The following is a 144,179-nucleotide window of genomic DNA, read 5'->3' as shown; positions in this document are numbered from 1 at the left end:
AAAAGGCAATACTATAAGTTCACAAAACCTACATATAAACAGACAGGAAAACTAATATTTAAGAGGTAGTTTTACACATTAAAATAGTTCAATTCAGTGAATACTACCTTGTTTTTTATTTCTAGATTCTAAAGATGTAAGCAGCTGCCAGAAAGCTTAAATAACGCAAAGTATACAGTAGATTATATAGCAGTTAGTGGGACTGATGAGTCTTTCCAGGCTAAACCTTACTAAACAAGGTGAATGCCACTGGGGTGTGTACCTCCTTTGGATAACCCATAGAACTTCAAGTAAGGAAGAATATCCTCCCCTAGGCTTAAGGGTATACCACTACCCAATCCCCCCGCGCCAAGGACATCATAAGCACCTCACTCTGTCCCATTCAATCCAGGAATTTTAAGACATCATTCATCAAAGAAATAAAAAATTCATTCTTCCCATTAAAAAAACCCATAAACAACAACCCTGAATACTAGCAGTTTATGATACAATCCATAGTAGAGTGTTTAAATTACCCCTCTAAATATCATCTGCTTCATATTATCTACATTTAAAATTCTTCCTTCAGAATCAATGTTCTTAGTCCATTCTTCTAGTGATACTGGCTCTCTCCTTTGGACAACAGGTCTTTCTCCCAAATCAATCTAAAATAAGAAGATAAGCAACAACAAGTAAATCTTTAACCAGTGAAATGAAATCAAGGTATATAGAAACTAAATCTAAAATACTATTTTTTAGACATGAGTTCTAATACCCCTACTGAACACACAACTGGGTTACAAATTCAGAGACAGGAAATCCCACAGACTAAAAACATTTGTTGGCCAGGTGCGGTGGCTCACGCCTGTAATCCCAGCACTTCAGGAGGCAGAGGTGAGAGGATCGCTCGAGGCCAGGGATTCCAGACCAGCCTGAGCAACATAGCGAGACCCCATCTCAAAGACAAAATAAAAACATTTGTTACTTTTGGGAAAAAAAAAAAGGTTCTTTGCTGTTTTGGGTTCAATTACATAAGTACAGAACATTCAACATGTAAATTCTATCAGAAACCTTCAAAATGTTATTCGTGTGGTCCATACCCCCGGGATATGGACCCCTACCAGCCCATGGCCTGTTAGGAACTGGGCCACACAGGAGAGGTGAGCTGTGGGCAAGTAAGCAAAGCTTCATCTGTATTTACAGTTGCTCCCCATCGCTTGCATCACCGCCTGAGCTCTGCCTGTCAGATCAGCAGTGGCATTAGATCCTCACAGAAGCGTGAACCCTACTGTAAACTGCGCATGGGACGGATCTAGGTTATGTGCTCCTTATGAGAATCTAAGGTCTGATGATCTGAGGTGCAGCTGAGGTGGTGATGCTAGCGCTGGGGAGCGAGCAGCTGCAAATACAGATTATCATTAACAGAGAGGTTTGACTGCACAATAAATGTAATGCTCTTGAATCATGCCAAAACCACTCCCCTCATTCCCTGGCCTGGTCTGTGGAAAAATCGTCTTCCATGAAACCGGTCCCTGATGCCAAAAAGGTTGGGGACCATGACTATATTATTTAAAACGAAAGAATATATAATTATTCCATTAATCATGTTAAAATTAGCTTTTCTTTCAAACTAAAGTTTGCAATTCTCAGAATTGATTCATGACCATTAGGTCCACTTGGCATTTTCTTTTTTTTTTTTTTTTTTTACAGCTTTTAATTCAATTAACAGATATTTGTAATTTAAAAATATTAGGTTATTAAATGTGAAATGTCCAATTTCCTTAAGTCTAAGTTTGACAGTTGATATCTCTGACATTTCACTTTGACACTTCCAGTTTTATTTTTATTGTGAAGGTATTCAATACAACCTCAGTCTTTCAAACACGTTTGGTTTGTGATTATCTTTCAAATGTTTTTTAGAGCAATTTTTGTGAAACCATTCAAAAATTCTTATTATTTTTCAAATAGGAGTACCACTGAGGAACCTATGCAGCATAGACAGCTCAAAATATCAACAAAGTGTTTGGGAAAGCTGTGGCTAATGAACGCACAGTACGTCAATGGTTTGAGAAATTCTGTGTGGTGATTTTATTCTTGAAAATGAGCCACATGGGCCACCTGAGACTAAGGTGGATAATGACGAGCTGAAAGCTGTAGTGAAAGTGAATACATCTCAACCTGCACATGAATTAGCAGCAAGGGTTTGACGTTACTATTCCAACATTATTGGACCATTTGAAAGAAATCAGCAAGGTAAAGAAGCTAGACAGATGGGATCCACATGAATTAAACCAGCATCAGAAGAGAAATCATCTCAAAGCTTGCCTTTCTTTGCTGTCACAACATTAAAGGTGAACCGTTTCTACACTGTATTGTTATGTGTGATGAAAAATGGATGCTCTTTAACAATCACAAGCATTTGGCGCAATGGTTGGATAAAGATGAAGTGCCAAAACATGGTCCAAAACCACATATTCATCAAAAAAAGCTAATGGTGTCTGTTTGGTGGTCCAGCACTGGCATTATCCACTATAGCTTCATGAAACTTGGTCAACTGATTACAGCGGATGTCTAGTGCAACCAACTGGATGAAACGATGAAGATGCTTGCGATTAAGCAGCTGAGATTCCTCAACAGGGACAGGACAATCCTACTGCAAGAAAATACTCAACCACATTTTGCACAAACATCGCTGGCTCAAACTACGGAAGCTGGACTTGGAAACTCTCCGTCATCTACCATATTCACCAGACCTCGCTTCAACTGACTATCACTTCTTCCAGGCTTCAGACCACTTCTTGCAAGGAAAAATATTCAATTCTCAACAAGCTGTGGAAAATACCTTTAGCCATTTCACTGCCACTTGCTCTCTAGGCTTCTTTGCTGCTGGCATAAACAAACTACCGTTAAGGTGGCAAAACTATGTTGACAATATAGGTGCATACTTTGATTAATTATACTGTTTCTTGTTTGAGATATAATAAACTACACTTTTGATTCAAAACTGGACATTTCATATTTAACAATCTAATACCATTTGCAAGATAAACCCTTTACAATTCAGATATTTATGATTTTCTAACTATGTGCATGCCTAGAACTGTAGCAAATTCAAAAGTCTTGTTGAGCACACATAAAGATTTGCCACAATTCAAAGCCAAAACCCATCTCATTTAAAAATGTAAAGATTCATATGAGAATGAAAGCCCTGAAGTACTATCCTGACTAGCTACCGCTAATACCTACTGAGCAAACACACAAAGGAGAAACAGAACTGAGGGGCAATAGGCAAGGCTCACTCTTAACTCATTGCTATGTGCTAACTAAAACAAACAACCTGTTCATTATTATTAAAAGGTTAATCAAAGAAAAGAAATGCAAGATTAATAGAGAAAATGTAAGGTGGAGAACAAATCAAGAATCTGGTGGCAGGACAAGCATTAATTGTTAGATATACCAGCCAGCAAAGTTATAAGAATGGATTATGGGAAAGAAGCAGACAGCACCAAAATTCAATTTCCATACTGGTCAGTACACATCCTCCTGTTAAAACGTGAGAGCTGTATTAATATAAATCTCCACTCACTCTTGTGATGACTTCAAATCCTGGTTCTTCTTGTTGATTTATCTTCAGACCTGGAATAGCATCACTAAGAAAATCTGCCATTTCTGAAGGTGGTCGTTGATGTGTAGAGGAATCACTGCCTCTCAAACTATCAAAAATGTAGTTTGTGACTTTGGAAAATCCTACCATAGTTGCGGTATAAGGATCCTTTTTAATTTTCTATGTAGTAGGAAGAAAAATATTAGCATTATTAATTCAAATAAAGAATAAAAATACTTCATCACAGTAAATAAAGCAAAGTTTTTTAAAGGGGGAAAATCAGAACTAAAACAGAGTGTTCTAAGATTATCTTAAAATTTTATTTTCTTTCTTGGAAGAAAAATTTAAATTTTCTAAGCCAACCTTTTCATTTGGTTAAAACAGCATAATTAATGGCAAGTTAATGCTACTGATTGAATTGTAGATAAGCAAATGATTTGCAGGCTTCATTCAATCTGCATACATCCGAAATATATGCAGTGCTTACTTTCCAGTGGTGAATGGCCCACAACAGCTTTCTTCTGTCTAGCAGTCCTGCCTTCACAAAAAAAAAATATTTCTTGAAGTGTGCTCTACCACACTAGTCTAACACAAAATATCTGATGGCTAAATTTAAAAGCTCACAATATTTAAATATTGGCTGACATTTTAATCTAATTATATGAATAGTAAATCATGCTGACAAGAATAATTTGTTCTGAAACAGTGCTGTCCTTGTAAACAGCAAAAGGTTTTTCTACTGACACATCCTAGGGTTACTTCTGAAGCCCAAACTGCTTGCTCATATTTAGCAAAAACATTTATTTATTAAATAATTGATTGTTTTGACAATCAGAAAAACTGTCCCCTCATTTTCTATTTTAAATAGTTTTTAACTCTTTTTCTTCCTAAAAAGTTCCCTCTTTACTCTGTTAATCTCTACATCTTTAAAACCAAGAAGAGAGGAGCTGGGACGAATAAAGAAATGAATAAACTATCTCAGTTTACATAGTATTCTAAGTGAAAATAAACAAATTTTATTTTTGCCTGTGTTATGTGCACATTTTTAGCCAAATACAAGAACATACTCAAATACTTTTGGGGGAATTAGATTATCATGACCCCAAAACAACCTACTTAAATGAAAAGTAAAATATTTAAATCATATTTTTGCCTGAACTCATCATTAATTCAAAGTGGCTTATCCTATGACCCTTGGCCTAATCAATGCAATCTATGATAATAAAAATCTACTGATGTCCAATTTCAGTACAACAAAGGGAAAAATTGCCTTAAGAGAATAACTAAGAACCAAAGAAGCTTCTGAGTCTTGCAAATAATATGAACATATTATTTCTACAAAATTACAAATAATAATTCCATAAAAATTACACACACACACACACACACACACACACGCCTCATTCTGTGTATTCTGAGAAGATAAGAGGTAGGGAATATATAAAATGGAGTTATATTAACAGATTATTACAAGATAGATTTAAGAAACATACTTGTATTAAACCATATGCAGGCTCATCAAGAAGATTTTCAAATGACTGTGAAAGACTCTTATTCTGACAATTCACAAGAAGTGTTCTTTTATCCTGTGAAGATCTGTAATTAAAAAAGGAAATTTTTAGAAAATACTAGCACACTGCATCAATTACTACCTAAATAATTACTAATGCACAGTTCATTTTTTATACCAAAAAAAATTTTCATGTGCAGTTCTAGAACAGTTCTCCATGAATACAATATTAGCAAATATTTAGTAACTTCTTTAAATGACCTTCAAAACTGCACTACATGAAACATAAAATCGATACTAAGTAAATTTTATATAACAAATATAAAACAAATAAAGTATATTTTTATCCCAGATAAAGCCAAGAGGAGTAAATTGTAATGAACCCAAATTCTTGACCAGAATTACAATAGAAAAGCCTCACAATGTATCTGACTTTATATCATAAAAAGTAAAAGAAAGCCAAAACACACTTTAGGATTCATCAGTATGTAATATGTACAATACAGAAAAATATGTCTTATTTTGAAATGGTTTCCAACACCATTTCATAGCTTGGTAATACTGTAAAATAAGATGTTAAAAATATAAGATAAAATATATTAGTTATTTGGTAAAGATCATCAGTCATGCTAACCATAATTACAAAAACACACATCTGAACATATTTAACAAGATTATGAGGTACATGTCAGATAATAGTGTATTTTTAGTTCTTGCTTATTAAGCTCTGGAACCAAGTCTGTCTCCACATTTCTTAATAACTACAGAATAAATAAAATGTTTTCTATATAGACATCTAATTTCAAATAATCAGATGTATTATCCAGTCTTTTTCTATTCAGTAAGTTTTATGATTTAGGAAGTCAGTTGTAATAAATCTACAACTTTTCTATGTTTAAAATAAAAATCAAATGTGTTATTTTGCTGCTATATACCTCTAGTTTATTATAATGTTTGAGATAAGATCTTTAATAACAGTTATCTCTTCTCAATTCTAACAAAACAGGATACAACAGTAACACTAGAGGGGATATGAAATCCGAAACAGATCTCATTCTGACACAGTCAGAAACAGCACTCGATCTACGATGACAATAGTAGCTAATAAGCCCCTTGGCTTTTTAAAAGGAGCTGAGGTTGAGTCATTTGATGAAGGAAAAATATGTTTTAAAACATTCACTTTTCATTAAACACATTTTTCTGAACATTTTGAGGGGTCATATTTAATATGAAGACCTACAGATTCTCTCACAAGATATTTTTGAAATGATAGGTCAACTTTTAAATGTAGAATAAGAAAAGTAGCTAATACAGGAATAAATTTTTTTTCCTAGCACAGTGCTACTGGCACTGTGACTATTAGTTTGTTTCTAATAATAAATTAAGTCAAATTATTTCTTTAAAATCCAAATAAAAATGATGACGGATGTCAAAATACTGCCTGTTCATGTAGAAGGGGAGTCAATATGCAATCTTTAGTTATCTGGGCTCAGATAATTCTATGACTTCATATCTAAAACAGTGGCCATTAAACAGGAGCTGGAAAGAAGAAATGACTGCCTTACCAACGAGCAAGCACAAATACGTTTCTTAAAAGGAAATATTTCATTCTTTTAAACTAATACTCTCTGATGGGGCTGGGGAAGGTCTACTAAGAGAAGAATACGAAGAAATTTAGAACCTGACTGCCCCAAAGGAAATCAATAAAACATTAAAAAAAAAAAAAAAAAGGTACATCAGTCAAGGGACAAGTAGGCAATTGTTACGCAATTGCAGAATTCACTAAAAGGAAGACTGACATTCCAGAATATTATTACAATCTTTCCATCAGTCATGTTACCAAATTGATTTAATCTATAAATATGTATTCTGGGAAACTCATCTCTCATGCCAACGTTATTCAAAACTTTCAAACTCATTGCAACAGTAAGGTGAACTTTTAATGATGCTAACATCAGCCATTCTATTAGAACCTACTACACAGTTTAAAAACTGTGGTCTAATATCACAATTATAGAAGCATATCTCCTGAAAATTCTGAAGTCATTCCCAGGCTTTGGGGTGCACCTCTCCTAAAGACCTCCAGAATAAATTCAGAAATTATAAATTGAACAATGTTTGTGCACTGAGATGTAGCAATAACTATTTTATGTTGCTACTGAGAACGACCAATATGTAAAGTTAAAGAAGTAAATAAAATAGTATTGCAATGGATAATAATAAAAAATGTGAATAAAAAAGTAGGTTAATGTTTACAATATCAAAATTTTACATCTAAACCTTAATCATTTAAATAGTTGGTGCTGTGCGATGATGTAACCAATCTGGCTTTTCAGGAGAATACTTTACTTCTTGGATAGCTATATATTAATGTAAAAATGGTCCAATATACAAAATAATTTAATGGAATCAACAGGCCTCATTCTAAGCCTAGCAACCAACTTCATTCAGAAAGGTAAGAAAAAGGTACTTGTAGCACATTCTTTCATCCAAATGAATATCATGTTTTAAATGACAAATGAAAGAACATTTACAAACATCAATGAATATGACGATTTGTTTTCCTGGTAGATAACAATACCCCCTGAGAACTACTAAGCCTCAAGTAAGTGGCCTATTGTGCACTTTTTAGATCTGGTTGGTGAGATTGAAAGATGTTACTATGCTTGACTGGTCTAGCCGAGCCTCTTCCTGGCTCTTGTACAACTACCCAATGCCTAGATCGCTGGCTATCTTTGCTCATTCATATAATAAGACCCTGCTCCTATAAGAGGAAGGTCTGCTCTTTAGGAAGGAAAACTTAATTTGTTACGGGACATATTAAAAACACAATACGGCAACAGATACAAGCCATGTTCTTCAATTTAGCTTAATCAAAATAAAACGATAGCAGGTCTAATTCTCCTGGTTTTGAACTCAGAAGAAGACATCTTTGACCACAGGCATATGACTCTGGAAACACCTTGCTTAGGATAACTGTCCCTCCAGGGACAGGAAATGAAACCCCCATAGTTGACACCTTCATAGAATTAAAAAATTGGGGATAATATTTGAAAACTTCCATTTCTTTGAACTTTAACTTAGAAATTTGGGAATTCCATTCACTTGGATCATAACAAACAAGAACAAGGGCCTTTAAAATTCTCCTTAAGAATTTGATAGTGGGAGATGACTTACACAAATTGGAAACTTTTTTTATACTAAAGTATCTTTATTCTACTACTTGGACTCATTATATAATCTATGGTGAGCTATACGGCGCAATTTAATTGGGCATAATTTGTGACAAATAAAAAATAGGGAGCACTTATTTTCAGCCTAGAGTAAAGGGGCCTTGCACATTCTTATGCATTTCAGACCATTCATGGGCCAAAAGCAAACTGCCCCCCACCCAGTGTCACAGGAGAATACACAAAGAAGAAGTGACTGATACTAGGGGAGTAGCTCTTGAAGTAGTCACTTCAGAAGAACTGCCACACCCTGGTTGACCATAAACTTAGGGACTAAGCTCAATGAGAAGAGAACAAAGCGTAGGAAGGTCAGTCTCCTCTGCTAGCTTTTTAGATCATTAAAGATTGCAATTAATCATTTACATTCACATCTAGTCCAACTTTACCCTTCCCTTAGTTGATTTCATTCTCTCCCAGAATTTCAATTACCACTGCACATGAAAAACTTTCAGATTATCCTTTTATATGCTCCTATAGTGCCATATGTCTTACTCAGAGCACATACTACAGTGAAATTTTATATTTATTTAATTGATGCTTGTCTCTCCCACAAATACTACAAAAGCTCATGAAGGCAGGTGCCATGTTTTATGATTGCTGCATCTTTCCAGCATCTAGCACTGCTGCATCTAAGACATAGTAGGCCTTCAAAAAAAAGAAAAAATTTTTTTTGAATGAAAAAAAAAAATGGAGGGAGGAACATCATTCCCAGGGGTTCATGTTTCCAAATGGAAATAAGCACTTCTCCTAAAGAACTCTTCTTCCCACTGGCGTATGTGCTGAGACAGGGAGAGAGTAAAGTGCATGTCTGGCATAACTCCTTCTAGGCTCTCTCTTTCTCTTGGATCTGCTTGCCAATAGGGAAAGCACTTTCATTCTGCTCTCATTCACATCCTATGTGGCCTGCTCACACTAGAGAGGCTTGTGGTTATCCAGCACCAACAATAACTGGGTGAGTTTAAAACAAATTTGGGATAAATTATTATGATGTCGCATGTCTAAGCCTCACTAATGATGGTATTTTTATTACCATCTCTGATTCTTATGCTTATTTCTCATTTGTTTATAAATTCAGAAAAGGAAACAAGGTTGTACTTACTCCCTCATGAAAACACCAGGAACACACATTCAAGGTACACATACCCCTCTAGCTGCTTAACATCCAGGATAGAAAACTCTATCTCCTGAGCTAAAACCTGTCTCCTAATTTCAGTTTGGAGTCATATAAAACACAACCCACAACTTATTTTTCACAATAACTTTTTCAAAGTTATTTGTCAAATTGATAATTATCATGCCATTTATTCATTCAACTAGTATTTACTGTGCATCTCTTAAGTACCAGGCACTGTGGCTAGGAACTAGGAAGAAAATGGAGCAAGATATCTGTCCTTACAAAGTTTACATTCTAGAGTAAAACACAAAAGATGTACACAGACAAAATTATTTTATGCTAAGTGCCATGAAGGAAGCAAACAAGGCAATGAGATAGGGAGAAGGAATGGAGGTAGGAACCTAGATGGAAGAGGGGTCATCCTGGAAAGCTTCTCTTAGGAAATGACATTAAACTGAGACCTCAGGGATCAGAAAAGGAGGAGAATAACCCAGGCAAAAGAAACAGTATGAGTAAAGGACCTTAAGACAAGAAAGAGCTTGCGGGGTTTTAGGAACTGAAAGAAAATCATGTGACTAGAATCCAAAAGAGAATAGCATGAGATGAGGTTTAAGAGATAAACAGCTAAAACAGGGCAGGACCTTGTTGACCAGAGTAAGAAGTGTGGGTTTTATTTAATGCTGCACTGAAATGCCTACTCTTTAAGGTAAACTCCCATATCCTTCAAATATTTTTCATAAGACCATTTTGATCCCTATCTTACATTGGTTATCTCTTCAACACAGTATAGTTAGTCCAGCACATTTAAAATGCAGTGTTTAAAATCTAAGCCCACCTCTTCAAAGTATGATCTTATCAGTAAAGAGGGGCTACCACCACCCACATCCTAGATACTAGCCTTTAATCAACAAACTCTCAGATCAAATGAGTTCTTCTGGGAGTTACTGATACTGAGCTTATACTAGGGTGCTAAAACCCTTAGTAGTCTTTAATGCCTACTACTAGAAAGCCATAACTTTCTGTTCTAATCATGACACTGCCTCTCCTGGAATCTACTTAACCCTCTCAGTGGTAGCCTATTCATGGGTTCTCACTTCAAGATCCAAGATCCACACACCACCAACCGGGTCTGACTTTCTTGCACTTACTGGTACTGAACAGCATGTGTAATGCCAGCCAGAAGTGATCAGCACAGTAAGGGAGGACCTCATGCCAGAAAATACATAGTCAAAATCTTTCAATTTGTGGATCACTCCTAGCCTTATACAACCTAAACTTAGGCGAGATGTTAAATTCGCCTATAAAGTGAGGACACCATTAATGAAGTTAACAATCATCCCTGCAGTTACCCTAAGCCAAAAACCTCAACTTCTCCCTTCTCACCTCCACATAACCAATCACAAAATCTAATCCTAAGTACTTTTCCAATACTTCTAATCTTTCCTGTCACTCTCCTCGTTCAGGCCACCTTAATCTTATCTGGATGACTGGAACAACCTGATAACAGGACTTATAAGATCCTTTATGCTCTGGCCTTTATTCAGCTCTTTGGTCTCATCTTTAACTTTAGTACCCTCCCCTCCCGATAATATGCAGACCCACAATACTGAACTACTTTGTCCTGTGATTACATTATGTTTGTGCTCATCCTTCCATCTAAATATCTTCCCTCCCTTTCAAGCTAATGTTCACTCATTTTTCAGGTCTCAACTTAGATACTACTTTTTCCAGAAAGTCTTCCTTCAATCCCCCAGTCTGAATTAGGTACTCCTCCTCCCTTCCTGGGAGCTCCCAAAGCACTTTGTACTTCTTCCACCTTCTTTCTTTCTTTTTTTTTTTTTTTTGAGACAGAGTCGCTCACTCTGTTCCCGGGCTAGAGTGCCACAGCGTCAGCCTCGCTCACAGCAACCTCAAACTCCTGGGCTCAAGCAATCCTTCTGCCTCAGCCTCCCGAGTAGCTTGGATTACAGGCATGCGCCTATGCCTGGCTAATTTTTTCTATATATATATTTTTAGTTGTTCAGCTAATTTCTTTCTATTTTTAGTAGAGACGGGGTCTCACTCTTGCCCAGGCTCGTCTTGAACTTCTAAGCGCAAACAATCCACCTGCCTCGGCCTCCCAGAGTGCTAAGATTACATGCATGAGCCACCGCGCCCCGGCCCTTCCATCTTATTTCTTAAATTTTAATTGCTATTCACCTGTCAACATCCTTCACAAGATCATAAGTTCTCAGAGATCTGGGAACACGCCTGTTTTGTTCACTGCTGAATATCAAGTAATTAGTACAGTGCTTGAGATGTAACAGATACTCAAAAAATATTTGCTAAGACTAAGAATGAATATGTACAGATGTGCATAGGTAAATAAATTTACAACAAGATTTTTGGAAAGTGAGAAGGCGCTGTCTTCTAACTCAGAAATAATTTTATAAACAACTTAGACTTGCCTGACTTAAAGTTGCAACATTACAAATAAAACTGTACTTTTAACAGAAAATACATAATAAAGGGTAAATTAGGTAAATATATAATCCATAAATTAATATTAATGCATCATTCATTTAAATGTATAAAAAATACTGGACTACTCTTTTATTTATAACAGTTATAAGATGTTAAGTCTCAGATTCAAATTACTAAAATGGCAAAATTTTATTCAGTCACTGATCCAAAGTAGTCAATATCCCAGAAAAAACAAAGCTGCTCATGCCCTCATATGCACATGGGTCACTGATGCCCAATGACAAGTAAAAATAGTTTGTCTTGGGATTAATACAACAATCCAATTTCAATTAAGTAGAAAATAATTTGATACTTACTCACACAATACCACATATTTTTCAAGAGAGTCAATCAGTAGTTTGCTATCTCCTTGGTGAAAGTGCAGAGCAGGGAGAACGACGTCATCCTTTAGACAGAATACCAAATACGACCAGCCCATACCCTCTTTATTTTGCTTGATTGATTTCAGGTCTGTCAAACTGAACAGGAATGACCATTTGCTTTTCCCATTTCTATGACTTGGAGCATCTTAAAAACAAGAAAGTGGGGCAAAATATTTTTGTTCACCTTTTTAAAAGGTACTGACTCTTCATGACTGCCTAACAGAAATTTGTTGAACCCAGGGAATCATTACAGCACTCATATTACTAGGGCTTCCACCTATATTAGAAATGGTAACATCCATTTTCTTAAAAAGAATGATTTTTAAAATAATTATCCTATTGCATATAAATTTTAAAAATGTTATCCCTATGTGTAAAATATATGCTTTGCCCAAAAAGTGACCATGGCTTTGGAAGAAGCAGGCAGGGTAGGTTCACATTGTAGCACTACCATCTTGTCAAATGAATGATCTGGGACAAATAATTGACTCTCTGAGCTTCATTTACTTCATCTGTAAAATGGAGATAATTATACTTACCTCCCAACGTTATTCTAAGAATTAAGAGAAAATACTTGCCAAGTAACTAGCATAAGCCAAGTATATAGCAAATGCTTCATAAATGTTAATCTTTGATACTCCTTTCAAGTAAGAATAGCATAATTCTCTTGGAGAGTCATTTTTTAAAAAACTACTTCTTCACTTTTGTAATTGTTTTTAGGCGATTACATTGATAATGAAGGTAAACATACTAACATAAAAAATAACACCACGTGAATATGCAGACATTTTATTTGCAAAAGACCAAAGAACAGTGGGGAATTGAGGACGAAAAGATAACTAAGTTGCGAATATTTCAAAGACAACGTATACATTCAATCTTCTTGCTAAATTAACATTCCATTAAATTAGGACCTCAATTCAAAACATAATTATATAAAATACAGCATTTTCTAAGTTTGTGGCCTGTTTATAGAAGCTAAAATCCTAGGTTTGTCAACATTATCATAATTGCTATCAAAAAACTTAAAGATTAACTATTTTTTAAAAATTAAAAGAAAAATGTTATCTTTCTTCTCACTAATGACACTAATACTTATAATTCGCTGCTAATCTAAAATGCCACTTTAACAATTTAACTCAGATATAAGCACTTCATGTCTCTGAATTTTTTAAAAAAAAAACCTTTTTCTCTAATGATATTTCTTTTTTTTTTTTGAGACAGAGTCTTGCTTTGTTGCCCGGGCTAGAGTGAGTGCCGTGGCGTCAGCCTAGCTCACAGCAACCTCAAACTCCTGGGCTTAAGCGATCCTACTGCCTCAGCCTCCCGAGTAGCTGGGACTACAGGCATGCGCCACCATGCCCGGCTAATTTTTTTTTCTATATATATTTTAGTTGTCCATATAATTTCTTTCTATTTTTAGTAGAGACGGGGTCTCGCTCTTGCTCAAGCTGGTCTCGAACTCCTGACCTCAAGTGATCTACCCGCCTCGGCCTCCTAGAGTGCTAGGATTACAGGCGTGAGCCACCGCACCCGGCCTCTAATGACATTTCTTAAGAAGTGTTATACTATCCTGTTACTCAAGCCCTTTATTAATTCCATCCCATACTATCAATTCCACAAAGATAAACTACATAGAAGAGAGTTGCTTACAAGACTTAATCAAATGATAGATTTATCAGTGTTGAACTACATGTATATCACCTTTCTACATAGTTAGGAACATACAGCTCCATAATCTCCAACAAGATTTCCTAAACTGCAACACAGAAATCTATAGCTTAGAGAAACCTCTCTCTGCAAGGAATGCAGGCACCATCAATGTTTCATGGACACTTTAACAAGTATCATCTGAAGAAGTCCAGAAAAGCTAAAGTAACTTATCTATATACAATGACCTGCCTAACTTCCACACCAGTTTAGATGGTGAATTCATATGTAAGGCAGGTACTAAATTAAGTACCGTGTATACTTGACTACTCTGCATAATGTTTCACCGGTATTTATATTATAGAGCTTATAACACCACTATAAATTGATATCAAAGTGAGAACAAGTCTAGAATTCCAAGTCATCCATGAATCATTTAAATGTCAATGTACTTGGACTACACAGAAAGGATATATACTATTAGCTTATCTGCAAAGATCAAATATATTTTCAAAGAAAAACAGCAATGAAAAACTAGATATAGACAATTTTTAAAATTAAATTTTTCAAATGCACAGAGTTCCTAATCTAAATTAATGCATGAAAATAATGGAGAATAGAGAATATTAAATACTACATGTAGGCTATTATGGGTTAGGAATTTGTGTACATTCAAGAATAAAGATTTTACATTGTTTTTCCCTTATTAATGGAAGAGAAATATTAACATGCAAAAGAAAATGCTTCATATTTCCTCACTTAAAGCCTCTGACAAAGATGAGAAAAATATTACAAGTCAATTCTGCAAGTCCCTCCACTAGACTATATGCTTAATTAGAACAGGCAATTTATTTTGTTCACAGCTATATCTCTTCAGTGCTAGAAAAGTAGTTAGCATATAGTAGTAGGTATTCAAATATGTGAATAAATGAATTAACCTAGCACTAAGTCAACATAAAAATAATCTGCAAATTGTTTTGTTGCCAACTACTAGCCAGAAAGAATTAGTTACAAAGGAAAATTAACAGAAGTCAGTCAAGAGTTAATTCAAATTTTTCTTCTTTCTACTTAAGGGTAAAGAAAATTAATTAGTTCTAATGAACTTATAACTACATCACCAAAAAGATGTAAAAAGTATCTCCAACACACTGACATGAGAACATTGAATATAATAAGTATAATTAGTAAGTCTCCATACGTCTTGAATAGAATTAACATCAAGGACATCATATTCTATTTGGATAGGTTTCCAGAATATGATGGCAGTCTGTTGTTTTTGGAAGAAATATTTCTAAAACATTGAAACTGGTATATAAAAATAAAGGATTCAGCAACAGAAGGTCTTAATGAAATATAAAGTTAAATGCTTTAAAGAAATATAAAGTTAAGTAAGTCTTTGATAGTCAATTTTTTAAAGGTTTGTCCCAAGCTTCCTTTGTGCCTCACAAAAAAGAAAAAAGGACAAAGTAAAAAATGTGAAGGCTAAAAGAAGAGAAAAATAAATGACAGTTTTTCTTTGAAAAAAAATTTTAAAATATGAAAGAATGTTTCATAATGGCATAAATTTGAAGCCTTTGAATTTCTAAGCTTGAGAGTTCAAGTTTTCTACTATGACCATACATTCAAATCACCTGAAGACCTTCTGGAAAACATAAATGCCTGGGCTCCATCTCCAAAGTGTGATTTTTGGTATTTTGTTTAAAAACCTAACCTACCCAGTGGGCAGCCAAGGCTTAGAACCACTCATCTAAAGAGATCTTTATTGTCAGATTATGCTTTTCTCATCCATGTAATGCTTCATCTTTTATGAAATTCTGAAAACTCATTCCTTTGCTCATTCCTGTAGCCTGTCATCTTTAAGAATTTAACATTAAGCAACAAACAACAAAAAATATCAATTCACATAAACCAGTCCTGAAGATCTTGTCTGGAGAAGTCAAATCACCTCACATACCACATATACTAAAATCCTGTGGTTTCATCTTTCCTTGATATTTTGCATTCTGGTTCTGGTAAGAACCTTCCCTTTCAGTAGAAAGGGAATGCCTTAAAAAAAAAAAAAAATACAAAAAATACAAAGACACCGATTCGTGAGCTGATTGTTTCCAAAAGCTTGTGAATTATTATTTACTTCTCAATTGTCACTCTTTCCAAAAAATGATAAAATACGAAGTATAACTATTATATATGGGAATGATTCCCCAGGCCACACATGAAAATTAATTTTACTTATTAACAATGCTATACATAAATGTAGCAATACATGCTCCTGTAAGTTTTGCCTTTTTGTACACGGGTAATTCCTAAATTCAGGGCAAAATCATTGAGAGAGAAAATATCCTTTCATTATAGGACAAAGGAATCAAAGAAAAAAAAGACATTTTATCTCTATACAAGTATTCAATAATTTAAAAATAGATTACAAATAGGCTAGCCACATCATAGATGGGATAGCTAGATCATATACAGGGTAGTATATGTGTTCTATGGGATATGAGCTATAACTCTTACATGAACTAGCATATACAATAATGTCAGGTTGTTATCTTGGCTTAAGGGATACATTCTGGTAAATGCGTTGCTATGAGAAAATAACAGTGTACTTAGACAAACCTAGATGGTATAGCCTACTACACACCTAGGCTATAGGGTATAGTCTATTGCTTGTTGGCTACAAATTCGTATAGCGCTTTACTGTGCTGAGTATCTCAGGCAACTGTAACACAATGCTAAATATTTGTGTATCCAAACATAGAAATGGTAACTGCACTATACTATGATGCTACAACAACTACAAAGTCACGAGGCGATAGGAATTTTTCAGCTCCATTACGATCTTATAGGACCACTGTCGTATATGCAGTCCATCATTGACTGAAACGTCATTATGCAGTACATGACTGTATATACAGAAAGGGGAACAGTCACTGAACGTATATAAAGAGGAGACTGCAATGAGCCATGAAGATCCCAGTAAACACTGAAACTAGAGTGGCACAGTTTAGTAGTATACTCCATCTCCCCCAGTACTTTAGGATGAAATAATGTGATTTCTTAAATTCTACTAGATTAAGAAAAATGTGCATGAAAGACAGCCAAACAATTTTTTTAAGAGGTGGAGTCACTATGTTGTCCAGGCTGAACTCAAACTCCTGGACTCAAGGGATGCTCCAGCCTCAGCCTTCTGAGTAAACTGGAACTACAGATGACCAGCTTAAAACAATTTTTAAAGTATTTCTATTTTATGCCATTAATAAATACAATATAGGACAAGTATTTTTAAATGCTTTTTTGAAGCAACGACAAAAAGAGAGATGAAAAAGGAATATAACTAAAATATGAGAGTTACACGTATTAATCAATGTACCAAATATCCTTCTTCCAACTGTGGAGCATTAAAGAATTTTCTTTGCACTTTTGTTTATTAGTATATTATATCATAGCAAATCAATTTAAGATTTCAAAAGATTTAATTCATACCTCCACTGGTATGTGGTTTCTTTTTAAATGAAACTGTATTAACCATGTCCCACTCTGCTTCGTAACTGTTCAGATGTTCCGATCCTCGAAGAGCTCTTTCTTTTGGGGCCTGGGTCCATTCTACAACTGAACTGGAGTCCTAAAATAATTATAACATATGAAATATTTAAAGTCTAACACTAGAATTTAATTTCAATACATAACATCTTCTCAGCTTCTATTTAAATTAGGTATGTAGGTTGTGGAAGACATCACTGGTGGGAAAACCGAACACTATTTCCTATCCTTTTCTCCCTTGATCATTTTTACCAAGAAAAGCAAGAAAAGCTTGCCCAGATTCCCTTGCAGTTAGGGTTGCCAATGAAATATAAGAAGTCAACTCAGAGCTTCTGGAAATGCTTTTGCTTTCATGATAAAAGTCACATCTCTTTTCACCTTTTTTCCTGCTTTTAATGTAGCCATGATGCCTAAAAATATGGCAGCCATCTTATGATCACAGAGAAAAAGCAAGAGAACCATTGCCAAAAGCTTCCCAACCTTCAGACTTGTAGTTATTTGAGGAAAACAGCCAATGGTGGCTATTTACTTAAACCACTATTGGTTGAGTATTTTCTTACCGACTACCAAAATTAGCTAAAAGCCACTGGGCATGGTGGCTCACGCCTGTAATCCCAGTACTTTGGGAGGCTGAGGCAGGAAGATTGTTTGAGCCCAGGAGTTTGAGGCTGCAGTGAGCTATGATCATGCCACTGCACTCCAGCCTGGACAACAGAGTGAGACCCTGTCTCTATTTAAAAAAAAAAAAAAAAAAAAAACTTAGAAGCAATACATCTATTGTATAGTTTTACAAAACTTTCAATTTTAAAAGAGAATAAAGGCAAAAGCCTACAATACAGTATTAATAATTTTGCTAAATCAAGAAGTTTAATTTCTATACAATAAAGACACCATACGTAAGTTAAAGATAAGCAAGACTTGGAGAAAATGTTTCTAAAATACATAACAGACAAAAGAAAGACATCCAAACTACCAAACAACTCCTACCAATTTATTTAGAAATAGACAAACATAAAAACAGAAAAATACGCAAATGGTATGAGTAGGCAAGTCAAAGAAGAAATATAAAGTGAAAACCAGAAAGATGGCCAACTTCAGTAACGAAAAAAAGCAAGTTAAGATTTCTATTGTTTTTGCCCCATTCAATTAAACAAAGATAATACCAAATCTGGAAGACAGTATGAGGATATAAACTATCTCACAATGCTGATGACAGTGCTCATTACTACTGACTCCAGGAGGGCAATTTAGCCACATTTACTAAAATTCAAAATACACACGTGTTTACAGCAACTTTTGCTTTCATCATCTACCCTAGAGAAAAACTCACACATGTACACAAAAAGATACATATAAAAATTTTCATTGCAGCATTGTTTGTAAAATAGCTAAAAACTGGAAATATCCTAATATGTATCAATGGAAGAATAAGTAAATAAACTAATGGGTAGCTATGAAATACTAGGCAGTAATTTAAAGACTGATATATGTTAAAATTTTTATATAACAAATACAACAAAAAAGTTACAAAACAATATGTGCAGTACAACAATTAAAGGCATCATATGCAATCAGAAACACACAGAGGAAAACTAAGCCTTCCTGCACATATAAAACACACAGATAAAGGTCTGGAAAGATACATACTCTAAAACAAGGACAGGTGAAGGGAAAAGGTTCTGGTCAAGTAGGACTACAACTTCACATTATTTGAATTTTTGCAAAAGAATGTATTCATGTACTTCTACTGTAATGTTTTTTAAAAAGAAAGGAAAATTAGTAGGAACAGGAAGGTACTTAATATTTTAAAAGCACAGGAAAAATTAAGAAATAAGAAATGGAAACAGACTGAAAAATAAGGGTGAAAAGTGAAGGAATGAAATTATAAAGTGGAGTTTTTTTTCTTCCAGGTCCTTCCTTAAATGTCATTTCTCGGGGCAGCCCTCTTCATTTGCCCAATTTTTCAAAAAGCAACCCTCACCACCATCCCTACCATCAGCAGTAAGGAAAGCTAAAAAGCATCTACAGAACCACTCCACCTTCCCCACCTCCCTCCAACCTCCATCTTCCCTACTCTACCACACAAACAGGCCCAGAACTGGTAGGTCATGTCAGTTAAGTAGGGAAATTGTGATAAAGGTCAAGCTGAAAACAGGCCAACTAACAAAAGTCTAGAAGGCTGGAATTTTATTAATTAGAGAAGGTAAAACAAAATATCTTCTGAGCACACTGAGCAAAGGAATAATATATTGAAAACAGGAAAATTAAATGAAAGTCCATCTATATAATGAAGTTAACAAGATTCCAGCTCTTTTCCTTCACTCAGCTGCCAAGAACACTGGTATCCAAGCTTACCCTTTCCAGGATGGAATCTGCAAATTCTTCTCAAATCCGACTAGTCCCAAAACACTCGCATTTTGACATTAGGGATTCCCCAGGGAACAGCATAGCCACATACCCTAAGTAGAGTCTCATTATTTCTAGGCCTATTCATACCTATAGACAGTATAATCACTTTTGTGCAACTGCTGATAAATTTGTTAAATATAAGCACTACACTACAAAAATCACCAAACATCAAAGACAAGCATCTATACTAAAGACAGTGTCCAAATGAAACAAAAGAGGAAAAAGCAGGCCACTTAGAGCAAACAGACTACATAGAGAGATGAAAACATCTAAAAGGGTACCCTTAAACTCCTCAGACGTAAGAAAAGATATTACAACACAAAGAACAGAATGTTATCTCTTTTTAAAAGGGGAAGGGAGAACTCAGAATAAGAAAGATGTCTTAGAAATTTTAAACAGAGCAAAAATGAAAAAGGCAATAGAAGATTGGAAGAAAAAGTTGAAAAAATTTCCTAGAAATTAGTACCAAAAAAAACAAAACTAGAAAATAGGAAAGAAAAGAATAAAAAATTTCTAGAAATTCTAAAGAGTTCCAGAAAGAAAGAAAACAGAAAATGGAGAGGAAGAAATCATCATTAAAATAATTCAATAATATTTCCCAGAACTAAAAGACATTATTCAATATTAAAAAGAGCCCATCAAGTACCCAGCACAATGGATAAAAAAAAAAAAGACCACAAAGGCACATTACCAAAACATACAGAACACTAGAAACAAAGAGGCAGTCACAAAAGCTTCTAGAGAGGTAACAAACATAAAAAAGATTGGGAATTAGAACATATTAGACTTAACATCAATAAAGGAAACTAAACAAACCTAGGGCAAAACTTCAAAACAAAATCTCTGGGAAAATTTACTTTTAAACTATTATATAATTCTTTGCCAGTCAGGCTTAGGCCTACAAAACTAAAAGAAAAAGATTTTCTTGTTCTAGGAAGCAAAGGAATAAACCAAACCAGAGGTTGGCACAGTATATAGGAAACAGGGATTAAAATATGGGAAAGGGGGGAAAACCCCACCCAGGAGAATTGCTGCACAGCAAACCAAGAGAGCAATCATTCCAGAATAAGCTTGTGAGAAGGCTCTGGGAGAAATATTTCTAAGACAATGGAACACAAGATTATCTATTCGTTTAAATATTTTGAGAAGAAATATAGACAACAGAGTAAGAGTTTTAAGGTGATTTAAAGATAATAAAATAGAGCTAAATTCCCAACACCTTCCATGGTAAGAAGTCATTACAATACTTACTTTGGAAAAAAATAGTAGCATTAGAATAATGTTATTTAGACATAGACCTGTAACTAACAAAAGAAACAGCTACAAGGTTTTTTTGTTTGTTTTTGTTTTTTTTTTTTTTTTTTTTTTTGAGACAGGGTCTTGCTCTGTTGCCCAGACTAGAGTGCTATAGCATCAGCCTAGCTCACAGCAACCTCAAACTCCTGGGCTCAAGCAATCCTCCTGCCTCGGCCTCCTCAGTAGCTGGGACTACAGACACGTGCCACCACACCTAGCTAACTTGTTTTTTTACTATTTTTAGTTGCCTGGCTAATTTTTTTTATATTTTTAGTGGAGACGGGGTCTCATTCTTGCTCAGGCTGGTCTTGAACTCCTGGCCTTTTAATGAAAAATCTTTCATTAAAAACAAAGAGAAAATATTGAACAGAGACATATGAAAAGAACAAAAGCATAAAAAAATTGAAGTACAACCATTTAATAAAAATATGTTCCCATTATAAAATGGTATTCCCTATCTCACACCATATACAAAAATTAACTCAAAAATGGATCACAAATCTAAACATAAGCGCTAAAACTATAAAACCCTTAGAAGAAACAGCAGTAAATTTTCATAATCTTGGGTTAGGCAATGGTTTCCTAGAAATGACACCAAAAGCACAGGCACTGAAAGGTAAAAAACAAACTGGACTTCATCAAAATTAAAACCATTTGTGCTTCAAAAGACACCATTAAGAAAGTGAAAAGACAGCCCACAAAGTGGGAAAAAATGTTTGCAAATTACACATTTGATAAGAGACTTGTATCCAGAATAAAGAATTCTCACAACTCAACAATAAAAAGACAAATAACCAACAGACAAAGGATTTAGAACAGGCATTTCTCCAAAGATACAGTCAGCCCTCCGTATTTGTGGGTTCTGTATCCATGGGTTCAACCAACTGTGGATCTAAAATATTTAGAAGAAAAAAATTCCACAAAGTTCTAAAAAGCAAAAATTTGCCACACACCAGGTACTACACTGAATTGAAAGTGAAATGTAGGCACTGTGCTAGGTATTTAAGTACTCTAGAGATGATTCAAAGTATACAGGAGGATGTGCGTATCTTATATGCAGATACTACGCCATATTGGAAAGGGCCCTGAGCACCCACAAATTTTGGTATCCAAGGGGGGTCCTGGAACCAATCCCACACAGATACTGAGGGACAACTGTATACACATGAACAATAAGTTCATGAAAAGATGTTTAACATCATTAGTCATTAGGAAAATATTATTATAAATCAAAACCAAATGACATACTTCAGTTACGGATTGAATTGTGCTGTCCCCCCACCCCCAAAAAACATAAGTTAAAGTCCTAACCTGCAGTATCTCAGAATGTGACCTTACTTAGAAATAAGGTTTTAACAGAGGTAATCAAGTTAAAATGAGGTTATTACAATGGGCCCTACTTCAGTATGACTAGTGTCCTTATGAAAAGCGGAAATCAGCCAGGTGTAGTAGTTTACTCCCGTAATTCTAGCACTTTGGGAGGCTGAGACATGAGGATAGGTTGAGGCTAGGAATTTGAGATGAGCCTAAGCAACTAGCAAGACCACATCTCTACGAAAAAATTTAAAAAAACAATTAGCCAGGTGTGGTGGCATGCACCTGTAGTCCCAGTTACTTTGGAGGCTGAAGCAGGAGGATCACTTGAGCTCAGGAGTTTGAGGTCACAGTGAGCTATGATGATGCCACTGCTGGGCAACACAGCGAGATCCTGTCTCAAAAAATAAAAATTAAAAAAAATAAAAATGGGAAATCTTAACACAGAGACAGATATGCACAGAGGGAAGATGATGTGAAAACACTAAGAAGTTGCCATCTACAAACCAAGTAACACCTGAAGCTAGTAGAGAGGCAAGGAACAGATTCTCTCTCTCATTGCACTTAGAAGAAACCAATCCTGCTGACACCTATTTCTGACTTCTAGCCTCCAGAACAGTGAGACAATAAATTAGTATTGTAAGCCATCCAGTTCGTGCTGTTTTCTTACAGCAGCCCTCAGAAACTAATACAACTTCATATCCACTAGGGTTTACTATTAATAAAATTAAAAAGACAATAACAAATGCTGATGAAGATGTGGAGAAACTGGAATCCTCATATATTGCTGGTGGGGGTGTAAAATGGTGCAGCTGTTTTGGAAAAGTCTGGCAGCTCCCCAATTGTTAACCACAGAGTTAAAGGATCCAACATTTCCACTCCTAGGTATACATACTCAAAAGAAATAAAAACATGTCTGCACAAACACTTGCACATGAATGTTCACAGCAGCATTATATTAGACTCAGAGTAAAAACAACCGAAATGTCCATCAATTGATGACAAAATTGTGGTATATCCATAAATGCAATATTGTTCAGCAAAAAAAATAAAAATAAAAAATAAGTGCTATAACACAGATAAACTGGAAAACATTATGCAAAGCAAAAGAAGCCCGTCACAAAAGACCACATATTACATGATTCCCTTTACATGAAATGTCCAGAATAGGCAAATCCTTAGAGACAGAAAGTAGATTAGTGGCTTCCAGTGACTGGGAGTAGGTGGAAATGAGAGACCATCGTTAACAGGTAGAATTTATTTCTTTGGGGGAGTGATGAAAATCTTCTAAAATTAGATACCAGTGATGGTTTAACAACTCTGTAAATACACTAAAAACCACTGAATTATACACCTTAAGGGATGAACGTTATGGTATGTAAATATATTCCAATAAAATTGTTATTTTAAAAAATGGCACTCCCCTAGTCACACATTTTTTTTCTTAAATACCTTTCCAGCATAGAAAATACTAGAAGAATCCAGTGCATCATCCAATGGTCTCCAGTCCACAATTACTTCAGCATCCTAGAGAGAAAACATGAGCTATATTCAATATAGAGAAATATTTACTTTCTCTAACTACTTATTTTTATTCCAAGCCCAAAATAAAATTTTAGCCCCTTAAATACTAGCATTTTAAATATGCCAGTATCATACATAAACCACTATTTGACAACAAATGTATGGATTTTTAAATTCTGCCTAGTTTTCATTATGAAAAATTTTATTACTACAACTCTTACATAAGTTTAAAATATTCCATGTCACTTTACTGGTTTATCTAAAGGACAGATGATCCCCAATTCATAATGGTTCAACTTACAATTTTTTGTAATAGGACAGTGCGAAAGCAATATACATTCAGTAGAAACCATACTTTGAGAACCCACATAAACAAGTATTCAATGAAGTATTCAATGAATTACATGAAACAGTCAACATGTTATTATAAAACAGACTTCGTGTTAGATGATTTTACCCATCTATAGGCTAAGTGCTTTGAGTACGTTTAAGGTAGGCTAGGCTAAGCTATGTTATGAAGGTTAGATGTGTTAAATGCATTTTCGACTTTCGATATTTTCAATCTACAATAGTTTATCAGGATGCAATCCCATCATAAGTCGAGGAACACGTGTTTTATTTCTAACATCATTTCCATGTTAAATTTACAACCACTATTCAATTTACATAATTGTATCTTACATATGAAATTCAAACTTTCTGATAATTCCCCAAAGATGAATCACTACCATAAACTATGATTATAAAAAATCACTTACTAGAAACTTACCTTTTCTAAAACACGTAATATTCCTGAAATCAAGCCATCCTGGTCATTGGTCTTTCCACAAGATGAGTGAATATATACCCCTTCCTGTTCATATATAACCTGAAACAGCAAAAATAAAATTAGTCACACTATTTTTATTGAGTACTATTTCAAATTTGTAAAAAATATTAAGAAGTGCTTTCTTATAACGCCTGGCCAAATTTCTGATTATTTCATATATAAATGTGTTATTTTAAAAATACCAGACTCAGGAGCACTCAAACAAACATAAACCGGAAGAAAGTTATGCATGAATGCTTGTTTTTCAGGTTAGAGATAATCACAATTTTGATCTTCTCTATAAACAATAATGTCAGACTAATTACTAATTGCTATGTGTCTCAATATATAAATTCTACTTAAAATTTATATTTTTTGCTGGTGGCACACAGCTACTAGTCCCAGCTCTCAAGAGGATGGGCTTAAGCCCAAGAGTTCAAGGCTGTAGTGCACTATGATAGCACCTGTGAACAGCCACTGCACTCCAGCATGGACAACATTAACATTGTAAGACTCCATCTCAAAAAAAAAAAAAAAGACAGAAAAGAAAAAGAAAAAATTTAACTTTTAAAAATTTATATTTTTCATGAACATTAAGGAAAATATTAGGTTAAAACTGAAAATGAACCTGAAAACATCTAAGAATAAGAATACATGAAAGACAAGGAGGAATCAATGCTTTCTAACCATTCCCATCATAGTACATTTTAACTGTAAGATCATTTTCATGTATTTTTCTAACAGTTATAAAATTCAGGGAATAATAAGGGAATTTTAAAGAGCAGTGATGAGAATAAAAGTTTTTTTAAAAAAGAAAAGAGTGATGATGAGGACTTCTAGGAATGATTAGTGTAAGCTAGTTCAATTTCACAAATACTAAGTGCTTCTATATTTAAAAGCACATAAAAAACTAAAACTACATGAAGATGATTACTAGTAATCCTTGAACAAAGTACTATGGGAATATAGCGGAAACTTAATTCTTAAGTAATTTTAAACACTTAAAGCTGAGTTTTATTTTCTATAGGTATGATGTTATAAATTAAGATTCCATTCCTGAGACCAATTTCAAACCATTAAAAAAAGTTTTTAATTATAAAAATAAGAGGAAAATAAAATAGTCACTTCTAGACCTAAGTGCTTTTGATAGGTGAGTTTGGAATAGAGTATATTTTCTATTTATGCAGACCTTTTATTAATATGATCACATTACTATTCAAAATAGCATGGGCCAACAATGCAAGACAAACACCACTAGAATCTACCATTCCCTCAATCATAAACATAAATGGGCATGTATCATCCTGTTTTTAGCTAATATTTATGGCACACTTACACACTATGAACTCCGTATGTTGTAACTTAACCTTTACAATAACCTTAAGCCATAGATCATATAAAATGGTTGGTATGAGAAGCCCATTTGTGGCAATAAGAAAACTGAAAGAGGTTAAATACAGTAACTTGCCCAAGTTCAATGATACAAACAGTAAGGTATGGTATTGAGATTGAAACCCAGGGAGTCTGCCAATAGAACACTGTACTCTTAGCCACTACACCATAAAGCTTCCACATTACCTTTACTGTTTCTTCCATGTGTTTGTAACATTAATCAAAAATCAAACAGACATGTGAGCTACATATGCTTCACGGGGCCCTGGGCTCAAAACTAGCGTGAGTTAAATACAACTCACATGGCAGTTAATGTGTTAAATCCTCTTGGCCACGCTGAATGAGTCAGAACAGATCTTATTATCTCCATCTCCATTTTATGGAGGAATAAACTGAGGCATCCAGTAACTTTACTCAAGACCATATACGTATCAAAGGAAGGGGTGGATTTCAGATTTCCTAACACCTTCATCCATTAAATCTCAACTATTATTGCTTCAAGAAACTACCAGAAAATTTCCATGTGGCTTCCCTAGAGGAAAATAGTTTCCGAAATTGCTTAAATGCAGAAAATAATGCTGCTTCAGAACTTAAAACCAATTTTCAAATGTCTTTAAATTTATAAACCAATGCAGCAGTATTTGCCCTTTAAACAAAAACCAATAATAACTCTCTCATCTGAACTCCTAAACATTCCACACAAGAAGCTTAGTCCCTTTTATATCATCTTAGTTTGAATCATTCGAGTACTAAAGTGCTTTAATCTATTTTTTAAGGGAGTGATTTTACTTATTTTTTATTTACAGCATATGTCTGTTCATCACCCCAATCTCTAAGTACATGCCTATATTAAAATACAAAAACCACAACTCTACAAGTATCAACTATTTAAAATAGCTCAAAATACAAAAACAGAAGTCCAGAGAGTAACAACAGCAAAATGGCTGACCAGAAGCCCATCACTCATCCCCCTCACAAAGACAGCCAGGACAAGGAATAAACAACCATATATTAACAAAACTAACTGAGAAAGAGCACCAGTGCATCACAGAAGTAACCAAAACCCTAGTGAGCACAGACTCTTGAGACAGCTATGTAGAGAACAAAAGGAAACACCCGCGACCCTATGACCCCATTCCCTAGCAGGGGTCAGCTGGGAACCAGGAGGAAATTATCTCAAAGATGAAAAGGTAAGCAAGAGAATCCCAGTAACCCCCAGCAATACCTTGGACACTTATATACCTCACCACTGGTGTTCCTTGCAGTCCTCACAGACCAAGAGAATGCCGAAGGAAGAAAACAGACTTTTTAATGAGGACTGGGAATTGCAGTATTTATCTTGTTTCTGCTAAAGACAAGACGATTTGCTTGCTTTGCAATACTGCAATATCAACATTAAAGAAATTCAGGCTGGGTGCAGTGACTCACGCCTATAATCCTAGCACTTTGGGAGGCCAAGGTGGGAGGATCACTTGAGGTCAGGAGCTCAAGACCAGCCTGAGCAAGAGTGAGACCCTGTCTCTATAAAAAAAATTAAAAAATTAGCCAGGCACACCTGTAGTCCCAGCTACTTGGGAGGCTAAGGCAGAAGGGCCACCTTAGCCCAGGAGTTTGACTCTAGTCTCTAGCTTGGGCAACAGAGAGAGACTGTCTCAAAAAAAAAAAAAAAAGAAAAAGAAAGAAAGAAACAAAGAAATTCAACGCCCATCAGCATTATAACACTCATAAATACCACAAATATTTTAAATTAGAAGGAGAGACACAAAAGGTTGTACTGCAGAAATGAAAAGATGAAAAGCAAAAGCAAAGACAATTCTTTCAAGTAGCAATAAGACCTGGAAATAATGCCACTGAAGCAACTTATAAAGTAGCTTATACACTCAGGGAAACAGGGAAGCCATTCAGTGATGCAGAAGTTGTGAAAGAATCCACTGGCAAAGCTGTAGGATGCTTAGACCCCTATTACATTTCAAAGTACAAATAACTGCCTCTTTCAAGAAGAACCATAACTGATTGGCAGCATGAAACTAACCTTCAACTTAATAGAACAACTTCATGCAATACTTCAAAAGGAAAATATATATTATCCACTCACTTTGGATGAATCAACTGATACTACTGACTCGGCGCACATTTTATACTTCATTAGGGTCTTAACAGAAGATTTTCTTTGCTAGGAAGAGTTCCTCGCCTTGGGCACTCTTGTGAACACAGGGAATAGATGTCTTCAACAACTTTCAAGATAAATGTTGTGAAGTTGGACTGAATTTGATAAATTCTGTGAGTGTATGTACAGAAGGTGCACCTTCCATGACAAGAAAACATGACGGGTTTATTGCACAGATTAAAAAAATATTAACAGATCCAGTTCTCACTTCTTTTCATTGTATATTCCACCAACAAAATCTCTGTGCTAAAGCTATGATTTTAAGTGACACTTTGCAATATAAGTATATATGCAATATAACTACTTATAAGCAGTTATAAGTATTGTTAACTATATTCATGCAAATGCAACACAGCATTGTCAGTTTCGTAACATGCTAAAGTTGAACCATGAGGTATTCAGTATGGATTTGCCCTATCATTCTAAAGTGCATTGGCTATGGCAGGGACAAGTGCTAGCCAAAATTTTATCTCTGTGAGCAGATAAATTTTATGAAGAACAGAATCAGCAACGTGAGTTATTGAAACAAGATTTCTACAGGAATGTAGCATTTCTGTGTGATATTGTGTCAAATCAAAACAACTTGAATACTTCTTTGCAAAGTAAAACTACCTCTACATATGATATATGGCAAAAAATCTGGGCATTTTGAAAAAAGCTTTTTTGAAAACACTTCTTCAAAAGGAAATTTTTGATAAACATTTTCCCTGGTTCATAAAGGTCACTGATGAGCAGGATGATATACATGAATCATTTGATGACTATGCAGCTGTTATAGACCTATTAATTGGAGAATATAATGAAAGGTTCACTGACTTTGTGAACCATGACATCATACTCAAATTAGCATTTCAGCCTGACTTAGTTGATATCACCAAGACACCTAAAGAACTACAGATGGAATGGATTGAGCTCTCAATAGAAGACATGGATAATGAAAATGTGGTATATATACCTAATGGAATACTATTAAGCCATAAAAAAGTCTGTCATTCATGGGAACATGGATGAGCTTGGAGGACATACATTAAGTAAAAATAAGCCAAGCATAGAAAGATAATTCTACATGTTCTCACTCATATGTGGAAACTAAAAAAGTTGACCTCATAGAAGTAGAGAATAGGCCGGGGACGGTGGTTCACACTTGCAATCCTAGCACTCTAGGAGGCCGAGGCGGAAGGACTGCTTGAGGTCAGGAGTCCCAGACGAGCCTGAGCAAGAGCGAGACCCCATCTCTACTAAAAATAGAAAAAATCAGCCAGATGTGGAGGCGATTGCCTGTAGTCCTAGCTACTCGGGAGGCTGAGGTAGTAGGATCGCTTGAGCCCAGGAGTTGGAGGTTGCTGTGAGCTAGGCTGACGCCACTGCACGCACTCACTCTAGCCCGGGCAACAAAGCCAGACTGACTTAAAAAGAAAAATGTAAAGAATAGAATGTGATTACTGGAGGTGGGGAGATCACCAAAGGTTCGTTAACAGATACAAAAGTACAGCTAGATAGGAGGAGGGGAAGTTCTAGCGTTCTATAGCACTATAGGATAACTATATTTAACAATTTGTTATATATTTTCAAATAGCTACAAGAGCAAATTTTGAATGTTCCCAACACAAAAATAATAAATATTTTAGGTGATGAGATATGTTAATTACAATTTGATCATTACATCTTGTATAAATGTATTAAAATATAACACTGTACCCCATAAATGTTGTATAAGTTAAATAACAAAATTTAAAAAATTTTAAAAATAGAAGTCCAATTAAAACTGATGATATACAATATAGCATGAAGATGATACTTCTTCATTAGACTATCATGAATTGATTCCTGAGGAGTATCATTCTGCCACAGGACATTCTGCTTATGTTTATCAATAGTAATTATCAACATTTGAAAACCTATCTCCAAGATCATTTAATATGCAAAATTATTTTGCGATAGGGTATAATTATAATGTCAGGAATTTCATTTCAGATAACATTTTTAGAACAGGCTGGTTTTATTCATGATCTCTAAACAAAATAAAAGGAAACGTTCAAATGCTATGTGATATTTTTATTATGCATTACTTTATAAAAACATTTCTATATTATCACATCTGACCCTCACAACTCAGACATGTATTATCATTCCTATCTTGTAATTAAGAAAACTGCAAGGAAATTAAGTGATTTGTTCAAGGTTCTTCTACCACTCTGGAGTTGAGACTCTGAGGTCTGCTCTCACAAGTTTTATTTGTCCAAAAAGTACACAATAAAAAAGACAATCAACTTAAGGCTCAGCATATATAGACAATGACAAAACTGTTCTAACATCCTACGTGCTGTTTGCATTCCAATCTTAAGTATTCTCCTTACCAGTGCTGTGAACATGAGTAGGTCCTCTGTGCTACAGGAAACAAAGACAGAGCATCAATAAACCCCTTCCTTCCACTGCCTAAGATTTGAGGGACAATAAAAAGTTCACAAGCACAGTAGGAAAAACACAGATGTCACAAAGAAAAACATACAGAAATATCACAAAAATGGAAAAACAAAACACTACACGCATACTCACCATTAAATTGGAACTAATCGAACAAAACTTATGTGCACACATGGAAATAAACTGCAGATTTTTTTCTTTAGTAAGGGAACTATGTCAGATATAACTTAGTAAAAAGCTCTGGAGACCAAAGCAAATATTTTAGAATCAATTTTTTTACCTCTAGTTTACCAAAAGCTAGAATTAAAATGCAAAAATGAGGCAGAAAAACAGATAAATTCAACTTTCTAGATAGAGTATACTTTTACACAATCCAACTCTCAAGACCATGCTTCTGCCAGGTGCCATGGCTTGCACCTGTAATCCCACTACTTGGGAGGCTGAAGCAGGAGGATCACCTGAGGCCAGGAGTTCAAGACCAGCCTGGGCACATGGCAAGACCCTGTCTCTAAAAAAGTAAAAAAAAAAAAGAGAGAGAAACTGTGCTTCTTCCTAACACAAAAAGCTGGAAAACATATGGAAGTTGCACAATACAGCAGTAAGTAATTTTTGGTACTATTCTTACACTTAAGTGGGACTAGATTTTTATGTATGATTGTTATCTTTATTTCCAAAAGCCAAAGGTAAGTAATGAATGTTTATTCAACCCAAATATTCTAAATTTACCAAACATGGAAACCCAACACCTACTATACATAACATACATTCTTGAACTTTAGCAAATATGTGGATTTTGTAATCTGATATAAAAACCAGAAAAAAGTCACAAAAATTCAATTTCTTTACAAACCATTTGGCATATAGAAGATAATTTAAGCTTTTGGTTAGAGAAGGTATCCCCAGGAAATGCCAGTGTGAGCCCAGATATTATAATGGGCTCCACACCCAAATATCCAAGCACCTATTTGATATCTCCACTTCAAAAAGGCAGCTTAAACTCAGTATGTTCTATCTAAATCTGCTTCTCTTCTGGTATTCTCAACTATGTCAAAGACATCCCATCAATCCAATTATCCTAAATGCCCCTTTCATCATCCAGACCCTATATCCTAAGTCCTTCAAACCCTCTGCTCTGACACAGATCCCTCACTTCTAGCCTAGGTTGCTAAAATAACATTCTGGTCTCTCTTCTCCAAATCTAGTCACCTTCCAATAATCTGTGTAAGGTGTGTCAAGACTGATCTTAATAAAATGTACATCTGATCACAAGACACCTTAGCTTAAAATCCTTCTGACTCCACCTTGTACCTCTATAGTGACACTACACCTCCTGACACTCCCCAACACACAAAACCTTCCGGCCTTGGGCCACTCTGAACTCACCCATTTCCTGAAAGCCTTGTGCCTTTCTCTGCATGTATTCTGTTCCATCTACTTGGAGTACTCTTTTTACCCTTTCTCTCTGAGAATGACTTCTGACAATTCCTTCAAAAGAGCATAAGCAATAGCTTTTTCATACTCTTCCAACCACCCTCCATTTCCACCTAATCTGATTTAGAAGTTTCTTTACTCATATACTCAGCACATGTACTGAGCACCAACTAGATGCTGGGACTAAAAGGTGACAGTGGAAAAAGCACACACATTGATTGAAAACTGTTTGACTAAACTAAACAGTATCATATAAACCAGTAAATCAATGGTAGAGTATGACGAAGTTATGCACAGAATCCTGAATGAGATGCCATTTTTAGTACTTTTTTCAATAAGTATATAGTTAATGCCTACAATGTCCCAAGCAGAGAGCAAGCTACAAGGTATAAGTAAGTAAAATTCACTCATTGCTTTCAGAGCAGTTACAGTCTAACTGGGATTAGGACAAGAAAACAATTACAACATGTAAGTACCAATAGGCTGCCACAGCAGGCCCTAACAAATGGTATCTTACCTAGACTCAGGAGGCTCAGGCAGATTGAGCTAAAGTGACATCATAAGCTGAGACCCGAAGAATGACAATTTTAACTAGTAGAGGGCATGGGGAGGCAGAGGGTGTTTGTTGTTGGCCGAGGGTATGTTTTATACAGATAGCAAGAGTTGCGTGCATTGTTGAAACTCAAATATAGTTTACAGATAAAAATAGAGACCAGTTCAGATCATAAAGGGTTTTATAAGCCATGCTAAAGAATTTTAAGAGTTTAAAATTTATCCTGAAGACAAAGAAAACCCACTAGAGTTGTAGCTGGGGAATGTCAGGGTCAAATTTGCATTTTCTAGGCCAACACACTGGCTACAGGGCCAAGAATGAACAGCTGCAGTAATCCAGGGAGGGAGAGAGTCATGGTGGCTTAAACTAAGGCAGTGGAGATGAGAAAAGGCAGATGGTTTAGAAAGGTATCTAGAAGGTCAAAATGACAGGACTTCACAACTGATTAGATGTGGGAAGTAAAGGGGAGAGGAGTCAAGGACAAAACTGAGTAGATGAGGTTGTTTATTGAGATAGGGAGCACAGAAGGAAGAAAGTAAACAATGAGTTTTATTTGGGATATGTTAACCAGTAATGACTGTGGAACTAAAAAAAAATGTAGAATACAGGTGCTCCTAAGGGTAACACACCATGGAAATTCTGAGAGTCAAGAGTCAGCCTTTAATATACAGAGGATGGTACAAATCTCAATGAAGGACAGATGGCAGAAACTATTATTGAAGGATATCAGTGTGCCACACAATGTCAGACTGGAGACAAATAATTTAGCAGTCTGAGGAGAGATAACAATGACTACATGAATGATTTCTCTTATACAAGCAACTATATATACATTAAACAACAATAAGAGAAGGTTTCATAATATTTCCTTCCACCAAAAAGTGAAAATAAAAAGGCTGAATTATAATATCTCATCTAGTCCTAGTACCAATTTCTAATCAAAGATTTAATGTTTTCATTCTTCAAAAAAGCTATGTTTTTATTAATTCACAAATTGAAATGACTTAAAATTGCAAACCACAGAATAAACTCTGTGTTTAACCACCCTTGTATCCAAAGAACTCAGCACACAGCAGGTGTTCACACATTTGTTAAAGAATGCCAGAAAAGAAAAATGACATACTCCTATTGTATCCTAGGTAACCACCATGTTACAAGATCTAGTCTAGGAAAAGAAGAACTCTCCAGGAAAATCTAGGTACTAACAATATTATTTATCTTTCTAAAGCACAAAAATTTCAAAGGACTATAAGCATATCTAAATTTGACCAGATGGGGTCAATTTTAAGCCACAAAATAATTCTTACTTTTTAGTAAGAATTTGCCATCGAAACAAATTCTGACTAAGAAAAGTAATAGCTGATTTCTCAATTGTTTCAAGTTGCTTGCAACAGAACAAAATTCTAATACAATTATAGAAAAACGAAAAACCTAAAATGAATGGAAGTGTACTACAATAGTATTTTACAATTCTGAAACAAGAGAACTATATTAGTGGATCCATCTCTCACTCTAATCCCCCTCATTTTCTTTAACTTCTTGCTTTTTTCTCTTTACTGAATATCTACTGTGTGCCAGGATCTATGCTAAGTGCAGGTGAAACATTTCAGGATCTGACCTCATGATGATTAGTCTATCGGTCTTCAAAATATAAACAATGACTAAAAATATTAATAGTACCGACTTCAAGGTCTTGAAATTCACATTGCATTTCTTATTTAGATAGGTAAGGGGGTGATTGCTCCTTCCAAAGAACTGAAGTAAATTCCAAAGGCAGGGGCCATCTGATGTCTCAATGCCTATTATAGTATGTAACAAATTAGGTGCTAAATAGGTATTTGTTGAATAAATGAATGAAAGTAACTGTAACCATTAGGGGCACTGGTATAATGACAAAAACTATTTCACATTATCTCCCTTTTTCCCCTTCTCTGTGATAGGTAATTCAACTCATTCCATTAATTCAATTCTGTTCTCCTGTTAGAACAAAAGCAGGATGGCCTTACAGTCCTAGTGTCCCTCTTCTCCCTTCAATATTCATAAGAGGATGTCAATCCTTCACCCCATTTGGTTGACTGTTAAAGCATATGGTTCTATACTTTTCAGAATAGCTGAACTCCAAGAACTAATCAAGGTTATTAAGCAAACTCAAATTCATTTTCAAATGCACAACTAAGAAAAACAATGTATATGTAGAACTGAATCCATTTACACATGCTGACAAACACCAACTCTTGAATTTAGCCAAAGCATCAGAGAACTGAATGCATCATATTGGTACCCTGTACTTACTGAACTACCCATTGGCATGAAACCTAGCAAACTAGGATTACAGGGTCCTTGTTTTTCTTTTACCAAAAGGATACAATATGCTGTTTAATCACATTAATTATATTACACAGTGGAAAGAACCCACAAAAAACTATACATCTTGGTCTAATCTCCAGAAACTAGTTTTTTGGGAGATTTTGCTTTTTATTTTACCATGGATCTTGCAATTCTTACAGTTGATGATGTTTCCCTCTTTACTTTGGTTGCTAGAAAACTTATAGCCAAATTATAGCTCACTAAAGCATATAGTTTATTTAATAATCGTACTTCCAGTTCCATCTACCTTTCCTAACTTTCCTTTTGCTTCCTTCTAACTTATAAATAACTATATTGCTTTTATATTTATGAGCAGCCTTAATTTCTTTGTGGAAAACTGCCAGCATAAATAAGCATTCAGCTGTTTCCAAACCAACACAATCAACCTTACAATCCAAACCAACCTTACAATCATAAGACTGAAAAATCTTCCCGTGCAATAGTAATTACAGCAACTAATATTTATTGAGCACTAACTTGATGCCAAGCACTATTCTAAATGCTTTGCAAATATTAACTCATTTAATCCTCCCTACAACTCCACGATGGAAGTATAATTATCATCTCCATTTTACAAATGAAGAAACTGGAGCACAGGGAAGTTAAGAAATTTTCCCAAAGTCACACAGCTATAAAGCAGTGGGGTTATGATTTAAACCTAAGCAATCAGGATCCATCTCCTAACCACTGCCCTATTTTGATGATTTTTCATCCATCATCATCATCATCATCATCAAAACTACCAAATGACCTCTAAAACAAAATATTTTTCAATTCCTAAAATAACAATGAGAATTGGAAAGAGAGATAACTTTGAAATCAAAGTTCACACCCATATCAAAACCATATTCTAAATCTCTAGATTCTACCATATCCAACCAATGATTTGCAGAGAAACTGGGATAATAACACCTACACAGCATCTACTCTGTGCCAGGCTTTATTCTAATATATTTAATAATATTACTCATTAATCCTATAAAGTTGGTACTATATATTATAGATGAGAATACTGAGGCACAGAGAAGTTAAATAATTTGACTGCAGTCACTTGTAAATGGCGAAGTTAGTTTCTGAAATCAGTTTGGCTCCAGAGTCCACGCTCTTAACCATTACCTTATGCTGCTTCTCTACGTGACAAATTAACTTCCTTCATCACTTCTTCAAACTCCAACTTCAAAGCAAGTAAAAGTTACATCCTAGACCTCAACACTGAGAGACTGTAATTCAACAGAGCTGATAGCCCACATCTATATTCTTTTTTTTTAATTATCACAAGCGATTCTTGTTAGCCTTGGTTAACATCTCCTCTAGATTTCTAAACTATCAGTCTTAGCTGAACCTTGGTAAAGGGAGGGAGGAGATAAATAAAAGAATAAACACACACACACACACACACACACACACACACACAATTTCTCCCCTACCCTCTTTCCCAAAGAAAAAAGATTAGGAAGTAGAGAAGCATAAAGATAACATGTCTTTTTATGCCATGTTAGTCAACTTTGATTATTATTTTAATGCTGATGGTAAAAAAGTAAAGAGTTTTCATTTGTTTTTTAAAGCAAAAAACAGTCAGATTTGTGCATTAGAAAAACAACTCCACTGGTGGTGTAGAGAAGGGACTGGGGACAGAGACTGTAGACAAGAAGAAAAACGGCCAAGAACTCAAGACTAGAGGCAGACGAAAGGCCTAAACTATGCATTGAGAGTAAAGATGATGCAGCAAATTTAAGAAACCTTTAAGATAAAACTGATAGGACTTGGTTATTGATTAAACATCGTTACAGAAATGGATCCTCCAAGTTTGTTTAACATGCATCCAGGTGAATGATGATGCCATTAAACCAGATCTGAACTTGCTGAGAGAAGAGTAAATGGGTTTTGTTGGTCATGATAATATTATTTGGGAGAGAAGCAGCTTTTGACATGAAAAAAAAATAGTTTTAGTGGAGTAATGGGAATACATGTGAATTTGCAATAAAAATAAATGAGGTTATGAAATGGAGTTATGAAATATTAATATAAGACTAATTTTAAGAAGTCAGACTATGAAAGGTGGTGGCTGCAAGGAAAGAGTGAAAAAGTCTTCTATGTCACAACTCCACTTCATTGCCTCAAGGGTTCTTCAACATTAATCCAAACCTAAAAAGGAGAGATGTAGGTTCCCCCTTGGGAAGTCCCAGATTGGATCAGCCAAGATGGAAAATCAAATAGGATAACCTTTTAACATGTCCTGAGTCAAGCAGAAGATCACCAGTCACCCTGAATACAAAAAGACAAAAACAAATAAGACAAAACCGCACAACGTGAATAACCCAAAAAAAGGAGCCCTCCAAACATTTAAAAGAGCCAGTACATACAAATATGTACTATATTTTTTTCATGTAAACCTAACAACTCCAATACAAGAAACAATGATTGGCATCTCCTCCATTCTGCAGGTAAAGAATATAAAGGACAGAGAAGTCAAAATTGCCCAATTTCCCAAGGTCACTTCAGATTAACAGCAAAAATCAAGCCCGTATTTGTTATTCTGCCGTCTAGTGTAGTACTCCATACACCAAATCACAAATGCTGTCAAATAATTCAAAATGGGGTAGGGAAGGCAACAGGGAGAAGACAAGTGAAACTCAAGGAGCAGAGGAAGCAATCTACAACAAATAAATAGCCATTAGTGTTCGATGAGTCATTACCAGTCAGTCCCAACTGTTTATGAAATACCCCGGCACTGGGAAATGCTGCCACTGGCATATCATAAAGCTGACAGCCATAATTATCCATAAAATTGACTTTGGAACATGAATAGGCACTATACAACGAAAGCTCCACACCTAATCCTAGTTCCTAACAAACTAGGAGGGTTCGCAAGGAAACACCTCCGTAAATGACAGATAGCCATCACGGAAATACCAGGGAAACGTCTAGGAAATAAATACGTGAATAAACGCCTTCCTAAAGAAGCTTAGGATGGTGTAAATTTCCAGCTCCCTCAGTAGAAACATGCCTTGCTGCTCACAACCACCAACCAACTCGGCAGTCTGGTAAAACAGACTCAATTCATTTTTTTCTTCTATGCTCACAGCTATCTGGCACCTGTTCAGCTCCTCCCAAACGGAGCACAAACGTCTTCACCAGAGTGAAGCAAAGGAAGATAGAGCCAAGTCAGGGTAACGCGTCAAAGATAGAAAAGACGATGGAGTCACAAGAGTAGACATAAAGAACTAGAGTCGAGAAAAAGTGAGTCGGGGAAAAAAAAGGAACTAGGGAACCACCTACCCCTTAGTAAAGATAATACGAAAAAGGCCTCCCAGCTCCGGGGCGGAGCAGAGGAGCACCGAGGCCTAGCTGGCCTTGGAGCAGAAGCTGGGTCTGTAACTCCTCGGCTGAACTGGCATGCTCGGGAAAACAGCTGGCACCATCAAGTCCTCTTCTCCTACATGCGCCACGAGCAGAAAGGCCCTCGTGTCCCTCCCCCTGCCGGTCCCTAGAAAGCAAAAGCACCCCAGTCCCGGAGAAAAGCAAGGGTCTTTCCCGGGGCCGTTACTTACCTTCCCGCTCACAACACCCGCCGCCGCCATGTTTCCTGAGCGTGCCTGGTGATGACGTAGCAGCGCCTCACGTGTCTCCCAGACTCACAACAACATCCGGCAAAACTAAAATAACATCCGGGCGGAAAGGGGGCGGGTAGTGGCACGGAAGGCCCGGAAGAAAGGGGCGGGGCGAAGAAAAAAAAGATGCCTTACTCTTGCGCGCTGAATAGGGCTTTTGGAGGCCGCTGGGGTGGAGTCTCGGGCGCAGGAGTGCGCATGTGCCAATTTATTTTTCTTAGTTGAGTCGCTGAAGTTGTGTTGGAGTTTTTGTGTGGCGAGACTTGGACCCTTCCTACGGCAGGCAACATCAGTTTGGTGTGATGGAAGGAACACCATATTGGGAGCCAGCAAACATAGTCCTGCCTTTGTGATAAGCAAGTTACCAACGGGCCCTAAACCTCAGTTTCTTCATTTTAAAATCGATATTGTAGCATTGCAGTGAGTATTAAAGAAACCTCAGCCCTCTATCTGAGGCCCACACACGGAGAATTTTCCCCTCTATATGAGGTTTCTGAATTTGTTTCTGGTCACTGACACACATGACCTCGAGCAAAGTATTTTGATAGGAACTGTGAAAATACCACGCCCTCATTGCTCCAAAGTCTAATGCACATAGTTTATAGCTCCTACACAGTTACTCAATAGCTGTGTGACTTGAAACAAGTTTCTAAATTCAAACTTCAGGACGTAAAGTGGGGATTACCCAATGATTATAGGGATCTCATAGGACAATACATATGTAGTAAGATGATTTGTACAGATACTAAGATAAGCATTTGATTTGTTCTCAGCGCTGTAAAAGAATGCAGGGAGGATTCTGTTCCCCACCCCGCATCCCCTTTGATGACTAAGGCACAAGATCTGGGACTTTCCTGGCCCCAGGGTAAAATAAAAAGCCCCTTTGCACCAAAAACACCTATGCTGATTGAGGTTAGTGAAGTTAGAGGCTTTTGAGTTTGAGTTAAGTAGCAACCAAAGGGAACAACAGAAAAGGACAGTTGCAGGTTCAATGAATATCAGGAACTTAGATAGGAATGGATGTGTAGCACCATTAGGAAGGCTGCACACTAGGCATCAGAGATTCCAACCACGATCAAGACCCCCATGGCCACCGTTGGCATTGAATCAGGGAAGCTGCTCACCTGTAAGGGATGAATGAGGTGGAAAGATGAGCACATTATTGGTAACCAGCATTGAGTGAAGACTAGAGGCCCTTTTCCAAATGTACTGGACTAAGGCCCCTAGAACCTTCCAATAATCTTGGATGTGGAGTGGAGAATCCTAATAGTGATCCAAATTAAATTTTCTATCAGCTCAAAGCAATGGGGTGTGGTTAGAGAAAACTTTTTATGTGACATTTCTTATACCCTGCATTTTGGAGAAAAAGTGAAGCCCTTAGCACTGAGCCAGGAATAGAATGCTCAATAAATGGTAGCATTAATTAATGCTTATTTATATAAGCAGCTTGGGAACTAAAGGCTTCTCATTGAAAAGCCTCATTAGCATTCCAGGTTCATCTGCTACTTCTTGACCTTCTTAAGCCTCAGCCTCCGTGCTGGAGTTACCCATGGGCTCTCCTTGAAGCTCTTTTGCTTTTTCTATAAACACTGTTCCTGGGCCATTATCTTCATATTCTGGCATCATCAGCTCCTATGTGCTGATGTTTCCCAAATATCTCCAGCCCACGTCTCTCTTTGTTTCCTAAACTCTAGACCCTACATCTACTGCCTGTTGGACTTTTTACTTGAATAAACTACTCATACCTCAAAAAATTCTACACCTTTGATACTCAGAAGTGTAGTATGCAGACCAACAGTATGTCGGAGCTTATTAGAAATCCAGAATCTTGGATCCCACCTCAGGAATACTGAACAAAAATGTGCATTTTAACAAGATTCCCAGGTGATTTGTATACATATTGAACTTTGAGAAACACAGCCTTAAATGAAACTTTATTTTGCTTTTGTTCGCTGAAAATTAGTACACTTTGTTGAACTAGAGATGTAGCCAGAACACAATTTCTCAAGGAAAGTTTTGCTATCATGGTACTTCTTTCACATGTCTTCTGGAGAGCTGTTGGGAAGCACTCTCACTATGCCTCTCTTTCCTCTTCCCACTGGCACTTCCATGGTTCAGGTCCCTTATTATCCCAGGTTTGGACAATTACTGTGGTATCATCATTCATCCCCTTGCTTTCTCCTTCATCTTCCCTCAGCTCATCATTCCAAGACCATACAATGATACTGTCAAGGTGGTAGCCTCCATACTGCAGTACATAATAACCTTGGCTTTGCTTAATCAACAAGTCATTTTGTGCAATTTTGGGAAACTTGACAGTTGACAGGGCTCTTATTCTAATGGTCCTTCAAGCTCTATAATAAAACAAAACAAGAGAACATGGATTTCATAATGTAGGTTAAAAATAGGAAATTTTGAGGTGGAACTCAGGTAAATACTGATATATGGGTGAGTGGAGTTACGAGTGGGGATAGTTAGATCTGGAAACAGATCCTACAGAATTGCCCAAGACAGAGAGTTTACCTGGCCTAGAAAGTGCCAGGTGAAGTGTGATATTTAGTTGAAATGCTGGCCAATGGATGAGCCTTCACTTGAGTAAAAGTCTTCCATTGCTATATCCAGAGCCTAGGGCAGTTGGTCTTCATTCTGAGCATTGTAGAAAATTATGCTCCACATAGAGAAGCACTAGCTGATTGCAGAGTGGGATGACAGGCTCTTGTTGCCTCTGTGTTAACCCATCCCATATGAGAACCTCTCTTATGATACAGGATACCTAGGAAAGTGGTGAGGAGTATGGGGGGGCTTTAACTGAGCAACTTCAAGACCCCAGATTGGAACAGTGGTTCCTAATATGCCTTTTACATGCCCATATTGAAAAAAGCTCCTTGACCCACTCACCAAACAAAACTAAAGAATCTATTTGATAAGCATGAGAATTTGGAGGACTGAGACAAGATCCTGGAGGAAAGGCTAAGACTACAAAGAAAAGGGAAAAAAAGCATCTATTCTGTGGCCAAGTGCCTAGGGTAATGATGTGAAGGACGGAAAGAGTATACCCTCACACCTGTTAGGATAGCTATTGTCGAAAATACAAAGATAACAAGTGTCGGTGAGGGTATGGAGAAGAGGGAAGGAACCCTTATACACTGTTGTTGAGAGTGTAAATTAGTACAACCATTATGGAAAGCATTATGGAGATTCCTCAAAACATTAACTGTAGAGCTACCATATATCCGGCAATCCTACTTCTGGCTATGTATCCAAAGGAAGTAAAATCAGTACCTCCAAGAGATATCTGCACCCCCATGATTGTTGCAGCATTTTTCACAATAACCAAGATACAGGAACAACCTAATAGTCTGTCAACAGATGAATGGATAAAGAAAATATGGTATACATATACAACAAAATATTATTCAGACATAAAAAGGAAGGAAATTCTGCCATTTTCAACAACATGGATGAAGCTGGAGGACATTGTGCTAAGTGAAATAAGCCAGACACAGAAAGACAAATACTGTATGAACTCATTTATATATGGAATCAAAAAAAGTCAAATTCATAGAAGCAAAGAGTAGAATGGTGATTGCCAGAGGATGGCGGTGCATGGGGTGGGGTTGGAGAGTTGTTGGTCAATGGGTATAAGCTCTTAATTATAAGAGGAATAAGTTCTGGGGATCCAATGTACAGCATGGTTACTATAGCTTATAATACTATATTGTCTACCTGAGATTTGCTCAGTAGATCTGAAGTTTCTTCACCACCACACACACAAATAGTGACTATGTGAGGTGATAAATGTGTTAATTAACTTGATTGTAGTAATTATTTTTTCTTTTTTCACTCCCCCTTCTCCTTAGAAAATCTCATTTGTTGATATACGTATCAAATCATCACTTTGTATACCTTGAATATATACAATTTTTATTTGTCAATTATATCTCAATAAAGCTGGAGGGAAAAATTCACAAGCTTTCCCAGGACATCTGATGAGAGTACATTAGCTCCCTCTAGTCCCTGTGGGTGACACCACTACTTTGTTTACTGATCTCTTATGTAGGCAGGAATTCTTTGTTTTCTGATTAAAATAAATGGGCTTGGATGGATTTTTAAAAAAAAAAAAAAAAGGATATATCACACAAAGAGAACAATCAGTGAAAAAGCCCTAAAGTAGGAGTCAGTCTGTTATGTTTAAGTGATAGCAAGGAATCAAACGTGACCGAGTAGAATGAGCAAGGAGGAGAATAGTAGGAAGTGAGTTAACAGAATATTGGGGGACCAGATTGTGTCGGACCTTATAGGCCACTATAGGGATTTTGGCTTTTGTTCCCAGGAAGAAAGGAGCTAATGAAGGATTTTGAATAGGGGAGTGACACATCATAACCAATTTTTCCCTGTCGGAGGAAAAATTGGGACTTGGTTTAAGAGAAGCTGAGAAGACCCACCACCTTTTCTGCTGAATTTGAATCTGTTGCAATATTGGGTTGGAGCTACTAGCCGCCACCTTGCTACTGAGTCCAAGAATAAGGTCAAATGGTAGGCAGCAGCAAGATCAGATGGAGCAAGGTCCTGAGAACATTGTTTGGACTTCTTAGCCATATACCTATAAATTATCTTTCGTTTGTTTGTTTAAGTGAAGTTGAGATTTTTTTTTTCCATTTGGAACCAAGGAGTTTTAAGTAATATAGCAAGGAAGTTATTAAAAAAAAACTCCAATTACTTATGCTTCAGCCATGTTATTTTTTGACCATGGAAATTCTCTACTCACGTATTATTGTATTAATAATACAGCAGGAGCGTCTACAGAAGATTTCATTATTGATGTGTAGTTCTTTACCTTTAGGGTATGGGAGTTTTAACAACCAGAGTGGCTTTTCTGTAATGTTACAGAAAGAGGCTTACTCTTGAAACTAGAAGACCTGAATTCTTTTTCCAGTTCTGCTACCTCCTAGAAGGGTGGCTATTCACAGATTTTTATGTTTCATTCCAAAAAAGATTTGAACCAAAGCTAAGAGGTCTTAACTAAAGTTGAGCTTGATTTCTCTAAGTCTTTGTTTTTTATTTAGTAAAATGAGAATGCTGAACTACATAGTTCTGTGATTCCCTTCATAAATTTCCTTTCATCATCTTTTGTGGTGTCCAGAGTTTAGTGACACTTAAGCAGAAATAAGTGACAGTTATTCACTTGCCAAATGCTCTAAAAGTTTTGCTACTTGGAGCACTTAGTATCATTAAGATTTTCCCATAAAACCCATAGCAAAATCTCATTTTATAGAATGGCATTTGAACCAAAATGCCAGTTTTATAGAACAGAAACAATTGCAGCAATCTGTAGATTTAGATCTGTCAGATGCCCAGGAGGTGACAGTAATGTATATACCTCAGCCACTTTATGGCAGCTCATATGCCCCTTACACACCAGTGTGCATTGTAAACTTTCAAGTCCTTGTTTAATAGCCTTGCTGGTTTAATAGTGCTCTACTAGCTTTCCCTGATATGAAAGGCTGCTGAGAAATATGTTCAATCTTTTTCCTTCTATCAGTTTTCTTGTCCTCCTTACTCTTGCGCACAATTAGAACACCCACTCTCTGATCTCGGAAAGTCAAGATGATATAAAGGAAGGTAAGATAGGATGTGGGAAAACTAAGGGAGTAGAATACACATTTTTTTAAAAAATGGTTTCTCCTCGCGAAACAGCAAAGCTTTCTCTTCTAAGGAGTGTGTTCTGGGTTTCTTGAAAGAATACTATAGCCTTTGTCGACAGCATTGAGAATGATCATAGGCAGTGAAATATCTGTAGTGAATATCAAGCAGAGGGCAGTGAGAAGAGAAGCGCAGATGAGGAGCAGGAACGGATTCTTTCCTTTTTCTCTTCATAGTTGGTCTGGCTCCCACTGGAAGGAATTTCAACATCTTTGAACTTCTTTGTGGTTCTTGCTATATGTTGTTAGGGTAAATCAATAGTTATCATTAAAATAAAATTTCCTTTTTATGAAAGAAACTTCATACCAACTTGTTGTGTAAGCATAAATCTAAAGAACTATGAAGGGCTAAATCATATTAATAAAATTTCACCTATAGGGATATCGCTATACATCAACTTAGTAAAACCCAGTAGTTCCTTAGGAAATAGAGGATCTGTTTCCCTCCTGTTGCCCCAATCAAATCCATCATCATATCATGTCACTTCTATCTCCGAAATATATCTTGATTCTATCTGCTTCTCTATCTCCACCGCTAATATCCTAGTTGAAGCTATTCACATCTCTTGCCAGAAAGACTGCAATAGCCTCCCGTCTCCAAAATGCATTCTTGCTCCCATTCAATCCATTCTCCACACAACTGCGAAGCTGGTTTTTAAAAAATGTAAACAAGATTTTGATCTTCCCCTAGTTAAACCCCCCTAGTGGCTTTATATTGCATTTAGAATAAATTGAAATTTCTCAACATTGCTCTGCTTGTTGGGGGTTCTTCTTATTTCTTATCACTTTCCTCTTTGCTCAAGATTCTCCAGAGCACCAACATTTTTTCAATTGCTCGTCCCCACCTTGAAGTTTTTTCACTTGATGTTCTTACTATCTCTTCTCTGGCTCTCTCTCATTATTAAAGCTTTGGCTTAAATGCTACTTTAAGAGAAGAGTTCCTTGACTACCCTATCCTAAAGAACCTCCCCATATATTCTGTACTTGCTAATACTTTCTTCCTATACTTCCTAGAATTTATACTCTGAGATTACCTTGTTTGTTGATTTGTTCATTTGTTAATTTCTGCCTTTTCACATTAGAATTGTACGCTTCCAACAGGCAGAAACTTTGTCTTCTTCACCACTGAAACCTCAATATCTAAACCAGTATATGCTTTTAAATGACACTCAATAAATATTTCTTGAATGATTGAATAAAAGCAGCTAAATTTCTCTAGAAATATTAAAAACAATGAGTGGAAACAAATATGAGAATCAAAAAGAGAATCAAAAAGATGATTTTATTTTGGAAGCTAGACTTGTCACTGAACTATGAGAGTAGAAGGATAATACCAAACATATTATAGCAAATCAATGATCAGGGATCATGTGCCCGAATGACTTATATCAAGGAGAATTCGGGATGAACAGTCATAAAATTCATGTTATTTTATTCCAAGGTGATGCTTCAGTCTGAGGTTATTCCTATTTGTATAAGTTGAACTATAAAAATTAATTGGGCCAGGTGTGGTGGCACATTGCCTGTAATCCTAGCACTTTGGGAGGGCAAGGCATGAGGATCGCTTGAGCTCAGAAATTCAAGACCAGCCTGAGCAAAATGTGAGACCCCATCTCTACAAAAATAGAAAAGTTAGCCAGGTGTGGTGGTATGCAACTGTAGTCCCAGCTACTCAGGAGGCTGAGGCAGGAGGATCACTTGAGCCCAGGAGCTTGAGGTTGCAGTGAACTAGGATGATGCCACTGCCCTCTAGCCAGGGTGACAGAGCAAGACCCTGTCTCAAAAAAAAAAAAAAAAGAAAGAAAGAAAGAAAAGAAAAAAAATTTTAATTGATTGTCTCTACTATAAATACACAGTGAACAAATATATCTAACATACTAGTGATAATTATTATTTGAGACTTTGACTCTTAATGGCAAATTTTACATTATTGTGACATTTGTACATGTCCTGTCTACCGCATATGCACAGCTTTAATTTATAACTACCAATTTGGTTAGACCCCCAAATGGTAAGACATTTTCTTCTATGACCCACCTAGTTACTAGATTTCTTTTGTTGTTATTCTTTGAGTAACTCAAATGTTTAATTACGAATTATTGTATTAACATAACTACATTATTGCCACACCTAAACAATAAATTCTCTTTTTTTTTTTTTTTTTTGAGACAGAGTCTCACTCTGTTGCCCGGGCTAGAGTGCCATGGCATCAGCCCAGCTTACAGCAACCTCAAATTCCTGGGCTCCAGCAATCCTTCTGCCTCAGCCTCCCGAGTAGCTAGGACTACAGGCATGTGCCACCATGCCTGGCTAATTTTTTTCTATATAGATTTTTAGCTGTCCAAATCATTTCTTTCTATTTTTAGTAGTGACGGGGTCTCTTGCTCAGGCTGGTCTTGAACGCCTGACCTTGGGCGATCCTCCCACCTCAGCCTCCCAGAGTGCTAGGATTATAGGTGTGAGCCACTGCGCCCAGCCTAAACAATAAATTCTTAATATTAAATATCCAGTCAACTTTCAAATTTTCCAATTGTTCAAAATTTGGTCCATATTTTGCATTTGTTTGATACATATCTTAAATATCTTTTAATAGGTTCTTCCTCCCTTTTTTTTTCTTTGCTATTTATTTGTTGAAGAAATCAAAATATCTGTCTGGTAGAGTTTTCCACATCTGGATTTTACTGTTTGTATAGTTTTAGTGTGTTATCTATCCCTTAAATTTTATGTAACTGGTGGATAACATAGAGAGGCTTGTTGAGATTTAGGTTTGAATTTTTGGCAAGGATAGGCCATAGGTATTTTTGTCTCTGCTTCTACCAGGAGGCACATATGTCTAGTTGTTTCTCTTTTAGTGAGATCAAGAAAGACTGCTGGGTGCTCGCTTCGGCAGCACATATACTAAAATTGGAACGATACAGAGAAGATTAGCATGGCCCCTTTAAAAAATAATAAAAAATAATAAAAAATAATAAAAAAAAAAGAATGACTGCTAGGTTCAGTTGTTGTTGGCATTATCCATCCATTATAATGTTCTCCATTAGCTTTCATCTAATAGTTCTGGCAGCAATTGATGATAATTGCCTAAAGCTATTATTTCATTAGTAATTGCTAATTGACATTCCTTCATCATTTAATAGCTGGACTTCTTTTTTTCCCTTTCTTTTCTTTTCTGTCTTTTTTTTTTTTTTTTTTTTGACAGAGTCTTGCTCTGTTGCCCAGGCTAGAGTGCAGTGGCATCATCATAGCTCACTGCAACCTTAAATTCTTGGGCTTAAGGGATCCTCCTGCCTCAGCCTTCCATGTAGCTAGGACTACAAATGCACGCCACCACACCTGGCTAATTTTTCTATTTTTAGTAGAGACGGGGGTCTTGCTCTAGCTCAGGCTGGTCTGGAACTCCTAACCTCAAGCAATCCACCTGCCTCAGCCTCCCAGAGTGCTAGGATTACAGGCATGAGCCACCGCACCCGGCCCTCCATTTTCATCCCTACATTTTATGTTCTCTAAATGTAAAGAACAGGGATCTTTTTGATACAGCATTTTCGTTTACTTGGTGTTTCCTTTTATTTACAATATTATCCTTGAATTGTCCTAAACATTAAAATGAATCAGGCCAGACACATTTTTCAGATTGTCTAAATTAATAGTATGAGAGTCACATCTCTAAAGAGCTCTACTGAATAGTCATTGTAAGCAGCAGTGGACCCAGAAAAAGCCCCGCAGGTGGGTTGGATTCAGAGCAAATCAATTTTTCCAGACTAATTCAGAGATGGACAAACAAGGGTTATGATCTCTGGGGACCTTTTCAACCCTAAGAAATTTTGATTAATAAAATTTAAAAGTTGTAAGTCCAGAAGATCTGATTTCTCAGACATATAAGTCTTGAATTTGCCACTTTCCCTCCCAACCCATAGCCTTTGTATCACTCTTGTCAAATTCATCAATAATTTCCATATTACCACATTAAATGGCCAATTCTCAATCCTCATATTACTCAATCTATCAATAGCATTTGGTATAGTTGATCATTCCTTTCTCTTTGAAACAATGTCTTTTCTTGACTTTCCAGGGTACCACACTCTCCTGCTTTTCCTCCTACCCCCTTACCCATTTCTTTAGTGTCTTCACTAGATTCGCTCTTTTCCCCAACATCCAAATGCTAGAGTTACCCAGTTCTCTATCTCTGGACATCCTCTCTAACTACATTCATTCTTCAGGAAATCTCATCCAGCCCCATGACTTTACCTAGTATCTATGTATTCTGATAACTTCTTAAATGGACTGCATCTTATCAAATATAAGAAATTATTAGTTGTTAAGCCCCATTATTATTTTACTTAAAACTAGAAATGGAAAAAAATGCCACCAATTAAGTTATAACTCAATGCCTTAATGATAATTCTGTATGACATGTAAAACAGTTTTACCAGCCTTTTGTTTTGACATTCCCTTCATCTTTGCTAGGCAATTTGTCAGTTTCTCCCACCTTCAATTGTATGTGATAGGCAACTGTTGTGCACATATCTCAGTAACAAAACATAACACCGCTTCTTCCATTTTGTGAGTATCTTTGTCTCTTAGGTCCCTGAAAAGTCTTTAGTTGTTGCTTTATGAGAAAATATAGAATTATGGTCAATCCTCTAAGAGTAAATATTAATATCTATTTAATAATATCAATTTTTTGCTTCATTGATTTGTTTTAGCCTTTCTAGATAGCGAATGAATTTTAGTTTCAATGACAAATCATGGTGTATTTTTAAAAAGGTAGTTAATGGCAATTAAAAATCAACATGTGTAATACCAACAATATACATAGTTCAGTTGAAAAAATGACAATATAGCAATTATGACCAAACTTATGCATGCATAGTCAATGAAACTACATTACCATATGACTGACAGTGATTGTAAGTCACCATCGTTTGTAAGATGCCTCCTAATTTCCAAGAACATATGTGTGTCTTTGAATTGATGAAGTAAGGTATGTTTCCAGGGCTAACATTCACTCAACTGCTTAGGTCAGAACCCATAAGGATCATCCTAGATTTCTGCTTCTCTCACACCCTAATTCTAATTCTCTGATCAGAAAATCTTATCTCTGCTGCAAAATACATTCTGAATTACCACTTCTCATCACTTCCATCACCACTGTCCTAATCCAAGGCACCATGATCTCTCACTCATACTACCGCCATTCCTGCCCTGATTCTAGGCTCACCTCCCTAAAGTCTATTTTCCATACATGGCCAGAGTGGCCCTTTTAGGATATATGACAAATCTTGTCGCTCCTTTGCTCAAAAATCTCCAAGGACTTCCCAAACCACTTAAATAAAGTCCAAAGTCCTTACTATGGCCTCACGTAATCTTTCTCTAAATTAATCTCTTTTTACTCTTCCTTTTGTTTACTGGTTGAGAGCCATGCTGACCTTTTTGCTGTTTCTCGAATATGTCAAATACGGTCCCAACTCTTGCTATGAAACTTGCTGTTCCTTCTGCCTATGAGCCTCTTCCCTCAGATAGAATAGCTAATTCTGTCACTGGATTCAGGTCTCTACACAAATGTCATCTCAGGGGGAACTTTTCTGCTTACTGCACCACTTGCAATTGCCTTTAACGTGTTGGTTTTTCTTCATACCATTTATCCAGCGAACGTATTATCTTTCTATTTGCTCATGTCTGCTACTCCAACTAGATTGTCGACTGCGTACAGGCAGGCATTTTGTCTATTTGTTCATTTTGTTAATTGCTGTGTCCCCAGTATGTAAATCAGTGCCTGGCAGATAGTAGAAGCACAATGAATGACTTGAATGAATGGATGTATAATGGAAATATACATAACCAACAAAGAACTAGTACCCAGAATTTATAAAGAACTGTCATGAATTAAAAAGATAGACAAACAATTCAACAGAAAAATTGAAAAATAATATAAATAGACAATTCAGAGAAGAGGAGATCTACATGGCCAATAAATGTGTGAAAATATGTTCAAACTGAGTAACTCCAAGGAAAAGTAAACTCAAAATGATATGTCATTTCACATCCATCAAATAGGCAAAAACTTTAAATCTGACTAAAGCAAGGATGTAGAGAAATGAATTATACTTCTGATGGGAGTTTAAGTTGGCATAACCATTTTGAGGAGCAAGTTGGCAATATGAAGTAAAATAGAGGATGTGCATGTCTAAAACCCAGAAATCCCACTTCTAAGTATTTTCCCTAGTGAATCTTCTACATCTATGAAGAGTCATGTACAAGAATGTTCTCTGCAACATTATTTGTAATAGTAAAAACTTATAAACAATCTTAGTGACCACCAGGGAGAGACTAGATACAGAAGCTATGGAATATCATATGGCTGTCAAATGAATAAACTAGAGCAATTTGTATGAATATGGATAGCTTTCAAAAATAATGTTAATTTTAAAATAATTTATAATGTCTTATTTAAAAATGGTTTCACAAAATCTATGGCTCATTTGTTTTTATGCAATGCTAGAAAATGGAAATCTTTTTGTGTCTTTTTCATTCTAAAATGAATCCTCTTTACCATCTTGTCATCTCCTTCTCTTTTCATTTGTTAAGAAATAATTTTCTTGCTGTTATAATAGAAAGAACAATACTTGTTTCCTGGCTTGTTACAAGATTGTATTTCCATTCACAAATTCGTCATGGTATATTAAAACACAAATGAGGTAGCTATAATCAATGGCAGTAGAACTCTAAAATACAATTACAGTGCTTCACAATTTGACTGGAAATGACAGATTGTAATTTGGATTACACCATATTACAATTAATGCTAAATTGCCAACAGCGAATACATTTAACCCCCTTCACACTTATAGTCAGTCAAGCATGAGATAAAGTATATCAGAGAACACAAATCATTACAAAATAAAAAGTACAGGCACTTGCGAAAGAAATAATGCAACATCTATTTCTGTTAAAGTCAACTTGTGTGTAATGCTTTTATTTTGGAATTTAAAAGGCAATTTTTGTGTAAACTGTTTTATCAAATTTACTCACAAGAACCAGTTAATTTGAAGGGGAAAAATACTTGTAATATATCCTTTGAAAATAGCTTTACTCTTTACAAAGAATTGGATTATAACATGTCCTTTATATGGAGAGTTTTTATAATAGAAATGTATTCTTCATAAAGAGAATATTAACAAAAATAAGGTACTTGTGACCAAAATTATATAGCCTTTGATTAACCATACTTATCTCCAAATAGGTTGAATGTGGCTAAGTTGTTAGCATGCCTCAGGTAGTGCCAGTAGAATATATTTATCCTGACTCTATATTGAATCACAGAATATTGGAAATTTCCCTTAGGAATAATAATACACTACACCATGAAACTCATATACTCTCTTTCCAAGATATTAAGTTTCACTTTATGAATTTGAAATTGCATTCCAAGAACAAATTTTTCTCTATATTGGATTGTGCCTATTATAAAGGTTATCATTCTACATGCAATTATCTAGAATTGCCCAATATGCAAGCTCAGAACAAGGATTAAGTTAGCCTCTTTGTAGTGAAAAATGAACAACAGGGTACCGTTTAATAAGAAGAATTAATCTACAGTGGTACTACAATCTCCTAATAGAATTTATGCCCCTCTTTCTAATTCTCTCTCAGAAAGTAATTTAAGGCTTGAAAGAACTGGTTGATAATTAACCTTTTAGAAAGCTTTAAGGAAGAAGAGTTTTTTTTTTTATATTTTTTAGTTGTTATTAGCATCCCATAAACTAACCATTAAGTACTTGGTTTTGCTCTTCTGTCCCCTCAGGTGTCTGGATCCAATTACTAGTTGTGGCTATAGAAAACCAATAACAAGGACTGTCTAAGGGCCAGTATTACTAAAGAGTACCTTAAGTAATTGTTGAGGACATTCTGCCTCTCTCGCCAGATTTACTTTCATCTTTGTAGCCTGCCCCATTTCTCAAGGATCACCTATTCCAATGGTTCCCACTCCTGGCTGCACATGAGAATCATCTTAAGAGTTAAAACACATACCTGTGCTCAGTCCCTAGCCCTGACCAATATTTCTGGGAGTCGTGTCCTGGTGTCAGTATAGAAACTCTCCAAATGATTCTAATGTGACTCAGGGTTGAGAACTATGCCCTCTGCTCTTTCTTGGTACTTCTTTCCTTCTCTGTCTTTGGTTTAAACTTAACATTTCAAACTTAACTTTAGCAAGTAGAACTCTTTTGAAGGAATCTCAATAAATAATAGAATTTAAAGGGATAAACAGTTTCTTCAGGCAACTTAAATCACCATTGTTTGCAAAATCCTACTACTACCTTTTCGGAGCTCTAGGGCTGTACAGTAAAATTTTAAAAACCACTTTCTTGGGCCTTTGAGTATCATCCAGAAGCATTTACAAAAAATACTGGTACCGTAGTGACTCTCTATGCTCTCATCACAGTCATATTCACCTACAGGTCAACAGGGCTAATAAAGAGAAAAAAACAACAGTTCCAGCCTTCAAAGGAGTTCCTGGTCTAATGTAGAAGACAGGAAAACAGATAATCACAATATAATGCTCATTCATTCAACAAATATCTAGGGAGTGTCTATGATGTGCCAGTCATTCTAGATGCTTGGGATACAGCAGTGAATGTAAAAGACAAAATCATTCTCCTCCCTGATTTTATATTCTAACCAGGGAAAACAGACATAAACAAAATAAATGACTAAAAATTGCATTATGTTAGAAGGAATAGGAAGTCTTGAGGAAGTTTTAACAGTTATAATTTTAAGAAGGATGAAAAGGAAGTCATGGGGTTCAATGGGAGGACACAGGAGAGGCATCTTGAAAAAAGTGGTAATTGACCTAGACAAAAGCAATTTAGTGGAGTGATGGGGTTAGGTCAAAAATTGCAGTAGGTTAAGGAGTGAAGGGACAGTAGAACATGGTGTTACCAATGTGGACTTTGAATAAATTTGACTATAAAGCAGGAAAGAAGAAGAGAAGCTCACGGTTAAGGATGGATTTTGTTTTTAGTGGGAGACACTTGATCATGTTTATACTTCTGAGAAAAGGGCCAGTAGAGAGACTGTTGTTCAATATGCTGTGAAAAAAATGCAATCGTTGATAAAAAGACCACCAAGCAGAAGGAAATGAGATGCAGGTAGAGGAGGTGTTAGCCTTGGGGAAAAGAATGACACAAGGAAGATTTCTGCCAATGGTAACAACTGCTAATATTTACTAAAAACTTAACCATGTGTCAGGGCATTCTAAGCACTTTTTTGTAATAACTCATTTATATTCTCAGCAATTTTATGAGGTACATTATAATCCCTATTTTATAAGTGAAGAAACCAAGGCACAGGAAGTTAATTGCTCAAGTCACATGGAAAAATGCAGAGTAAAATTTCAAAGCCAGGCATCTGGCTTCAGGACTGTCCTCAGTCTCAACCACTATCCTATATTCATGAGAGAAAAGAGACAAGGCAAGAGTTCGAGTTTGAAGAATGGCTTGAATTTTATATAGATAAAGGTGTCTAAGGATGGACAAAGTGTTATGGATTTTCAAAGAGAGTGTCAGTGTGCATACATAGCCAGAATTTTGAAACAAAAGGGAATGTGAAGGTTGCTTATTTTGTTGAGGCTCAGAGGTACCCACTAGACTAAAAGCTTTATCAGCACAGTAATTATGTCATTTGATTCACCACTATAAACACATGCAGCACCTAGTACTGGACCTGGTAAATAACAGGCATTTATTCTGTTGGCCAAATTAAGAAAATTGAAGGTAAATATATGCCTGAGATATTGGGTTGAACCATATGAAATTGCCATTTAAGTTAGTCTTGATTCTTCTGCAAAGCACTCACCCATCTTATCTTTCCTTTTTATTTCCCTTCCCAGGCCCAATGCCCCAGCCAAATAATTTGCTTGCTAAAATTTTCTGTTTCCCATTTTCATGTCTTTGTATATATCTTCCTCTTAAAATGTCTACTTCATCCTTTATTCATGTCTTTCTTCTTTCAAAGTCCATTGCAAATTCCAAGCATTCTTAAATGATTAAATCTATCTTTGTTAATTTTTTACTTTATGATTTCTTGGGTCCCATTCTTATTGTTTTCTTTGCAAAAATGTTTTTTTTTTTTTTTAGTATATGCTAAGCTTTCTTTCTTTTTATTTTTCTTTATTTTTGTGCAAGAGGCAATAACTGCATGGCTCCTATTTCACAAAATACAAAAAGGTATCCAGTGAGAAGTTTGCTTCCCCCCACTTCCCCAGCACACCCTATGTTTCTCCTCAGAGGCAACAAATATCAGTTTCTTATGTATCTTTCTGGCATCTATAAAAGTAAATATGTACATATGGTTACTCTCTTTTTCCTTTTAAACAACAAAAAAGATCAGGAATAAGATAAGGATGCCAATTCTCATTACTTCTAGTCAACATTGTACTTGAATTTATAACCAGTGCAATAAGGCAAGAAAAATAGGTAAAACACGTCCAAATTAGAAAGAAAGAAATCATATTGTCTTTATTCGTTGATGACATAATTGCCTATGCAGAAAATCCTATGTAATCTACAAAGAAGTTACTAGAACTAATAAGTGAGTGTAGCAAAGTTGTAGGATGCAAAATCAATATAAATTGCATTCCTATATGCTAGCAATGAACAGTAGAAATTGAAATAAAAATACCATTTATAATAATATCAAAATATGAAATACTTAGAAATGCATCTGGGAAAAGATGTGTAAGACCTGTTACTAAAAAACTACAAAACATTGCTAAAAGAAATTTAGAAAGACCAAAATAAATGGAAAGCTATACTATCTTCATGGATCAAAAGACACAATATTATTAGATGTCACCTCTTCCCAAAGTGATCTATAGATTCAATGCCAATCAAAATGCTAGCAGGCTTTTTATTATTTTACAGAAATTAATAAACTGATTCTAAAATTCACATGGAAATGCACAGAACCTAAAATAACCAAAAACAACCAGAAGGAGAACAAAGGTAGAGAGCTAACACAACTTGATGTCAAAACCAACTTGTAATCAGGACAGTGTGGTACTGGCATCAAGACAGACAAATAAATCAATGGAAAAGAATAGTGTTCAGAAATAGAACCACTCATCTATGGACAACTGTTTTTTTTTTTTTTTTAAAGGTACAAAAGCAATGCAGTGGAGAAGTCTTTTCAACAAATTGTACTAGAACAAAAAAAAAGGAATTCAATTTTTACTTTGTGCCACATATAAAAAATAATTCCAAATGAGTCATAAACCTAAATGTAAAACCTAAAATTATAAAACTTTTAGAAAAATACATAGGAGAAAATCTTTGTGACTGTGAGCTAAGCAAAGATTTCTTAGAAATAACACCAAAGCACAATTCATAAAGAAAAGATTAAGTTGGACTTCATCAGAATTAAAAATTTCTGCTCTTTTAAAGACATTAAGAGAATGAAAAGGCAAGCCAGATGAGGAAATATTCGCAAATCATATCTGATAAAGGACTTATATCCAAAATATATAAATAACTCAAAACTAATTTTTAAAAACTGAATAAAAATGGGAAAAAAATTTGAACAGACCTATAAAGATGCCATATAAACATATGAAAAAATGCTCAACATAATTTGTCATTAGGGAAATAGAGATTAAAACCACAATGATATACATACCTACTAGACTGGTTATAATTTAAAATACTGACCATATCAAGTGAGAATGTGAAGGAACTTAAACTCTCATATATTGCTAGTGGGAATGTAAAATGGTACAAATACTTTGGAAAACATTTTGGCAGTTCCTTGAAAAGCTAAACATACACCTACCAAATAATCCAGCCATTCTACTCCTAGTTACTCAAGAGATACAAAAAAGTTTTCAGTAGCTTTATTTGTAATAGCTCCAACTGGGAAACAACACAAATGTCCATCAACAAGTGAATGAATAAATAAAAAGTACTTAATCCCTAGAAAGGGATATTACTTGGTAATAAAAAGGAATGGACTATCAATACACACAACGTGGATGAATCTTAGCATAATTATGCAGAGTGTAAGAAGCCAGACTCAAAAGTATACAAACCATATGATCCTATTTATATAAAATTCTAGAAAATTCAAATTAATCTATAGTAAAAGAAAGCAGGGGTGGGAGGGAGGAAGAGATTACAAAAAGTATAAGGAAACTTTTGCGGATGATGAATATATTACCTTCACTATGATGGTGGTTTCATAGGTCAAACTCAATTTTATATCTATTATGCTTCAACACAGCTTAATAAATTTTTAAAAAATCAGTATATACACTGTTCTGCTGCTGGCTTTTTTTAAAAAAACTAATATGCCTATTGATCGTTTCTTTTAGATACACAAAGCTTTCTCATTCTTCTTTATGGCTACTTAGAATCTATGATATACATGCATAATAACTGATTTTACTATTCCCCTACTGATGTTAATTTACAAACAATGCTGCACTGAAAAACTGTATACAAATTCATTTCCTTCATATACAAGCATATCTATAAGATGTATTACTAGAATTAAAATCACTAGGTCAAAAAGAAATAGATTTACAATTTTGATTGCTATTGCCAAATTGCCCTCTAGATTAGTCAGTTTTCCCTGCAGGAAACAGAAACCATTATAGATATTTTAAACAGGAAGGCACTTTTTATAGGGAATTTGGTGTCTATAGGCTGGATGGGCTTAAGGCGTAGAGTTTAGGAAGCTCGGTTGAGTGTACCAGAATGAATCCCACAGTGGTACAGAACTGATTCAGTAGGGGAGCTACCACCTTTGGGGTCATCATTGAGCCAAGCTAGAAACCAGACACCAACCACTATAACCTCTCACTCCTGGGAAGCTGGAGAAAGATCTAACATCACAAGCCAGGGATTAAAATGTCAGATTAATAAACCGTCACCACCACTGCTTCTCCATATCCAGGAAGCTGAAGGATAGACACTTGATCCACTGTTCAATGAAGACATGTTTCCCACTACCTTGCAACATTTAAGAACTTCAAGATGGCCTTTTCCTCATTCAGCCTTTCAAATCATGAACAGAGAGCATATAATTGGGAAAACCTAAATATCCAGAAGCCCACCTGCATAAAAAATTTTGAGAAATATAGTACTTATTTTCCAACCACTCCAATTAGAAGGGTAAATTGGTGATTGGGTGAGTAAATTCAGAAATCACAGCACATTGTCTTTGGTGGTTGTTCCAATTTATCCCTCTATCAGCAAAAATACTTGTTCTCCCATTCTTACCAATTATACCTAGGATATAAATGTTTAATAAAATTAAAAGATCTTTCTTGATCTAATAGCTTTAAAAAACTGGTATCTCAGTATAGTTTTATCTTGTACTTCTCTTAATAGTGAAGTTGAACTTTTTTTCTTCAGTTTGAGTCATTTTCTTTTCTGTGAAACCTGTTTATAGTTTTGGCCTTTTCCTTTTTGTTGGATTTTTCTTATTGAATTCTATGTGTTCTTTATATATTAAGCAATGCATATGATTTGCAAATATTTTTCTAAATTTGTCATTTTTCTTTAGACTATGCTTATGGTGTTTTTGCCATGAATAATTTTATATAGTGATATAATTATTGTTATAAATTTATAGTGAAAACTATCATTTTTTATTGTGGATTTTATATCAAATTCAGAAAAGTTTTTACCATGCTAAAATCTTTTAAAAATTCTCCAATGACCTCTTCAGTACTTTACACATTTCAGTTTTCACATTTAAAATTGGAATTTATTTTTATATTTGAATCTAATTGTTTTTTTTATAGCTAACCAGGTAGCCTACTACCTTTTAATGAAGAAATCATATTTTCCCCACTGAGTTAAAAATGTCATCTTTATACAGTACTAAATGCTCATATCTGGGCCTATTTTTGAACTTTTTCTTCTTTTCTAATAATCTGTCTAGTCATATGCCAGTACCAAACTGTCTTAATTATTGAAGCTATTTAAATATTTCATAAGGCTAGTCTGCCCTCATTGCTTTTTCAGAGTTTTCCTGGCTAGTCTTACTTCTCTATCATAGGATCTGTGGAATCAGCTAATTTTTTAAAACTCCTGCTTTATTTAAATTGAGATTACATTAAATGTATAGAACTGGAATGTGTATGATGTTCAGTCTTCCCATCGAAGAATATGATATGTCTTTCCATGTGTTTGAGTTTTCTTTTCAGGTAAAATACAAAGTTTTGTTTTTGTGGTCTTGCACATTTGTTTATTTCTAGGTATTTTCTCTCCTTTGTTCTTACTTTAAATGAAGCCTTCTCTTCTATCTTCCGGCTGTTGTTTATAGAAATGAAAGCTTTTGATTTCTGTGATCAGTTTTACACCCAATGACTTTATTAGTTTTAGGAGCCTTTCAGTTGACTCTCAAGCTTTGCATTATCATCTACAAATACTAATTTTACCTCCTCCTCAATTTTTAATGCATGTAAATTCTCCCATATCTGTTAAATAATTATTTCTTGGGTTTTTAAGTTCCTTGAGGACATGAATTATAGTAGTATATTTTGTACACTTTTCCGATCACCAGTAATATGCTCTGCATAGGAGGGTTTATGACTAACCCATTATGAAAATGGAAACACAAAGTACCTGCTAAATTCTGAATCTGCCCTATTCATTAATTTTTATGAGTTTTGTTAGTACCACCCACAAATGAAACCAAAACTGATTTTCTTCTAAAAAGAGATTAATCAATTCTGTCCCTTTATAGCATCTAATTCTTTTTTCCTCTCACAATAAAATCTTTTAAAGTGTCACATATTTTCTGCAACAAAACAGGACTTTTAGCTTCTAAGTTTTTTTCTTGGATTTACGTATGAGATTGTAGACAAAGTCTAAAGTTTTTAGTCTTCACATTTGCTTGTACATTCTTGGTGATATTCACACATTGTCTATAGCAGTTTTTCTGAAATTACACATGATTTCATTTAAAAACTACACATATTAGGTATAATTTCAGGGTTACAGGTAAATGACAAGTAATGCCTAAAACTGAATAGATCCAAACCAAACATTAAAACAGAAGATTAAGTGCTATAAACTATACAAGAAATCCAGTCTTTGTACTTGATATTTAGGGATCTTATGTTAAAATATTTCCAAACTACACCAGTTACCTAGATAGAAAGGACAAACCAGTAGGGTGTCCATCTAAAAATACTACATAAAATCGGAAGTTCCACTGTGATAAAGCATACATTTCTTCCCTAGGTCATTTTCAAATGTAAAAATCCTAACCTCTAGCCTTTCATAAGATAAAGTAAAAGTTAAAAGGTGAAAAAGTCAGGAAAGTACAGACAAAAAGCAGCTCTTACAACTGCCCAGCAAAATGAATAAATATTTGCAGATATTTCTCACAGGGCCATGAGACACACCCCAGAATAACTTTAAAGCTCTTCTCAAACCTCATGATAAAGTTCTTTCACAACTTCAATAACTAGTTATTCCTTGGATTTTATATTGACTGTGTGCATGCCACACTCCCCTGCTCTCAAAAACAGAGGCATAAATTTCCAAATGTGCTAATATTTTAAGATTACCATTAGTCCATCAAAGGCAGATAACTGAGATATGAAGGTTTAACCAATGAGTTCATAATATCAGGATGTCATTCCTAACCACAGTACTCAAATGAAATAAGTGGAATTAATTTTAATTATTTATTTGAATATATAAATGACTATCTACAAGGCTAATCAGTGTGAGAACCTGAGATTATGGCGCAAAAGTTATTTTATGTTTTGCCTCTTTTCCTGTCCATTCTGTTTAATTCTCAGCGTGCTCCATTAGACACTTGCAGAGGTTCCTTTTAGCTTTTTTTGGTATGTACATTGAAATGTTGTAAGAATACATTTGAGTTTATATGGTAAGTGTAATGATTTGCTTTGAATATTCCATTAAATATATTGAATTAATTATAAGCAACTGGTATGTGCAATTTCTAATTGCAAAGAAAGCAGAAAACAAAAACAACAAAAACAGTAAAATTATCTTGAAAAACTAAAGAAGCTAAAAACTTTGCATACATCTATGGCCATACCACCCTGAATGCGCGTGATCTCATCTGATCTTGGAAGCTAAGCAGGACTCGGGCCTGGTTAGTACTTGGTTGGGAGACTGCCTGGGAATACTGGGTGCTGTAGGCTTTTTTTAAAAAAACAAAAAACAAAAACGTTATGTACATTTAAAAATATTTCTATCAGAGATTAAGAATTTTGAGACATTAAATTCTACTTAGTTTTAACACCATGGCAAAAATGGTGGTCAACAGCTCCACTTCTCTAGTTCTAGTGTTTCCAAAAAGTAACAGACATCACCCTAATGAGCTTCAAAAAAACCACATAACAGAGATGGTAAGGGAATTCAAGGACAGCATTAGCAAAATATATGCATATGAAAAATCTGAATTCTTCATACAAATGCCAGGTAACTGGAAGCTTCTGTATAATTCACTGATCACAGAAAAAGGCTTTTTTTTACTTTTTCTTTTTCTTTTGGTTGACCCTGAAAGAGATATTAGTTAACCTTAAGTGACTACAGGTCATAGAAGTGGTCTTAACCTTCCCTAATGATGTTTATTTAAGCTGATTTAAATAATGTCACTGTAAATCATTGTTAGGCTAGAGACAGCCCCAAACTTCTCCATTTTCATTAAATACAATTTTTTTTTTTTAGCTCCACAACAAATACTGTGATCCTTTAACGATTTTCTAAATGGCAACTTTTTGATTCTTAGCTTTTAATATTCTGAATCACAAATTGTGCCCATTTTTATTTCTCTAATTAAATCCATCCATATTCTTAGGATTCAATACCAATAAAAAAGGACAAATAAAAGTCACCACATTAGTACTCTCAAGCTTTAGCTGTTAGTTCTGCATTTAAGGAAATTTCCCCCAATTTTTTAGTCTTATCCCTCTCAAACATTCCACAGATGAGAACTGCTTACATATGGTATTACTTTGCAAATAATTCTACATCTAGTTAACAACTTTTAAAATTTTTGATTTGGAAAAGCAGCAAACCAAACATTGAAGAATAAGAACTATCAAATGTAACCTCAAGGCAATATGCCAAAGGTATTTAGTAAATTGTTAGCCTAGAACCTAAAACCCAGAATCTACCATCTCCCTCCTTTAACAATGCTCTATCTGACTGCCTTTAATAAAGTTCACCCCAAATTGTGTTCTTCATAAATAAATTTCTTGTGCCACTACTATCAGCTAAAATCTTTTGATGGGGATAAATTACTCATGATACTTCTTCAGCTAAAATACAGTCAGGTTTTAAAAGGTCAATATGGAATTCAATACGGGGGCGGGGCAAGTTTATATTGTACAGCTTTTGGACAAGATGATTAATTTTGTCACCCAGGAGATAGCCAAAAGTCCATAAAGGATCTTGTTCTTGCTAGTTTTTCCAGAACTTTTACATTTTGAAGAACTGTCATTAGATCACTAATTTATCTGCTTTTTGTGAATTAACTGACTCATTAGTTTTTTGGGGTTTTTTTTTGAGACGTAGTCCCGCTCTATCACCCTGGGTAGAGTGCAGTGGCATCATCATAGCTCACTGCAACTTCAAACTCCTGGGCCCAAGCGATCCTTTTGCCTCAGCCTCCGGAGTAGCTGGGACTACAGGCAAACGCCATGACACCCAGCTCATTTTTCCATTTTTAGTAGAGACAGGGTCTCACTCTTGCTCAGGCTGGTCTCGAACTCCTGAGATCAAGCAATCCTCCCACCTCGGCCTCCTAGAGTGCTAGGATTACAGGCCTTGTGAACCACTGTGACTGGTTCCTGGAATAGTTTTTTAAAAAACAGATAATTTCACTGTTTTCTTCCCAAAAGGTACAAGAGGAGACCTAGATGATTTAATTTTATTATACCATAATATCAAATATATCCTTAAAAAGCACTGAAAAGATGATCAGAAAATTCAGATATTCAATAAGCTATCTTTTTGACCTATATCTTCAATTTCAGGTAGGAAAATAATGACCCACATTCCCAAATTGGAGAGTGCATTTAGAATCACACTATATTACACTCTCCAAAAGGGCCTAGTATGACTCAGGAACGTACTGTGTCCTGGGTTACTGGGTGGCGACAAAGCAACATCTGTCAAAGGCAAAGAAAACAATATGATTGCTTTCTATATTGTATTTTTTCTAGGTGAAAAACAAAAACAATACCACACAAACAAAACAAAACAAGGCAGCTGTTTAAATAAACAAAAGGCATCTGTTTCTCCACACAAAATTTGGAAAAGCAATTTGGGCTAGAGGATCACTTAATTACCATCGCAAAGCTAGGAAAATAAGTTACCCAACTTTAATCTGGCTTGCGAATGTATTATTTCCAAGACTCAAAAACATCCTGTCCAGCTTTACCTCAAGTTCACTGTCAATTTCAACTGCTGTCACTCTAATTATCTAACCCCAGAAGTCCAACTGGTACATACTTGATCAAACACAGAATGTGAACATGTGTGCATGGGTGACCTCATATCCACAGATAAACTACTTCTATCTTGGACTGTGGACAATGGTCATCAATTCCCTATCTCTAAGCTCCAACTATACAGGAAGGCATTTTGGCTATCTGGTTCCCCTGCCGTATGTGCATATAGCAGGCACTCAGCAAATCTATGAAACTAATAAAACAGTCAATGATGAGCTGAATGTGTTTTGAATTATTTAAAAGACCATATGGAAACAATTATTAAACTCACATAAACTTGTGCTTAACCTACCCTCTGAATTTTCATTAAAAGTCCAATAAGAATAAATTTGTTTAATCTGGGGCACACATATTTAACTTTGCATCATAGCACTTGGATGCCAAGTTATAGCCCTGATAGTGTAGAGAAGATCCTGTAGACACTGCAATGCTCCCCAAGCAGGAAAATATGCCAAGAGAACAAGCCCAACCCAGAGTTATGGGTATTAAAGAGATTGGACTTGCACACTCCTCTTTCCTAACACTATTTCCACAGGGGATGGAAACCAAGAGTTTGATTTGACTTTCCTAGAATGTTACTCTTTAAACTTGATTTATGATAAACATAAAACATCTCTGAGAGTCAGGCAAGTAGTTAAGTTCTAGTTACAGAACTGTTAACACTGATTAAAATTTCTTTCTAGTTTGTTCTTGGTAACCAGGTCAGCTAAGGATGGAGTTTGACGTAGGGTAAAAGTTACATTCAGGAAACTAAAAATTTACAAAGGCTAAATATAAAAATTTATACGTAATAGTGATACAGACACAGGCCAAATTGTGAACAATGGTTACCTCCAAAGAGGGAGGTAGGCTAGAGGGAGAAGGGAGATTTAAAAAGGAATTTGTGTTTTTTATTCTGTTAAAGGCACAGATCAAACAAAAGTTCGAATTTTTGGTAGCATGAAGTCCCATGTTACAGACGTTACTACTCAGAGATGTGTAAAGACTTGCTTTAGTTAATTTTGTACTCTTTCCCCATCAACTATACCTTTCCTCCTTACCCTTTTTCCCTAAATAAAAATGTATTCTGAGTAAAGAATCTGCTAAAGTTAACTCCTAGATTTTTATATTAATCAGTCAACCATGAGGCAAAAGTAATGAACTTCAAATGGACTGTAGTTTCTTCATTCACATGCTTAAGGAAGACCCTGATTCTGGCTAAGAACTGGCTTGCATTTAAATTCTATGTTACTAATGAGATCCACCTAATTGACCAGATTCCTTTTTGGAAAGTTTCATAGAAGTCAGAGGCTATTTACAAAAAGGCAAAACACATCCAAAGAGACATGGGGGAAAATAAAATGAAAAAGTCTGTATTTACTGAAGAGCTCCTAGATAGGTTGGTATGAGAAAAAGCAAGCTGCAAAACATATACGCAGTAATAGTAATACACAATTTATGCAAAACTTTAAAATTCACAAGACTATGTATTTCTATATGTAAATATATAGAGCAATAGTTACCATTTGGGAGGGGGCGCCAAGGGCACTTTGACAGTATCTGTATTTTTTATTCTTTTTCCTAGAATGTATCTTTACTTACGTAATTAAATACAAAATAAAGAACTTTTACATTTCTAGGAAGTACTACATATGATAGTTTCCTTAAAATAGCTTGCTACCAAAGATAGTTTAGCAAATACTGTTGTCTATTTTTCAACATTATGATACTTTCTATCCTTGCAACCCCTCACCTTTTTCTCACTTTTCTACACATGCTAAAATTTAAGAAAATCATATTAGCTTTTTCCTAAGTATTTGATAATGAAGAGATGATACACTTGCCAGGAAGTACCAAAATCAAGGGTGAGAATTGGTATAGTGGGAATAAATGCCATTTAAGTAAGCAAACCCATTGCTTGACTGTGGCTTTAATATGATACATTTGGAAATACGTGCAGGCTTCCAAAGAGGACAAGATACTTAAAGAATAAGAGTCTTGCTGGGTGTGCTACCTAACATTAACTTGTCATGTTTAAGAGAAAATGTTGCAGTAGAAAGGTTAACACTCAAAAGCACAGTTTTTCAGAAAAGAGATGATACATAAATCCTGGATGGCACAAACAGTGCTAAAGGTTTATCAAATAAAGTGGTATTTATTTAGAAGAGAAGCTTGAAATTGTAAACTCATAAGAGTATTTCTAGTTTTTTTTTCAATACATATGATACTACTAAAGTACTTACAATTAGGAAGATTTTGCTGAGAATTGTAATTGTTTTCTTGAAAAAGGAAAGGCCAAAGTCAGACATATGTGTAGCATGAATTTTGGTCCACAACTCCAAATATATTACTCCATTATAGTTGATTACAAATAACAGAACAGCAACATACTAAAATCAATGCCTATTATGAAATCAAGTAAATGTAGTTCAATGAATCCCAGTTTTTAATTATTAAAATCTAGGTAATGCATTTTGTAACTCAGAAAAGAGTACTTAAGGATCTATTCAGTCTCTTTATCTTCAGACATTATTGTGAGGCTCCTGCTGGTCACTACTGTCCACCCTGTTCTGGAAAATCTCAACATCTTAAATGGTCACAAATTACATATTTCCTCTTTGTCACACGGTCTCTACAAAGAAAACTGTGAACTCTACAATGGCAAACAGAAGTCAAAAGATAAATTCTAAAAGTTAAAGGCACAGATCGAACTACTTTTAGAGATAATATAGTGATAATCATAATGGGCAAACTATACTACTGGAAGATATAAGATCAATGATCTAGATTCCTGGTAGCACTTATAATATAGAAAATTGCAAATTATGAATTAAAAGAAATAAATAGTATCACAATTCACTTTTTAAAAAATGTTCTAAATATTTGGCACAATGCATAGTTTGCCTTTAGAAACTCTTGGATAAAAGTAACGTATTTTTCAAAGTGATTTAAAAAATTATCAGGTTGTAGAGTTTTGTATCTACTTGACTTCCATTCTACTCTTCAATTCCTCTTTCCCTATTTCCCCAATTTTATCTTTTATTACCAAAAATCTAAAACTGGAGTATTATTCTTTTCCTTACGTTAATGCCAAAAAAAAGTACTCCACTAGTAATATATGGCTACTATTAAAAAAAGATTTCAATGCAATTAACAGCCATAGCTTTAGGGTATTCTCAGGAGATACCCTAGACAAAACAAATTCAAACACTCATATTTCAAACAATAACATGATGCTTTTTTCTTTTCAGATTACCATTTACCTCAAAATCATTGCAATATACATTTAGAAAAACAATAATCTTCCCCTGTAATCACACAGCAAAACAAGAAGCAGAATACCCATCATTATTACAGAAACAATGATTGCATACTTTTAACATAACAATAAAGTATTCAGGAATTTTTAAATGACTATTTTAAACCAATTTTTAATTATATATGTTAAGTTATATGTTAATACCTTACTAGTTGAAAAAAATATTGGATCTATCTACCTACTACTTTTAATACACAACACGATAACTTGTATCTTCCTCCTACTAGCACAATTATCAGAACAGGAACACAAAAGGTATATTAGAGAGATGAAGAAAGTATCACAAAAATTTCCTCAGCCTTGGTTTATCATCTCTTTATCTTTCCTTTGTATACATACTGCAGTTGATTGGTCTTCTTTCATTATCCTTTCACCCTCTTCCTACCTAAAGATCTTTTGGTCTTTAAAACAACAGGCATACCATATTATCTATTGTTGTTATTGAAGTAGCCTGAATTGCAAGTTTAAAAAGAAAAAGGAGAATGAAATGCTTGTGGTTAAGAAAGATAAACAGATATCAAAGGAGAATAAAGAAAAAAAAAATATGGAGAATAGTTATACTCCACCAGTAATTACCTGGCAACTCTGGAGCAGAGGTTCCTATCTGAATTTTATACCATTAAAATAGGGTCAAAAATTGAAGTACAGCTCTCTATCAGGATTTATAATTTATTTTTTGGAATAAAGCTCAATTTCATCTCTAACTAGCTTAAAAACATTATTTCACTTCAATGAGAAGAGCTTATCTCCCTCCCATCTACATCTACAACAGCAGGAATGGAAAAGCTTTCTTTATTCCATCTGAAAGACAGCCAGGAGGGCATAAACAAATTTCCCTGTGATACTCACAATCCCTGCTTCCTCCCCTACTCACACAAAAATACTAACTTCACAGGAAATCAAGAGAATACACAGAGTACAATCATCCCATAAAAGAAGACAATTTTAGCTTATCACCCTGACTCTTCCCACCCCACTCTCCTCAAACACACATAACAGAGAGGTCAGTGTGGTGAGTTTGGCAAGGACGATAATTAAAGAAGGTCAAGCAAGGGTTCACAGAACACTTAATACTAAGTTAAAATTCTATGTCAATTCATTCAACTTTTAACCCACTTGGGAAGGTTTAAGCTATTAACTTAAAAATATGGTAGTACTTCTTCAGTAACTATAACCTCTTTATATCCTCTTAATTGCTCATATTAACAGCTTTATTGCATTCTACTGCTTCTTCTAAGAAGTAAATCCAGGGACCATTCCATTTTAATCTTAGACATAACATTTACTAGTTTTCCAAGCATGACAGAAATGGAAAAAAATATATATTTGAACAAGAACAATTTATGTTAATGTCCACAATCTGTGTTCCTTCTGTGAGCAGCGCCTGATTCTATTAAAATCAACAAATTGAAGTTCAGTCCTATGCTTACGAAAAATCTAATGAGGGACTAATTAATAAAGTATACAAGAATATAATTCTATAATAAATCTTTCCAGTGTTCACTATAACTGCATTACACATAATGTTTCCCTCCACAGTAACTCAGAAGGATAGTTCTTATAAATGAAAGAGAACATTCCATATTCATCTCTGGCAAGCAATGAACAAACACAACTTGCTCACGAAGGATCTGAAAGTGCTGCCCCAGGAGCATAAACTACCACTAACATGCTATATGACTGAGTCTTGGTGAGTGGCTGTTATCTGGGATCTCTTTCTCTCTTCTCACACCAGTGAACCTATCTCATATAAAGCCTAAGAGAAAACTAAAGCTGTTGCAGAAGTGAAACACAGCATGCTCCACTCAAATTCTTCTAAGGTAACCATTTTAAAGGAAAACCAGCAGAAGTCTTCTCTTTTATAAAAACAAATACATTAAAAAAAAAAAAAACCCAAACCAAAAGGCAAATGCTGCTGCTCAATCATCAGATGGACTTACAGAGGCAAAATATGTGACAACAGCAATAATTCAAGTAAAGTATGTGTGAAAATTTAAACACGCCACATTCAAGTTAAGACAAAAGTGAAGGGGAGCTACGATCTTTATATCAGAGTCAAAAAGCTTAGGCATTATCACCAAATGTTAATTCACTTTACAGTCATCAATGAAACTACCGTATATATTTTTGCACTTTGCGCTTGTAAAAGCAGATAAAATATTTAATATGTAATTTACAATCTATTTTACCAGCTCAGCATACAGGATGTATACAGATTATATCAAAGTAGTAGACAGTTAGGGGCCTGTGCAAACCCTGCAAAAATAGTACTTCAGGTATCTGCTAATTTAAAAAAAAACAAAAACAAAAACAGTTTACTGTTTAGAAGTGATACAATTGAAACTACCACAAAATACAAAGGGCTGCAAAATGTATACCATTCCCACAACATATATAAGTTATTAAATAAAGATTTGATTTAAAAGAATATAAATGAAGCCTTTAAGTAGGTCTTTTCTACATGCATATTATTCCTCATTAAAGAAAAAATATGTAAAAAGGCCATTGGTAATTGCTTTGTTAACATTTGTAGAAAATGCCAATTCTCTGGTCACAAACTCCACTAAGTTTAGCACTTAAGGTCTCTGCAGTGTTATAAACGTAATTTAAAATACTGTTAATTCTATAACTCCGTTGGTAAAATAATGTGACTTGGAATATGGCAGTCTTCATGTTGAGGGCAATGATCCACAGTTTTGTTTTAATTTCTTAGGTGTCAACATTATCCAGAAGAACAGCACCCTCCACCTCCACTCTGCATTTGAGGTTCATCATCGATAATTTGTACGCCTCGCCTTGCAGTTCCTGGTTGACTAGAGCCATTGCCTTTTGCTCTCTCGTCCACTTGTGCTGTTTCTATCATCCCTAAAACAGGGAGAAAGTAAAAATTATTAAGACCACAAGTGTTGAGTTTTCTCTTTCTATAATTTCTATATAACACAATGATAGCTATTTCTGACTTTCAACCAACAAGGTAACTAAATACAATGAACATTGTGTCAGCCCACTAAAATAGCTTTACTCGCAAGTTTTAAAAACCTAGAATCAAGTAACAAGCATATTTATCCAAGTGGTATAATGGCCACAATGACGTCAATAAAGAAATTTTTTTGTTTTGTTTTGAACAAATAACTGTGTATAAGATTAATCTTTAAGATTTTCCCAAATACTTAGATATAGGTCCAAAAATTCAAATTGTTCCAAGTATAAGTGATATTTAGGTAGGGTATAGGATTTATTCTTCAACTAGAAATGTAATACATTTAAGCAAATGATATTTGAAAGAATAAAAGAGTTTAAGATGAGGGAACTTTGAAGAACAAAGCTGGAAGCCTCATGCTATCTGATTTAAAGACACAGTATAAAGTTACACTAATAAAGATAGTGAGATATTGATGAACGGAGAAACAGAGATCAGTGGAACAGAAAACAGAGTCCAGAAATAGATCCCATATATATGGTCTCTTGATTTTTGACATATGTGCCAAGGTTATTCAATGAAGAAAGGATAATATTTTCAAGAAACAGTCCTAGAACTGGATGTTTAAATATAAAAAATAAACCTTAACCCACACCACGCTATATACAAAATCAACAAAAATGAATTATAGATTTAAGTGTAAATTGTAAAATAAAATTTCTAGAAGAAAACATAGGAAAAAAATTTTTGTAGTAGAAAATTTTTGTGACTTTGGCTTAGGCAAAGATTTCGCATATAAGGTAAAAAAACATGAATCATAAAAGAAAAACTGACAAATTGGATCTAAAACTTCTATTCTTTGAGAGACATGGGTAAGAAAAATGAAAATACAAGACAGACTGGGAAAAAGTTATTTGCAAAATACATATCTGACAAGATAACGGAAGAAAAGAGGGAGTTCTTAAAATAGAACAAGGGTTCTTAAATCTGCGTCTATAGACTGCTCTCGAACAATGGTTTCCAAACTGGGGAAATAAGGAAACATTACAAATTCTCTTGATACTTATTTTTCTTAACCTTCCAAAATTTACATTTTCTAGGCAAGTTTTAACATATATAAAATATTTAGTACTTGCATATGTTATATAATTTTAAAAAATGTTTTTTCTTCCACAGACACCATGGTGACTTTTTTTTTTTTTGAGGTAAGGTCTCACTTTGTTGCCCAGGCTGGAATGCAGTGGTGCGATCATAGCTCACTATAACCTCCAACTCCTGGGCTCAAGCGATCCTCCTACCTCAGCCTCCTGAATAGCTAGGACTACAGGTGTGCACCAACATGCCCAGTTAATTATTTTTTAAGGGATGGTGTCTTGCTATGTTGCCCAGGCTGATCTCAAACTTCTGGCCTCAAGGAATCCTCCCACCACGGCCTCCCAAAGTGCTGGAATTATAGGCGTGAGCCACTGCTCCTGGCTATAATTTTTAAATAAATATGGAGAATACTCAGACATTTTTTGAAGACATAAGATTTATAACATTTGTAAGCCACTAACCCAGAGCCTTGCTACTCAGTATGGTCTGAGAACTAGCATCATCACCACTCGGGTGCCTGTAGAAATGAGGACCTTAAGCCACACCAGACCTACTAAATCAAAATATGCATTTTAACAAGATCCTCAAGTGATTATGCACAGCAGTGGTTCTCACAATTTAGTGTGTGTCAGAATCATATGGAGAGTTTGTTAAAACAGATTCTGGGCATGATCTCCAGAGATTTTGATTCAGTAGGTTTGAGGTAAGGCCCAAGAATTTGCATTTCTAACACATTTTGAAGTGATGCTGCTGCTGAACAGGGGACATCACTTAGATAATCACTATTCTAGAAGAATTATGAATGACTTCAGGGCTTCATAAAACTGAAATTTAACCCCAAGCCTCTGTGTGTGCATGTGTGTGTGTGAATATAAATTTCTAGAGGAAAAAACAGTTTCACCAAATTCTCAAAAGAGTCTGTGGTCTATAAATTCAGGGACTACAACTTGACAAAATAATTTCCATCCATTATTACATAGACTAGGGATTTTCTAAATATGGTATGTATTCCATTGGTGATATGAGAAATGACTTTCAGGTTATATATAAAGAAATTTATTTTATTTTGTCTTTCTAAAAAACGTTTACAACATGGAAAATTTCAAACATATAAAAGTAGAAAAAAATGAATAATGAAAATCTATCACCCAATTTTAACCATACCCCTACATATCTCTACCATTATTTTTAATCAAATCCCAGATCCATAATTTTATCCACAAGTTATTTTAATACGTCTCTAAAAAAATTCCTTTTTTAAAGCATAACAATACCATAATCATAATTATTGTTACAAAATTAACAGTATCTTAGTATCATCAAATATCCAGCGTATATTCAAATATCCAGTGAGTGTTTCACAACTGTTCTTTTTCACTAGTTTGTCAAATCAGTATCCAAATAAGGTCCATCCACTGCAACAGGCAGTTATAAGTCTTAAATATGTTTTCATCTGTAAATTCCCCCTCCATTTTTACTTTTAATAATTACGCATATATTTTAATATGCATTTAGCCTGTACAACAAATATGATTTCATAATCATTATTTATTGCTTGAAATAGGACTAAAGTAGGTATTTAAGCTTTAAAACATGAGTTAAAGAGAAAATATTAAGTAAATAACAGTATTGGTAGATGTGACAAATTATCAATGTGGTCATTTAGATTGGTTAAACATCACTTTAGAAATATTATCAAGAGTTTAAAAGGAGCCATTTCTAAACATACTAAAGCTGAATATACCTACTTTTACAAAGGTCAAGAAAGAGTTCCTCAATTCCTTTGTTCTGTTTGGCTGAAGTATGATAATGTTTTGCTCCGACCGATTCTGCATACCTTAAAAAAAAAAAGTAACATCAGTGATTGATGTAAAACATTTTTCATAATTTTGTCATAACTGCTATTTGAGATTTTTTACATTAGCAATTTTAGTGACTTATTAATTTACTCAAATTTAGTGAAATTAAGTTTATATAGCAGTGTAACCTCTCTACACATTGAGCCAAATTTTAAATGAATTATAAGAATTAAAATTTTTATAGATTAATTTAGAACCCAAATACTTTAAAAGTTTTTGTGAGTCACTGCCTATTTGATCATGACAGTTTTCTTTTACATCACTCTTGTGTTTTTTACTAAGATAAAAAAAGGGAAGTGAGAGTGGAATATCTTTAAATATCACCAAGAAGTCTAGAAATTACTAGGTAAACATGCGTCACTGAATCCAATAGTTTAATCTACATTAAGAGGTTTGAGTAATATCTAAATGGAAAAGCACATAGTACAAAGAAAAAGACTTCTACTGGGGAGTGATGGGGGTAGGAGGATATGACACTTACGATTCTGCTTCTTGAATGGAAACATGTCTCTCCTTTTCCAAGTCTATTTTATTACCTAATTTGAAAAAGTAAATACTAGTATTTAATATTGATTCATTTTTATAATAAAATTAAGCCAATTCTAAATATACAACTGCCATTTCAATTATCTGCAAAAATAATACAAATCCCCATCAGACTTGTAAATATCTTGAAACCATAAAGTTAACCCCTATTATGTGACTGTTGATCATGCCTCATCCTTCCTCAAATGGCTCAATGCATATCCTTCCTGAATCTACAGTTTCTGTCAGAGAAAACTCTTCCAAAGAGATGGGCACTCTTCTTGGATTTAGGGTATACCAGGAACTAAGATTCCCTACAGAATCTAGGGACAAACCTATGATTCTTAGCCAAGTATAAAGGTCAAAAGTTAGAGCAAAATTTTCTACAGTCCCCAATCAACTTTAAGCCAGTGGATAATCAAGTATGGCTATCTCAATGTTTACTAAAATATATTAGGCTGGCCTCTTGGACCCTCAGAGTATGTTGGTTTTCCAGATGATATAAACTGGTTAAAATAAGAATTACAATGTATGGGTTTTTAAGTACTCCACCACCATAGGGGGCAAAACTGTATTGTTTGTTTAAAAAACAATTTTGGTGACTTATTATTAGAACTTAATATATGTATATCATGCAGATTTAAAATTATTAAAAATAAGGTTAGCTCTCCTTAAACGATGGAACCAAGCTGAGATCATGCTAAGGAGTCATCAAAACAAAAATGAGGAAACTGCAAAAGGCAGATTCCTCATTGAATACAGGATAGAAGTCAAGACGAGTTGGCTGGACACAGAGTGCTATAGGTAATGGAAACAACAGATAGGAATAGGGAAAAATACCCTAAGGAAGGACACGTCAAATAAATACTTTCATTTCTTCTATTATGACTTTTAGGGGGGAAAAAAAGAAACCTTATAAATAAGGTAATGTTTTTCTTGGGATCTTATATAGTCTAGAAGATAATTTCAGATAAAGCAGTGAAGTAAGCACCCAATGAAAGATACAATGTTTAGCACTGAGAAGAAGTACAAGTCTAGAGGTTCTGCATATGGAGGACCTCAGGTAATCTGACCACCTAATTGCGGGCAGCTGCAAGAAACTATTTGCCACTATAACCTAAGGATGAGAGGGAGGGAGGCAGACAACAGCAAAGCTTAGTGGGTACCAACAAATTCAGTAACAAGCCCTTCCTTCTTTGTACAATTCTCTGTCTACCTCAGCAAGAAGTTTCATATTAGTTCTGATTTCCTACATTATATTTGTCACAAAAATTTTTAATTTGTTAAATATTATAAACAATATACCTGACAGTAACCAGAGGAACAAGTTGTTTTATTCTGCAAGGAATGCAAAAAGCACCACCTGGTGGCCAGTGGCTCCAACAGACAAGCACAAATTCTGCCTCTAAAAAGGAAAAACTGGATAGTCTCCTACAGATAGCAATTAATTGGTTCCAATTAACTAAAATCCTACGGAATTTTTCTTCTAGATCTTTAATGCCTGTTTTCCAAATAACACCAGAATCATCAACACCTGTAAAAAGAGTGAGGCTAGGAAAAGTAGATAACTACCTTACTGCAGTCTCAAATGAATATTTAGGGAAAATTATTCAGACATTGCTTTATTATTATTATTTTTTTTTTTTGAGCCAGAGTCTCCCTCTGTTGCCCTGGCTAGAGTGCCGTGGTGTCAGCCTAGCTCACAGCAACCTCAAACTCCTGGGCTCAAGCAATCCTTCTGCCTCAGCCTCCCGAGTAGCTGGGACTACAGGCATGCGCCACCATGCCCAGATAATTTTTTCTAAATATTTTTAGTTGGGCCGCTAATTTCTTTCTATTTTTAGTAGAGACAAGGGGTCTCGCTCTTGCTCAGGCTGGTATTGAACTTCTGACCTTGAGCGATCCACCCGCCTTGGCCTCCCAGAGTGCTAGAATTACAGGTGTGAGCCACCGCACCCGGCCTGCTTTATTATTTAATAGTATTTTAAACTTGACTAATTTTAATAAATCAAGTCATTATTAAAATAGCTATTTTAAAAACGTAATTAGTATTTTAAATTTAAAAAATTTTAAATCCCTCTACTAAATAACTACTACTTTGAACAATCAAGTGTTCACAATGGCTTGATAATGCAAAATATGTTGCAGAAAACTGACCTGTTAGTGACTGTTATCTTTCCAAGCTCAAGAACCTTTTAGGACCTATATTCTTTCAAAAGCAAGACAGCTAAGGGAGGCTCGTATCTGCTTCAATACTATCCTGCAGCTACACAGGGAACTTTCTGATAGGCTTAAAACATCTGAAACAAGGACAAGCACCAACGTAAGCACCTGCTTGACAGTACAGTACTATAAAGGATTAAAAAACACACACACACAAATAGGCTGAGGGTATCTAAGAGACAGGGGGAAAGCTTACCCTTTAAGAATAGTAAAAACTTTATCGTCTTTAATACATATTTGAATTAAGAATATAGAAGGGAATTTGCCCACTGCTAAGGATAGATGACTTAACATGATAAAGAACTAGAATCATATTTTGCTTAAACTGGATGGTTGTGGGGCGTAGTGGAAAGAAGCTTTCAAAAAGCTTTTAAATCGAATACATCTTGTTTTTAAGTCCTGGCTCATTTCATAACTATAAGATTTTGGGCAAATTACTGAACCTCTCTTACTCTCACTTCATGCAAATGTAGCTAACAAACCTTTCAGGGTTGCTATGAAAATAAGATATATGTAAAAGGCCTAGCATATAATTCATGCTCAATAAAGAGCAGTTATTGATATCTGCCATATTCACTACAGTGAAGGATCAAATAGAAAATAAATATTGTTACGAGAGAATTAAAGTCCATGATAGGTAATACACTTCTACCACCACCCCGCTGGCTTCATCTAGTTAACTTAGTTTATTTAACACTTATTCTAAGAAATCCCCCCCAACCTATTAATAGTTAGGTTGGCTTTTGAGCTCTCACAGCACTCTACTCCACACTTCCCCTTTCATAACATTTATCACAATGTACAGTAGTAGCTTGTTTTTCTCTTTGTCTCTACACAAGCAGCTCTGGAAGCACAAGGACCATATCTATTTTGTTTAATTATTCACTATACCAGTCCCAAAGCCTGGTACATAGTAAGTAATATATAGTGCTTATTAAGGATATGGGCTTGAAGTGGCAGGCAGACATGAGTTGAAATCCCAGGTCTACCTCTAACTAGCTATGTGACTTTGAGAAGTATCAAGCACGCTAAGCCCATTTCCTCATCTGTAAAATGGAAATGGTCTTCCTACAGCATTGTTAGGAGGCTTAAATGAAATAGTAAATGTGTAGCTCCTAGAACAGTGCCTGGTACTCAATAAATGGTTAATGATGATTAATGATAAATATTTGTTTAATAAACATATAAATGTTGCGGACAGACTAAATGGTGAGTGCTAGCAAGTAGAGCAGCCATAGGCAAGACTGTGTTACTGGGTTAGGGTTATCAGTGGCTTAGTTAAGGACCCAGAAGGTTAAGTATTCAATTTACATATGAAAAAACTAGTAGATTGTATATCAAACATTAAGATTTAAGAACATATGACAAGTTGAAATTTCTACACCTAGGTTTAAATAACTTAATTATAATACACAAAAACAAGCTGGGAAAAACCTGACTGAGCAGCAATACTTATAAAAAAGGACTTCCTATTTTTGTTAACTATAATCTATGTAAAAGAGACTATGACTTGAGTTGACATGGCTACTAAAAAGTTTATGTAATCTTGATAGAAAGACAGTGCAAGGATTAGGAAAGGGGGGGGAACTATAAGTACATATGCTCAACAACATTTGGATTCTGGTGTTTATTTCCAAATGTAGGAGATACAGTAATACACTGAAATAAACCTAGGAGAAAATGATCAGGATGATGAAAACATCTAGAAGGTAGGCCACATGAAAATCGGCTGAACAACCAGAGAATATAAGACTTTAGGAGAACTGTTCAAGTGGGCTTCAGATGCTTGAAGGGTTACCTTATGTAAAGAGAAAGGAATAAATAAATATTGTCAAATGCCTATCTCTATGCTAAGTGTTTTTCAAACCATTATATAATCATCATCTCAATCCCGTGAGGCAGTAGTATTATTTCAAAGTCATTAATAAAACAGAAGACAGAATAAACACTGAGCTGCTACAGAGTATAGAATAAAAATCAAGAAGTGGAAAAAATAATGCAAATGTCCATCAATAGCAAAATGGATAAACTGTGGAGTATTCATAGAATAAAGTATTAGACAGCAGAGAGAATAAAATGTGAACTACAACTATATACAACAACACAAAGGAATCTTGTAAACATAATGTAAAGCCAAAAAAGCCTGACACAAAAGAGTTTATATCATATGATTCCACCTATATAAAATTCAAAACAAAACTAATTCATGCAGTTAAAAGTCAGGATAGTGATTAGGGGTAGGGAATGATGAGGGGAAGGCAACTATGGTAGTGTTGGGATGAGAAAGAAGCACAAGTGGGTTTCTAGGGTACTGTTTACACTTTGAGAAATTTTCATTTTGTGAAAATAATATTGTTATTAAAGATTTATATAGTTTCCTGTACATATTTCAATAAAAAGTTCACCTTAAAAAATTAGTAAGTAATCGTTACAAGGAATATGATTTTAGATAAATGTGAAGTGAAAACTTTCAAAATGAGTTAAAAAAAAAAAAAAAGGTAGTAGCCTGATAACAAGAGTCACCACAAGTCATACAATAGTAACATGATGATCTGAATGAGATTCTTGAATTGTGTCAGAATAGATACAGTTGTTCCCAAACACCAGCATGCATATAGGCTAAATCAGAATTAAAAGCACAGTGCCTAGAACAAAGCAGCCACTCAAAAATATTTGTGGAAGGAATGAAGGTAGGGTGAAAAGAGAGAATTCCTAGCCCCATCCATAAAGATTCTTTTTTTTTTTTTTTTTTTTGAGACAGAGTCTCACTCTGTTGCCCAGGCTAGAGTGAGTGCCGTGGCGTCAGCCTAGCTCACAGCAACCTCAAACTCCTGAGCTCAAGTGATCCTCCTGTCTCAGCCTCCCGAGTAGCTGGGACTACAGGCATGCGCCACCATGCCCGGCTAATTTTTTCTATATATATTTTTAGCTGTCCATATAATTTCTTTCTATTTTTAGTAGAGGTGGGGTCTCGCTCTTGCTCAGGCTGGAAGATTCTGATTTAACCTGTTTGGAATGAAGCCTGAGAAACTTTTGAAAAATTTTTTAAAGTTCTCCAGGTTATCTTAATAATAGCCAAGTTTGGGAACAATGGTAAATGGGCTCTCAAAATTATGAAATATTCCTGCTATCTAGCTTAACATCTAGCATCGACACCAAAAAGCAGGGGAAATCATCTCCTTGGCCTCTTCTCTCAGACGTGCACCATCATCTGCAGGCTATAAAGTTATCAATCTAATGGTGACAAGATACAAGAAATGTTAACCCAAGTTAAAAAAAAAAAAAATCTTAAGGCTGAAAGCTGGATTTCCCCGCGGTGACCATTCTGTTCTTTCATTTCTGCAAATACTATCTTTGTCCTCCACTAAAACTATCTTGGATTCTCCCAGGTCATTCTTACTATTATCAGCCATGTAGAAAGGAAGAGGGAAAACAACATGAGGTTACATATCATAAGGATTAATATCATAAGCATAGGAGTCAGTATGACTTCAATTCAAATCTAGTCTCTTACAGCTGCCTGATACTGGGCAAGTTATTAACCAGCTCCAGGACTCAGCTTCCTCTATAAAGCCCTCATAAGGTTATGAGGATTACATGAGACAATGTCTATCGAGTGTACAAGGACAGTGTTTATTATACTTTTATTGCTCAATAACTAATCATAGAAATAATAATCTATTTTTCCTTTTTTTCCCAAAACTGAGATCTGGTCATGAAGAAATAATAATCTACAGAAAAAGGGAACCAAAAAGAAATTCCAGAAGTCCGAGAGTGAGTTCTAGAGTTCCTTTATCTCATTAAGAATATTCCTCTACCCTAGGATCATGATCTACTTGTATCACTGAAGTCAAATATGTCCTTTACATTAATGTGTATAGTTAAATGTATAGAACAAGAACACTGGCTTAAGTCACTGGCTTTAATTTTATTTTAAAATAGTTTCTAAACTCCTTTTTTTCTAAACAAAATCTTAGGGTGAAAAAGTCAATGTCGAATTGAAGCAAGGCTGGGGAAACTTGAGGCCTCAAGCATTTAGTTCCCCACTTGCTCCCCTAAGTATAGATTTTGAATCTCCTAGAAAATTGCTGCCAAACCCTAAATTAATCTAAAATATTTAATATTTAAATATTTCTTCTTCCTTTCTCATATATCTTCAAAACAAAAATTACTTGTTTATTATGTCTTAACTAAAACATTAAGGAAACAAAGGACCTTTCAAAAAGAGTAATGATGCTGCTTACCAACTATACATAAACAGATTTCATTTCCCAACATTTTCCGTAATTCTTTGACCCAGTTTTTTACCTGTGTGTACAAAAGAGCAAATATTAAAACAAATCCTGTTAGAATGACTACTACTATAACATTCAAAAAAGCAACAACACTGTAAAAAATACCTCAGAATTTTGTCTAACAGCCCATACATTTAGTTATCACTAGAAATGAATCACTGAAAGATCATTTAATGCTGCGGTCCCCAACCCCTGGACCACAGACCATCTGTGGCCTGTCAGGGACCAGGCTGCAGAGCTCTGCCCATTCCCAACCCCGTGGAAAAATTGTCTTCCATGAAACTTGGAGGTTAGGGGGGAGGCAGGTGCACAGCAGGAGGTGAACAGTGGGCAAGCAAGCAAAGCTGCATCTGTATTTACAGATGCTCCCCATTGCTTGCATCATTGCCCGAGCTCCGCCTCCACCCACCCTCTGGTCTGTGGAAAAATTGTCTTCCATGAAACCGGTCTCTGGTGCCAAAAAGGTTGGGGACCACGGATACTGCCATGTTATATTGCAAACCACATACATATAAACACACAAAAGAATCTCTCTATGTATCTACATATGGGTATACACGGAAGCACCTCTAATTACAAATTTTCATCAGTCTTCCATAGCTCCAAGCAAAGCTATTCACCAGAGCAAAAACATGTCAACTCCGGCCTCTGATAATAGATGCTTATATAGTATCACTTTGCAGTCAAGAACACACGGGCTTAAAAGTCTTTTTGTACCCTATTTGTATCCTATTTGGTTCCTAAACAGAAGACACAGGAGTTTCTGTGCCATACTCTACAAAAAAAAAAGGTATATGGGCACCAAAAATAACAGTGGCAAAATAAATTTTCATTTTTTAGTATATGAGAGAGTTTTTCAACCTTGGCAATACTGACATCATGGCTCAAATCATTCTCTGTTGGGGAAGACTATCCTGTGCAATGTAGGATGTTTAGCAATATCCCTGGCCTCCTACCCATTAGATACCAGTAGCCGCCTCCAGTTGTGACAACCAAAGATCTCCCCAGACATTGCTATCCCCTCAGAGAGAACCACTGGTGTATAATGGTTTCTGTTACAAATTGATTCTCCACTATGAATGAAGCTGGAAGTATACTAGAATTAAGTAAATTAATCTTTTAAACTTATGATTTTAAATATGTTGATTACAATAAAATTACAGAATAAAAAACTAGGACGCCTGCTTTCATTTTTTTTCAATGCAATTCAATCTGCATGTAATCAAGTTACATAGACCATATATACCTTCCTAAGAAAATACACACACATCTATAAACTATAAAAATTACATTAGATATGTGGTATGCAGTTACTGTGTCCTATGGTACAAATGTAACAGTTCCACATTCCTATTCTCTGCAAGAATGCAGAGGAGCTGTCTTTAGTAAACCTGAAATCCTTATAAAAGTGAAGGTAATTATTATCACCACCTTATCTTTATAGCAGCACTGAACCACAGTTTTCTCGGTACCGCCCCATCTTTTTGTTTCATTCACATACATGTATAAAGTTTTCAAAGCATTTAACTTCCACCTTTGATTTCACATAAGAAAAATTTGACAGTACTGACATAGTATGTACATCCTCGTCGCCTCAAAAGAAACACACCAGAATTCAGTCATGTATTATTCCTGTACATGTAGTGTAACAACCTACTAATCTAACCAATTTTTTTAAAAAATTGTTCTTCATCTCCAGTTAGGTATCCCTCCATAGGCGTCTTACTCTTTACTCTCAATCATTTTGTAGTAAATTAAAGATGGTGAAATATTCTTTGTCAATCCTCCCATCAAGTGGTAGAGTTGAATTCCCCACCCTCTGAATTGGGCTGGCCTTGGAACTTGCTTTGACCAAGAAAATGTGGCAGAACTAATGCTGTGCATGTCCCAGACTTCAGCTGTAAGAAGGTCTGGTAGCTTCTACTTTTAAGTTTTGGGATTCAGTTGTCATATAAAAAGCATAGGCTGGCATACAGAATAATGAGAGAACAAATGGAGAGAGTAATAGAGAACAAGACACCAGTAGTGACAGGCAATATGGAGGAGAGCCAGGCCTTCTTAGACATTCTAGCCCCAGTCAAATGCAGCTGCATGAGTAACTCCATTGATACCACACAGACCAGAGGACCTGCCTGGCCAACCCACAGAATCATGAGAAATAATAAATTGTTGTTTTAATCCACCAAGTTTTGTGGGTTTTGTTATGTAGCAATAGATAACTGGCCACTTTCCAATCTAAAAGACCTAATTCTCTTAATCAATAAAATACTTAAACTATTTCTTTCTATGTAAAAAGCCAAGGGGAATGGAAATAATACCAAACAGCAGCCTCAAAATAACTTTTAATTATCATTGTATCTGCAAGCTACCTACTGCTTCATTTTTCTACTCCTTGGACTAAGTTTTTCCACATATCATTAATAGTCCAAGGGCTAACTTGTATATCTACTCCATCAGATTTAAATAGGGGTGGGGAACGGGGAATTAAGAGAAATACAAAAACTAAACTAAACAGGCACGTAATTTATACAAGAACAAACCCCGTAACTCAAGGCAAGAAAAGCTTTGGTAACACATTGCTGACAAATTTATTTCAAGAAAGGTTTTAGGAGGAAAGGTCAAATAAGTAACCCATCCTGACTGTGAAGAGAATTCAGAGTTAAGTTAAATGGTAACTCATTTTTGGTCCCAAACAATTTTAAAATCCTGTATTTGTGGTACATGTTTGAAGAGGTGTAAAAAATGAAGGAACTCTAAAATATGACATAACCCAGATTGTCCTTTTAAAATTTATGTTGTATCTTCTAGGATATTTAGTTAGGAGAAAGAGCTTAAACTTGATTTTTTTTTTTTTTTTTTGAGACACAGCCTTGCTCTGTCACCTAGGCTAGAGTGCCGTGGCGTCAGCCTAGCTCACAGTAACCTCAAACTCCTGGGCTCAAGCGATCCTCCTGCCTCAGCTTCCCAAGTAGCTGGGACTAAAGGCGCATACCACCACGCCTGGCTAATTTCTTTTTTCTATTTTTAGGTGCCCAGATAATTTTTTCCATGTTTAGTAGAAAGGGGGTCTCACTCTTGTTCAGGCTAGTCTTGAACTCCTGAGCTCAAGAGATCCTCCTGCCTCGTTAACTTGATTTTGCGCTCCCATTTTTCTGTTCATGAAAAGGGAGCCACACCAAGGTTTCAGGTATTCAATATATATGGAATCAAAGAAATGTGGGTGGTTTTTCTTTAAGAGGGAGAAACAAAGCCCCATATTTTTCTGAAGCTTAACTCTAATTATTTCCCTTTCTTAATATTTGAGAAAGCCACGCAATAAACCAATAATTACTCTAACATGAATACTACATTAAAAAATGAGTGACCCATTTTGTACAAACTGTATACTTTACTTTTAAAGACAAAACTCATCACACAAGTGAACAAAGGTATATTAATGGAAACTTGAAAAAACAGTGTTACTCTTCTGATTAAATCATCTACCCATTAAAGTAAACAGAATACCTTCTGAAAAGAATCTTCATCTGTTATATCATAAACTAAAATAGCTCCATTTGAATCTCTGTAGTAAATTGGACCCAAGGCATGGAATCTCTCTTGACCTGCTGTATCCTAAATAAAGTAACAAATGCTTATTAGATTAGAAGAAAAATATACATCTGCTACCGCAATTACAATGAATTTTTGATTAATTGGAAAGTAGGGCATAAGATCACAGATAACCCCAAAACACTGTTAAAAGAAACAAAGCAAGTTACCTAAAAAAAAAAAAAAATATTCAAATCAAGTTATAACCAATAGGTAATGTTTTACTGATATACAAAGGCTACTTTCTCCCTCCTAACCCTCCTCTCCTCATCAATCTCCCTACTCCCACTAAAAAACCAGTTCAGTTGCCAGAGGGTCAGAATGGCCAACACCACATTATAAGCTAGGAACAGATCTTGCCCTAAATTTTAGGTTCCCCACACAGGGAGAAGAGACAGGGAAAGAGAGCATGCACCAGGACCACCCGCCAACAAGTATGCTACTGCATTACCCTCACCCTGCTCTCCACCAGCCACTCCCTTAGAAGGCTAGAACATGGAGACCTGGGGGAAATCAAGGCCAAGTAGGCTGTCCACCCACCTGTCCTCTCTCTGAAGTGGAAACCCTCTGAATTGACCCTTCTCCAGCTGAAAAGTTATGATAGCAATATTCGAATATACAATTGTATTCCAAATACTATAATCCTTTTTATAAAAAAAAAAAATTTAGCTGGCCTTCAGTTAACTTAAAAAAAAGTTAGAAATTCAAATTCCTATTCCTTGAGTCAATTAGTTATTAGAACATCAAGAACAGATAAAGGCCTCTACTTATTTAGTTGAAAAGGTTAACTTACCCATATGGCAAGGTTTACTCTTTTCCCGCCAATATTTAACTTCTTTGTTAAGAACGATGCCTAAGAAGAGAAATATACATTAAACAATGTTTCATATAATGTTCCTTATCCTAACAAATACAGAACAGTGAAACATCTCAATGTAAAACTTATCTGAAAAAGTATTTAGTTTTAAATTAACGACCAAACATTTTCATTAAAGACAGAACATTATTTACATTTTCATCTTAAAAAAACCTTGTTTTATGAACACAAGTTATAAAAAATAAACAGAAAATACTAAGTACTTTTTCTTAATTTTTTTCCCCTATATATGTGGAACAAAATTTTTCCTAGAGCATTTAATTTGATGCCACTTTAACTACTAACAGAGTTTAGCAGATTTCTAAGATAAAGGGTTTACTTACTGCATGAATATTAATATTATTCAAAACCGTTCTGCAATTATTATTATTATTTTTCTTAGAGATGGGGCCTTGCACTGTCACCCAGGCTGGAGTACAGTGGCGAGATCACAGCTCACTGGGACCTTCAACTCCTGGACTTAAGCAATCCTCCTGTCCCAGCCTCCCAAGCAACTGGGACCACCATGCCCAGCTAATTATGCAAAAAAATTTTTTTATAGATGAGGTCTTGCTATGTTGCCCAGGCTGGTCTTGAACTCCTAGCCCCAGGTGACCCTCCTGCCTCAGCCTCTGAAGTTGCTGAGCTTACTATAGGCATGAGCCATTGCACCTGGCTTGCAATTATTTTATAACTCAATTGTTAATAACTGTTCTAAGTACTAATGTCACAGATATGAAAGGATATGGTTCCAGCTTTCAAGGAGCTTATACTCTGTATTAGAGAAATAAAATGTAAAGAGAATTACAATTCCATATGATAATTGCTAAAATGGAGAGTCTTGCCACATACACTGTAAGAAGAGTGCCGAGAAAGGAAATGTAATGGTTGCCCGGATGAGTAAAAAGTGGTTTCAGAGAAAAGGTAATGATCTCCCCTTTAGGAATAGTAGGGGTTTTTCCTGACAGATGAGTGAAGCCACTGAAGCCTGAAACACATGACCCTACCCAGTGGGGAACTCCAAGTTGGTATGGTCAATGCCACAGATGAGACTATATAGACAGGCAAAGGCTGAATCAAAAAGGTACTAGAATTCCATGTCTAAAAGTATAGACTTTACCTTATGGGTCTTAATAAAATCTATTCAGAGACATGTATAATACACAAGACACGTATTGAAAAACACATATATATATATACACACACACACACTACAGTCAGGTATATTTGGGAAACTGCTCTTTGTACATTCACAATGCACATTAGCACATCAAAATTCTGCCCAAAGGCAGGCTGGCTAACAGCTTCTTTTTTTTTTTGAGACAGAGTGTCACCATTGCCCAAACTAGAGTGCCGTGGCATCAAGCTCACAGCGACCTCAAACTTCTGGGCTCAAGCAATCCTACTGCCTCAGCCTCCCAAGTAGCTGGGACTATGGGCATGTGCCACCATGCCCGGCTAATTTTTTTTCTATATATATTTTTAGCTGTCCAGATCATTTCTTTCTATTTTTAGTAGAGACGGGGGTCTCACTCTTGCTCAGGCTGGTCTCGAACTCCTGACCTCCAGCGATCCTCCTGCCTCAGCCTCCCAGAGTGCTAGGATTACAGGCATGAGCCACCATGCCCAGCCTGGCTAACAGCTTCTCTACAAGCATTTCCCAAACTCATTTGACCTCTTTTTCCCTGGAGAAATACCTAATTCATCCTAAGGAATAGCTGTCAAGAAATAGTAAGACTGACAATGGATAATCACTGAAGGGTTTTAAGCAATGGGGAAAAATAGAAGATACATATTTTCAAGAGAATGACTCTGGGATAGGAGGGGAGGCTGAACTAGAAAGGACAGGACTAGACCCGGGAGAAGGCAGGCTATTATTACAAAGTTGGAAAGAAAAACCAAAACTAAGACAATGAAGATAGGAAAGAGAAAACAGAATCAAGAGTTACTGAAGAACGAGGCAGGAGGACTGCTTGAGGTCAGGAGTTTGAGACCAGCCTGTGCAAGAGTGAGACTCTGTCTCTACAAAAAATAGAAAAATTAGCTGGGTGTGGTGGTGCCCACCTGTAGTCCCAGCTACTTGGGAGGCTGAGGCAGGAGGATCACTTGAGCCCAGGAGTTTGAGGTTGCAGTGAGCTATTATGACACCACTGCACTCTAGCTGGAGTGACAGAATGAGACTCTGTCTCCAAAAAAAAAAAAAAAAGTTATTAAAGAGGACATATACTCAGAATCCAGAGTTATCTAACATCCTTAAAAAAGGAATAGAAAGTTGAATTCAGAGCTATATAGAGATAGTCATATGTAGGTATATCTGTGTAGAAGAAGAAAGTACAAAGAAGGAAGGTAAAACTGAGAAAAGGCTAGGAGAGTGAATTACTGAAGAAGAAACCTAGATTTCAGGAAGCACTTTTTGCTGTGGGCACACAAGGAAAATTGGAACTAAGAAAAGGCCACTGGATGTAGTGATTAACTAAGGAAGCCACAGATAGAAATAAATGGCAGAGCTAGGATCAAATATGGAATGTTTGCCTTCAAGGCCCAAACCATACTAAAGATATTTTATTAAATAAAAATTGTACAGAAAAGGGTAAAAAATAAATTAAATGGCAAAATAGCAACAGAAACAACTTGGAAAATGAGAAAATAAAAAATATGTTATGACAACAAATGTGAATAAAGGACTTCTCATTATAGTATACGAGCTAAGAACATGAACTTTGGAGCAGAACTTTGGATTTGAATCTCAGCTTTGCCAATTACTAACTGTGTAGTTTATTTGAACTCAATCATTTTCATGGTTTCAATATCAATGCCATATAGAAGAAACTCAAAATCTGAATCTTATTCAATTATGTAATGGATAGGTCAACTTCAATGCCTCTATTTTTTCAGACATATTTAAAATTGAACTACTCTTGCTCCAAAATTGGTTTTCCATCCCAACTTTAACATTTTGATCACATTCTCCCAGTCACTAAGGTTTAGAACCTTAGAAATATCTTCTTCCTCCCCTGTCAGTACATATCCCCCCAAAACCTACAAAGCCTAGTCTTCATATTTCCTCTGGAATTCTGAGACTACTGGTCTCGCATTATGTCTTAACGTAAACACCTCTGGTCTTACCTCACACTCTGCTCTGCATGCCAGATTATCTTCCTAAAGCTTTGCTGTTAGAAAAAAAAAAAATCTTACAACTCATAGGATGGTTCCCTAATAAGTTATCATTTTTAATAAATGTGCTTGAACAAGATCCCTGCTGGCAGCTAATACTATAACCTTTCGTCATAAGCAATGAGGGAATTTTTCAGCAGAGGGGAGTGCAGTAGAGCTGGAAAAGCCCCCTCATTTCCTTTCTACCATCCCAACTGAAATTTACCACCAACCTCCTACGGTAAGTTTAAAGGACAATATTAAGCCTCTCCTTGGGAATCATGGATATACAAAACATTTTTATGGAGAGAGTGCTCATCACAGCACTGATTATAAGGGAAGACAAAAACAATGAAATAACCTAAGTGTTCATCAATAGGTAATTACTTAAAAATATGCAAATATGGTTCGTCCATAAAGTGAAATACTACACAGTCATTTCTACTACTGCTGTTAATACCAGCTAGCATTTACTGAATGCCTATTTTCCACCAAGTACTGTGCTAAGCACTTTTTACAAAATCATTCATAATCTGCTCCTTTATAAAAGTTGGGGAGCCCTCATCTGCAAATTTGAGTCCCAAAGCCTTATTTATCTTTGTGTCCAAAACCTCCACAATTTGTCCACATCTATCTTCCTTGGATAGCTTACAATATTTCTTTACTTGTACTCCAACATATTAATATATGGCCTATTTACATTCCTTCCCATTTTTCTGTTCATAAAATTCTCCTCTAATTTGGGCCTATTTTTTATTTTCTATCTGAATTCCACCTATCCAAATCCAGCTTATGACCAAATTCCTTGAATTTTCAAGTTTTCTTGTACTACACATACAATCCACATTAAATTTCTCTATCCTGAACAATTTTAGGGAAGCTAATCTGCATATACCTCTTGCAGTATAAGTTATCTTTTTGTGGTATAAGTATTCTGTTAACTAGACTACATACTTTTACTTAATACTTTCACAGTGCTTACAGTGAAATAGACTATGTTCTAAGAACTTTTCAAAAATTAACTCATTTAGTTGTGTGTAAAATGTGTAATAGTGTTGCAAAAAAACCCACAAAACACCAAAACCTCATTTAATTCACAGATGTCAGTAACACCCTACTGAGTCACCTATAATTATTATCCAAGTATTACAGATGTAAAAACTGAGACACAAGAAGGGTAAGCATCTTGCCCAAGGTTACACAGTAAGTGACAGAGATTTGTAACCTGGTAAGTCTGGCTCCAGACATGAATCATAACCATTATGGTATGGTACCTCCAAGACTGAGATCTGAGCTCTCTGACACTTCTTCTCTAGTAGAAGGAGTGGGGAAAATCATAGTATCCCTGTCCATAAGACACTAAAATATTGTTATTGTACATTTACAGTGTACCCAGGTAAAACAATGTAGGTATAACTCAATTTATGTGAGATGTGCTTCTAAGAGTTTCCTTATAAGCCAAATTATTTTAACTCAAATATGTGATATACTAGTAAAGCATATATATTATCAAAGGATCCCTCCCTAAATCTTTTTTCCTTTCATAATGAAAAACTTAAGCCCCATTCAATGGAAAGATTCCTTCTGTATTATAAATCATCTCATTTTATATACATCCTAAGTTTTTAATATTTAAAGTTTCATCAACAGCAAACACTTTTTAAAAAATACAATCGTATTTGAGGATAAAGCTGAAAGATTTAATGTAAGTAACATCAAGATAGCAGCAAAAATTCAAAAGGCTGAAATTTGTCTTTTCTTTTTTAATAACCTCTATCAGGCTCACTTAATTTGGCCAGACTACTGAGATATCATTAGTGGTTATAATACTTACTCTGAGACAGTGGTTTTTAATTCTGTCACATGGTAGTGAGGATGGGAGAAGGAAGTAATCATGAATTTCTTCAAGAATCTGAACAAAGCCATGAACCTACTCACTCTCAAAAAATAAAAACTGTTCTTATGCACATAACAAAAACAATTTCCACACACTTACAAGGGATTTATAAGTGTCTGGCAACATCTCAGTAAAGAACCCCCAATACAGAAAGGGGGTTAGGGGGAGACATTAAACAATAGCAATTCAAAAGGTTCAAGGACTATAGGAAGAGGGTAAAAAAGTACATACTATGTGTCAAGCACTGTGCTCGGGCTTTCTCATTTAATGTTCACAACAACTTTGTGAAGCAGGTAATTAGCCCTATTTTACAGCTGTCAATCTGAGACTCTTTAAATCAGACAACTCAGCCGGATGCTGCGGGGGGGGGGGGGGGGGGGGGGGGGAGGGGGTGGAAGCCTGTCTGACTCCACAATGCTTTTTCCATTGCACTAAGCTGCCTATTCTAGAACATACACACATTTCTTAACCTGGCACTCCTCCCTTGGGCACTAAGTGTTCCTGGACACCAGCTCACCTCCCAAAATATTCTCACGGTAGGCATGAAGTAACAAGGATCAAAGTAATGGCATATTTTCCACCCTACTCCTCCAAATCCTGAGTTACAGCACCACTACTTCTAATCCCAATGACTTCATTTTCCAAACTTTAGGAGTATTAAAAAAATCAATGATCTTATTAACTCAGCTGTTATTTTTCATTTGTATGTGATGCTTATTTACCTAACATCTTATCCAAAATCATAGTGTATAACAAAAAAATTTTGTTTAAAAAATAGGATAAGAGAGAAATAATAGGAAAAATTATATCTGCCAAATGAAAGTCTTTTCTTAATTTATCAATTTTTTTTGGTTCTTTGGTAGCCAGATCATTTGCTGTGCTTGCTAACTATTGCACTGGCAAAGCAAAATACCTAAAGCAACATTTTATAACTACAACACATTAGTTGAAAACAACATAGTAACTGAACTGTAAACAAATACTTCCTGTCTTTATCTCGTATCTGTTAAATTCAACACTTTCATTAATAGAAGTGTATGTCTGTGTGTGCACATAGGCATGTTTGCACATATATATATAACTAGTTACATTATTTTTGCTAGTCACTAACACTGGTGCAGACTTAAGTATTTAAAGTACCTATTACCACTTCCAGATATAATAGGATTCAAGTAAATAATTTATAAAATTAGCCCTCTGTAGCAAGGCAATAAAAATCAGCTATCAGAAAACCTAGCTGGGTGCTTGAATATTTGTACATTTCCTGTTCTTAGTTTCCAGAAAGAGGGATTACAATCAGTTTAGAGTCCAAATAAAGTTTCAAAAGGAAAGTCAGAAAGTCACTTCTAAGAAGTACCTCAAAGCACAAAGCAGAAAATGGCAGTCAGATATGGAATACTTATATATTAGAAATTTGTGGCCACAATTCAGAAAAACTCTTCAGAAAATAAAATCACCCAACCTTCTGCAGTCTACGTGTATCCAGTAAAATACTAAGGGGAAAAAAAGATTTAAACTACTGAACTGTATAAAAATATTATAATAAATTGCCTAAATCAACAGTGATTTGGCTTTCAGAGCTACTGAGAAGATACTTCAGACACTCAAAATATTAATCTTACAAAGAAACCAAGATTCCTAGACAAGAGACTATGACAAAAAGTGTATAATCACTATTAGAATCTGAATGCCAAGTCTTACTCAGGAGATGTATTAAAAAGTAGTAGTAGACTTGGCTCAATAAAAAAAAATGATAAACCATTTCTATTTGTGGGACCTTGGAAATTTAATCCATGTCTTAGTTTCCTTCAGTTTATCAAACCATCAGAATACTACCTGCCCAGCCAACCGTACACCACTACTTTGCTAATCACATCAGGCACCCATCCTAAACTTCAGGAGGCAGGTAGAGTTCTACAATTTAGAACTCTGAAAGAGAAAAGGGCTGTTGGTTCTAATTATCAAAGTTATTTTTTTACAGAGGAAATTAGTCAAAAGTGATAGAAGGCACCTAAATTAGAGTTCATAATCATCAATAAGCACCTTCAATAAGAAAAAACAGCTACATCACCCAGAAGCACAGATATAAAGACATACCAAAGAAGTGTTTACAACCAAAATAGCACAATCTTTTAAGAATGAAGAAAGGTAACTGATGGTTAACGTACCTTACTCATCTTTATATTCCTCAGCTAATATAATGTTTGACATATAACAGGTATAAAATAAACATTTCTTGAATTGAATTGTTTAGATTCAACAGTATTGCCTTAATAAATTCCAGAGAAATAGCAATAACTCCCTCACTCCAACTATCCTTCTTGTTTCTGTCAAAGGCTCAAATCAGTGAAGAAATCACACAAGAGAGCTTGGGAACTCCATAAAGTTCAGAGAGTTTACCTACAAGATTACTCCATAATTATCAGTAAACTTGGAGAAGCTCTGGAAAAAGAGAACAATTTAGTATGGCAAACATCACAATTTTCAACGATGTAAAAAGTGAATTCCAGAGATGTCAATCCTGGTCAAAACTCTAGAGTGAATTCTTTTTATTTTTAAAATACACATCTCAATTATAAGCAATTCCAAAATGTAGTGACCTCTCAGAGACAGCATGGGTTATCAAAATAATTCATGTCAAATTAATACTATTACCTTTTTTTTGACTGTTACTATGGAAGAAACAGACATAAATCAAGCACCATCTATTTACTCAATAGTAAACATTTATTAAACAAACATGTGCCAGGCACTGGGCTAGGGGAGCTTTACATATATGATGGCTGTCTATGTAATCCTTGTTAACAGTCCTATGAATGAGATAATCACATTTTATAGATAAGTAGCCCACTTACAGACATTAAAATGTCCTGCCAAGATCATGATGGCTATGAAGTGAGAGTCAATTCAAAACCAACTCTAAGGGGCCGGGCGCGGTGGCTCACGCCTGTAATCCTAGCACTCTGGGAGGCCGAGGCGGGTGGATCGCTCAAGGTCAGGAGTTCGAGACCAGCCTGAGCAAGAGCGAGACCCCGTCTCTACTAAAAATAGAAAGAAATTCTCTGGCCAACTAAAATATATATAGAAAAAATTAGCCGGGCATGGTGGCACATACCTGTAGTCCCAGCTACTCGGGAGGCTGAGGCGGTAGGATCGCTTAAGCCCAGGAGTTTGAGGTTGCTGTGAGCTAGGCTAACGCCACGGCACTCACTCTAGCCCGGGCAACAAAGCGAGACTCTGCCTCAAAAAAAAAAAAAAAACCAACTCTAGGCCAGTCATGGTGGTTCACGTCCATAATCTCAGCACTTCTCAGCACTTTGGGAGGCTGAGGGGGAGGGTCACTTGAGGCCAGGTGTTTGAGACTAGCCTGGGCAACACTGAGAGACCTTATCTCTACAAAAAGTAAAAAAAAAATAAAAAAATAAAAAAATAAAAATTAACCAGGCATGGTGGCATGCTCCTGTGGTCCTAGCTAATTGGGAGGCTGAGGTGGCAGGATCACTTGAGTTATGATCACACCACTGCACTCCAGCCTGGGTGACAGTGAGACCCTATCTCTTAAAAAAAAACAAAAACAAAAACAAAAAAACCCAAGTCTAACTTCAAAGTCCTTTCTCTTTCCACCACATCATATGGCTTCCTAACAGATCTGGGTACTGCAGAAAGAGTGTATCTTGTCTTCTGCAAGCATTTGGCAAACATCTCATGCCAACTTTTCAGGCAAGACGGATGTGGCTAGGGTGAAAAGAATTGCAAAACTGGAAAAACTGTTTAAATTTTATCAAAAGATTTCTGTCTACTAGGTAGTAGCCCATAGAGATCAGACTTATGCTGCTATCTACTTGCATTATCATCAATATGCACAACACTCCATTAATAACTGTGTTTCTCACTCAAAGGGAAAGAGGAGGGGATGGCCTCAGGCTCATACATAGTCTGAAAAAGCTCCAAGCTAAGATTCTGCATATCCTTGTGTCATCTGACTATGGCAAAACTTGCTGCAGAGCTTTGTACTTGGCCATCTCTCTCCCCTTTCTTTCAGTCTTTATCAATGACCTGATGAGAACATTAAAAGCATTCTTACCAAATCTTCAGATGACAAAGTTTAAAAGCAGCTAATACAGGTGGTAGGTTCCATATCTTATCCTTCGTTGCATGTCCAGGACCTAAGCCAGTGCCTCACGTACAGAAGCCTAATCAGTGGGCCCAATCAGTGTTTTGTGAATTACAGAATCAAGATTCAAAAAGAGGCCGGGCGCGGTGGCTCACGCCTGTAATCCTAGCACTCTGGGAGGCCGAGGCGGGTGGATCGCTCGAGGTCAGGAGTTCGAGACCAGCCTGAGCAACAGCGAGACCCCGTCTCTACTAAAAATAGAAAGAAATTATATGGACAACTAAAATATATATATACAAAAAAAAAAATTAGCCGGGCATGGTGGCGCATGCCTGTAGTCCCAGCTACTTGGGAGGCTGAGGCAGTAGGATCACTTAAGCCCAGGAGTTTGAGGTTGCTGTGAGCTAGACTGACGCCACGGCACTCACTCTAGCCCGGGCAACAGAGCGAGACTCTGTCTTAAAAAAAAAAAAAAAAAGATTCAAAAAGACAGTAACAGGCTTTAACCACTGGAGCAAATCTACCAAGGCTAACTTTAACGGGTCAAGTACACTGGGAACAAAAAAAACCTTGACTACAAAACCAAAGAAAAGAGAATCTGAAGGATATAATGCCTTTTTTGGAAGCAATTAAGACTAAGATGTTTAAGTTGACAGCAAACTCAATATTAACCACTGTGACAACTGCCCAAAAAGCTCACAGAATCTCTTTAACTTCAGTGTTAGAAAAGGATTCTCAATAGGGGAGGTGACAGTCTGCTCTTCTCTCTTCAGTTTAAACTACATCTGGAAGTATTTCTACAGCTCGAGGCATCACACTTTAAGGAAAGGAGGATAATGATTAAATAGTATTTATAAGAGATGTCAAAATAATGAAAGGACTTAAAACGATGCCATTGGAGATCCAGTTAAAGGAACTAGAGCTGTTTACACAAGAGAAGACAAGACTCAAGGGGATATGATAGCAATCTTCAACTATCAGAAGGGATGTCACATGAGACCAAGATTCACAGGGCAGAATTAGATAGGGCTGGAAACTACAGGGAAACAGATTTTGGCATTATACACAGAAAAACTCAGTGGAAATTTGACCTGTCTAAAAACGAAATGGGCCACCTCAGGACATCATGAGCTTTCCATTTTCTCTATCAGTTCATCTCACCTCCAAGATGTTAAAAAAAAAAAAAAAAAAAGTTGACAATCATTTGACTGAAATACTAAACAAAAGACTGAAACAGTGAACCATAAACTAACTTAGGTTCCTATCAGTCCTACAATTTTTTGAAATATAAATACATGAGAATGTACTTTGCAAAACACAAAATAGTAGACAAAATGAGGTACTTTGTTGACAAGAAAAAAAGTGAACTCTTCCTCTCATATCTTCTGATGCATGATCTCCTCTTCATTTGGAAATTAAAATTATATAGGATTATGTCTTATAGGGCACATAAGTCAAATTTCTCCGAAAAAAATTAAGAAAGATGAGGTAAACTGGTATCTAAGAGAAAGAATTAGATATAGTGCTATTACCATTCACAGGTATACAACAAAATCTTTAATTCTGTAATATAATCCAGATATCGATTGTGTGAAAGCTACCTATACATTTAATATTAAAATTAGAACTACTATGTTTTTTTTTATCTTTTTTTTTTGTTGTTGTTGAGACAGAGTCTCACTTTGTTGCCAAGGCTAGAGTGAGTGCCGTGGCGTCAGCTTAGCTCACAGCAACCTCAGACTCCTCGGCTTAAGCGATCCTACTGCCTCAGCCTCCCGAGTAGCTGGGACTACAGGCATGTGCCACTATGCCCGGCTAATTTTTTCTATATAGATTTTTAGTTGTCCATATAATGTCTTTCTATTTTTTAGTAGAGACGGGGTCTCGCTGTTGCTCAGGCTGGTCTCGAACTCCTGACCTCGAGCGATCCACCCGCCTCGGCCTCCCAGAGTGCTAGGATTACAGGCGTGAGCCACCGCGCCCGGCCAGAACTACTATGTTTTTAATACTGGAGACCTACCATAATTTCATCCTCTCCTGTGTAGGACTGCAGTGGCTTCTCTCATTTATTTAAAAATCTTTAGCCTGCTCTTAGCTTTGAGGATGTTTTAGAAACACATAATGAAAGTATAATTTTTAAGGTGAAGGGGTAAATTATCTTTAAAAAAAAAACATTAAGATCTCAATTACAATAGTTTTCTCTTTTAGATCTTGGCATAAAGGAAACCAGCAGAGAGGTTGTTTACCAATATCCAGAGGAAATGTTACTTAATTGCTCAAAATTTTAAGTCAGATGGGGGTTCGATGGGCACCACCGCACCAATGACTTATGACAGCATGACTGTCAGCTAATTACTCCATCCACTTAACTAAGCCTGTTTCCTCACCTGTAAAATGGGGCTAACTATCTACACTTTAGAGGCTGTTATAAGAATTAAGTGACAGAAGGCAAGTAAAATAATCAACACAATAAGAATTCACTAAATGCTAGCTACTATTATTACTTTACCTAAATGATTTTCTAAACTTCCAAATGATCATAGATATTTAGCCTATGAATTTCCTTGATCTAAAATACAAGGCTCTCACTAGTGACACTCAACAATAAAAACTCATTATTAAATTCTGTAACTATTCTTGTTCAAGGATTTTTTTTAAATGCAGTTTCCCGACATTCACTTTTTCAGATATGCTTTACATAGGAGTAAAAACAGAGGAGTAAAAATAGAACATGAAATCAGAACCAGAGCATCTTTGTAAATTCTAGACTCAGTAGTTTAATAATAGCATCAAACATCAAATGTCACAATTAGGAGATTATGCATTCTGTTAAATAGCGTCCTTGGTCTTGCACACTACACGATCACTAATTAAGATCCATTGTGCAAGTTGGGACAGTAATAATAAAGATAGAGAGCTTACACTGGGCCAGGTTACAAGTGCTTTTACGTATAGTTATACTAACAACTGTATGAGCTAAATACTACTATTATGGCCATTTTAACAGAGGAAACTTAGGCACAGACAAGTTAAGTAACTTAACCTAAGATCACACAGCTAGTTAAATGGATGGAGGTGGACATGAATCTAGACAATTGGGCTCAAAAGTCTACTAGGTTTTACTGCCTCTGACCAAACTGATAAACTCAAATTAGTAGGATACATTTCTTCTAACCTATGCAAAATGATTTCTTTAGGAGAGCAGGGAGACTACAACTCCCTCAAAGGTCTAGCTTCACTCTCAATCAGTGATTACATTTTAACACCTTTCCAATGTAACTGCAGAAGAAAGCCAGCCTTTTATTATACGTCAATGATTAGCAGCAGCAGCCAAGCTTTTAGTTTGGGGGCTAATTGTTGGCCCGTATTCACATGACGTTTCGTCGCCCTCGGAGAATACGAGTGACCCACAAGTCGACAGACGCAGGCTGCGATGAAACTGCGTAACCAGCACCGGCAAGCGGTCATTTCAAAAAACCTCCAGAGATGGCTATTTTGCCATTCCTGTTACTCGAAGACAGGACAAAATGGAACTTGCATAAATACTTAGTCATCAGTAAGCGCTGAAGTTACATATCATCTAGTTCGCAAATTCAAATCCTCAGCTAAATTCTTAATTCTGAAAGAAAGAAAAGGGGTAACACTCAGAGACAGTAGGGTTGATGACATCTAAGGCCCAAGCGGAAGCGCATCAAAGGGGAAAAACTAGCCCACGGATGGGGACTCCACGACGTGCGCAGCCACCACAGGGAACACTGGGGACTGCTCAGGGCCCATCCACTTCCCTCCCAACAGCCTGTCCTTACGTCTACAGGCTGCCTCGACCCAGCGAGTCTCCTAGGCGAATCTAGAAAGGCAATCCGAAGGCGGAGGTGACAGATCTGAGATTTGCCAGCCCAGATCCAGGGGACTGGGGCGGCAAAGTGCTCACAGCCCCGGAGGAGTAGGGGCTCTGAGACGCCCCCTCCCGCTCCCCGGGGTCCGCACCTGCAGAGTGGTGATGTGCTTGTCGTTAAACTTGTTCTCGCAGTAGCGCAGCACCAACGACGTCTTCCCCACGCAGCCTTCCCCCAGCAATACCACCTTGAACGAGTAGGCTCGGCCCGCCGCCGCCGCCCCGCCGCCGCCGGCCGCAGCCATCCCGTAGCTTCCCTGCTGCTCGCGCCCAAGAGTCGCGCCGAGCTCCCCGCAGCCGCGACGGGCTCAGCCCCCTCCGGCACCGGCCGCGCCGACCCGTGCGCCGTCTCCACTCCTTCCTCCGGGCGAGGCCTGTAAGGGCCGAGGGAAAGTCCGAGAATGAAGGGCCCGAGACACCACGTCAGGCACGGGAGGAAAGACGAAGAGCGCTCCCTCTCCGCCTCCCCTCTAATGGCGTCTCCTTCCTCCTACGTCACACTTCGGGTCACGTGACTGTCGCGGCCCGGCCCGGACAGCCCCTGCGACTTGGCCCGGGAGAACGAGCCTGGGCGTGGGCGGGGCTTCTGAGGCTTCCACCCGGGGTGGAGTTGGGTGTGAGTGTGGTGCCAACGGGCAGTCTGGGGCAGGGCCGGGCTGCCTGTGGGCCACCCCCGCCGTGCAGTTGGTGGGAGCCTCAGGGAATAAGGAACCAGTATTTGAGGCAAATCCAGCTCAGATGAAATGAAGTGCAGAATGTTACCGTGCCTGCCCAGAGGATGTTCACAAGGCCAAGGGCTTCTCACACCAGGGGTCGCTGTAAGCCAAATCTGCCAACGTGCCCTTGAATCTCTTTTCCTGTGAGATCCCAAATCATAGCTACTGAACTCTTTTCAGTTCCTGGTCTCCTACTCTTTCAGGTCTCACTTTAAACCGGAAAGGCTTCTATGACCACCCAATCCTCCCTCACATCCCTGTATCCCCCACTAAGTTAGGTATTTTGTAACACCAGTATACCTTCTTTATCAGCATTTACCACACTTCATGAAAATTACTTTGCTAAGTATTTCTCTCTCCTCATTAGGCTGTAGATTTGTTTGGTCTGTTTAAGACCTGGCCACTTTTGAATGCCTAACCTCAACTGCCAGGCACATAATAGACACTCTATAAATATTTGAGAATGAATGGATGGATAATACATCTTAAGCTATTATACCCTGGCTCCCAGTTTTTCTGTCTTCTGTGAAGCTTCTGACATTCAATGTTAACTCCACCTTAATGAGCTTTGCTTGTTTGATGATTGCTTATTTTTTCCTTATCTACTTCTCCTTTCTTTCATGAAATACACTCTACTAAGAAACCACACTGGTATTCTGAAATTTTCCTGCTAGAAATCTGGTGTCAGTTAGGCAAACATACTTTTTTTCCATCAGACTTCTTTCACACTTCAAACCATTAAAAAAAAAAAAGGGCCATTCATTGGACAAATATTTGAATGTGCCCACCATATGCCAGGCACTGTTCTGAACAAGATACATTGTCCTCACAGAGCTTACATTTTAGCAAGGGACACAGACATAGTCGATTATACAGTGAATGCTTTCATCTTGACGAATCAGTTTGCAAGCTTATCTGGGAACCCAACTGGTATAGCATGCTAGAGAAGGCTTCCTGGAGAAAGTTGTCTTTGGGTAGGAGGAACCTAGGCAAAATGGAGAGGAGAGCTTTGCAAGCAGAACAGCACGTAAATAGCTTGAGGTAGGGAGGAGCATCTAAAGTTGAGCAACTGGAAGTGTGACAAGAATGCAGAGAAAAGAGGAACTCCAAAAGAGACCCTCAGGGAACCCAGGGGTCAATACTAAACAGGTCTTTAAGCAAATGAAGGATTTTAATTAAGGGGATTGACATAATCAAATTTGACTTTTTTTTTATTTCCAATTTTTTTGAGACAGGATCTCAAAAACTAGGACTTACATACATTAGAAGTAGTCCATAAACTCAACCTCGTAACTACCACAAAACCTGTGAGGTTGTTCTTCTCCTCTTACAGAAACTGTTAGAGCTATGTATTACCTCTCTGTGGCAATTTTTCCCATTTGATAGTGTGTTATATGTTCATTGTTAGCTTGTACAATTCACCTGTATAATTATTCTTGGGAGTTTTTGCAGGGGGCTTGTTTTTGGTGCAAAGGAGCTACATGAATTTGCACCCTATCATGCTTCAACCTTCATCAGTCAGGAGTCTATTTTGAGTTATCTACTCACTGAGGAGTCCTCACATTTTTGCAGTCTCTGTCACCCAGGCTAGAGTAGATTGGTGTCATCATAGGTCACTGCAAGCTCAAACTCCAGGGCTCAAGTGATCCTCTCACCCTAGCCTCCTGAGTAGCTGGAACTACAGATGCGTACAACCACATCCCTTCCATTGTTTATTCTGAGTTCTTCCTCATATTGGATTGAAATCTGCCTCTCTCTACCCTCAATTAATTGTTTCTGATTCAATTTATACAGCATGTATCTAATCCCTATTCTCTATAAAACATCTTCATCCATATGAAGAAAGCTATTTGATTAATCAAATAGCTTTAAGCCTTCTTGTTTCTTCTCTTCTGTTTTCAATATAGCCAATCCTTTCAACCACTGTTCAAATTATATGGATCCCAGATCATTTAATATCTTGGTCATCTTAGAACTTAAATGCAGTATTTTGTATTTATCACTGAATCAAAACAATTTAAAATTTTCTTATTGTAAAATAAAATAATTTTTAAAATCAAAATAATTTTCCAGGTTTAACTTACGTTGAGATTTAAGGAGTACATGGTAAATTTTAATGGATACAGTAAGTAGGTTGGCATACTTTTGAGCATAGAGTGAGTAAATACAGACGTGAAAATACCAGGTTTTAGTTCCTGCAGCCTGAAAATGTGACCTTATTTGGGAAAAGGGTCTTTTTAAATGTGATTAAGTTAAGGACCTTGAGATGGGGAGATTATCTGGGGAGACTATATGGCTGGGCCCTAAGTGTAATCACAAGTATCCTTATAAGAAAGAAGCAAAGGGAGATGCTTCCCACCCAGAGGAGGAGAAGGCAATGTAATTTTGGAATCAACAGAGATTGGAGTGATGTAGCCATAAGCCAAGGAATGCTGACAGACACCAGAGCTAGAAAAGACAAGGAGACCCTAGAACCTCTAGAGGGCATGCAGCCCTATAGACATCCTGGTTTTGGCCTAGTGAAACTGATTTTAGACTCCCAACTTCCAGAACTGAAAGAAAATAAATGTGTGTGGTTTTAAGCCACCCAGTTTGTGATAATTTGTTACAGCAGCCATAGGAAACTAATACTTAAGTAGATTGGGAAAAAACAAGTAGCGTACATTATAGTTCAAACATTGAAAGAAAGTCAGGTCAATTCTCAGATAGATTCTATGCTCTTAAGAACTTAGGTCAGTCTTAGAGTTAACTACGATTTGTCTGTATAAACTTGATAGAGAATACTATAAAGAACTAGAACTCCAGTTCCTCCTTAGATAGGAAGAACTGCAAAAATGTGAGGACTCCTCAGTGAGTAGATAACTCAAAATAGATTCCTGACTGTTGAAGGTTGAAGCGTGATAGGGTACAAATTCATGTAGCTCCTTTGCACCAAAAACAAGCCCCCTGCAAAAACTCCCAAGAATAATTATACAGGTGAATTGTACAAGTTAACAATGAACACATAGCACACTATCAGATGGGAAAAACTGCCACAGAGAGGTAATACAGAGCTCTAATAGTTTCTGTAAGAGGAGAAGAACAACCTCACAGGTTTTGTGGTAGTTATGAGGTTGAGTTTATGGACTACTTCTAATGTATGTTTAGTCCTAGTTTTTTGAATGGCTCCTCCTTTCTCACCCTGTTCTTCTACTATTTTTGTGAATAAAGACCAATCTCATAGTCTTGAGTCCAGAGATCTTGATTATTGAATTTTTATGAAATTCCTAAAGTTGAGGAGTCAGATAATCCTTATTTTTCATTGGGAAATGAAGAATTGTCAGTAGCCTTTGTATATCTTTGGTTCATTCATTCTTCATTCATTCATTCACCATTGAAAAATATTTATTCAGATTCTACTATGTGCCAGTCACTATACTACAAATGTGATCCAATCAGATATGGCCTCTGTCCTCATGCAGTTTATGATCTAATGAGAGCCACAGTTGATTAAAACAGTTATAATAAAGTATGGTAAATGATACTATACAATATGTACGTGGAACTATAGAATCACATAGGAGTAGCACATTCTAGGAGAAGATAAGTCAGATCAATGTACACATTTATTTATCTTTAATTTTCTTAACAATTCAGCAGATTTGACTCAGTTTTCTTTCATGGTACATGTTCCTCTCTTGGCTTCCAGGTTATCAAAATCTGCTTTTCTTCTACTTCATTGGATGCTTCTTTTCCAACTCTTTGCTGGTTCCTCCCTCTATTGTCAACTTTTAAATGTTAGTGGGATTCCAGACTCAGGTCTCTCCAATAAATTTCTCTCCCTGGGTGATCTCATCCATTCCCATGGCTTGAAATATTTTCTCATATTAATGATTTTTAAACTTATATCTTTCACTCCTCTTCTCTCTCCTGAGCACCAGATGTGTTTAGGCAACTGCCCACTTAACATCTTCACTTAGGTGTCAAATAGACATCTCAAACTCAAAGTGTTTAAAATCGATCTCTCAATTTCCCTCCAAAAGCTGTTCCTCCTCTGGCTTTTCCCATCTCAGTCAACAGTTATATTTTGCATATATTTACTGAAGCTAAAACTTAGCCAACATCTTCTTGTTTTCTCATACTCCCCGCGTCTGATCCACTACTATGTCCAGTCGACTCCACTTTCAATATAGATCTTGAATCCATCAACTCTCCATTTCCACTAATACTCTAAGCCACTGTCAACTTTTTCCTGGGCTATTACAATAGCCTTCTTCTCACTAGTCCCCCTGCTTTTACTTTTGCCTCACCACCTACTGCAACCTATTCTCCAAACAGTACCCAGAGAGATAAAAAAAAAAAAAAAAAAAAACCTAAAACAAAACTAAAATTCCTTACCATGACCTATAAAGTCCCCACATGATCAGGATGTTGCCTACTTTCCACCTTCTTCTCATGCCATCCTCCCCTTCCATCACTATCCTCCAGCCATGCCTCCATTTGGTTCCTCTTATGTGCCTAGTTCTTTCCCACCTCTGGGTTCTTGAGTATGGTTCCTTCTCTCTGGAGTGTTCTACCCTCAGCATTTATTACAGCTAGCTCAGTCTCAATGTTCTTCAGATGTTACCTTGAATATCACTTCCTCAGGGAGGTTGCTGCCCTCACTATGCTTTCTAAAGTTACTTTGATTTCTTCATATTTTTTATCATATTCCCAATATTTATTTGTTTTCATGTTTTAAAGCTTTATCAGATACTTTGATGCCTGGGATAATATTGACTCTTCAGGGCCCAGCACTGTGTCCAGCATATAATGGTCACTCAATAAACATTTGTTGCATGAATTGGGGCAGGATATTTTGACACTTTAACCTATGAGTTTTTCTTCCTAACATTTCTATGGGCCATGAGGCATCCTATAAATTTCAAGGGAGATTTTGACAGAACACAGTAGAACAAAGATGTTAGTGGATTTTGATTTTCAGAACCCCAAGCCACCTGTATTTAAAGCTTGTTTAAAAAAAAAAAAAACATAAGCAATCAGAATCACTGTTTGACTAATAAATACTAGTCAAGGAGAATTAGAGGGAAAGCAAGAGAGTTAGACACTGATAATGTTCCTGTGACAGATACTGTATGTTGCTCAAACGTTCCAACCTCTTCTGTCTTACATTCCACTACTATAGAAATAAAAAAGAGAAACACTTGACTTCATAGCCTTGGAGTTACAGCAGTCATATTGCAACTATGAAGATAAAAATCATGTGCTAAGGATGTCAGAGCAGAAAGATAGAGGTGGTCTTGAGTAGACATCTTAATCCTGCATTGCCTATCTCTGGACTTGTTTTTGGAGAAGACAAATACCTAACTTATATAATTTACAGCAGTAGGATTGTCTATTATTTGCAGCCCAATATATTCATAATGATGGTATCCCAGATAGTTTTGGAGAAACCAAGATCAAAGGAAATATAGTTGTCCCTTCCTCAGTGAAGCCCAAGAAGGTAACAATTTTTCTGAAGCTCACTTGTGTCTAATATAGACCAGGAGGCACAAAGTAAAGAGGACTACATGGAATACCTAGACAAAAGCCTGGAATAGGCTTACAGAGTTTCCACAATGCCAGTTCATTAAGAGTCTTCAAATGTTTCTTGTAAGCTGCACAAGACTTTCCTGATTTAAGTGTTGAAATTCCCATATTTTGGGAAACATCTCATTCCTGGGCAAACTACGGTGATTGGTCACCATAGTTGAAGGACTTTGCTGCTGGAACAAGGCAGACACAACAGCACTTGAAGGTTGAGTGGGTATAAAAATGTGGATAGAGGGTGGATGCCAGCATATTAAGATGATGATAACTGAGATATCCCACCACTTAGCATCTTGGAACTTCATAAGTCACCCAAAACACAGATACAACATGGGCAAGATGTGGTGGAGACTCTGAATTGATTAAGATTATCCACATTAAAATTTAGTTTCTATTGCCCAGTGGAATAGGAGCAAAACAATTTAGTTCAATTATTTTATTTTATTTTATTTTTATTTTTGAGATGGGGTCTCACTATATTGCCCAGGCTGGTCTTGAACTCCTGGGCTCAAGTGATACTCCCACCTCAACCTCCCAAGTAGCTGGGACTCCAGGCATGTGCCACCACACTTAGCTAATTAAAAAAAGTTTTTTTTTAGACATGAAGACACTATGTTGTCCTGGTTGGTAAGTTCAATTTTAGAAAAGTAAGATTTTTTTTCTAAGAAAACTCCCATACCTGAATTTGTGGACCATTAGAATGAAAAAAAGGTTTGAATATTGGAGGACTAGGACTCAGAGAAGGAAAGGCATAGGTATTTAGATTTCAAGGCAGAGCACACCACTGTTAGGTAGATAGCAAGGCATTCCAGGTCTCCTAGGGATGAAAGTGGGTGCTGTGGCCCCATCTTGGTCCTGCCCCACTCTAATCTCCTGAGCAACTGCCATACCTGGGGAGGAAGGACTACCCTACAAATCTGCCAATCATGCCTTAGCATGCCAGCTGCAAAAGAATGCAGAGGACCCTCTAGCCCATAGGCCAAGCAGCATAGGTACCATAGAGTCTGGAAATTGACCTAGAACAATCCACAGGTGTAGTAATGCAACTCCCAACTGTCCGATCAAAGTGGTTCCATGGTGCCATCTGAGCCCCTAGGGAGGTACCAATCCTGCACTATAAAACAAGATGCAGACCTTAACCAAGGCCCTTTTTGCACCCTTTCTTTGGCTCTCCCTTTGCTGCGACAATGGGTCAGGTCATCAGTGTCATATATATAATGCTCTGTAAACCTATATCTTGCTCTTGCCCTATAATCCTATCCTCTCCTCAATATACCTTATTTTCATGCTTGCCTAACTCTGGCGTGTCTGGTCATTCTTCAGCCACAGGGGCGTGCCAAGAACCGACATCTCAGACTAAAACCTGACACCATGAAACAAGTACCAAGGAGGAGATGAGCATAGTTGAAGAACTGAAAGTAGATGAAGCTGGAGTATAGGTTGCAAGTCAGAGGAGTGGTGAGAGATGAATATTACGAGGTAAATAAGGTCATATAGGACCTTGAAAGTCACGATGGAGTTTTATAATAGGAACAATGAGAACTCTCTTAGGACAGTATGACACACAGTATGGTCTGCAGAGCAGCAGTAGCTAGAAGCCTGTTAGAAATTCAGATTCTTTGTTTTGCCATTCTTCCAATCCCATTAAATCGGAATTTCTAAAGCAGGATCCAAGAAGAATCTTTGTTTTCACAAGCTCTCCTTATGATTCTTATCCATGTGCGTAGTTTGTAAAGTACTGACTGAGGAGATAGAGTTACCAAGACGTGGGGAGCAATGGTTAGGCAAAGTGAGAGAGAGGAATCTAAGATGAATCCTGCATTTCTGGCTTAGGCAACTGGTAAAGGGTGATGACTTTAATTGAAATAGAAAACACAGGAGAAAAAAAATGAATGTTTTGATTGTACTTTTTTAGTTTTGGACATTTTGATTTTGAAGTGCCTGAGGGATTCCCAAGTAGAAATATCTAGTAGGTAATTGGCTTTATGGACCAATAGTTTAGGAGAAAGATCTGGCCTTAAGGCAAGGACAAGGGCATCATCAATGCGCAGGGAGAGAAGTAGCTTCCACAGGAGTAGATGAGGTCACTCAAGGGAGAGTGTGTGAAGTGAGAGGGTCGGAGGGCCTGGGACAGAGCCCTGGAGAACACGGATTTTTAAGGGATGGGCAGAGAAACAGGAGCTGCAAAGGGACATCCAAAGAAATAAAAGGAAAACTAGAATTCATGTCAAGGAGAAGAGAATGTCTTAAAAAGAGAATCAGGCAATGCTTTGGAGAGGTCAAGTTATATTTTTAAAAGCCAGTCTAATTTAGCAGGGGGGGTTGTATACCAACTTTAGTGACACTAATGTTAATAAGTTCTGATAACCCCCTACTATGGGACCGGCCAGAGAGGTCAAGTTAAATAAGGACTGGTAAGTGTCTACTGGTTTAACTACAAGATAGTATTAATAATTGGAGATCTAGGTTAGACCAGTTTCTTCTCAGTCTTATGTGTGAATTAAAACAAAAAAAGTACAGTTTCAATAAGGTGATAGAAGTGGAAATAAACTTGAAATGCTCGGGAACTAACTAAAGATGGTTGATTTAGCCCAGTGGTTCTCACTCAGGGGTGAGTATACTCCCCAGTGAACATCTGGCAATGTCTGGTGATATTTTGACTACTGCCTTTTCATGGGTAGAGGCTAGGGATGCAGCTAGATATTCTACAATGCACAGGACAGCACTCCATGACAAAGAATTATCCAGCCCCAAATGTCAGTGATACCAAGGTTGGGAAATCCTGTTTAAGCCTAATAAAGTATGTATATTTTTGCAGCCCATCATAAATATAAGTCCACTGGGTGTATTATATTCTAAAGGCAAACAGAGTAGTAGAATAAGTAGTAAGAGAACGAGAAACTCAAGAGCTCAGGAAACTATTTCCAACTTTGCCACTATTATTTATGCATATCTTTTACACAGTCATTTAAATATTTTCTCAGCTCCATTTCTCCATGTAGAATTATCTTGTATCCCCACATTTTTAATCCTCCATTGAGCATTGATTCCTTTTAGTAACTGTTACAGGGAATAATTCTTATTCTAATTAGGTTTCTCCTTAAGACAAAAGGGGAATTCAAAAACAGTTCTATAACTACTTGGATAAATTCTAGTGCTTACAGATGTGCTCTTTTTGTATAGCTTTTCTACAAATACAAGAAGTTTGGGTTAATATACTCTAATATGCAATCATTTAAAAAAAGAATTCAGCATTAGGGGCTAAAGCGGAGGGAAAAACAGGAGTACCATAAAAGAGAGAAACCTGAAGAAAAACAAAACATGATTCCTGCAGCTTCCAGAGGGGAGGGAGCTGAAATCTGGAGCTTGCCAGCAAGGCAGGAATTTTCAGTAGAGTCTAATATGCTCTCCTCATGGGGCAGGAATTATGTCTGTCACATTTTTGTATGTCCAGATCCTTGAATGTAATTCTCAGTTAATATGTATTAATTGGAACAAATGAATGAATGGAGCCAGGCCTATAAAATACTGTATATTGGAAATGAGGTTTGAGAAATGTCTTTGGGCATATGGGACATTGTTACATAAAAATTTACTCAAAACGTTTTCCATTTTAAGCATCTAATAGGAATAGTAAATAACAGAGAATAATAGCTAACAACTAATGAGAACTTTCTATGAACTGATCTCATTTATTCCTTTATTCGTTCATTCAGCAACATTTGTTGAGTGCCAGGCAGGAAGTCTCTGTCTTTATGTAGCTCATATTCTAGTGTGAGAGGTAACACAAAAACAATTGCAATAATGTGTTGTGGTCAGGTATGATGCCAACCCCCAGCATCCACACCACCTTCTCCTTTCAGTGCAGTCCCTGACCAGGCACCCACCCTTTCTGGTGCAGCGCAGGTGACCACAGCTTCAGGTAAGTTCTAATCTTATCTCTCTGTGGTTCTTTGTAGCTTTCGTAGCCACTATTTGTCCACCTGAAGCAACAGTTACAATGCTTCTCACTGGCAAAAACAAACACCCAAAACCAAACCAAAACCAAACCGGAGCTGTAAGTGTAAGCATTGGCCACAAGGGGGCACTAGCAGCTCAATGAAATTTACCAGGTTGTCCACTGTACATTCAAGGCTGCAAAATTTAGACGTCCTTCAACAGTAAAAAGAAGAAAACTATCTGGAGATTTTCTTCTGAGTTGTAGAAAACAAGAACATTCCAAAAGCCTATGTCTCTTGGATGGAAGAGGGAGGAAGGTACAGTTCACAAGCCATCTATCCCTAGGGTGACAGATGTTAACTGAAAGTGTCTCAAAAAACTTTACATACTCTTGTCAAAAAAGGAATTTAAGTCCAACATTCAGATTCTCGGATCCTACCAGTTTTTACCAAAAAAAAAGAAAATACAATCTCAAGAGTTACAAAGGGAGGCCAAGTACAGAAGCCAAAAATATTGTTTAACTGTAAATATGCTCCATGGTGTCCATGGGGGATTGACTCCCCGCAGATACCAAAATCCATGAATGCTCAAGTGATTTATATAAAATGGTGGCATATTTGCATATAACCTATGCATAGTCTTAGGTATACTTTAAATCATCTCTAAATTACTTATAATACCTAATGCAGTGTAAATGTTATATAAATAGTTGTTATACTGTATTGTTTAGGGAATAATGACAAAGGAAAAACTCTGTACATGTTTAGTACAGACACTTTTTCCCCCTTGGATATTTTCTATTCTCATAATCCCTTGAATATGGAGGGCTATTTTTATACTTGCATTTATAACTTTTATTTTGAAATAACCAGAGCATGAGGCATACCTAATTGTATCAAAGTGTATGTTTGACATTATTGGCAATAGAATGTATACCAGCAATTTCTAAATTACTAAAAAGGTTCAGTTCAGAATGGCAACAGTCTCACTGAGTCAGTCTGCAGTATGTGCATTTTTAAAAACTAGATGTCAGCAGTTATATGGAACTAGAAATTCTAAAGAGATTCGTCCACTTAATCTAGACCTGAATGCTTATACTTTTCCATTTTCTTGAGAAATAAATCAGTGTAGAGAATGGAAAAGTCTCTTAACAGAGAAATTGCTTTGCCCTGGGGAAATAATGTGGTTGAGATTTCTTATGAGAGACTTGTGATGTTGAGATGGAGAGCTTTTGGATAGCTGTGGTCTAATGGGAAGTTTGTAAGTACAGGTATATACTGAGAATGAAAGCATTCATTCTTATTTGAGTGTTTTCTCCTGTTAGCTACTCATTCCTACTTGGTAAAGGTCTCAATTAAAATCTTACCATTCTTCTATACTCCTTTCTAAGTACTTCCTAGCATGTATCATTGAGTATTATAATTATCTATTTATTTATCAGTACAAACCTATAAACTCTACACTAGTAGAGCTCTGCCTATCTTGCTCACCATTATATCCTATGTCTAGAATAATGACTAGAACATGGTTGGTGCAAAATAAATGACCAAAGTACCAGCTTTCTTATGCATTTATTTTCAATATTTTCTTTGCCTTTGTATAAACTTTCAATTCCTTGAACCTCCAAGTGCACCCCTCCTCCCCAGTCTATGTATCAGCCCACTCTTGGTTTCTTTCCATCCTCCTCCCAACTTCTAGCTCCCCCACACTCCCACGCTCCTCACCATCAGGTTTAGACACTGTATTGAGCATCTAAATTCTTACTAGCATCCTTGATTATCTTATATCTTTAAATATCCACTGCAACATTACAAAACACCAACCTTTAGGTGAACCTCTGGAAAAACTCTCTGAGCCACCTGGATTTTGTGTATCAATACAAATTCATAGTCATCAACTATATTCTCAGGGTTACCTGTCAGTCCCTTTATTCTTCTGGCTTCAGCTTCCTCTCTTATCCCCCTTCATCACTATTACAAACTTTCCTCAGTCTCCTTCTGGTAATAATTACAGTTGTTCATAGTAGTCTCTTATTATTCTTTAGTGTCTGTGGATCTGTAGTGATCTCCCCTCTTTTGTTCTTGATATTGGTTAATATATATTCTCTTTTTCTTGCAGTCTAGCTAGAGATTTATCGACTTTATTTATTTTTCTAAGAACCCATTTTGGTTTCATTTTCTGCATTATTAACAATTCTATTTGGTAGGTACTATTGGTATCATCCCCAAGTTACAGGCAAAAAAAAAAATGAGGGACAGAGAGGTTAAGTAATTTGACTTACACTAAGAAACATTAGAGCCAACTTCCAAATGCAAGCACTAGAGCTCCAGATATTAATCCTACACTACCTCGCTTCTCCACCTTTAAAGGGGTCTTCCATTTCAAAGTGACATTTCAAGAAGGATATCTTCATCTATTATCTCTACTTTTTCACTCCTTAACTACTCCATCCGCTCCCATAGCACTATTCTGGTATAATTAACGATGACCTTCATATTGCCAAAAGACATTTCTCAGTTATCTCTCTGGCCTTCTCTGCTGCGTTTGACTTGACTAACCACTTCCCTCTAAACACCTAACTCTTAGGTGTTTCTTCTTTGTGCTCCCATAACACATTCTTATTTTTGCAGTTATATAAAGTCTCATGATTAAATGTTCAAGAGTGCTATGGTCTGAATGGGTCCCAAAATTCAAATGTTGAAACTTAGTCGTTAATGTGATAGTAAGAGGTAGAGCCCTCATGGATGGGACTAGAGCCTTTGTAAAAGGCCTTGAGAAAATAGGTACACTTTCTTCTGCTCTTCTACCATGTGAGGACACACCGTTTGTTCCCCTTTTGCCCTTCCATCCCTCTGCCATGTGAAGATACCTAGTTAGTGCCATCTATGAGGAACATGTCCTCACCAGATGCTGAATCTACTGTTACCTAAATTTTAGACTCATCAGCTTCCAGAACTGTGTGAAAGAAATAGCTTTTCTTAATAAATGACCTACTCTGTGGTATATTGTTATAGCAGCATAGATGGACTAAGACAAGGAGCTTGTCTGCTATATTGTAAGCGTATGACATAGCATGCTCCCTGACATCAGAGACGGTTTCCTGTTTATCTTTGTATATCCAGTGCCTACTACAGTGCTAAGCACATTGAAGGCATTAAAAAAATTTTTTTTGTTTTGTTTTGTTTTGTTTTGTTTTGTTTTAAGACAGAGTCTCACTCTGTTGCCCAGGCTAGAGTGCCATGGCGTCAGCCTAGCTCACAGCAACCTCAAACTCCTGGGCTCAAGTGATCCTCCCACCTCGGCCTCCCAGAGTGCTAGGATTACAGGCATGAGCCATGGCGCTCAGCCAAAAAAAATTTTGTTAAATCAATGAATAATTGAAAACTGTTTACTAATAATGAGTATATTATTTGTTGTCACTTCTACTGGGGCAAACACAAAATCCTCTTCAGGCACAGAGCTTATGAGCTATATTATTTATGATTCAGTAAGAAGGAGGTAAAGCTTGGCTGAAACTCAACCATTCTTCTCTTCCCCAATAGGACCCCTTAGGATGCTCTGTAGTAAAAAGGAAAATTAACAAATTTGTCTTCTTTATGGCCTTATAATAATACCCCCAAGTTGGTTTTCATTAGGAAAAACACTGCCAGTGACTATGGGCTTGACAGCATTAATAACATCTTTACTGCCTCCATCCTCATGTGCTTTCTTCATGTTCAGATGCAAAGGACCTTCCATTAACCATTCTCATACACTTAACTTTGTAAGTTCAAGAATATCAGGGACTGCTACAAAGAATCAGTTTGATTATTACATCAAAGTCAGACTTCTGCTTACATACATAAAGAAATTTCTCTGGGACTCCCTTCCCCCAACTAGAAAACTGGAAAAAAAAAAAATGAAACAACTGGACAACAGGCAGCACAGAACTATGATCTTTGAGTAAATGGAAACAATCTAGATGAGAACTATGATTGCCCTGGTTTTCTTTCTGGGGACAATTTCTAACCACACTTCAGGAAGATCTTGTTGAGAAGACTTTGATTGAAATTCAAGGATTCTGAGGCAGCTAAAATTTGTGGGACAGCAAATAACAGAGAAAGGAGCTAGAAAAATAACTCCAGAAGTTTGAGATGCTCAGTTAAATATACTTGAGGATCCCTCCCTTGAATCTTTGGGACTAAATTCCAATCTGCATGTGAGAAGGGTGAAACCTCACAAAGTTTGGCAAACAACAAAGGCTGAAGAAAGATCATTTACAGAGGAACTATGATGTAGGAAACTTCTAGAGCTCACAAACCCTGGGGATCATTTTAGTGGCCATCAGACAGAGTGGAGAGACCTCATTGAATAAATGGTTCATTCACTAGCAATCCCAGAGGGTTCCACCTTAATAGTGGAGCTAAACTAGTTCTATAGTAAAGGATACCTACACTCACCTTGTAACACTTAAAATCAAATTTTTAAAAGATGAATTTGATCCAAAAGTAACTTAGCTATCTACCAGGACAAAGTTCAATACTCCTTAAAGGAATACTATTAATGTAAAAAATTTTAAGGACTATTACTAAAACAGTTATGAATGTGAAATCAGAGTTCAGGGAGATTGAGGCTGCTAGAAATTGTGAAACAGAGAACTAGAGAGTAGGGCACTGTACAAAGAGACACTTCTAAAGAATTATAGAAGGGTTCTGTACTGATTTGCAGGTAAGTGAGAGGAATCTTGGAAATAGACACTGAAAAGGAGTAAGCACAACAATTACTGGCATTAATACAGGGAATAGTTTCTGTCCCCACCAGTCAGAATGGAGAAACCTCATCATATATAGGGCATTGGGTACAGCCTTCAGAAAATCAAGCCTTAGTAGTTAGGATAAATAGCCCAGAGTAAAGTCTGCTATAGACCTGCCACAATAAGTGTATTAACAAGCCTCAAATGAATCAAACTGATTCTCAAGTATATTTAACTGAGCATCAGAAGAAAATTCTTTAAAAGGATACAAAAATGCAATACTTCACAATGTAAAGTTCACAATGTCCAGCATCTAATAAAAAATTACTAGGCATGTTGAGAAGCAGAAGATATGATCCATAATTAGGAGAAAAATCAGTCAATAGAAACAGGACCAGAAATAACAGCGATGATAAAGTTGACAAGCAAAAACATTAAAATAGCCACTACAAATTTTTAAAATATTTGGCTGGGCATGGTGGCTCACATCTATAATTCAGCACTTTGGGAGGGTGAAGTAGTTGGATTGTTCCAGGACAGGAGTTCCAGACCAGCCTGGGCAACATCGCAAGACCTGATCTCTACAAAAAACTAAAAAAATTAGCCGGGTATGGTGGTATGTGCTTGTAGTACCAGTTACTTAGCAGGCTGAGGCTGGAGGGTTGCTTGAACCCAGAAGTTTTGAGTTTACAAAGCTATGATTATGCCACTGCACTGTAGCCTGGGTGACAGAGCAAGACTCTGTCTCTTAAAAAAAATTTTTAAATATGCTCATGGAATTAAATGAAAATATGAACATAAGAAGGAGAGAAATGGAAGATATAAAAAGATATTAATGGGCTGGGCATGAAGGCTCATGCCTGTAATCCTTTTGTTTGCATTTGTTTGATATCTTTTGCCTATTCCCTTGTCAAGTTTATCGTTTTGACCAAGCTTCTTTTAAACAACCTTTGTCTTTAAACTTAAATTGAGTACAATAACTCCTACACTAGATTTTATTTCTTCATTCATACTTCGTATGTAGTATTTGTTTTACTTTTCTACACATCCTTTTGCATATTTTAGCTAGTTTGATCATATTTATTTCACTTTCCTCTCCCTTCTTTTGAATAGTTCTATTAAAACTTTCCATTACATTTTATAGTTAAAGATACATTTTTCTATGATTATTTGGAAACAAAATACCAAATATTTCCCCCTTTGAGGTACTCTGTTTCTTCTCTACTTCTACCAATATGTTAAAATCTTTTTTTTTTTTTTTTTTTTTTTTTTTTTTTTTTTTTTTTTGAGACAGGATCCTGCTCTCTTGTGCAGGCCGGAGTGCAGTGGGGCTCACTATAGCCTCAAACTCCTGGGCTCAAATGATGCTTCCACCTTAGCCTCCTGAATAGCTGGGACTACAAGTGCTTGCCACCACACCAGCTAATTTAAAAAACTTTTCTTAGAGAGAGAGTCTTTCTATGTTGTCCAGGCTGGTCTTGAATTCCTGGCCTCAAAGGATCCTCCCACCTTGGCCTCCTAAAGTGCTGGGAATATAGGTGTGAGCCACAGCTATTACAATCTTTAGAATAATTCTACTCTCTTTCTCTTTCTTCTTTCTACCCTTGAGAAACTTTTAATTCCTCTCTTCTTGCACATTCCTTTTTAAATTTTGGGAGTTCCACACTTTTAGTACTAGACTCAGAGTTTCCTTCTTCCAAGTTTCCTTATTTATATTAAACATGCTCAAATAGTCTACCCTTACCCACTTACATATAACTATGCATATGCAAAGTATATAGTTCATTCTATTTTTCCTCTCATTTCTCACTATTTTGAGGTGCTTATACAGATTTGTCTTTACTACCTTTCTCAGAAGAGTCCTGTGAGTGATCTATGCTCTGAATTATTGCACATTCTCAAAGATCTTTCTTACCCTTGACAGGTTAATTACATCACAGATAAGAAAAGAAGCTTGTCTTTTCTCTCCCTAAAGATGCTACTGTACTACCTTCAAGCTTCCAGCATTATAGATAAGAAGTCCAATGCAAATCTGATTCCTTTTCTATTTCAGCAACTTTTTCTTTCTAAATAAAGCAAATAATGTTTGCTTTTCAATGTTCAGGAATTTTAAATGGTTGTGTGTGTGTTTTTTCTCATCAATTTAGTTTACCCTGGAATTCCAGCAGCTCTTTTAATTTACATAGTTAGGTCTTTAGCTCTCATGCAATGTGTTTCTTTTCTCTGTCTAGAATGCCTATTGCTCATATATTAGACCTCTTGACTTTTTCCTTCAGTTGCTTTTCTCTCCTAATTTCCATCTCACTTTGTTTTTACTGTGTGCTTTGAGAGAGGTCTTGCACTTTACCTTCTAGGCTACTACAGTGACCTACTTCTTTTTCAGTTTATCTACCAACATATTATTACTGGAAAACTTGGCACTTGTTCATGAGGCCGAATAAGAAGGAGGACAAGTGGTTTAGGGAGGAGGAAAGAGAAGTTTTATTACTTTGCTGGTAAAGGAGGAAAAATGGTAGATCTTCTTGTGTCAAAATCCAAATTTCTTGCACTTTAGCAGAAATACAGAGCTTTTAAAGGGAGGGCTCCTCAGTTCTGGGCTATTGTGGTTAACTATTCTAATCATCCCATCTCCGCCAAAGACAAAGCCTGTGAACTCCTCCAGCCACCCACCTGGGGGGCTGTTACTACCTGGGATGGCTGAATTATCTCTTTTAACAAAGGACTTAAGCTGCCTCTGGGATGCAGGCCAGGCTGCAGTTCCCAAAAAGAGTGGGGGAAGTTTTAAAGAGACAGAAAATATCTTTTTTTCTTCAGGCCCTTCCCTTTGTTACAATATTCAGTTGGGGATTAGTGTTTTTTATATTTCTTTTAATTTTTCTTTATAGTTCTTAAATTTCATTGTTTCTTTTTAAAAATATACAATTTAGAGCAGGAGGAAGGGGAGGAGGATTAAAAATACATATATATATAAAATAATTTGTTCTCTTTTGGGGAGGATTATTGTGTTCATAATTTCTTTCCTGGCCTTACTATGTAGAGTATTTCTCTCTCTCTTTTTTTTTTTCCCCTTTCTTTTTTCCCTTCTTTTTAGGGCTCAGGTCTAGTTTTTGGAGGACCTGAATTACAATAAGCAGTTCTCTTCCTTTGTGCTGGCAATGTAGAAAGCAGGAACGTTGGTCACTGCCCTTCTGACTCCATAAATAGAGGTTTTGTAACAAAGCAGATGAGAATGAGGACTTTGGAGCCAGATTTCCTGAGTTCTAATACCAGCTTTTCTGTATATTAGTGATGTGTTCTTGGGCAAATTATTCAAACTCTATGTCTCAATTTCCTTATGTATCCAATGTGGAAAATAAGAAAATTCTTGTGGCACTGTTATGAGAATTAGAAAATTCTACCTTTGTGAAGCATTCAGAACAATTCCTGATAAGCATATTGACTATTTTTAAAAATTCCTTCTGAAAATGGATAAATATGTGTTAGAATAAAAACTGTTAAAACTTTGAGCTTTCTAGCTTCTCTTCTAATGGTTGTCAACCTAAGCTGCACATTTGAATCACAAAGAAGCAGTTAGAAATCCTCCTCCCTCATCTCAGACCAGTTAGATCAAGTCTCTCAAAGGGGAGGGACCAAGGCAGTAGGAATTTTCAAAACCCCCCAGGTGTTTCCTCTTTGCGGCCAACCTTGAGAATCATTGCTTTATTCCCTATGCCAAAAAAAAAAAAAAAAAAAGTGTTTGCCTGTTGATCTACTCTTGCTTTAGTCATTGCAGATGAATTTCCTCAGACAGGTTCTTTTGCTTTGCAGAATACAGATCTTAGAGGACTTCAGAATAAGGCCAAATCTTAGATTCGAGGAAATTTGTAAAAGCTTTCAGTGATTTTACACTGTCCTAAGATAGGGTCCTAAATTCTGACAAGGTAAGGCTCTCTGGAAGTCAGGGTCTCTGTCTGCCTGCTGCTCCCACCTCATTGCATCACTCTCCCTACTGCTCACTAGGTTCCAGTCAAGGCAGCCACTCTTTTGTTAATCCATTCACGTGCACAGAGGGAAGTATAACTCAATGGAAATCAATCAGGGGGGAGGAGGGAGAAGGGGATGGGTAAAAACCTACCTCATGGTTACAATGAACACTATCTGGTGACAGGCACACTTATAACCCTGACTCAAGCATTACAAAAGTGATCCATGTAACCAAAAACATTTGTACCCTGGTAATACTTTGGGAAAAAAAGAAATGCCACCCTTCCCTTTCTTTAAGATGCCAAAGTCTTAGGGCTTTGCTGCTGGCTGTTTCTTGTTCCTGGAATGCTCTCTACACCCCACCTTCTACCACCACCCTTTACCTAGCCATTGCTCACTACTGTATAGACACAGTCTACTAAAACTCACACAAGGAAAAATAAATAATCCAAATAGGCCTATTTAAAAGATGAAACAATAAAATAATCTTCAAAAATAGAAATCACCAGGGCCAGATAGTTTCATTGTTGAATTCTACCAAGGCTTTAAAGAACAAAAGATACCAGTTTTCTACCATCTGTTAAGAAAACAGAAGGACAGGGAATATTTCCTAACTCACCATTCTGAGAACAGCATTTCCCTAATGCCAAATTACAAGAAAGGAAAACTACGGATCAATATTTCCCATGAACAAAATTTCTATAAGTCAGGAATTCAGGAGCAGCTTAGCTGTGTAGTTTTGGCTTGGAGTCCCTTATTAGGTTTCAGTCAACATTCTGGCCAGGCCGAAGGCTTGATAGAGGCTGAAGGATCTATTTCACATGGTGCTGGTTGTTGGCAAGAGGCCTCAGTTTCTCCCCATATGGGCCTTGCTGCTGATTGCTTAAGTATCCTCATGATATGGTGGCTGCCTTCCCCAGAATGAGTAATCCAAGAGAAGGCAAGGTAGAAGCTGCTTTTATGTCATAATGTCTTTTATGACTTAGCCTCACAAGTCACACACTCATTTCCTCAATGTCCTATTGGTAACACAGACCAGGCCTATTCAATATGGGAAGGAACTATACCTACCAGGTGTCATCTTGGAGGTTGTTTATGACATCATTCAATAGAATACTTTTCAGCAATGAGAAGTGTCAACCGGTAAGAAACAAAACCAATACTGTGGAGCAGCAAACAAAAGAGAAGGCATTTAAATTGGAGTCTTAGGAATTGCAATTCCGGAAACACAGGTCTAGCAGGCAGCTAAATGGAGTTCTGTCCAGGTGAGTTTGGGCAGGGGCTTATAAAGGTTTACTATAAGTTTACATATCTGGCAAGTTTTAGTATAGTCCATGATTGATGATGGCTGGTTAACTGCTTAGGATGTCCTTGGTTGATGATCAATCTAGTTTGGCATAGCTATCTCTCTAGGAAGTTAGTGATCAGGCTCAATATAAACAGCTCAGCTAGTTTTCCAATCTGGCCTAGTTCAACAAATCAAATTCCATCTGGGTGTGTGCATGACTGGGGTCCAATAAGCTTCCCATTCCTTTGTGTAAAAATTTATCTTCCCTTTTGTTTTATAATGCTAATTATAAGAGTATATCTTGTGAAGTCTGCATTAATTGTACACCAGCAAGGTCAGGTCACTGTAACAATCCTGATTATAACTGGGGAGACAAAAGCCTGGTGGTGGTGGGTGGGCAGTGAGAAAACCCTCCAAGAGCCTATTCTAACCTGTCATATTAGTTAGCTACAAATTGGTGAAACTCATCCAGCTCTTATGGAAAGTGGGACAGCAAGCATGGCACAAAGATGGCTCATAGATCATATGTCCTTTCAAGCCAGTTGATGTCCCCTTTCCAGCAGAGAAAAGCTGAGAAGGGAGACCAAAGTGATGGATATTCAGAGAGGACATCCTACTTTTTGCGATACCTCCCATTTCTTCTCTTAAGGGCTCCAAGGCTATGTGGAGGTGAAGGTGGGGGTTGAGAATTAAGGAGAGTAAAGGAATTTGGAAACTGGGCACAGAGGTTATTTCACCATACCCACATCATTCTAAGATCTAATTCTAAATGCAGAACTACATATATCTTTTCACAGATGCCAGTGAACTTTCTGCCAAAAGAACCTTCTAATAAGAATGTGCAGAATAATGTGGTGATACCGTAAAACATAGAGTATATTCTGGGACTGGTAGTAGCCCAGATAGCCTGGATATATGAGGCATGTGTAGGGGAATAACCGTTGATAGGGCTAAAGAGGCATAGGGAGCCTTGTACCTATTAATAGGCACACATTATCTCATTAGAAGAAAAATGATCCCAAAAGCTTAAGAATGGGGTTTTGGTTAATGTGGCTTGGTGTACAAAAAAAAAATTACCTTTCTTACCTCTTGTGAAATGAATTACATGAACACAGTTTATTCATATCAGATTGGAAGTTATCTACCACAAAGAAAACTAAAAAAAATCTGCAAATAATGTGCAAATTAACACACTCTTAAACAACCAATGGTCAAAGAAAAAATCACAAGGGAAATTAGAAAATACTTGGAGACAAACGACAATGTAAACAACATACCAAAACTTATGGGATGCAATGAAATCAGTACTAAGAAGTTTATAGCTATAAATCTGTACATTAAAAAAGATCTTAGAACTGGGCACAGTGGTGTGTACCTATAGTCCCAGCTATGCAGGAGACTGAGATGTGAGGATCACTCCAGCCCAGGAGTTCAGGGCTGCAGTGAGCTATGACTGTGCCTGTGTATGGCCACTGCACTCCAGCCTGGGTGACATAGCAAAACCCCATCTCTACAAATTGGTTGTACCGATTTATATTCCCTGTAGTGGTACAAGAGTTCTAGCTGAACTCCATCTCCAAAAATTTAGTATTTTTGCTGTTTTTCATTTTAGCTATTTTGGTAGGGGTGGTATCCAATGTGGTTTTAATTTGCATTTCCCTGATGACTAAAGAAGTTAAGCACCTTTCCAGATGTTTATTGGCTATTTTGATATCCTCTTTTATAAAGTGGCTGTTCTAGTCCTTTGCTTATTTTTGTATTGGGTTGATGGGTTTTTTCTTATTAATTTGCAGGTGTTTATTTTATAGTCTGAATAGGAATCCTTTGTTGGATATATACACGGCAAGTATCTTCAACCACTCTGTGGGTTACTTATTAATTCTTAATAGTCTTGATGAATTAAAATTAATTTTAATATACTCCAACTTTTCTTTCTAGCTAGCACTTTTGTGTTCTATTAATATTTAGAAAACCGTTCTCCCACTCCAAGATTACAAAGTTGTTCTATTTTCCTCAAAAACTTTATTGTTTAACCTTTCACATTTAGATCTATAATCTATCTAGTTTTGATTTTCTGTGTGGTATGAGGAAGGAGTCAAGATATATATGTATTTTCCCATGTGGATAATGATCCAAAATTTTTTATTGAAAATATTACTGCTTTCCCTCCATACAAGTGACCACTTTTCTTCTCCCTCGTCCCTTTCAGCAAAAATAACCGTATTATTTAATTACAAAAGCAAGGATATTCATTACAGAAGATGTAAAAAAAATAGTTAAAATAAAGATATTAAAACCCCAATAATCCCACCTCCCAGGTATAATTAACACTTCAGTGTATATACATTCGGACCTTTTTTCTATATACCTATGAATTTTTTTTAAACCAAAATGGGACCATATTGTCAATTCTGGATTTTGAACTACTAATAAATCATGAGTATCTTTGATGTCAAATAAATATGCATCTAAAATATTTGTAACTAAATAGTATTCCTTTGTACATTATACTCCAAGATATAATTATTTTAACATTAATTGGCTTTCTCTTGGGCTTTCTCCTTAAAAGAAGTGTAACTAGATTCATCAATTGTGAAGGTGAATTTTTAAACCTGTTGCCAATTGCTTTAGAAAAAACAAAAGTTCAGAGAGCAATTAGAGAGGCTACTGATTGGCAATAGCTCAATTATCCTGTTGCTCTGTTAGCACAATTACCTGTTGGGTTTTTTTTTCCTTCTCTTGGAAAATCTCACTCACTAGCTGAACGAGCTTCGGCTTTGCTATCACAACACAAATAGTAATTCCCCAAATCTCAGTATTTTCTTCTATCTTTATTTCACCTGAATATCTATCACTTGTGCTTTATCATTTAGCCTTTTTGAGCTGTTTTCTCATTGGTACAAAAATGAATAATGTACCTACCTTATAGGGTTGTTGTGAGAATAATGCCTGCTGAAAAATGTTTAAAACAGTACCTGGCACAGAGTAAACTACTACTATTATTATTCCAAAATGCTTTTCCTCTGGAAGACCATATAGACTATGTAGTTTTTTATGTTCTTCAAGATTCATTTCTTATAAGTTGAAAACAAGACACCACTTTTAATCTAAATGGCCAAGATTAAGGAACCAATAATATTTAGTGCTGCTGGGGTTGCAGTGAGACCAGTACTCTTATGCACAGGTGGTGGTTCTAGAACCTGTTGAAATCTTTCCAAAGAACAATTAGGCAATACTCACAATAGCCTTTGATGCAGTAATTCCACAAAGTAGTCAAAGACTTTTCCACAAACCAGTCATCACTGTGCTATCCATTATAACACATAGGGGGGAAAACCCTATAGGCCCTCAAATAAGGCATTAAAGTATGGTGATCCTTAAGCTAGGTTGCTTATTACTGGTGAGTTATTTGTAATGTATTCAAATAATTTTTAATGGCAAGAGAAAATGCTTACACCATGGGGTTAAATGATGAGAGTAAGATGTGAAACTCTGAATACCAATTATGATACTAATTATATAAAAAAACAAAATTCAGATAAAAGATGGGAAAAATACATATACTAAAATAACTGCGTTTGTCTCTGGTCTCTGAATAGTAGGATTCTGACTCTTTTTTCCCTTCTACACTCTTATTTGCTAAATTTTATGTGATCAACTTATTACTTTAAAAATCTGAAAAAAGTTATTTCAAAATCATATGACAGGGCACAGGCTGCATAATTTAAAGAGAAACTGCTTCCAATAATTGAAGAAACAGGCTTGTGAATGGTCAGTATTTGGACACAATTTAGTGTATCACTTTAAGGGAAAAAAACTGAGGAATTAACCTTGTTCAATACTATCTTAGCAGTTCATTATAAAGACCAACTTTAAGAACAAATTTTATTAAAACTATAATTGAATTACTACAATGAACATTATACAGATGATACCAACAGAAATGTGGGAAACTACATCCACAGCATACAGTTTCTGATGAGTTTATTCTTTGATAATCATAGATGTTACCATCACTTTTAAAACCATAGCTTGATGAGATCAAGAGGAAATAGAATCACTATTATTATTCTGACCTCACAAATGGACTTTAAAATCATATTTAGTCCTAAAGAAAAGTTTAGAGCCTTTTGTACACTGGCTAGTGTCTTTGCAATAGGGAAAATGGTAGTTTAAAGAAATAGGTTAAGAATTAATACATCGAAGTTATTTATTCAATGATTGTTTACTCTGTGATAACTGCTGTGGTGAAAGTGTATAATGTGTAGAAAATAGCCAATTCAGCCTGAAAGGGTCTGGAAAAACTTCTGAGAGGAAGTGCTATTGACCTGGTTTTTGAAGGATCAATAAAAGGGAAGAGGAAAGAATTCACTGACATAATGGATGGTACAGGCAAAGGAGAGGAAGGATTAAAGAGTTGGAAAAGATTATATTCACTCATATTGAGATGGCATATGTATTTTTTAGCTTCAAGTCTGGGTAATGGGCTAAGAAGATTTCTTAAGGTTCTTTATTCTAGAATTCTATGACAATGTGTTGAAAATTTTGACATGCAATAAAGTGTTTCCTTTGTAAAATTACATATGCAAGTAGCTAAGCATGATCAGAAGAATTTCAAAAATCTGCAAAAATCCAGTCTCAAAGAAGATTCACTACATGGGCAAGAAGATACATGATACTTATGTTAATTTTTGCAACAACTGGAAAGCAAAAGTATCAAAAGATTCCTTTGAGTATCCACTGTTACTATTCAGTATATGATACTAAAATTCCACTTTACTCTTTCAGTTCATTGCTTATAAGTTAATTTGTAAAAAGAAGGAATACCATTTAAAATAATATGGAGGGGGCAGATGGGAAAGGGGTAATTCCAAGAGATGGTTTTGTTTACTTTGAACATTTTTTTGATTAATAGAAGAAATTCATTTGTAGACTTTTTAGAAAAGTACTTAAAATCAGTTTTGTATATATATTTTTAATAGCTTTGAGATATAATTCATGTAAATACTTAAAATTATTTCAACAAAAATTTAAAACATGTATACTTTCATTAGATACTACAATAATGTTTTGGTGTACATCCTTCTAATCTTTTTTCCCAGATTTTTCTAGGATGTAAGCACCTGACTAGAAGCAGCTTAAAAAGACAATACTAATTATAACCATTTCATTGATTTTAAAAGTGTGTTAAAATACACTTAAAACAAGTATTATGTACAAAATATCCTAAACTCATATAAGTAATTATCTTGAGGATAATAGGAGGGGGCCAGGGTTGCTGACAGAGTTGTGGGGGCAAAAGACTATTTTACCTTTAATGTTGTAATTTCTAAAAAAGAATAGATTTAGTGTATTACTTAAATAATTAAACTTAATAAAATTGAAATAAAATCCAAGCTTAAAAAAAGAGTTGCCACATTCATAAAATAAATTTTGAAGGGGATAGTTATGATGAATGGAAGAGAATTAACATTTAGTCTTTTTTTTGTTTTGTTTTCTTTTAAGTAGAGACGAGGTTTCACTCTTGCTCAGGCTGGTCTCGAACTCCTGAGCTCAAGCAATCCTCCTGCCTCAGCCTCCCAGAGTGCTAGGATTATAGGCGTGAGCCACCACACCCGGCCAACATTTAGTCTTGGCAGGAAAAATAGTTTTAGGAGCCTTGCCCTGCCACTCTTTCACTTCTTCTATAATAATTTACTAACTCATTAGTTTTAAAGCATTAATATTGTTTCACATGATTGAGAAATGTTGAAATCATCCCCAGAAATTCAGGTAGCCAAATTTGTTTTTTATTTTTTATACCCTTCCAGGAATTTGTTGCTGATTATCAACTTGCAGTGACTCTTAAAAGAAACACTGATTAGAGTCAAACAACTTAATTCAACAAACACACATTAAACACATGCATTTTAAAAATATTTAAGACCACTTGGAGTTATAGTACAGATACTCTATAAAGAGATTAAATAAGCTGCATAATTGTGTTTTCATTTTTAAAGCACACACAATTCACCTTGGATTTGGTGGTTTAGTATAGTTTATGCTGACTGTGATGGCACTAGGAACGTTAGATAAAACATCAGGAAGATCAGATGACTGGGCCCTAGTATACCTACTGTGCATAACAGGTAGCTGCTATTCATATTGCAGGCATGTGGCAAAGTTTAAAACCTCTTTTTTCACATGATTTCTCTCTACACTGGGCCTTTATCTAATTATAGTGGGGTTGGCATTTATGCAGCCAGCATCCTAAACGTATAGCTGCTAGAAACAAGAAAGAGATACATGAGGTACAGATAACTCAAGTAATGAGAAAAGCTAAGAATAGAATGACCTGCTGTGTCAATTTTTTGCTTTCCTGGTGGCTCCATTTGATGTGTCTTCAACATGCTACTCCTTGAAGTCTCCTTTGGAAGCTGCCCTGAGCCACATACACTTTGCTCTCCTCTATTGTGTAACAGTATGATAAGAAATAGTATACCCTTATGCTATCTAGGTAAGCAGTACATATTGTTTTATTATACTGTGACATGGAGCTCTTTCCATGGAAAGTGTTTTTAATATAAATGGCCCACTCTACAAAGCGGAAGAATAGGCTTAATTATTGGTTAAATATCCAATTACAAAAGATGTTACAGTAAAATATGTCTAAGGTTAAAAAAAAAAAAAAAAAAGGACACAGCCACAATTCCTTATCTGCAATTTTCATATCTAAACGCTATAAAAACAGAAAGTTTCTTCACAAGTTTGTGACAAAACCTGACCTGATCTCATTTGAGGCTCTTTATGGTCTTTAGTTATCACACTTAGTAGAGCTATTCATAATGCATCACAAAAACAGAAGTACATTTGATAATGGGGTGCTACCCTAGACTTTTTTAGTAGTTTTAAGTGACATATTTTATAAAGACTCTGTTAATTTTCCAAAATTTGAAAAATCTTGATTCCAAAACACAACTAGCCCTAAGATTTCAAATAAAAGATTATAAAGTAGTATTTCCCCAAACTCTGAATGATATGGTTATTCTACCAAACCCAAGGATGCTCCCAGTAAGTATTTTTATCCCCCAGTATGTGATGAGGATGAAACTCCAGGAAAAGAGAAAAGGCATATTAGAACAACATGCAATCTGCATGAAAAATTGACACAATGATTTGGTAAGTGATGCAGCTGAAAAACATTGTGCAGTTACCAGAGGCTAATAATCGGGAAGGATAGCATACTGTGCTGCTGCTAATAGTTGTCTCTCCTTAAGAGCAAAAAGTCCCATTCTTTCAAAGTTGCTTTTAGATATAGTGCTTTAGGGCCAGGCGTGGTGGCTCATGCCTGTAATCCTAGCACTCTGGGAGGCCAAGGCAGGTGGATCATTTGAGCTCAGGAGTTCCAGACCAGCCTGAGCAAGAGCGAGACCCCGTCTCTACTAAAAATAGAAAGAAACTAGCTGGATAACTAAAAATATATAGAAGAAATTAGCGGGGCATGGTGGCACATGCCTGTAGTCCCAGCTACTTGGGAGGCTGAGGCAGAAGGATTGCTTAAGCCCAGGAGTTTGAGGTTGCTGTGAGCTAGGCTGATGCCATGGCACTCTAGCCCAGGCAACAGAGTGAGATTCTGTCTCAAAAAAAAAAAAAAAAAAGAAAAAGAAGATATAGTGCTTTAGGACATTCATTAGTTCTCAACCTGGCTAAACATTAAAATTTCCCAGAGCTTCCTAAAAATATCCACGCATGGGCCTCATCTTCCGACATTCTGATTTACTTGATCTAAAAAGGGGCCTTTGCAACCATGTTTTATAAACTCCCTACATAATCATTCTAATGTGTAGCCACAGCTTTAACAAGTCTCAATGTCCAGGTTACCTCCAGATCAGGTAAATCAGAATTTTGAGGCTTGAGGCCCAGACACATGTATTTTTTTAAAACATGCCCATGTACTTCCAATGTATACCCAAAGTTCAAAACCAATGGTTGTAACCCACTGATTTCATTGGCTTAAGGATTAAGGGTGTGACTGTTTTGCTTTCCTTCTTGAACTAAGTCAGTTCTACACTGGCACTACAGTAGGGTCACCAATAAAGAATCCACTCATGTGGTGGTTTATTCATGGATTCCTTCCCCAATTTCTTTAAGAAAGCAAATGGGGCAGGGAGAAAAAGGTACAGAAATCACATGAGAAACATTTAAAAATACTTTTAGTAAAATAATCCATACCATGTCAAAACTCCTTTAGCATATAGTAAATTAGAGTGAAGAACAAAACTGAAAAGCAGAATTCACTTTCATTGAGACTACAACGTAAAGAAGAGCATAACTTAGGTGTACATAATAGGAAATCATACCATTCTCCAGGAGCTTATAGGATAGTAAATTAAGAAAAAATTATAATAATTTTCCAGTGACTCTTTAACTGTTCGGGATGCCAATACTAAACCATATTCCTATACATACTTCAAAGAAAGCTAGATAATACATTAAGAATATTGAATTCAAGATAGTTTCTGTTCAGAGAACAACTGAACTATATAGTAAGGTGCACATTTTTTAGATATAAGATAATGTTCTTTTGCTTTTAGTTAAAAATAACTTTTTTTCACGCTTTATAATGGTCATATGACAAAAGCATTTACTTTTTTTTTTTCATCACTAACCCTGAGGAAGGAAGAACAAATGTGGAGTAGGCCACACAACTCACTAGGGACCAATGTCCACATTTTTCACAATTGTGATGGCAAGGTAATGGGAGAAGTCCAGGATACTATACTTATTTAGGCTTCCACATATATTAGCTTAAAACATTTAAGGCAGACACAACATTTGGGTAACTGGCACAGTAGCATTTCTCTGCCTCAACTGAGAACCATTTTAATCATCATCACTTTTAGGCTCTATGTTGGTTTAAACAAACAAAATAATACTTGACATTAACTATGTAGGAATTTTCAATTCAATATATAGCAATATGTAGGGACAATGTAGCTTCACTGCTCAAGAACCTCCATTCAGCAGAAGAAAAATATGCATAAGTTCTATGCTCTCACTAGAAAGATGCTAGCTGTTACAAGGGAGTTGAGAGGAAAATGGAATTCTATCACAATGGAATAGGGGTGAAACTAGTAATTCTGCTTTGCCACTACAAGTATTATTCTTAGGATAAAAGTCGGAATTGCAAATTTAGGTTGACTCACCAGTTTTGACCTGTGGAAATGAAATAAAAGTTTACTCCCTGGGCCAAAAACCCGAAACAGCTGTTGGGAGCAAGAGGGCAATAAGGACAGAAGAAAACAGATTCACTGCATTGTTATCAAGAATGGGTTTCCCTGCTATGTACTTTGCCTCATTCGTTGGGCTGTTGACCACCATGCCAGTGCTTTCATCCAAACCTGAAGTAGAAAAGAAGAAAGTGAGGTGGAAAAACCAAATGACTTGATTAAAAGAAAAAAAATTAGCTTTTTTCCTCCAAAGGAGATATTTTTTGAAAGATTCTCAGTAACTTGTAAAATGATATTGATGCATAATTTACATGATGAGAGATATGGAACCCTTGATTACAAAAGGCTTCTTTGAATAAATGAGTTTTAGAACACCTTGGTAATGTTCTCTCAATTCCTCTGGAGTTGCTTCATCAGTGGAAAAGAGAACATTAAAAGAAAGGGCGTAAAATTGGGAGGCTGGGCCTGTCTTCTCAGTGGTTCCCCCTCCAAGATCAACCTGTGAGGCCCCTGAGAGTAGGGTTCATGTCTGTGGCCTCAGCACTGGATCTACAGGGCCCAGCACAGTGTTGGCATAAAGATTTACAGGATGAATTAGTAGTCTCCCCTACTGTGCACATTTCTTTTTCAATCCACTCAATATGATCAGAACTTCACCAGTTATAATGAAACCCAGGCTCTTGGGGGCTGGGGGGGAAAAAAAACCTAGGATCTCTAAAAAACATGTGTACTCCGTATGTATGTGTGTGCGGGTGTGTGCAGAGTTATTGACCCTTTAGTGGGAATTAAAATCAGATTGCTTCTTCATTAGCATCTAAATGAGACTAATAAAAAAACTGAGACCGCAAATACTCTGACTAGTGGGGAGAGGAATGGAAGGGAACACAGATTATCCTGGGGCATGAAGAGCATTGGGAGGACTGTACTCAGAGAAACTTTCTCTAGCCTCCCAGCATCCTCATGATGTCAATAAAAGGTGAAGACATGGCTGGTGAGAGTGTGGAGCAGATATACACCTAACAGAATATGTCAGCACACTGATAGGACAGGAGAGCCTCAGAAGCAAAGCATAGAAAATTCTGAGGAAAACTTACTTTCCCATGCATCTTGTGAGTGGGGCTAAAAACTCAGTGGTCAGGACAGCAAACACGATAACACAGTAGGAAAGTAAGTCATGTATGTTAGTCAGATTAGTACAATAGTTATCCCTCAAATGGACTTGGAAAACAAATTAAAGTGATCTGATCCCAAATGTCCTGCTTTCCTGGGATTGGGTGATGGTGATGGCCCATGAGCAAAAACATCTGTTTCCTGCACCATCATATCCTCCCACATAGCTTCTAATCATTGCTCTGCAGGACTAATTCTCTTTCAATTAATTTAAAAACAAAAGAAAAACAAAATTGTGGAAGAGACTTTTGCCTTATCATTTCTGGTCCCTCAACACCTTGTGTCTTTGGATTTATTTTTAATTGTCACATCTTTTTAATTTTTCTTTTCCTATTTCTTCCCCATTTCTTTAATATACTAAGATGCGATAATAAAGAAATGTTCTTACCAGTAAACTGCATTGTAGCCCCTAAATATGAGTCCACAATTGATCCTAGTAATCCAGCTAGACCCCCAAATGCAATAATTGGCCACTGGGGAGAAGAAATGTCTAAATCATTCACAAAAACCAACTGTGTGAGGAAGTATGCGAGGCCCACAAAGGTACCACCAAGGAGACTTGAGGCAAGGCCCACCACTGTAACCCCTCCGTTGGTCCCTGAAGAAGAAACATGCATAAAATCACCTGGTTAATAATCAGTAAATACATACAGTCAAGGAAAGCAAAAAATTTTGATACCTCTCTAATCAAGGCTAATTCAAATAAAGCATTCTCTCTAATATAATCTCAAGACCACAGCCTACTTAGAAAACTGCTTTTTCCTTGTAGTAACTACTAAAATTCTACGTAGTGCAGTGGAATGGTTCTATGGAGCCAGACTGCATGGTTTCAATCTTAGTTCTGCCACTCTCAAGCTGTGTGACTGTGGTTAATTTATCTTAACCACTCTATGCTGTAGTTTCCCTGTTTGTAAGATGGAAAAGAATCAATTCATATGATTATTAATATTATGAGTATTAAGTGGTAATAAATGTAAAACAGTTAGAACAGTGCTCTAAAGTAGGTATTCTACTGTAATAGCTAATAGGTTAGCTATCATAATAGTGATAAGAAGAGGAAAAGAAAAAAGGAGGTGGAGAAGAAGGTGATGGAGAAGGAGAGAGTGGGGGAGAAAGAGGAGAAGAAAAAGATGACAAAAAAGAAGCAGTACAGATTAAGTATTCCTTATCTGAAATGCCTGAGATCAGAAGTGTTTCATATTTTGGATTTTTTCAGATTTTGGAATATTTGCATAATACATACTTACTGGTTAAGCATCCCAAATCTGAAAATTTGAAATCCGGAATGCTACAATGAGCATTTCCTTTGAGCATCCTGTTAGCGCTTAAAAAGTTTCGGATTTTGGAGCATTTCAGATTTGGATGTGCAATTTGTAGTAGTAGTTGATAAAGTTAATGGGGAACTGAGATGATGTTAAAGCACTAATTACATAACAGGCCCTCGAGAAATACTCTATCCCTCCCCTTCTTTTCTTTCTCCATTCAAATGTTTCTAGTTCAATCTCTATGTTTCTGTATTGTTTATCTAGGTCTTGCTAACATTTCCTGCAAATATTATTTATAATCACCAATTTAATAGCCCATAGCAGTTTTCTAATTTGCCTTTAAGGAGACTACATACAATTCTTAAAAGGCTCTTAAATAAGAAATACATTAAATTAAGGAGATATTTTTGTTTATTTTATTTTTTTTTAAGAAACTCAAATCAAGACTCACCAACTGGAACCTTTTCCCACGTTGTTATCAGCCTTGGCGGGCTTTTACTTAGAACTGTGCCAACTTCTGAAGCCCATGTGTCTCCAGCAGAGCAGGCCAGTGCAGCCAAGAGAGACAAACACATCCAGGAAGCAGTGTACTGCTTGGAAAAATCTATCGGGATTTCCCCAGGGCCACTTTCTATCATGTATAGCAGGGCCAGCTCTGTGGGCACAGCTCCATTACAGAACACCTGAACCCAATTCCTTTGCCCTCCTGAAAACAGATGAAAAGGACAAGAAATGTTTTCTTCTCAGAAGGAAAATCATGCAGTTATAGAAATTTATATTTTAAGGTTTAAGAAAAATGACTGACATTTTAAAAAAAAAGACTAAAAGTGCTATGGCACCTTCACCCATATTCTATACTGTTATTATTAAATCTGGAATAATTAAGGATAGACTCTAGTGCTTCTAAAACTCTGCTGTTATGTCCTATTGTGGTGAGACAAATGATAAACTAAATTAGGCTAATAAAGTAATTCTTGTATAAAAATTTATCTGTTTTGACAGTCTAAACAACGCATTCTGATTAAAAGCTTATGTTGGATGAAATAAAGTTTACTATTTTGAATAATAGCAAACAAAATTAATCTTACCTTCCTTATATTCTGAATCTAGACGCTTCTTTGTTTCTCCCTTCCATTTAGTGAGTTTTGAAGAAGTAAGAAAAAACATCAGCAAAGACGTAAAAAAGCTGAAATTTGCAATGGTAAGGATAAATCCAACCACTAGCCCTGAAAGAAACATACAAACACAGAATTATACTCAATCCATACACTAATGATGTGAAAAAAGAATGGAATTTCTTTTCATTTATTTTTACATTACAACCAGCAATGTATATTTCTAATATATTTGCATTTTACCAATTAAGTTATTACCAAGCAGTAAACTGAATGTCATTTTTATTATATCGATCATTTTTTTTTACCACTTTCAAACAATGCTATAGGAATGCAAGACAGACAAACTTTTTATAATCAAGTTGCAGAACAGAATGAACGGTAGTGATTTCATAATTAAACAATATATATTATATATACTGTTTGGATAGAAAGCTAGTTTGAAGAATTTCCAAACTAACCATGGCTCTCTCTGGAGATGAGATTATAGAATTTTTCAAGTACATATATTTTACAATTTTCCCCCTATAGCCTGGAATAGTTTTCTCCCTACTTGATAAAGGAAAATCAAAATAAGTAAGCTTTTTATGCTTTTCAGAGAACTTTCATGTGCTCTCTTGTTATGCCTCAAAAACTATGATGAGATGATAGAGAGTTTTTCTTAGCTAAGTTTTCCTGGGTAAATGCACAAAAATAATCCTGAATTTAATGTGAAACTAAAATCAGAATATGTTCTGTGAATGTGATTTTAGATTTTTAGACTTTCCTCTGCCTTTTTAAATTTTGTTCAGGCAAACAAAAAAGAAATAAGGGGACATCTTTTATTTTTTGATGAATGACTAATTTCAAGAAAAGCTTATAAAAACCTGCAGTTCAATCAGGAAAACAAAGAAGAAGGAAGCTTACATTTCATGACACAAAAAAAAAAAAAGCAAAGGAAAGATGCATTCTTGATATCACAGCAATGTGGAAAAGGCCATTGAAATCAATTGCTAAATTAGCTGAACATGCTTGAGACTTAAAGAACTTGCTGTGGGTTGTTTAAGAAGTTATAAAACCTCTCTCTAGGTAATTCCTAGAGAGTACAAACATATTCTGGAATGGGCTTTTAAAATCACCCAGATAATCCTTAAAGGCCTTTTGTTATAAAATTTGAAAATATTCTTGTGAAAAAAATTTGGTTGGAGAGGGAGCAAATACCTTCTATCTTTATCACTACAACAGTTTAATTCTACAAAAATGAATTAGAGTGAAAATATGAGTAAAATTAGCCATCTATAATAAGTGGCAAAAACAAGAAATAAGTGTTTGATGACTAGTAACATACAAAATTCAATTGAGGTGACCCCAGGAAATTAAGAACTGGATGTGACTGTCCCTAAGAATGCCTGTATCCCAAATGAGTTGTCCTATACACCATATATAAAAAGAATATACTAACAGATGGAGGTAGCCTGAATAGTAGCTATAAAACAAGAGTTTCAAAAACTGAATTTGTCATTATGTCTTGAGCATGGTCCAGGTAAAGGTGGTTTAATCAATCAACTCCAATATTTGGTTTATTCATTAAGTATAAATCTGTTGTAGACAGAGCTTTACTGTCTCTGAGCATTAAATTTATACAACTATTAATAATTCTTCTCATTCTGATTGTATGCTTACCAAGATAACTTTAAAAACAATTTTTTAACTTTTATTTGGAAATAATTTCAAACTTACAGAAGGTTGTAGGAGTAAGAACAGTAAAAAGAACACTCGTATACTTTTCACCTAGATTCACCTACTATTAACAACTTTGCCCCATTTGCTTTATGATTTGTATGTGCTTTCTTTAAATACATAAATACATAAATGTATTTTTTGGAACTATTTGAGGGTAAGTTATATATATCATGGCCCTTCACCTCTAAATACTTCAGTGTGTATGTTCTAATAGGGATACATTCTTACATAATCACAGTACAGTTATCAATTGCAGTAAATTTACATTGATATAATATTTTTATTTACTATCTGTATTCCAATTTTGTCACCTGACTCAATAATATCCTTTTAGCATTTCCCCCAATAGCATAGGATCCAGTCTAAGGTAGTTGTTACATCTCTTTAGTCTCTTTTAGTGTGGACCATTTCTATATACCTTTTTCTTTTCTGATATTGTCATTTTTGAGAATCCAATTGCCCCATTTTTAAAAAACATGTTCCTCATCTTGAGGTGTCTGATGTTCCATCATGGTTAGATCCAGGTTATGCATTCTTCACCCAGATACTACATGGGTGATGTTGTATTTCTCTCAGAGTGTCACATCTGGAGGCTCCTGATGGCCATCCTCCACTCACTGGTGATATTAATTTTGATCATTCAGTCAAGGTATTGTGTAATTTCTTTACCATTTAATTATTATCTTTTCCTTTAGAATAAGAAGCAATCTGTGAGAAATACTTTAAAATCATGCAAATATCCTGCCCCTTATCAAAATTTCCCCCAGATTTACCATTTCTTTATGATTTTGCCTGATCTGATCTTTACAATGATGGTTGCAATGCTAATTTTCCAGCACTCTCTCCACATTTTCCACATTTTCCAATCAGCTCTTGGCATTCTAACATAAGCAAGATCCCTACCTCTTTCCCCCCTACTAATAATCTATACCAATTATTATCAGTATAGACTCATGAATTCCTATTTTTTCTAATAGCTTATATTACTGTGCTTAATTGTTGGTGCTTAGATTGGTTCCAGATTTGGTCAGTGGGTATCCTTTTAACTGGCTACTGTGCCCTTTGTGACATGGCCTCATCATTTTTTTTTTTTTTTTTTGAGCACTTCCTTTCTTTCAGGTATAACAAGACGTTCTAGGCTCACTTCAAACCTACTCTGCCCCAGCCCTGTAAGCAGCCATCTCTCTGATGAGCTGTGGCTCATTTTAATAGGTAATGTATGTTAGACACCAAGATCTAGGTTCTCAGTGTGCTCATTCTACTGGAGTATCTTTGCTGTTTGTGGACAGGGCAAATAATTACACACACTGATATACAGAAACATACAAATATACACACAGGAATGTATACACATACATGCATACATACACACATTTTAGAAATCATAAGATAACACCAACACAAATTGCATTCCAAACCCACAGGGTTCTCTCTTGCCTTCCTCCCTTCCATATTTGTATGTTTCATTTTCCTTAGTAAGAACCCTGACTCCCAACAATGACAAATTCACTCATTTGCTCAATCCTATATTATATCTAAAATTGTTTCAGAAATGCTTCACCCATACTACCACAAAACAAACCTACTAAAAATAGTTTAGGATTTGTTTGTAATTTTCCCCTTCTTTCAACCTAAGACCGAGGTATATAGTAAAAAAGTGTTCATTGGTTACTCTTTTTTTTTTCTTTCAGTGTGCTCACAGTATTCATTTGAAATGTAACTGAGTTCATTTCAGCTTGCTTTCAGTTTTAGATTCCCCTCCTTCCAGTCCTTACTGGTTTAATTTCTTAAATATGTAGAACATGCTTCTAAATGTCAAACTTACACAAAAAGGTATACTTAGAAAAATATCACTTCTTCTCAGATCTCACCCCCTCCCCCATCTTTAGCTCTCACTCCAGCCTTTGTAAGCAACTGCATTATTTTCCTTCCTGTGTTTATGTTGTATTTGTTTATCATTCCTGTTTTTTTTTTTAAGTAGATATATGCATTTTTCTTATTTTCCCTTCTTTCTTACTTAAAAGGTAGCATTCTCTATATGTTCCTTTGAACTTTCAAGCAAACTTTTGATAATTTTATGGTTCTTTTAGGGAGAGAATGTACTAATCTGCAATGAAAATTTAGGTCACTGTAACCAAGAAGCTGACATTCTGCTTTGTAAATTGGTCTCTCATGAGTTTTACTGGTTTATGTCTAAACTTGAGAGACCTTCTAGTCTGCGTGCCTGACAAAAATCTAACTCTAGCCCTGCAGGATCATTTTCCCAGAATGTGATAACCACACTAAGGTACTATTATCTTGTGTGGTCTTGCCCACGCTGCCTGCTGTTATCTCTAGTTTTTCTATGTTATTCCTGCCTGTGAACTGATCCATCCCTGACTTACTCTGTGGTTGACAATACTCTGTTCTCTGTAACTCTCATGATAAATATATTCTGTCCTGTTAAATGAAGAATTTTATTAAATAAAATTATGTTCAATAAGAGTCAATATTACATAAGACATTAAATAATTTAATATTTAATGAATCTATTTATTCAATAAGGAGATATTAAATAAACAATATCCTATTAAATAAAAGAACAGGGGACCAGGTTTCTTTTTCTATAATAACACTTTCCATTGCTTAGCTCAAAACTCAAGTATCATAACCAATGAGACAGTTATTCATTGATTCATCCAAAGATGCTCAATTACTGGCATTTTACTTAAGTTTAATATATTTTAAGAGTGTAAGAAATACGGGAACTTGGTATAAAGTAGTAATGAAGCACTTCAGATCTGGAGTTGAGTAGTCTGGAGTTCAAACTTTGGCTTTTCCACTTACCACTGTGAGACTAACCTCCTCAAGCTTCAATTTCACATTAGTGAAATGAGAATAATCAAAATTCCTATCTCACTGGCTTGCTATAAAAAGTTAGAGATGATTTTTGTAATATGCTTATTATATTCCCCAGGATGTAGGAGGCCGTTAAAAAATGTTAGCTAATGTCATTGGTATTGACAGTGACAGTTCCAGTGACAAAAGCTCAACAACAATAAATATTATTGTTATGCAAACTTTAAGTTTCTTCAACTGATTTTAAAATTGTTATAAAAGTAGTACATAACTATTGGAGTAGAAAGCCAAAACGTATGAAAGTATATGAACTGAAAGTCAAAGTATCTGCCCTCTGCCCTTTCGTGAATAGTAATTGTTAACAATTTGTTCCACTGTCTTTAAAAAAAACCCAAAGTAGAAAGGGCCTAAAACAACCTACACTGAGATGTTACAAATGGCAAATGGCCTCTATATCCTTTTTACTTCAATCACCTTAAAATACTACATAAAGTGATCAATGTTCACGTTGATGACAGGTTCAGATTGAGGAAATAAGATAACGTGCTCTGAAGGAATGCTTTCCTTCATGTAGTCTAAAAATATCTTGGAACTTTTGGCAACTCCCAGGTATGCCTACATTTTTACATTAGTAACTGCTATCTCCTGTTTATGTCTGTTCCACCTCTCCACTGCACCCCATGAATCTCAATGATTAGGGGTTCACATATGGGACAAAAAGGTACTCACAAAGAACTTGAAGACTGAAATATTATGGCTGCCTTCTGAGCCTAAAGGTAAATTCTATCTAGATGCTATCTAGGGGAGTAAAAGAACACTGTCTACAAATGTCTGATAGTGGGAATAGAGTTACATCCCAAATTCTAACCAAGGTGACCTGGGTAATCTCTGGGAGGCAGAAGACAGAAAGGCAGGGCTGAAATTTCATAGTAATTTAATCAACCCAAATCTATCTAATCTATTGTTGTATATGCATTTTACAGTAATTTAATTGGTTAGCCAAAAATGTAGAAAGTGAAGGCCAAAAGAACCAGAAATTGGCAGACTTGTCAAACTCTGTCTAAGGAAGGGGACCCTTTGAGCTGTGGATATGTATTACTGTTTCTCAGACTTTGTACTCACCAAAGCAACCTTATAATTATAATCTGGCTTCTCAAGTGGCCTGACTACAAAAATAGGACATGCCTGAACAGTGATGTTTGTATTTCAGTCTGCCTGGTAGCTCTAGATACGTTCACGTTAATAAAGCAGCATTCTGGCTCATATATCAACTCCTTATGACAATGAGCAATATTCAGCCAGTTTTCTTGGCCTGACAGAGTGAAGTTTCTACTTTAGAAAAGCTAAACATAAGACCTGAATTACAGTGACAAAAAAGAGGTAAGGCCACCCTTGTGGGACCAGACAGAGTACCAACATTGGCCTTTCCTGACAACACTCTATCTTGCTGTGTACTTCCATTACCAGCATCTCCTTCTGGGGATTGGAGGCCTCAAACTCATCTTATTTATAATCTGTCTCCCTTGAATAGAAATGTAAGCTCAATGACAGAAGGATTTTTATCCATTTTACTCACTGTTAAAATCCTAAGTGCCCAAAATAGTGCTTGGTATACAGGGGACCCTAAGGATTTGTTGAAAATAAATGAAAAAACGGTAAACCACTCAGCTTAATAGTCTTGGCAAATAGAATTAAATTAAAACTTGCCAAGTCAAAAAGCCTGATAACAAATTGTCCACATTCACATGTTCAAACGAAAACTTTCAGTAACTACACAGAACTATGTTAATAATGAATAGGCATTTCCTTGGAGTAAATCACCTGCACAGTGCTTTACAGTTTACATGCACTTTCCCACATATCCCCTCATGTGACCCTCTCCTTATCCTGGCAACACTCTCTCTCTCCAGTAGACCAGAGCCCTCGACTTCAGTGTGCACCTTAAGCATTGCTTCCCCCATTCTACCAACACCTAGGTATATGTTCCTGTCAAGGAGGGCTCTAAATACCCAGATCCTGAGGAAGTTCTGTAAGTCTTACTTCTCAATCCCAAACAAACTAAAGTGGTAACCTCAGTAAAGTTCTTTATGTCTGTGAATAGCAGTAGCAGAAGAAAAGCAATTAAAATTTGTAAAATACTTGTTCGCCAGTGCTTAGCGTTTTACATGGATAACTCCTCATGATAACTCATTGCTGTAGAAACTATTATTCCTTTCCATTTTACAGATGGGAAAATTACAACACTGAGAGTTTAAGTAACTTGTAGTCATACTCCATGACAATATTCTCAACTACTATGATATACTTTAAATCAGCAATACATTTTTTTTTCCTTAAGGAAGAAAAAGTTCCAAACAGTCAGATACCAACATTTCACAGAATGAAATGATTAGGAAAAGATCAGAGGTTTTTAAAATCAAACTATCATTTCCTAAGCACCTATTATGTGCCTACCACTATTCAAAAAAACACGGGACACAGAAGCATAAGATACACTCTTTGTCCTCAAGGAGTTTAAAATCTAGTAGGTGTCCTTTGTTCTCAGGCAGATCAAGTGGCATACTATAGTAACCAGGATAATTTTTTAGAAGCAAACTACCTGATTTTAGAACTATCAGTTACTACTGAAAAGGAAATTAATAACATGCTTCCATCTACTACATTGGATCATTTCCACCTATTAGGGCTGGCAGCAAAGTAATGACTTTATTAGGTTTGAATCCTATACAATGCGAATGTCTCATTAAGTACTAAGAAGCCTAAAACAATAGAACCTTTCTAAGTGGGAATACTTCATTTAATCTCACTCGGGGAGAGTTAATTTTAATTTTCTGCAGTTTCATTATTTTCCCCCTAAAACTCTCATTAGCCTTCAAACTTCCTATATACTTCTCCATTAATGCAGATGATAATAATCAGCATATATAATGAGGCAGGAGAGAGGTGAAAGAGGGATGGATAGCAACATGAGCAGAGATATAGAGAAAGAAATGAAGGTTTGTGGCAATGCCAATTTAAGTCATTCACATAGAAAAATATGGTTAAAAGCAAATAGTCACTAACAGTGAAGGTATGTATAGTGCTTTACAGTTTACCAAGCCCCTGCATACCAAGCACTATTTTGGGCACTTAGGATTTTAACAGTGAATAAAATGGATAAAAATCCTTCTGTCATTGAGTTTACATTTCTAGTCAAGGGAGACAGATATAAATAAGATGAGTTTGAGGCCTCCAATCCCCAGAAGGAGATGCTGTAAAGATACGGTATCTCTCACACAATATCTTGTTTGAGCCTCACCAGTAAGCCCATAAGTATTACTATTGGACCCGTTTCATAAGAGATGAAGAAAGTGAGGCTTCGGAAGTTAAATGACTGGCCAAAGTTCACGTGGATAACAGGTGGCAGTGCTAGGTTTCAAATATATATCTTTTAATTCTAAATCAAGATAGGTAGGAGAAGAGTAGAGGCCCAAGGGCTAGAAGGTAGGAAAGGAAATGGTAGCAGGAAAGAAACAAAAGTAGAGATCAAAAAAGTAAGAGAAGTAGCATGGAGGCTAAAGGAAGATGGAATTTCAAGAAGGACTTGAGCTTTCTTGCTATAGGTAAACAATAATAAATAGCAAGGCCAGGATACCTGAGAAAGAACATTTTTTTAGCAAAGTATAACTCTACGTTATTACATTCAAGCAGAGCTTGTTCAAATTATTTGTAATAAATGAGTTAATTCCAAGTGCTAACAGCAGTGTCTGGTACATAGTAAGTACAAATAAACATTTGTTAAATAAATAAAACATAACCGTTCCTAATACTTGTTGATTATATGGTAAAAAAAATTCATATAAAGATGTCAACATGTCTAGTTAACTTTAATTCTCAACTACCAACTCAGAATGAAAAAAAAAAAAACTCTCAATAGAACTGGAATAATGTTTCTCATTTATGAAAAAAAGAGAATTAGCATGATTCTGAAGAACTCTATCTAATAATAATAATTATTCAATACATGTCGGCTATGTGTCCAGGCACTGAGCTAAGAACTTGATAGTAATTACCACATTTAATTCTCACTATGCCCTAAGAATGAAATCAAGGGTAGAGCCAGGTTTTGGGGGGAGGAGGCACTGAAGCTTATGTAATTTGGAAGTCCCCTTTAAGGAAAAGAGCACAAAAATATCTTTTACCTTTGCAAAATTTACAAAATGATAGGACCATGAGAACACATTGCTAGGGCTCTTCCCAAGGCCGTGGAAGGTACTATTGCAAGTGAGGTGCCCTCAAGTTTAAGCTTCATTAAATTAATGATATATCCTTCTCTAGGTTAAATATTAAAAACTTCATTTTTTTATGACAAGAAAACTGAGGCAGAGAGGTTATATGACTCTTCCAAAGCTGTAACTATTATTCAAATTCATTCTGACTAACTCTAATGCTTATTCTTTTACCCATCATGCAATCTTGCCTCCATAAAGGTCTATTCTAGTTTATAAAACTTTATGAGAAACATCTGCTGTACTTTAATACAGAGGGGACAGAGGGTGTTTACAGCACATTAGGGGCTAAAGATGAGCAGCATTTTGAAGGTAGGGTAGGTGGCTTCCAGACTTGCCTGTTCTAAATAAACCTCATCCTGTAGTGATTATATCCCATAGGAAGTATTTTGGGGGAATCCTCAAGTTTTAGTGTTTATAACACTGGTAGGTTATGAAAGTTCTAATGTCAAATCAGATCATGTCACACTCCTGATTTGAGGCAAGGAGATCTTACCTAGTTTGGAATTAAATTCTTACTGTGGTCTACAAACCCCAATATGACTCAGCCCTTGCCTATTTCTTCAACTTTATCTCTACTATTTAAATGAGCCTTATTCTTCTCACTCTCAAATAAGGCAGGTTTGTACATGTCAGGGCTTTTCCAATTGTTATTCTGTCAGCCTGGAACATCCTCTCAGATCTTCTCATTACTGGCTTCTTCAGGCCCCAGCTTAAAATGATCTTAGAGAAAAGCACCTGACCTTTTCTCTGTCTACAGAAGAATGACCCACATCTTCCAGCATACACACTATTATCTTTTTTCTCATAAACTTCATCATTATCTGAAAAGTTTTATATATTTTATTATCTATCTGCCCTAAAGAATAAAAATTCCAGGAGAACTGAAACCTTGTCCTTGTTCACAGCTACATCCCCAGTTTCTAGACGAGTGGCACAGAGTACTAAGTGCTTAATAAATATTTGCTAAAAGAAGGAATAAATGGCCTGTCCCTAACTCGGTTCTGAAAATTAATCTAGAACACTAAGTCTAGACTCTTTGCTTGAGATTACTAATAGCAATTTCCAAGAATTATTCTTTCCAACTGTTCCTCTATGTTACACCTAGAAGTGTTCCAATGTTTCTGTTAGTAGGAGACTAATCAAACTAAAGGAGCAGAATAGTCAAGGTCCTTTCTGAAAAGTCTACCCTATTAATCTACTTTATATCAATTACAAAGTTAAATTTGTATGTTACACTAAAACTGTATGTTACTTTAGGAAATTTTAACAATAGGAATGCTGAGCAATACATAGCTTTATCATGTCTAAAATATATAACGTCATGATTTGTAGTCTCATATATTCAGAATTAGGAAAACATAAGTTTAATTATATAAGCAAGCACTTATTATACAATTAAACATTCAAGATGAAAACATACCTCCTAAAGCTCCACTATAATCTAGACTTTTCTTTTTAAAGCCATTAGAGACGATCAAAACAGGAACAACAACAGAAAACAGCCAACGCCAAGGAGAAACGGGCCGTAAATTACCTGAAAAATTATAAAGGTGGAGCACAAATTGTGAAATCTGTACAGGTTAATCTTAGCAGTAAGCTTTGATAACTGCTATCTGGATTAAAATACTATCAAAAGTAGAGAGACTGAGATAAAGTCACCAAGGAAAAATACAGGCATGTGTCACTTAATGATAGGGATATGTTCTGGGAAATGTGTCTTTAGGCAATTTCATCGTTTGCAAACATAGACAGTACTCACACAAACCTAAATGGTATAGTCTACCATACACCTACCTAGGCTATATGAGGAATCTGCAGCCTCAAAGCCACATGTGGCCCTCCAGATCCCCAAGTGGGGCCCCTTGACGGAATACAAACTTCACAGAACAAATCCCTTTATTAAAAGGGATTAGTCAATTATAATACACTGGTTAGTATTTGTGTACCTAAACATAGAAAAAGCACAGTAAAAATGCAGTATTATAACTTTATGGACCATTGTGTATGTAGTCTGTCATTGACTGAAACATCGTTATGAGGCACATGACTGTATTTATGTTGAGATTTGTATATTTTCAGAGGGGCAATCTTATCGGGAAATGGTCAAATAAGTTATGTCCAAGTTTTGAGAATATTTACAGCTATTAAAATATTTATGATAATGGGCATTTGGAGATTGAAATGAATCTCTGGGTCCTCATTTTTCTGAAAGGCATGTTTTAAATTTCAAGAACTACACAGAACAAATTCTTTATTTAACAGGATCTTATTCCTCCCTCTGCCTTTCAGAGCACACCTGATTCAATGGTTAGAAATTGACTTTTCCAAAGGTTGCATCCAGCTCACGGATGTTTTGTTTGACTAGCAGTGTTTTCAAACAATTTGAGTCAATAATTAAAGATGAGGAGATTTCATATTTAAAAAAAAAAAAGATTCTTGGCTTCTGTTTTAAAAACCTAAAGTTCTGACCCACTTGGCAGAATTAATCAAAGGTGAAGAAAGGCCTCCTCTTTTAGACAAGCCATGGTTTTCCTGTTTTAATTCCCCACCATTTCTGACAGCTTCCTAAACACCAAGGCAGAATGATTTCCTTACAGTAAAGAAAAACATGAACTATTGCTTGTGTCCGTGTTTCTATCAAAAATGGGAAAATGAAAGCCAAAGAGCCGCCAAGTGTTCACCAAAAAATGGGAAAAATCCTATTTTTGAAAGTAAAAACTATTGACATGTTTAATATGCAAAAACTTAGCCAGCTCCATTCATTTGCAGTAGATTACTGGCTCCAGGGAGACACTGCAATTTACAAATCCTGGTTCATTCTATTTAGTTTAGGTCATAACTAATCCTGGCACCAAGAATCTTCTCATAGCCCTCCCCACAAACTCCTACTCCCTATTGTGAATCATTATGAATGAACAGCCCTACTGTACCCTGGAGAACACCTATCCAATTATTCACAGTCTCTCTACAAAAGGAGTAAGATCTGAAATGGCAATCACTTATGATATAACCATTTATGAGAGTTCATTTTCTCACTCTCCTTTTCGCTTTTTCCTTTGTTCTGAACTGACCAGTATTTTGTCTTTACAGGAGTACCAAGGAAGTTTGTGTGTAGACATGCTCATGCTCTAACGTACTTTCAAAACCTTAAAGACCTGAGTCTGGAATGGCAAAGTAGCTTCAGGCTTTAAAAGGAGTCTATTCTTCTGAAGGGACCAAATGTCAGACAAATCCTTCAGATCTCAAATGTAAACATTATACTGTCTTTTTTTTTTTTTTTTTTTTTTGAGACAGAGTCTCACTGTTGCCCAGGCTAGAGTGAGTGCCGTGGCGTCAGCCTAGCTCACAGCAACCTCAAACTCCTGAGCTCAAGGGATCCTCCTGTCTCAGCCTCCCGAGTAGCTGGGACTACAGGCATGCGCCACCATGCCCGGCTAATTTTTTCTATATATATTTTTAGCTGTCCATATAATTTCTTTCTATTTTTAGTAGAGATGGGGTCTCGCTCTTGCTCAGGCTGGTCTCGAACTCCTGAGCTCAAACGATCCGCCCACCTCGGCCTCCCAGAGTGCTAGGATTACAGGCGTGAGCCACCACGCCCGGCCTATACTGTCTTTAATTCTTATTTTTACAGGACACTTGAAACTGATAAACTACATTACTAATATTCTTATTCAAAATTAAAAGCATCACTGTGATTACTTGACAAAACTATGTTTCACCTCACTTTTTAACCAGGATAGACAGCATAATTACATAAAATATAAAAGACGTTTTGAAATAGGTATAGCTAGTATTCTCACACAAGCATCTATGAAAGGGTTTAAAACGTTCAAGGCACCGTTTACGTTAGTAAGTTAAATTCAGATTGTGGAAGTTAAGTAAACACAATTATTCATAACCATGAGTTCACAGTGGTACAATTTCAAATTCCCAGATTAGATTACAGAAAAACAATTTAGAACAGGAAGGTAGTTTGAGGTCAGGAGTTCAAGACCAGCCTGAGTAAGAGTGAGACCCTGTCTCCACTAAAAATAGAAAAAATTAGCCAGGTGTGGTGGCTCCTGTCTGTTATCCCAGCTACTTGAGAGGCCGAGGTAAGAAGACTGCTTGAACCCAGGAGTCTGAGGTTGCAGTGAGCTATGATGACGCCATTGCACTCTACCCAGGGCAACAGAGTGAATGAAACTGTCTCCCCCCCCCCCCACACACGAACAAATTCATACTTACCATAATAAGTGCTTGCAGTCATTGACATAATCCAGAAAGCTAAAGAAATGCAAATGATCAGGCTCAATATAACTATATTAGTTATCATCTTTACATATCTTTTGCATATATTGTCGTCAAAATTGGTCATGGAAGGTAAAGATATGAGCACCTGAGGGAGAAAATATATAGCGTTTCTGAGAGAAATAAAGTCATTTAAGCTGCCAGCAAAAGACTCGTTTAGAGGCAAACATAAATGCCAATATCTTCCACCGATTGAACAAAAAGAAAAAACATAAACTCTTTCCAGAAACTGCTGCTAGCGGAGAGTTCCAACTCGTATGGACTAGGTCAACGCCTCACTGGAAAAGCAAACAGCGACCCCTCAGAGCCAGCTCCGGGCTGGCGATCACTTCACACCTGAACTCCACGAGCAGGAAGGGGAAAAGCAAGGCCGCGGCAGCCAATCCGTGGCCCCGGGCAGCGAGCTCCGCCCACTCCGCCCGTCGCAGCGCTTCTACACGCCGCCTATGGGAAGCGTCCGCTGACGCAGAGGCGCAGCGTGGGGCGTGCGAACCTGGGCGAGTCTGGGCGGGTGAGCGCGGCACGACCAAGTGCGGTCAAGTCCTGACAGTCGCCTGAGCTACTGCAAGGTCCAGGTCCAGCCGGCCAGAGCGGAGACCCCTGAGGCTCATTCCACACCTCACTGAGCCTCCGCCTCCTGCGGCGTGCCTCTTGCGCGCATGCGCCGCAGCCGCGTGAGGACTCCGCCTCGCTCACGTGAGCAGGGACTGCAGGAACTTGGGCTGACTGTGTTTACCTTGCTGCAGAGCGTGGGGGCATCTGGGAACTTAGGTCGGTGAGTTTGGGGATGTTCTTCACGCTGAGAAGTGAAACCACCACCAGGATAGTAATAGAATAACGAAATACAAGTGAATTTAGACCCTGTAAATACACTTCAAGCATAATACACGAATCCTTCTTCAGCTATGAAGAGTTTGTGCCCGTTATTAAGAGTATTATGGATTTGGGGGGGAGGGGAATGTAGTGTGTTGTAGAAACAGAATTTTGTGACTTAGAAAATCATTTAAGGCTGGGCGCGGTGGCTCACGCCTGTAATCCTAACACTTCGGGTAGCCAAGCCTTAGGCCGGTGTGAGCAAGAGCGAGACCCTGTTTCTGTACACACACACACACGCACGAATATAAAAAAGAAAGAAAAATTAGGCCTGGTGGCACATGCCTGTAGTCTCAACTACTGGGAAGGCTGAGGCAGGAGGAGCATCGCTTGAGCCCAGGAGTTTGAAGTTGCAGTGAGCTATGATGATGCCACCTCACTCTAGCCCTGGCGACAGAACAAGACCTTGTCTCAAAAAAGAAAGAAAAAAGAAAATCATTTAAAACAATATTGTCTAGTACTTATAAAGTGCCAGACTCTGCTGACTGCTAGCAAT

General features: G+C 36.3%; 3 protein-coding genes and 2 pseudogenes across 11 annotated transcripts in view; 2 read left to right on the top strand and 3 right to left on the bottom strand.

Annotated features, from left to right (window-relative positions):
- TBC1D15 (TBC1 domain family member 15) overlaps nucleotides 1–38,798 on the bottom strand; it is a 61,764-nt gene extending 22,966 nt beyond the window's left edge. For 4 of the 8 annotated variants that reach the window (XM_069491293.1, XM_069491295.1, XM_069491296.1 and 1 more), the window contains exons 1-8: nucleotides 38,746–38,798; nucleotides 24,822–24,920; nucleotides 23,981–24,055; nucleotides 17,453–17,591; nucleotides 12,257–12,467; nucleotides 5,077–5,179; nucleotides 3,566–3,763; nucleotides 516–644 (exon numbers count right to left, since the gene is read on the bottom strand). In XM_069491293.1, the coding sequence (XP_069347394.1) occupies nucleotides 516–644; nucleotides 3,566–3,763; nucleotides 5,077–5,179; nucleotides 12,257–12,467; nucleotides 17,453–17,591; nucleotides 23,981–24,055; nucleotides 24,822–24,920; nucleotides 38,746–38,775 (984 nt within the window). In that variant the 5' untranslated portion in view covers nucleotides 38,776–38,798. Of the gene's footprint in view, nucleotides 1–515; nucleotides 645–3,565; nucleotides 3,764–4,070; nucleotides 4,122–5,076; nucleotides 5,180–12,256; nucleotides 12,468–17,452; nucleotides 17,592–23,980; nucleotides 24,056–24,821; nucleotides 24,921–38,745 lie in introns of all 8 variants that reach the window. The other 4 variants (XM_069491292.1, XM_069491294.1, XM_069491297.1 and 1 more) reach the window with 4 other exon arrangements.
- Nucleotides 38,799–47,381: 8,583 nt separating this feature from the next.
- Nucleotides 47,382–47,477, top strand: LOC138397733 (U6 spliceosomal RNA; annotated as a pseudogene).
- A 13,090-nt stretch (nucleotides 47,478–60,567) lies between these two features.
- LOC138397739 (5S ribosomal RNA) lies at nucleotides 60,568–60,687 on the top strand (annotated as a pseudogene).
- Nucleotides 60,688–68,690: 8,003 nt separating this feature from the next.
- RAB21 (RAB21, member RAS oncogene family) lies at nucleotides 68,691–97,190 on the bottom strand. Its single transcript, XM_069489675.1, has 7 exons — nucleotides 96,814–97,190; nucleotides 83,600–83,659; nucleotides 82,723–82,830; nucleotides 79,168–79,231; nucleotides 72,657–72,711; nucleotides 72,065–72,153; nucleotides 68,691–69,166 (listed from the first exon to the last, which is right to left on the bottom strand). Exons 1-7 carry the CDS (start codon nucleotides 96,964–96,966, stop codon nucleotides 69,024–69,026), a joined length of 672 nt encoding a protein of 223 aa, XP_069345776.1. The 5' UTR covers nucleotides 96,967–97,190; the 3' UTR covers nucleotides 68,691–69,023.
- Nucleotides 97,191–123,601: 26,411 nt separating this feature from the next.
- Nucleotides 123,602–143,437, bottom strand: TMEM19 (transmembrane protein 19). 2 transcript variants are annotated; one of them, XM_069490316.1, is made up of 7 exons: nucleotides 143,304–143,437; nucleotides 142,748–142,898; nucleotides 139,938–140,051; nucleotides 129,660–129,797; nucleotides 129,023–129,277; nucleotides 127,695–127,904; nucleotides 123,602–126,307 (listed from the first exon to the last, which is right to left on the bottom strand). In XM_069490316.1, exons 2-7 carry the CDS (start codon nucleotides 142,875–142,877, stop codon nucleotides 126,144–126,146), a joined length of 1,011 nt encoding a protein of 336 aa, XP_069346417.1. In that variant the 5' UTR covers nucleotides 142,878–142,898; nucleotides 143,304–143,437; the 3' UTR covers nucleotides 123,602–126,143. The 2 variants fall into 2 exon arrangements, with proteins under 2 accessions (XP_069346417.1, XP_069346416.1); XM_069490315.1 differs by lacking the exon at nucleotides 143,304–143,437 and having other exon boundaries at nucleotides 142,748–142,938.
- Nucleotides 143,438–144,179: the final 742 nt, after the last annotated feature.

Source organism: Eulemur rufifrons, chromosome 16, assembly GCF_041146395.1.
Source record: "Eulemur rufifrons isolate Redbay chromosome 16, OSU_ERuf_1, whole genome shotgun sequence".
NCBI lineage: Eukaryota > Metazoa > Chordata > Mammalia > Primates > Lemuridae > Eulemur > Eulemur rufifrons.
Note: the sequence above shows the minus strand (reverse complement) of the source record. Positions and strands in the feature narration are given on the sequence as shown.

Bases quoted from the DNA above. Each gene is read 5' to 3' on its own strand.
- TMEM19 (XM_069490316.1), bottom strand. From the start codon at position 142,877: ATGACCAATTTTGACGACAATATATGCAAAAGATATGTAAAGATGATA. The intron at 129,798-139,937 runs GTATGTTTTCAT...TGTTTCTTTCAG, and splicing joins TTATAGTGGAGCTTTAGGAG to GGCTAGTGGTTGGATTTATC. The intron at 127,905-129,022 runs GTGAGTCTTGAT...TTTCTTCTTCAG, and splicing joins GTGGGAAAAGGTTCCAGTTG to GGACCAACGGAGGGGTTACA.
- RAB21 (XM_069489675.1), bottom strand. From the start codon at position 96,966: ATGGCTGCGGCCGGCGGCGGCGGGGCGGCGGCGGCGGGCCGAGCCTAC. The intron at 82,831-83,599 runs GTAAGTTAACCT...TACTTTATTTAG, and splicing joins GAGTAAACCTTGCCATATGG to GATACAGCAGGTCAAGAGAG. The intron at 69,167-72,064 runs GTAGGTATATTC...TCCCTGTTTTAG, and splicing joins CTTTCTTGACCTTTGTAAAA to GGATGATAGAAACAGCACAA.